This window comes from Leptosomus discolor, unplaced genomic scaffold (assembly GCF_034619465.1).
Source record: "Leptosomus discolor isolate bLepDis1 unplaced genomic scaffold, bLepDis1.hap2 HAP2_SCAFFOLD_35, whole genome shotgun sequence".
NCBI classification, from domain to species: domain Eukaryota; kingdom Metazoa; phylum Chordata; class Aves; order Leptosomiformes; family Leptosomidae; genus Leptosomus; species Leptosomus discolor.
In genome coordinates this window covers 2,329,876-2,469,789 of record NW_028237764.1, presented here as the reverse complement: position 1 = coordinate 2,469,789, position 139,914 = coordinate 2,329,876, and the positions used below count along the sequence as shown (strand labels likewise).

At 52.1% G+C, this 139,914-nt stretch overlaps 6 protein-coding genes and 2 pseudogenes across 6 annotated transcripts in view; 4 read left to right on the top strand and 4 right to left on the bottom strand.

Moving 5' to 3' along the window:
• Positions 1–29,061: 29,061 nt before the first annotated feature.
• On the top strand, positions 29,062–31,806 carry LOC104340744 (olfactory receptor 14A16). Its single transcript, XM_086480880.1, has 2 exons — positions 29,062–29,974; positions 31,625–31,806. The coding sequence occupies exons 1-2, from the start codon at positions 29,062–29,064 to the stop codon at positions 31,804–31,806; spliced, it is 1,095 nt and encodes a 364-aa protein (XP_086337006.1).
• Positions 31,807–33,617: 1,811 nt separating this feature from the next.
• Positions 33,618–34,637, top strand: LOC147413013 (olfactory receptor 6E1-like). Its single transcript, XM_086480878.1, has one exon. The coding sequence runs from the start codon at positions 33,618–33,620 to the stop codon at positions 34,635–34,637; it is 1,020 nt and encodes a 339-aa protein (XP_086337004.1).
• A 9,610-nt stretch (positions 34,638–44,247) lies between these two features.
• LOC147413012 (olfactory receptor 14C36-like) lies at positions 44,248–54,529 on the bottom strand. Its single transcript, XM_086480877.1, has 4 exons — positions 54,461–54,529; positions 51,402–51,437; positions 50,306–50,443; positions 44,248–45,198 (listed from the first exon to the last, which is right to left on the bottom strand). Exons 1-4 carry the CDS (start codon positions 54,527–54,529, stop codon positions 44,248–44,250), a joined length of 1,194 nt encoding a protein of 397 aa, XP_086337003.1.
• Positions 54,530–64,657: 10,128 nt separating this feature from the next.
• On the bottom strand, positions 64,658–74,131 carry LOC147413011 (olfactory receptor 14A16-like). The gene is made up of 2 exons (XM_086480876.1): positions 73,219–74,131; positions 64,658–64,698 (listed from the first exon to the last, which is right to left on the bottom strand). The coding sequence occupies exons 1-2, from the start codon at positions 74,129–74,131 to the stop codon at positions 64,658–64,660; spliced, it is 954 nt and encodes a 317-aa protein (XP_086337002.1).
• Positions 74,132–93,447: 19,316 nt separating this feature from the next.
• On the top strand, positions 93,448–98,961 carry LOC147413010 (olfactory receptor 14A16-like). Its single transcript, XM_086480875.1, has 5 exons — positions 93,448–94,361; positions 95,985–96,036; positions 96,234–96,336; positions 96,528–96,579; positions 98,910–98,961. The coding sequence occupies exons 1-5, from the start codon at positions 93,448–93,450 to the stop codon at positions 98,959–98,961; spliced, it is 1,173 nt and encodes a 390-aa protein (XP_086337001.1).
• Positions 98,962–101,256: 2,295 nt separating this feature from the next.
• Positions 101,257–102,214, bottom strand: LOC104340054 (olfactory receptor 14I1-like; annotated as a pseudogene).
• Positions 102,215–110,334: 8,120 nt separating this feature from the next.
• Positions 110,335–112,477, bottom strand: LOC147413009 (olfactory receptor 10A7-like; annotated as a pseudogene).
• Positions 112,478–139,691: 27,214 nt separating this feature from the next.
• LOC147413008 (olfactory receptor 6E1-like) overlaps positions 139,692–139,914 on the top strand; it is a 7,750-nt gene continuing 7,527 nt past the window's right edge. The window contains exon 1 of the mRNA XM_086480874.1: positions 139,692–139,738. Within this exon, the coding sequence (XP_086337000.1) occupies positions 139,692–139,738 (47 nt within the window). The remainder of the gene's footprint in view (positions 139,739–139,914) is intronic.

Genomic DNA, 139,914 nt, shown 5'->3' with positions numbered 1-139,914 from the left:
TACAGTGATTCCTTCCCAGACTTTGCTGTTCAGGAGAGCAGAGTTGGAAGGGCTGGGTCCCTCCCTGGGCTCTTCCCTCTCAGACACAGCAAGTCTGGGTGCTGACTCCATCACACTGCAATAAATAGGGACAATTGTCACACGGTCACCGAGGCAAATACCTCTCACTCAAGTGAAGCACCCATTGCCAGGAACAGCTATTGAATGCACGGGCTGTTTGACACCACTGCAATAGCACAGGTCTGACTTGTCTGGAGCCCATGGGTAGAGTCCCTGCTCGTCAATGCTGACCTCACAAAAAGGGACTGTCTGAAGTTCCCTCAAAAATGAAGCCATTGTGGGAGATATCTATGGGAAAAGGGATAAGACTGGTTCAGCGCAATCTGCCCTCACTTATCAATGACTTTTTCTCTTTCAGCAGTCCCTCATTCCTGCAATTAAATAATGTTCAATGCCAGCTCCATCAACCAATTCCTCCTGGTGGCATTTGCAGACAGACGGGAGTTGCAGCTCTTGACCTTCGGGCTCTTCCTGAGCATCTACCTGGCTGCCCTCCTGGGCAACGGACTCATCATCACCACTGTAGCCTGTGACCCCCACCTCCAAACCCCCATGTACTTCTTCCTCCTCAACCTCTCCCTCATCGACCTGGGCTGCCTCTCCACCACTCTCCCCAAAGCCATGACCAATTCCCTCTGGAACACCAGGGCCATCTCCTACACTGGATGTGCTGCCCAGGTCTTTCTCAATCTCTTTTTTATTGCAGCAGAGTTTTATCTTCTCACCGTCATGGCTTACGACCGCTACGTTGCCATCTGCAAACCCCTGCACTACGGGACCCTCCTGGGCAGCAGAGCTTGTGTCCACATGGCAGCAGCTGCCTGGGGCACTGCTTTTCCCTATGCTCTGCTGCACACGGCCAATACATTTTCACTGCCCCTCTGCAAGGGCAATGCTGTGGACCAGTTCTTCTGTGAAATCCCCCAGATCCTCAAGCTCTCCTGCTCAGACACCTACCTCAGGGAGGCTGGGGTGGTTGTGGTCAGTGTCTGTTTATCCTTTGGTTGTTTTGTGTTCATTGTGGTGTCCTACATGCAGATCTTCAGGGCCGTGCTGAGGATCCCCTCAGAGCAGGGACGCCACAAAGCCTTTTCCACCTGCCTCCCTCACCTGGCCGTGGTCTCCCTGTTCTTCAGCACTGCTGTGTTTGTCTACCTGAAGCCTCCTTCTATCTCCTCCCCATGCCTGGATGTTGTGGTGTCATTTCTGTACTCAGTGGTGCCTCCAGCAGCGAACCCCCTCATCTACAGCATGAGGAACCAGGAGCTCAAGGACACGCTGAAGAAACATTTTCAATCACTTGTCTGTCAGCAGCAATGAGCTGCCCATGGCTCTTCACAAGTGATTTCCCATTCTCTCAGCAACCTCCTGGGCTTTGGGCATTTCACCCAGGAGAACTCTCTTTGCTCAGGAATGTCTGAAGCCACTCCACTTCTCCAAAGGCAGGAACCCAGCCTGTCTGACCCAGAGGCCTTTAGACGTGTGTCTGGCACGATGGTACAGCTGGTCTGCTGTGCTGTATCTCTGCAATAAAAGGGCATTTCCTCAGTGCTCGTGTCTGGAGGTTGGAGGTCTTCTTCCAAAGCTGCAATTAGGAACAGGCTGAAGAAATACCCGGCATGAGGCCGTGCTGCTGTGCTTGGGTTCTCCATGGGCTCAGGGGAGGAGTGTACGGGGTGATGTGTCAGGAAAGGGCCGGTGCTGAGACTCCACCTGTGGGTGTCCAGTGACCCTGAAGATGGTCCACGATCCATAGGGATCTGCCTGGGACTGCCTTCCCATGGCTTACGGGCCCTTGAATCCCCTCAGCCCACAAAGCAGCACCACAAACTTGGGGCCATGTGGGGAGCATGTGGAGGGTGCGGGAGAACCAGCCAGGCCAGCAGGGACACAGTTCTCTGTGGAAAGGCTCTCTGGGGGCAGTGACAAGAGCCTGGACAAGAGAAATGAGCAACTTATGAGGACAATAAATGCCTTAATAAATGCTTAGGACGGCAATAAAGAAATATCCATCTTCCCCTGTAACTTCACTACCACTATTCTGCCTGTCCAGCGGTGTATTTACTTTCTTTAATCTTTCAGATATTTGCACGTGCCCAGGATCCAATGATCATTTCTGAAGTCACCTTTTCAGATACCGACTGGCCAGACAAAGGCCCTTCCCATTATTCTCCAGCTTCCTCCTCCCTTAATCTTTGTTCATTCAGATGCCTCTCACCTATGTTGCTGTTTGAGCTTCAGGGAGTAAAATCTTACCTGTCTTTCAACAGTCTAATTGTCTATTTAGACAACACTTTCATTGTGTTTATAGCTCTCATTTTGTATCTACCTACCTCAAATATTTCTCCTCAGATTATCGCTTGTAGAAAGTTCAACCTCATCAGAGACAGCTTGGACAGAACATGTGCTTGGGAGTGTGTTTTATTGTTCATGAAACTTCATCGTGCCTCACTGTTCTCTGTTTGCACATCAGGAAAGTTCTTCTGTGCCCGCGTGCAGCCGGGTCTGTCAGGAGATCAGGCGGGAGATGATGCAATGGAGCTGTAACATCCAGCTGCAGACTGCAGGGGAGAAGGCTGATGTCACAAAAGTGATGCAGGTTCCAGGGGACAATGAGGAAAATGGTGGGGTTGGGGAGGTGAGGAGCAAGGTTGTCCATACAGTGTCTGACCTCAAAAAAATGATTTTCCGCTCAGTCCAGACCTCCTGAGGAGACCCTCAGGATCATTAGCACTTGGAGAATGCTGCTCCAAACCCTTCTCTGAAAGAAAAGGCAGAAGGTGTAACCCTTAAAATAAAAAATAAATTTATTAGATGCACTTTGAAATCTTCCTCCTGAACTACACTATGAAACAGCTCCAGTTATCTGTGCAAGTTTTGAAGAGTTAAAGAAAATGACAAGGTAAACAGCTCATTAGGGCATTTGGGGCTCATTCCATGACCCTCAGGTACTGAGAGAAGCCTGAAGAAACCTCTCCAGAAGTCAAAGTCAGAAGCAAAGCCCCGAAGTCCCTTGAAGCCCTGACTGGCCCCCCTGAGGGCCCTTACTGACAAAGCCTCCCCAGGGCCTCCTTAGAGCAGATCACTGGAGGCCATGCTTGCAGGCAGGCCAAGGCCCTGTGCAGGGGGCTGGAATGCTGAGAAAACCCTTTGCTTTGCTTTAGGAAGCAGAAAGGCCAAGCCCTGACCCTCAGGCCCTGCCAAGGCCCATCCTGACACCCTCCAAGTTCCATCTCACCAGCCTCGCTGGCAGAGGCAACTGCTCTAGCCAAGAGGACCAAGACCTCAGGCCTCTTGGACCTTTCAGCTTGCTACAGCCCTTGGCCATCTCTCCTGCAGGCTGTCCTACCCTGCCCCAAGCCTGCCCCTCTTTCCCTTCAGGCTGTTCACACCCTGCTTGCTTTCCCACCCAGCTCTCACCCCACCATTTCTACACCTTCCCTCATGTCTCTCCACTCTCGCTGGCCGTTCCTTGAAACACAAAGCCATAGGCTGATACAGACGCCCTCTGGGGGACCTCTTGCACTGCAAGACTACCCTCTGTGAGACATTTCTTTTGTTCTCCCCTCCAGTCTAAACCTTCCAAGCTGCACTTTGTGGAGGTTTCCTTCTCTTCCCACTACCAAGAAAATCTCCATCAGCTCTGAAACCACCCTTCAAGCAGGTGCACGCTCCTCCTGTAGTGCCCTCAGCCTCCACTTCAGCAGGCTAAAGAAGCCCAGAACCTTCATCCTCCCTGCACAGGCTCCAAACTCCAGCCTGGCAGATCTCCTCGGCAGGCTTTCCTTTTCCTCCCCATTCCTCCAGGCAAGGCAGCCCCAAAGCCAGACTCTGGTCATCCAGATGTGGCCACAGCAGTGCCGAGCCAAGGGGGATTACAGGTCCCTTGTCTGGGTGGCCACGCACCCCCTAGCATAGCCCCGTCTCTGCAGACCCACCTGCAGCTGGACTTACACACAGTGAGCGTGTACCACTGGCTCCTCTGGCATCCCTCGTAGTGCCCAGGCCCTTCTCCTCAGGGTCTTGGCTGTGCTGCCCGGCTGAATTTTCTGGTTTTTGTGGGGCAGCATCACGGGCCTTCTCCTTGTTGCTGTGGCCCATGACCTCTGCACAGCCCTCTGTGACCCCCTGCACTATACCCTCATCATGAGCAGGGGTCTCTGCATCTGGCTGGTGGTGGGGTCGTGGCTGACTCTCTTACCAGTGCAAGTAGGACAGACCCACCAGGTGTTCACTTTGCCCTTCTGTGCATCTCGTCACCTTCACCACTTTTTCTGTGACCTCCCCCCTCTGCTGGCACTGGCCTGTGCAGGCACTTTCTGGAACCAAGGGATGCTGTACACCATCATCCTGGCATTCGGAGTCCTTCCCTTCTCCTTCATAGTTGTGTCTTACGTTAAAATTACCAGGGAAACTCTGAAAATACCGTTGGCTCTGGGCAGACACAAAGCCTTTTCCACCTGCTCTTCCCATCTCTGGGTGGTGACGCTCTGCTATGGCTTGGCCACAGTCGTCTACTTAAAGCAACGGTCAGGGGATTCTATAGGCACCAACAAATACCTTGCCCTGCTTTACACAGTTGGGACCCCCATGTTTAACCCTGTCATCTATAGCCTGAGGAATAAGGAAGTGAGAATTGCCTTGAAGAGACTCCTCTGGACAAAGTGATACTACAGAGTATGCAAAAGAGTCCCAAATAGTACCAGAACTCTCCCTGGGGTACGTGGTGGCCTGAATAAAGCACCCCATACTTGCTCCAACAAAACCCTGTGTCCAGCCTGGCTTTCATCTTCCTCAAGAAGGGGAAAGGTCTCCTGAGGCCCTCCCGTTATGCCATGCCCCACCATGACATCTTTGTCCTCCAGAGCATCTTCAGTGTCCCTCTATAGCTTAACACCAGTAGCTACTTCAAGCTGTGCCTGACCAACCACACGTTAAAGGGAAATCCTCAAAGGATGGTCAGTAGTCAATGGGGCACAGAGGGTGAAACAATCGATGAAGAGATGACTGCCCTCAGGGCTGAGAAATCGCTTGATGGACCCCACAGACTATCTACGGTGTCCCTGCATGGAATCAGCTGTAAAAAGTTAAAAGACATGAAAGTCATGTTCCCCTCCTATGATCTCGTCCACGTAGTTGTCTAATGCTTTCTAACTTGACATAAAGAATAAAAACCCACAGTCACCAGGGGAAGAGTCCAGCACTGGAATAGACCTCTGGAGTTTGTGTTGGTTGTGCTTTAACCCCAACCGGCAAGGTTTCCCGGGGGGAAAGCTCCGACATCCACCACAGCCACACACGCCCTTGGGGCAGTTGACCTTCTGGCACTCATGAGGGGAGGCAGCTCAGGAACACGTGTGTCTGCTAGAACCGAGGCTCCAAATTCTTCTTTGCAGTCGGGGGCTAAGGCTGGATCGAGCTGCACCGACACTCCTCTTGGAGAGGAAGTTTAGAAAGTGAGGGGGGCCTGTCTGGACCTCACGATTCAGCGGTGGGTCCTCCTGGACTCTTCTAAAACACAGGGAGGGATCTCCTTCACCCGGCCTGAGGGAAGGGATTCAGCTGTCTCAAGGGAGGCATCTCATCCTGGGTCTGTAGTCCCCAGGGCTAAAAGAGGAGTTAGCTCCATCCCATGCCCACCACAAACCCGCAGGAGGGGGGATCCCTCTTGCCTCCGTTCAGACGTGCACAAGATAGGCTCCTGCACGTGAGCTCCTTGTCTCAGCTCCCTTGCTTGTTACTGGAAATGGAGGGCAGGAGGAAGGTGCTCAGGCACAGACACTTGGTGACACATTTGGTGCCAGAGGTGACCAAGATGCATGCTGGTGACTGCAAGCTCTGATGGAGCAGTTCCTAGGCACAGGGCAGCATCTGGGGGCATCTCCTTAGAGGCTGGTGGAAAATTCTGTTGGACAACTTAAAAGACAGAAGATGCCCATGGGTAGTACCACTGAACCTGTAACTATTCCCTATGTCCAGGGCATCCTCTAGAGGTATTGAGCTGATCAAACGGAGCCATGTGGCACAGGCAGAGCCAAGTCTCTCTCTTTCTCTTCTCCACCAGCTCTATTTTCTCTATGGCCTTCGAGTCTAACAGCAGTTGTCTCCTGTGCATCCCTTCATTGCCTGCCCTAATTCGGGGCAGCTGAACCTCAATTTAATATCCAAATACAGGCCCATAGTCTTATGGGAGGTACCAGGACTCCCCAGCACAACTGCAGGCACCTGGCACGGACAGCACAGGTCCAACCCAGGAACCCCGCCCCCATTCAGACTAGCGGAGTGACAGGCACCACCCAGGGCACCTCAGAGTCAATGCCTTTGGGCCAGTGACTGAATCCCACCCCTGAAGTCACCTCAGGGGTGTCCTGTCTCTATCCGGTAAATGTCGGGCAGAGTGTGAGTACAAAGCTCATCGCAGCAGGGTCTTCGCTCATGGACATTCCTTCTCCAACTCTGCTGGTTCTTCTCTCCTCCAGTGTGTAACCGTCCCCTCGATGATACAATTACGGATCAGGCGAATGTTTTTCACAGTGTACCTGAGTCACAGCATGTCGACATCACGGACATTTTCGACTTCATGTCTTCCTTCCTGAGGTCAGCTTTCCCTCCACCACAGGCCCTTGGGGCTGCAGAGACACAACAGACAACAAACCCCTCTCCTGTTCAGACTGCGCAGCCCTGCTCTGTTTCTCTCTGGCCTTGAGGAGAGCAGGGTTTGCTCTCTTTGTGGGCACCTCCTTTCCTCTCCACACTGCCATCTACCATCCACTCTAGAACATTATGGTGTGAGGCAGAGAACCCATTTAAGTCCCCGTGTGGACTTGAATTACCTGGCATTCACTGGAAGGGGACCACAACAACATGCAAACAGTCTTGGAGGTTTCTGGAGGGGCTTGGGACACAGGTGTTTATAGCACAGCTGCCAGCTTGGTCAGCAAGGGTGACGCTCATCTGCATCTGCTGCTTTCAAAGAAGGAAGAGCTGGGCATGGGTGTGAAAACGTTTCCTGTCATGACCACGGAAGCATGGCATCTCCACTCCAAAGCAGAAGGAGAATAGAAGAGTGCAGATGCTAGACCTCAGAGGAGCAGACTTTGGCCAAGCCTTGTGAATTTTAGGGCAGGAGCCCATGTGAGCAGCACAGAAGGGCAGCAATGCTCAGTCTAGCTGGTGTTCAAGGACAGTGTCTTTCAAGCACGAGAGAGTGCGCACCAAGAGTCAGGACAACAAGCAGAGCTGTCAGGTGAGAAGCTTGGGGGAACAGGAGACTCACAGGGAAGCTACACAGAAAAAAAGGAAGCCTACAAGAGGTGGATGCAAGGATCGAAAAAAGGAGGAATTCAGAACTCCCTTTAGTTTTAGAAAAGCCAGAGCTGCTGTGAGGCTGACACTTGCAAGGCAATTCAAGGGCACAATGATGAGCTGTTACTGCTTCAGGAAGAGTTGAAGAAGAACTGCAGATAATGTGTGGCCACTGCTGAATTTCCTCAGAGTAGGTGTAGAGAGGTCTGGGGCACTTTTGGCCTTTGTCTTCACAAGCAAGGTCTTCCGGTTCTGTGTGTCTAAGAGGCAGAAGCCCAGAAACAATCCAACAGTGATGGAGATCAAGTCAGGGGTTACTTAGGTAAGGTCAGCTCAACCCTTAGGAGCCCATTGGAGCAGACGGGATGAGGCCAAGGCTGTTGACAGACCAGGCCAGTGCCACAGCAGGGTTACTCTGGTCCAGTTGGAAGGTCTCCATGACTGGAGAAAGCAAGAAGTGAATCTCACACACGCCTTCTGAAGAGACCCAAGGGCTGAGCAGGGGAACTACAGGCTGCAGGGACAGAAGCCAGGAGCCACGTGGGCGGGCAGCAGCTCTGTGGAAATGGCCCTGGTGGTCCTTGATTATCATCAGGCAAAACACGAACCAGCAGCAAAGGTGGGCAACAGCCTCCTGGGCTGTAGGAGCAGGAGTGCAGCCACAAGAAGGGATTGTGCTCCTCTGCTCAGCACCTTTGACACCACACCCTGCACCACGACAGGGAGACAATGGCAAAAAAGAACCAATTCACTGAAGGGCCACTGAGGTGGCAATCCTCCAATTCTCCTCCAAGTGCTTGTGTGACTTCACTATCTCCAACAACAACAGCAGCATTCATCTGCCTAAACACCAATCTCTGCAGCAGAACCATCTGCACCGGGGGTAGCCCCTCTGGGCGATGGCAACGCAATCAGGATTTGCCATCCACAGCGTGACACCCAATCCACAAGTCCCTCTCTGAAGCGGTTCAGATGAAGGGTGGCCTTGCAAAACCCACCCTTTGTGTCACCAGGTGGCATGGACACTGCTGTTTCCCTCTCAGAGTGTGGCTGAGGCTGGATCCCCTTCTCAGGACAGACTCCCTGCCAGGAAGCCACAGCCATGAGGGCAGCTCACCTGGCTCCTACTGACACTTCACTCAGTATCGGTTTGGATTGATTTGGTTCTTTTCTGGGACTGCTCCTTCTGCACAGACGATCACAAACAGACAATCACTTCATAAGACATGGTCAAAAAGGCCCTGCTGTGTCTAAGAAAGCTCACCATAAGCTCTAGAGGCACCAAGGAAGATTCTAAAAAGCACCAGGAAGATCTAAAACACTCAAGGCCTCTTCTGAAGAGGAAATGGCCCTGAGCAGTAGTCGGTGGTCATGTGTAGGTGTGGGAGAGAGCGTCGGGGGATGTCAGTGAGAAACAAAGAGATGCCTGATGGCTTTATCAAATCCTTAAAGTGTTGTCCAGCAATAGAAAATAGGTAGAGGAGGAGGAGGAGGGTTTTACTGGAAACATAGCAGGAAGGAAGGCCCCTCCTGTGCATATCAGGGACAATACAGATGTTTCCATCTTGCATACAGGCCATGGAGATGGGGAATGCCCACTGCTGGGGGTGGCTGGGTTTAGTCATCCTCATGAGCTGACCAGCACCCTTGGATGCAACACGTCCAGTCCCATGGACTGGAAAGGGTGTGGTTTGCTAAGGGACCCCTGGCTTGATCCCCATCCGCCACTGGTTGTTCTCCTCCAGAGTCCTGCCTCACAGCTCAAAGGCCTGGGAGACCTTGCTGGTGGTAACTGCGACAAAGAGGACATAGACTATCCCAGATCTATCTACATGTATTCTTACCTAATGTAGGAGTAGTCCTGTAGGATCTCTGTTTCTTTTTCAACTGTTCCTGATGTAACAACAGCTCGTCTTGGTGCCCTTGAATTCCCTTTTGGGTTTCAACTGAGTTTTGATATGGGCCATTGCTGTGCCTGGGGGATGCTGTCTTTGAAGGCAAGATGTCTCCAGGCACACTGTTAAAATGCTTGGGCTCTTCCTTGGTTGAATGGTCAGGGGGTGAGTAAAGACCCCGCTGTGATGCGCTTTATGTTCACCCATCTTTATGTTAGATAGAAGAAGGGACAGACCTTGCCTCTTTGGTGGCATCTCTGATTGATGCCTCTGACTGATGGCAACCATCAATGGCACAAAACACTAAATCCCACTCTCTGAGGTGCCATCAGGGGTGTCTCTAGCACACCTTCCCTGAATGAAAATTGCTTTTCCTGTAGGACCTGTGACTCCTGTGCCAGCCCTGGCATCTCAGGTAGCTCTGTGGGCCTGGACTGGAACTTTGACTTGAGTAGCTGCTCTGAATCGTGTCACACAACGTGGGGCTGACCAGGAGACAACTGCCAATGCAGTCAGTGAAGATCTAGTAAATCCACCAGATGGAGAGGAGGAAGAGAGACACTGAGCTCTCCCTGTGGCACATGACTCCATCCCATCAGACGAACAGCTCTACAGGCCACCCTGAACATCACAACAGGGACAGGTTCAGATGCCCTTTATTGGGGCATCAGCTGCCATTGCAGTTGGCCAAAGGAAAGTGCCAAGAGCCTGCAAGAAGAGGCCCCCAGATGTTGTCCTGTCCCTGTATCAGCCTGCACATATCTTCCATCTGACTCTATTACCTGCCCTTGTTGAACCTCATGAGGTTCCTCCCTGTCCACCTCTCCAGCCTGTCCAGATCTCTCTGAATGGCAGCACAGCCTTCTGGCGTGTCAGTCACTCCTCCCAATTTCTATTGTCACCAAACTGGCTGAGGGTGCACTCTGTCCCTTCATCCAGTGGCTGATAAATAGAGTGAATAAGATTCGACCTAGTACTGACTCCTGGGAACACCACTAGTTACAGGCCTCCAACTAGGCTCAGCAGCACTGATGACAACTCTCTCAGCTCTTCTGGAGTTTTCTTCTTCCTCATGTCCAGTCTCCACTTTCCAAGCTGCACCTTGTAGCAGTTTTTCTTTCTCCTGATTTTTCCTGCTTCCAAGGAAAGATTAAAAACCTCAGAAAGCCCCCTTCAAGCAGCCAGCCTAACTCATCATCCTTCCTCTGGCCTTTCACCTGACCAGACAGAAGTAACCTCACCGTGATCTTCTGAACCTGCTCTTTCAGCTTCCTGGAGAGGCACAAACAAGTCACACGCCTGCTGCTGTCCCATCAGGTACTCGGGCAGAAGGCACATGACAATCCATACCCAGGCCCTCTCCCTGCATGGGGCTCCCCTGTACAGGGGGAAAGGAAGGACTTTCAATAGTGTTGGCCCGAATGCTGAACACTGAGGGATTCCGGTTACGACTGGCTTCTAGGAGAGCTTTGTACCACTGGTCATGTTTGGACCTGGTCATCCAGCCAACTTCCCACCCTCGCTGTACCATCCGCTCTGTCAGCCCTGAGAGCGTCAGTAGGCTCTAAGGAGACTGTGGGAGATGATGTCAAAGGCCGTGTGAAAGGCCAGGCACACACCGTGTCCTTGTTTCCCCTAACTGTTCTGGTTCAGCAGTGCCTTTCTTCGCCTTCAGGTGCCTGGAGATGGCTGCAGGAGCACGGACCCCATCCCCTTCCTAGGCACTGAGGTAGGCTGACCGGCTTTAATTCTAGCAATCCTCATCCCTGCCCTTCTTGAAGGTGGATGGACGTCTGCCTTTTCCAAGGACCCCAGAACGTTTCTGCCTGCTCTGGCACTTGGGAGGGCACAATCCAGAATCACAGGCAAGGGGGACGTAGCAGACAGGAGCACTTGCAAGGATCCTGTCCAAGGCAGCTGAGATGAACATCACTGGGACGGTGGGGCTTGTTCTGGAGTCACACACAGAAATGTCAGAGCTCTGCCAGGTTCCCACATCTCCTCTGGCCTCGTGCATTCCTCCTACACCCGTGGGTGATCAGAGACACGAGTCCTTCCCTTGCACACGCAGAGGCAGTGCGCTGCAGCAGTCAGTGTCTCTCCGACCTTCTGCTGCCACTCCCAGAGGCTGGGAGGTCCCTCGGCCCTGGGGGGTATCGCCCTGCTCTGCACTCGCCTGAAAAGCACCACGACGTGAGGAACGGACATGGGGACCGGGGTTCAAGGAAGCGCATCCCAGGGCTGCATTCCGGTGGTTTCCCAGGGCATGTTGCTCTCCACGGGAAGTGACCTCCAGACACTGTCTGTCTCACAGGCCTTCATGGCACCCCCAGGAGCAGCTGATGGCACTTGTGCTCGCTTGGGTTCACCTCCCCACATGCATACCAGATGCATGCTTACCTCTCATCTGTACAGTGCAAACACGGACTGCTGACCTAGTCCTTTTCTTGTACAGCGGCACTGAAAATGTCTTTTTTCCTTCTTTTTCTCTCTTTTTAGCAATGGAATTTTACCTTCCTTTTCTTTCCCAATTTTGGCCCTGATTTTCTGCCTCCTTTTTTGCAAGATTCTGCTCTTGTTTTCACAAGACGTGGGGCCTATTGTTTACTCCAATAGACCGGGTGGTCTATCAGCAAGAGCTCTTTTCCCAAATTTGGTCTTGTTTTTCCAGCTCGGTCCTGTTTTTCACAAGACTCCGGGCCAGTGGTTTTGTATGCTGGACCAGGTGGTCTATGAGCAATGCGTGACTGACTTATGTCTGTTCTGCTGAATGAGAGGAACAGGGACAGACTGATAAAAGAGAAACATCCTACCAGGGAGAGTCCCACCAGATAGTCTTGCTTGTTTGTACTGATTTATGCGATCTAGGCAAGTACAACCCATCAGTAAAAAACACTTTTTCTGAGAAAAAATATCCTTGAAAATCTGTAAGCAAATGAATTCAGTTTATATATTTCATTTTGGCATAGAGAGTATAACAGAAACTACTTTCTGAGCTTTCGTAGTAATTGAGTTATGTAGCTTTAAATTGCATAAAAACTACGAAGTGAAGTAACAAGGTGTGCTAGCTTTGTGGAATTTTGACCTAGCACCCTTTTCTACCCAGATTCATAAATAAATATGTCATCTCTGTTTGTACAGTTGGCTTGTTGCACATCGGGCACTGGACCCAGCTTCTGGGAACAACATTTTGGTGTCCCTCTGAGAAAGGACAAGCAACCTCTGTGAGCTGGGGTGAGAGGCCAGTGCTGGACATGGTGGTTGTTACTGGCTGCTCTGTGAGGATGGCCCTGGGGCAGTACCCCTGGGGTGTCAAGGGAGCACAGGCTCAGACCAGACACTCCTCTGCATGTCCTTCATGTCCCAGAGCAAGAAACAGGCCACTGAGAACATTCATCCAGCCGGCATGCTGAGGAGATCCCCACCTCAGGCAAATTGCAGCCCCATGTGCTAAACTTGCTCCCCAGGACAGCAGGAGACCACTGGCCTAGGGGATCCTCAGGAAGGTCCTTTTGCCCCAGGGAAAGGGCAGCCTGACCTGAGCTGACACCCACACCAAAGGGTTTCTCTTTCTATTTTCCCCCCTGCACACACACACGGTGCCCTGCTCTTCTCCCGGGACAGCCCATCTCCCCACAGAGACTTTTCCCTACAGAGCTCATCTCTGCTGACCTGGATGGTCATTCCTGCAGCCCCTCCCCAGGCTCCCCACAGACCCTGAACTGGTGGTGGTGCTGCTCTGCAGAGCAAGTGGGCTGTGGTGGCCAGGGCCATGCTGTTGAGGTTGGGAGGCAGACCCAGCTCAGGGTGGTTACTGCCCCCTTCACCTCAGCCCACAGACACTGCCCCAGCAGCTCCAGAGAAGGTCTGGGAGAAAGGAACTCAGACAAACAAGTCAGTGCAGGGTCCTTTATTTGGATTAAACACACAGACAGCACAGCTCCTTATTTACACAAAGTCTGTGGGGCACACAAGGCGGGCAGAGACTGACATGGAAACAGGATGAAGAATGACAACATCTTTTTGGACAGCATTTATACAACCAAGAAGAGCTAAAACCAAGAGAAACCAAAGCAAATCACTCACCAAAGACAGGCTGAGCCTTTAATGAGTTTCATTACTAGTGATATGCGGAAGAAGATGGGCAGTTCATTGCTACTTCTGAACAACAACCAGTCATCAGTTTCCTCAGGGCATCCTTGAGCTCCTGGTTCCTCATGCTGTAGATGAGGGGGTTCACTGCTGGAGGCACCACTGAGTACAGAACCGCCATCAGCAGGTTCAGGGATGGGGAGGAGATGGAGGGGGGCTTCAGGTAGGCAAACATGCCAGTGCTGACAAACAGGGAGACCACGGCCAGGTGAGGGAGGCAGGTGGAAAAGGCTTTGTGGCGTCCCTGCTCCAAGGGGATCCTCAGCACGGCCCTGAAGATCTGCACGTAGGACACCACAATGAACACAAAACACCCAAATGCTAAACAGACACCAACCACAAGTAGCCCAGCCTCCCTGAGGTAGGTGTCTGAGCAGGAGAGCTTGAGGATCTGGGGGATTTCACAGAAGAACTGGTCCACAGCATTGCCCTGGCAGAGGGGCAGTGAAAATGTATTGGCCGTGTGCAGCACAGCATAGGGAAAAGCAGTGCCCCAGGCAGCTGCTGCCATGTGGACACAAGCTCTACTGCCCAGGAGGGTCCCGTAGTGCAGGGGTTTGCAGATGGCAACGTAGCGGTCGTAGGCCATGACAGTGAGGAGACAATACTCTGCTACTATAAAAAAGAGAAATAGAAACACCTGGGCAGCACATCCCGTGTAGGAGATGGCCCTGGTGTTCCAGAGGGAATTGACCATGGCTTTGGGAAGGGTGGTGGAGAGGGAGCCCAGGTCAAGGAGGGAGAGGTTGAGGAGGAAGAAGTACATGGGGGTGTGGAGGTGGGGGTCACAGGCTACAGTGGTGATGATGAGGCCATTGCCCAGGAGGGCAGCCAGGTAGATGCTCAGGAAGAGCCCGAAGGTCAAGAGCTGCAGCTCCTGTGTGTCTGCAAATGCCAAGAGTAGGAATTCAGTGATGGAGCTGGCATTGGACATTGTTTCACTGCAGGAATGGGAGACTGTTGAAAAAGGAGAAGACTTTGACAAATTATGACAGAATTCTCTGAACCAGTCTTACGCCAGTTCTCCCAGATAACCCCAAAGATGGCTTTCTTTTTGAGGGGGGACTTCAGTCAGTTTGGTTTTTGAGTTCAGGATTGACGAGCAGGGGCTCTGCCCATGGGCTCCAGAGAAGTCAGACCTGTGCTATTGCAGTAGGGTCAAACAGCCCGTGCCTTCCGTAGGTGTTCTTGGCAACAGGTGCCTTCAGTCCTGTGAGAGCTATTTGCCTCAGTGACCGTGTAACAATTGTCCCTATTTATTCCAGTGTGATGGAGTCAGCACCCAGACCTGCTGTGTCTGAGAGGGAAGAGCCCAGGGAGGGATCCAGCCCTTCCAACTCTGCTCGCCTGAACAGCAAAGTCTGCATCGGAATCACTCACGGCCGACACAGAACATTTCTCACCCCCATTTTCCATCTCCAGGCTCTCTCCAGACATGATAACAGCAGCGTGTCTGTGGGGGAGAATGGGGCTGTCCGTAGGTTCCCATCCTCCCCTCCTGAGGTGCCCCCAGAATGGGGGAAGGACACTTCAACCCCTTCAGCCCAGGGAGTTGCTCACTTGCTCTAAAGACAGTGCCCAGCATCTCTTGAAAGGAGACTCAGCTTGTTCCCAAATTCCACACACTGCATTGCCCAGAGGCTCCCGGAGTCAGAGTTCTCAAAATGCATCTGTAACACCCCCTCACCCGCACTCCCCATGACACAGAGATTCACAAACAAGAAGAAGAGCAGCAGGAATTGGAGAAAAAATGCAGAGCTATACCATGATCCTTCTGCAAATGGGGAACAGGAGAGGAAGGCAGCTGGCACTTGGGAAAGCCTTCTCCTTACACAACAGAGCACAACACCTCCCCGTTGGTGACATCCCAGGCCAGTTCCTCTCAGTCACTTGTCTCTGTAGAAGGAAGAGATTTCTGTGTCAGAAGAGATGCATCTTTGCTGGAGATCAGTCCTTCCACTCAGAGCTTCTCCCCACAGCTCTATGAGGAAATCTCTGGGCTGAGTGGTGATGCTGGTTGATGACAGATTCCCTGCCACAGGTCACAGCCCCTGGGGTGAGGATACACTGCTTGGAAGGACAGCCCTTGGAATACCTGGATGCACACCCACCTACACATCCTGAAGCCATCCCCACTGGGCTTCACACCCCACAGCCATCCCCACCAGAAGGCAGCCGTCATGCCCTGTCCCTCTCACACTGCACTAGGGAAGCCCTGCTCTGCAGCCCGGCTTCCTCTTCTCCATCACAGACAGATCCCAGAGGTTGGACACATTCAGCAGATCCTGCAAGGAGCCACCGACACATCACCCTGCACCCAGAGACTTACTGTGTCAGAGGCTGGGAAGAGTTCTCCTCCAGTGAGCTCTCAGCCATCCTCCCCCTCTCCCCTGCCTTCAACCTCTCTCTGCCCCGCTCCTTTCTCCTTGGTGCCCACAGGCAGCCCCCTCAGCCCTGCTGCGCTTGGCAGAGCAGCTGCTGCTGGGCAGAGCTGTCTCCCTGCAGCTCTGCCTGCTTGCTAGGAGCTCTCTCTGTCCCAGGAGCCCAGCCCAGATCAGCAGCAGAGCAGCAGCCCAAGAACTTTTAATGATCTCTCTGGTGGTATATACGAAGTTCATGAAACTCAGAGACTGAGGTGAAGCTGAAGAAACTTCTCGAGGAGTCAAAGTCAGAAGCAAACTCCAAAATTTCTTGGAGTGATAATGGGTTCCACTGAGAGATGTTACTGACAACGCCTCCCTCGGGACTTGTTAAAGGAGAAAACTGGAGTCAGTGAGGACAGGTAGGCAAAGGCAAGGTGAAGGTGGCTCTGATGCTGAGTAAACCTTCGTGTGCTTCATCAAGCAAAAGAAAGTCCTGACTCCCCAGCCCCTGCAAGGCAGACCCTGTCCCTCAGCCATTCCTCAGGGTTCTTCCTGGGGCAGGGTGATGTGGGGATGTGCAGTGCCAAGGGCAGGGCCAAGGTGCTCTGCTTCTGGGTTTGTCCTGGGTGGGCTGAGGAGGCACTGAGGTGCTGGTGCCATAAGGTGAAGGTGTCTTCTGGTAGGCCTTGGGGGTTGAGACAACAGCCCTAGCCAAGGCGAGAAAGCCCTCGGCTCTCTTGGGGGCTTTTTGTCTTGCCAGAGCCCTTGAGTGTCTCCACCACAGGATGTCCTACAGTGTCCCACACCTGCGCTTGCCATTGCACCGTGCAGATCAGACTGTCCCCAGGAGAGGCCTGAGCAACGCCTGAGGGACATATTCTCCCTTCCCAGAGGCTGGAGGTCAGGACCTGTAGCCTTCATAGAACACCCCCAGGTTTCCTCAGCATCAGAGCGACCTTGACCTTGCCTTTGCCTGCCTGGGACGAAGGGAGCTCCTGGCAAGAGGGCAGTGCTGCTGAGAGCTCTGGAGTGTCCCTCTCCTCCCAGAATCACAGAACCAAGGAGGCTGGAAGGCAGCCAGCCGCCACCTTTTCTGGGCTTCCCCTTCATGCTTGGTTGTAGCCAGCATCTACTTTCTCAGCCATGCCAGCCTCCTGATACCTTTATGTGACCTCCAATATGTCAAGGAGGACCATTCTGGATCATGAAGAGGAGATCCTTGATCATAAACAGCTCTCTGCACCCGTCTTCTCTGCAAGGTTGTAGCTCATGGGATTCTTCCAAGGAGGTCCCTCAACAATCCAAAATCTCTTCTGTCTTGGCCTTCTTCCCTTTCCTTAGGATCCTCAACTCTACCTTCTCACTCTGGATTCTTCCATTCCTCACCAGTTCTTCCTTGTTTGTAAATGTTGTGGGTTAAGCCCAGCAAGAAATTAGGCATCACCCTGCAGCTTGCACACCTCCCTCCTCCAACCTCAGTGCAACAAGGGAAGAGGAAAGGAAGAATAAAAGCAACAAAACTGGGGATTAAGAGGTCATTTGTAGTCATTGGCCTGGTTTTGTCTCCCCGCAGCCTCTTGCACCCTCACCACTTCAGCCTGTTCACTGGTGGGGTAGTGCCTTGGCACTGTGCAAATACTCTTCAGCAACAGCTAGAACATTAGTGTGTTCTGAGCATTTTTTTGGTCACAAATCTGAAACACAGCACCATGGGAGCACACATGAAAAAAAGTAGGTCCATTCCAGCCAGACCCAGTCCAATCTCCACCCCTGATTCCATCCCATTTCTGTCACAGTCAGGTCCCACACTGTCCAAAAGCACCTCATTTACAACCACACATTTCTCATCACGTGATTTATAGACAGCTATCATTCCTTTATCTATGGGCCATCCATCTCAAATGTCCATGAAATTATCCATAAAGTGCCCACTGAGGTCATGTCATCCATGACTCTGGTTCCATTTGGTACGGTGGTTATGCAGGACAACAGAGGCATGTTGTGCGGAGTTACTGGTCATGAAAACTAGCTCAGGTTGGGCATTGCTGCACTTGCCCAGCTTTATGCAATGCTCATTTAGGTCATATGTGCTGTAGAACTTTCTAAAATGTACAACTCAAACCGTGAGTATTTCCTACCCAGGTTAAATCTACTGCAGGTACATGTCAGATTTTCCAGACAGCAATGCAGTGTACCATGGTCCTTGAGAAAAACAATCCCACAATCAGGCTGTTTTTCCCTGAGGCAGGAGCCACCTGTGTTGTCTTTCCAAAACAGTTTCATACACGCACTATGGGTCCTTATCTCCTTCTACAATACGGAGGTTTTTGTCTGGGCAGGGCCAGGTTGATCAGTCGATCCGCTGGTATTAACCAGGCAGGTGGCTTCTGCCCACTCTGCATCCCACCGCTTGTATTTCCCAGCCCCCTTTGCTCTCACTCTTGTCCTTAACAGTCCCTTCTCTCGGTCAATCATTCCGGAGGCTGGTGTGTGACAGGGGATGTGGCACACCCAATCATTGCCACGTTCCCTGGCCCAGGGGCTTCTGAGGGTGTTTCAGAAAGGAATCCTGCTGTCTGCCTGAGGTCTTTCTGGGGTGCCACAGCACTTGCTCTTCAAGGCCCAGGATGGTGTTTTGGGGGGTGGGTCATGGTTGTCACGGTCCATGTTGCCAACCATCTGGTTGTCACTTCCACCACAGTAAGGACATGGCGCTTGCCTTGGCAGGTTCGTGGCAGTGTGATATAACCCATCTGTGAGGCCTCTCTGGATTGATATCGCAGCCACCATCCTTCACACCACAGAGGCTTTGCTCGCTTGGCTCACTTGACTATGGTGCATGTGTCACACTCCTGAATAACACCTGCAATGGCTTCAGTGGTCAAGTCCACCCCTCCATCTCAAGCCTATCTGGACATCTGCTGGGGTGCTTCCTCTAGCGAGTATGGGCTTGGGTTCCTAACTCATCCCTGATGCCTTCAGGTGTGGTTTGTGTTCCCATCCCAAACATGGTGTCCTCTAATGTTATGTCTGTGTCACAATCATGGCATCCTCAGAGGTGGCTTGCGTCCATATCTCAACCATGCTCTTCTGACAGCACCAAACAGTGGCTCGATGGGTTTCACTGCGGTAGGCAAGGCACCCTTCTGTTAGGTAGTGTGTCCATGGAGCGGGATTACCTGCCTTTTCAGGCTTCAAAGAACAGGCACTGGGAGGTGATAACCACCCTAAGCACCTGCCCACACACCCTGACACCCAGGGACTGGCTGCCTCAGGGCATGTCTCAGGATCTCCTCACCATCTACTTCTTTCCTCGGATGACACAATTCCACACTAGATTGCACAAGCGTTAGGAGACAGGAACACTGTTCCCATGTAATTGCTGCAGCATTATCTGGAGACCCAAGACTTATCAACTCCCCTTACTGAGAAGAACAAGTGTGCAACAAAGAAAAGGACGCCTCTGTTCTCCCAAAAGAAGTAAGTGGATCCACATTGAAGAGAAACACCTGTTGCTGATGCCCAATGACTTTGCAGAAGTCAGTGATGGAAACATAGAAACACAGAATCATGTAATTGTTTGGGTTCAAATGGACCTCAAATACCACCTGGTTCCAACCTTCCTGCCATGGAAGGGACACCTCCTTTAGACCAAGTTGCTCAAGGCTCCATCCAACCTCATCTTGAACACTTCCAGGGATGAAGATTAAATGATTATCTGGGCCCCTGAGTCCATCACTCCCTCTCCTAGGGCTCTGGAATCCCTCTCGATGCTCTTGAGATTGCTTCTGGCTATGTCACTTGGTCCCATGGGAAACAGCAGCAATGGAGAGTGTTCTATGGGAGGTACCAGGTTGAGTAGTCTCTCTGTGACATCCCTAATCCCAGCCCTTGCTGAGCACCAAACCTCTCTAGACAGCGGGTCAGCAAATGGGCACCTCCGTACCCCTCAAAAGAGAGTCTCCCACTACTATTACTTGTTGCTTTTTCTTGGTTGCCCTTGTTGTAGTTCGGAGAGCCGATCTAGCCGCCTTCCCCAACTCTGAGGCGTTCTCTATCTCATCATTCTTTTTTCCCTCCTCATTCTGCAGAGCCATGAAGTGGTTCTGCAGGAGCACCCCAGGCTTTGAGGAAGGCTTCTTCCTCCTTCTGGATCGTCCCTGCGCCAGTTCCCAATGCACACTATGGTTGTCTTCCCCCTGTTTTGGGTGTGCCAGTGGCAGAGTTTTGGCTCTTTGGCTAGAGGGAGCGGCTTTGGGTGTGCTGGTGGAAGAACCTCAGGCTCTTTGGCCAGAGGCTGTGGTTCCGCTGCTGCGTTCCCCTGCATCCAGCTAGCTCTCTCCTTCTCTGCCTCCCTGGTGCTCCGCAGCCTTGTGACCGTCTCCTGCAGCTCAGCCACCTGCCACAGGAGGTCCTCCACTGTTGTGGTAGGGACCGACACCTACAAAAATATATGTATAAAAGGCAGCCTTTAGTAAGTTACAAAAAGCCAAGATGGCTGAGATGGCGCACCAGAAAAAGCATTCCCTTCTATAACCTTTCTTTTCTGTCCACTAGGTCATGCACTGAGGCTGTTATAATGATTTGCTCAATACCTCTGTCCATTCACCTCTATTCACATACTGATTGGCTGGAGCTCCTACTGTACTTCCCACTTCGTCTACTGTTCTTTTTCCAAATTTCTACTCTGTGGTATTCAGTTGTTTAATCTCTTCTTGCTCAGTCTGTTATCACCTCCTCAAGCCTGTTTACAACATTCTTCATCCACTTCTTTCGTCTTCTCAGGGGTATAATGGGACACTGTTGAGGCCAATTTCATCTCCCTCAGTCAGGCTATGCCCGACATTGTAGAGTGTCTGTGTTTGTGGGGCGTGTGACAGTGGTCAGCTGGTAACCTTTGGAGTGAATCACTGACATGTGACGCACAGCAATGAAGTAAAACATCCCTTGAGCTGCCTGAAGATCTCATCTAGGGGATAATTCACCCACATGACTGCTCAGAAGAAGCTGCGGTTGGCTGGGGCAGACATAGTAACCGGCTCCGTAAGGAAGTGTCAGTGTCAAAAGTGCAAGTGGAGCATTCCCCACCTCTGGTTTTTTGAGTGAGGTGCGTGTGAGTAAACTACACTCACAGCTCAGACATGAAGGCTTTTATTGCCCAGAACAGGCTGCCGGAGGGCTAAAGTACTGCATGGGTCGCTGAGAGCCGCCAGACTCTCTGGAGTGCTCTGAGGTTCCTTTGTGGAAGGAACATTGAGAATATTTGGGTCAGTGCTACCCCTGCTGTTCTTGCTTCACATTAAAACAGGACACTAAGCTAAATGGGTCGTGCTGGGTGACGTCATAGGTGGCTGCACAGGTGACAGGTGAAGAGCAGCCCCTGCCTTGTGCAGCTCCTCCTGCTGTCCCTGATGGCTCAGGAGCTGCTAGGGCAGGAGTGTGCAGCAGGCTTGTGCCGCTGCTGGGGATGTCACTGGAGGCTTTGTGTCAGTTCCAGCAGGAGCAGGCAGCTGGCTTGTGTAGGTGCTGGTGATGCCCCCTGTGCCTGAGTAGGAGATAGGGCAGAAGCAAGGTCCTGGCAGGTGGAGGTGCCTGTGATGTCCAGGGGGTTGAGGAAATGGGAGGCCAGGAGGCAGCCCCTGGGTTTGCAGCTGCTGCTGAGGTCCCAGGTGCCTGGGGAGTTGGGAGAGCAAGAGCTTGGAGCTGGGTTGTGCAGGGGCTTGGGATGGCCATGGTGGGTGAGGAGGTGTGAGGCCAGGGGCCAGCTGGGTCTTTGCCAAAGCCATGGTGATCTTCCTCTGTTCCTGCATTACCACTACTCTGCCTGTCACACGCTGTATTTGATTTCTCTGCCTTTTCATGGATTTTCACCTGTCCTGATAAAACGACCATTTGTAAAGTCATCTTTTCAGATGCCAACTGCCCAGGCAAAGGCCTTGTCCATCATTCTCCAGGTTTCTTCTTCCTTTACACTTTGTTCATTCAGACACCTCTCACCTATGCAGCTGCTTTGAGATTCAGCGACTGAAAGAATTTCAGTAGTTTAGTTTTCTCTCGCCAGCTCTTTCATTAGGTTTATACCTACCTTTGTGTATGTATTGATCTAACACATTTCTCACAGGATTATCCCTTGTCGAAAGGCGAACTTGTTAGAGACATCTTGTACTTAGCATAGGGTTGAGGAGTGTGTTTTATTGTTGATAAGGCTTGGTCATGCTTTACTTTTTTTTGCTTGCCCATGGGAGAAGTCCTTCTGTGCCTGTGTGCCGGCAGTTCTCTAAGGAAAGCAGGTGGGAGATGGTGCAATGGAGATGTAACAGTTGTCTGCAGACTTGAGTGGAGAAGTGTGAGGTAAGAGAGGATGTAAATCCCCGTTGGCCAAAGACAGCAATGGGGAGGTAGAGGAGGTGAGGAGCAAAGCTGTCCGTACGGTGTCAGACCTCAAGGGACTGCTGTTCCTAGCTGTCCAGACCTGCTGAGGAGACACTCTGCATCAATATCAATTACAGAATCCTACTATCACCTCTTCTCTAAACTGAAAATTGAATAAAAATACACTTTAAAATTAATTTTAATTAGGTACACTTTTCAATTTTCCTCTGTAACTACACTCTGAAATGATTCCAATTAGCTATAGAAATCTCGAAGACTTGAAAAAATGAAAGGAAGAGAAACAGCTCGTTAAGGCTTTCTGTCTTTTAATGAGCCCCATGGGGTATTTGGCCTTAAGTAAAGGAATCTCAGCTACTGAGAGGAGTCTGAGCAAACTGCTCAAGTTGTCAAAGTCAGCAGCAAACCCCAAAGTCCCTTGAAGGACTGATTGGCCCCACTGAGGGCCACTGCTGACAAAGCCTCCCCAGGGACTCGTTACAGCAGAGAACTGGAGGCTGTGCTTGCAGGTAGGCAAAGGCCCTGTGCAGGGGGCTGGAGTGCTGAGAAAACCCTGGCTTTGTTTCACCCAGCAGAAAGTCCAAACCCTGACCCTCAGGCCCTGGGCAGGCAGGTCCTGCCCCTCGTGGGGGGCTCAGGGCTCTTCCCGGGGGCAGTGGGGTGTGAGGGGGAGCAGTGCCAAAGGCAGGGAAACTGGACAAGCCCTCCCGGCTTCCCCAAGCAACGGGGAAGGAGAAACGGAAAGTTCTGCCTGGGAGGCCTTGGTGGCAGAGGCCACTGCCATAGCCAAGGGGCCCAAGGCCTTGCTCCTGTTGGGCCTTTGAGCCTTGCCAGAGCCCTCGGCCATCTCTGCTGCAGGCTGTCCTGCACTCTGCCACGCCTGCACCTCTTCCCTTGCCGGCTGCACACACCCATCTTGCTTTCCCACACAGCTCTGCCCTCAGCATTTCTAGACCTTTACTGATGTCTCTCCACCCTCACTGCCTGTTCCTTAAAACACAAAGCCATGGGCTGATCCAGACTCCCTCTGGGGGACCTCTTGCACCACAAGGCTGCCCTTTGAGGGAGAATTCTTTTTCCTCACATGCAGTCTGAACTTTCCAAGTGGCACTTTGATGAGGTTTCCTTATCTTCCCACTACCAAGTAAAGCTCCATCATCTCTGGAACCACTCTTCAAGCAGTTATTATAGAGCCCTGGGCGTGCACTTCATCAGCCTAAAGAAGTCCAGGTCCCTCAGCCCTCCACACAGATCCCAAGCCCCATCCTGGCAGATCCCATCTGGAGCATCTCCAGTTCCTTCCCATTACTTCAGAACCGAGCGCCCCACATGCAGACACACTAGTCCAGATGTGGCCACACCAGTGCTCAGACAAGGACCATCATAATTCCTGTCTGGGTGTCCACGCTCCCCCGAATAGAGCCCTGTGTGCAGCAGGCCTTATTCATGGTCAGCGTGTGCCACTGGCTAATACGGCATCCCTCATCATGCCCAGGCTCCTCTCCTCAAGGTCACAGAATCACAGAATTACAGAATGGTGGGGGCTGCAAGAGACCTCTGGAGATCATCTAGTCCAACCTCCCTGCTAAAGCAGGTTCACCTAGAGCAGGTGACACTTGACTGTGTCCAGGTGGGTTTTGAATATCTCCAGAGAAGGAGACTCCACCACCTCCCTGGGCAGTCTGTGCCAGTGCTCTGTCACCCTCAACATAAGCATGTTTCTCCACATGTTGAGACAGAACTTCGTGTGCTGCAGTTCTTGCCCTTTACCTCTTGTCCCGTAGCTCGACACCACCGAGAAGAGCCTGGCCCCATCCTCTTGAACACCTGCCCTTTAGCTATTGATAAGTGTTGATAAGGTCCCCTCTCAGTCTTCTCTTCTCCAGGCTAAATAGTTCCAGGGCTCTCAGCCTTTCCTCAAAAGAGAAATGCTCCAGTCCCCTCATCATTGTAGCCCTCCACTGGACTCTCTCTAGTAATTCCATGTCCCTCTTGAATGGGGGGGCCCAGAACTGGACAGACCTCCAGATGTGGCCTTACCAGGGCAGAGTAGAGGAGGAGGAGAACCTCCCTCCACCTGCTGGCCACACTCTTCTTCACGCACCCCAGGACACCACTGGCCTTCTTGGCCACAAGGGCCCATGGCTGGCTCATAGTTAACTTGCTGTCCACCATAGTTCCCAGGTCCTTCTCTACAAAGATTCTCTCCAAGACGTCCCCAGCCTGAGCTGGTGCATGGGGTTATTCCTCCCCAAGTGCAAGACCCTCCACTTGCCCTTGTTGAACCTCAGGTTCCTCTCTGCCCAGCTCTCCAGCCTGTCCAGGTCTCGCTGAATGGCAGCACAGCCTTCTGGCATGTCAGCCACTCCTCCCGGTTTAGTATCGACAGCAAGTTGTAGTTGTCTATTTTAGCAAGTACTGCAGCAGATATCACCTAACTGAGCTTTGCAAAAATCTGGGCAAGTGCAACAATCATAGAATCATGGAATCGTGTGGTTTTTACACCTCCAGGGATGGTGAGTCCACCACTTCCCTGGGCAGCCTGTTCCAGTGTTTGACCACTCATTCAGTAAAGAAGTGTTTCCTAATGTCCAAACTAAACTTGCCCTGGAGCAACTTGAGGACATTTCCTCCTGTCCTATCACTTCTTACTAGAGGAAAGAGACTGACCCCCACCTCACTACAACCTCCTCTCAGGTAGTTGTAGAGAGCAATAAGGTCTCCCCTCAGCCTCCTCTTCTCCAAACTGAACAACCCCACTTCCCTCAGCCGCTCCTCACAAGACCTCTTGTCCAGACCCTTCACCACCTTCGTTGCTCTTCTCTGGACACGCTCCAGCACCTCAGAGTGTTTCTTGCATGAGGGGGCCAGAACTGCACACAACATTTGAAGTGTGGCCTCACCAGTGCAGAGCACAGGGGCACGATTGCCTCCCTGCTCCTGCTGGCCACACCATTGCTGATACAGGCCAGGATGCTGTTGGCCTTCTTGGCCACCTGGGCACACTGCTGGCTCATGTTCCACCTACTATTGAGCAGCACCCCCAGGGCCTTTTCTGCCTGGCAACTTTCCAGCCACTCAGCCCCAAGCCTGTAGCTCTGCGTGGGGTTGTTGTGACCCAGGTGCAGGACCCAGGCACTTGGCCCTGTTGAACTTCATGGCATTTGCCTCAGCCCATGGATCCAACCTGTCCAGGTCCCACTGCAGAACCCCCCTACTGTCGAGCAGATCAACACTCCCACCCGATTTAGTGTCATCTGCAAACTCACTGAGGGAGCACTCAGTCCCCTCATCCAGATCATCGATAAAGATGTTAAACAAGACAGGTCCCAACACTGAGCCCTGGGGGTCACTGCTTGTGACAAACCACTATTTGGATTGATCTCCATTCACCACAAACCCTGTGCTCTGCCGTCCAGCCAGTTACCCTGACCCAACCTGAGCCAGTTGTAATGACCAGTAACTCCACACAACACACCTTTCCTCTCCTGAGTAACCATCATACCAAAAGGAACCCAAGCTATGGACGGCATGGACTCAGTGGACACTTCATTGACAATTTCATGGACATTTGAGAGGGGTGGCCCACAGTTAAAGCAGTGATAGTTGTCTGTAAACAGCGTGATTGGAAGGGAGTGGTTGCATATGAAGGTCTTTTGGATAGTGTGGGACTTGACTATGACAGAAATGGAATGGAATCAGGGTGGAGATTGGACTGAGTCTGGCTGGGCTGGACTTATTTTTTTTCATGGAAGCTCCCATGGTGCTGTGTTTCAGATCTGTGACCAGAACAATGCTGAGAACACACAAATGTTCTGGCTGTTGCCGAAGAGTGTTTGCACAGTGTCAAGTCCTGCTCTGTTTCTGACTGTGCACATGCAGTGAATAGACTGAAGTGGTGAGGGTGCAAGAGGTTGGGGGGAGACACAACCAGGCCAATGACCCCATACGATCATCCTACCCCTCAAGTATTCTTGCTTTTATTTTTCTTTTCTCTTCCCCTGTCCAACTGAGGCTTGGGAGGGATGTAAGCAAGCTGCAGGGTGGTGCCCAAATTCTTGCTGGGGTTAACCCACAACACTTACAAACAAAGAAGAGCTGGTCAGGAATGGAAAAATCAGGGGTGAGAAGTTAGAGTTGAGGATACTGAGAAAAAGGGAAGAAGGAAAAACCCAGCACTTCTGGAGGGCCTGCTGATTAACCTCCTTAGAAGAACCACTGGGTTACAGCCATGCTAAGAAGACGGATGTAGAGAGCTCTTTGATATCAAGGATCTCCTCTTCATGATCCAGAATGGTCCACCTTGACATTCTGGAAGTCACATCAAGGTGGCAGGAGGCTGGCATGGCTGAGAAAGGAGCTGCTGGATAAAAACCAAGCATGAAGGGGAAGCCCAGAAAAGGTGGTGGCTGGCTGCCTTCCAGCCTCCTTGGTTCTGGGATTGTGGGAGGAGAGGGACACTCCAGAGCTCTTGGCAGCACTGCCCTCTTGCCAGGAGCTCCCTTCGTCCCAGGCAGGCAAGGGCAAGGTCAAGGTGGCTCTGATGCTGAGGAAAGCTGGGGGTGTTCCATGAAGGCTACAGGTCCTGACCTCCAGCCTCTGGTTAGGGAGAACATGTCCCTCAGGCGTTGCTCAGGCCTCTCCTGGGGACAGTCTGATCTGCACGGTGCAATGGCAAGCGCAGGTGTGGGACACTGTAGGACATCCTGTGGTGGAGACGCTCAAGGGCTCTGGCAAGACACAAAGCCCCCAAGAGAGACGAGGTCTTTCTCCCCTTGGCTAGGGCTGTTGTCTCAACCCCCAAGGCCTACCAGAAGACCCCTTCACCTTACGGCACCAGCACCTCAGTGCCTCCTCAGCCCATCCAGGACAAACCCAGAAGCAGAGGACCTTGGCCCTGCCCTTGTCACTGCACATCCCCACATCACCCTGCCCCAGGAAGAACCCTGAGGAATGGCTGAGGGACAGGGTCTGCCTTGCAGGGGCTGGGGAGTCAGGGCTTGGTCTTTTGGCTTGATAAAGCACACCAAGTTTTACTCAGCATCTGAGCCACCTTCGCCTTATCTTTGCCTACCTGTCCTCACTACCTCCAGGTTTCTTTTTCAACCAGCCCCCAGGGAGGCTTTGTCAGTAACGTCCCTCAGTGGAAGCCATTAGTGCTCCAAGAAACTTTGGAGTTTACATCTGACTTTGACTCCTTGAGAGGTTTCCTCAACTTCCCCTCATCGTCTGAGTTTCACAGACTTGGCACCAAAACCACCAGAGAGATCATTAAAAAGTTTTTGGGCTGTTGCTGTGCTGCTGATCTGGGCTGGGCTCCTGCGACAGAGAGAGCTCCTAGCAAGCAGGCAGAGCTGCAGGGAGACAGCTCTGCCCAGCAGCAGCTGCTCTGCCAAGCGCAGCAGGGCTGAGGGGGCTGCCAGTGGGCACCAAGGAGAAAGGAGCGGGGCAGAGAGAGGTTAAAGGCAGGGGAGAGGGGGAGGATGGGTGAGAGCTCACTGGAGGAGAACTCTTCCCAGCCTCTGACACAGTAAGTCTCTGGGTGCAGGGTGATGTGTCGGTGGCTCCTTGCAGGATCTCCTGAATGTGTGCAACCTCTGGGATCTGTCTGTGATGCAGAAGAGGAAGCCGGGCTGCAGAGCAGGGCTTCCCTCCTGCGGTGTGAGAGGGACAGGGCATGACGGCTGCCTTCTGGTGGGGATGGCTGTGGGGTGTGAAGGTGGGTGTGCAGCCAGGGGTGCCCAGGGCTGTCCTTCAAAGCAGTGTCTCTTCACCCAGGGGAGCACTGACCAGAGGCGGGAATTCTGTCATCAGCCAGAGTCAGAACTCATCCTGCCTCAGGTTGTTCCCATGGAGCTGTGGGGAGAAGATGTCGGTGGAAGGACAGACCTCCAGTAAAGATGCATCTCTCCTGACACATAAACGTCTTCCTTCTGCAGAGAAAAGGGTCTGAGACCAGCTGGCCTGGGATGTCACCGACGTGGAGGTCCTGTGCTCTGCTGTGTAAGGAGAATATTTTCCCCAGTGCCAGCTGTCTTCCTCTCCTGTTCCCCACTCACAGAAGGATCAGGGTATTGCTCAGCTTTTTTTCTCCTCTTCCTGCTCTTCCTTCTTTTGCTTGTGAAAGCCCTGGAATTTAGGGGGATTTTTGAGGTGTCTCAGATGCATTTGAGACATAGATCCTTAGGGCCTCTGGGCAACGCAGTGTGTGGGACACAGAAACAAGTTGAGTCTCCCTTCAGGAGATGCTGGGCACAGTCTTTTGAGCAACTGAGCATCTCTGTGGGATGAAGAGCTTGAAGTGCCCTTCCCCCGTGCTGGGGGCATTTCAGCAGGGGAGGATGGGAACCTAGTGACAGCCCCATTCTCCTCCACAGGCACGCTGCTGTTAGTACATCTGGAGAGAGCCTGGAGACGGAAAATGGGGGTCAGAAAGGTTCTGTGTCAACTGTGAGTGATCCCTTTGCAGACTTTGCTGTTCAGGAGAGCAGAGTTGGAAGGGCTGGGTCCCTCCCTGGGCTCTTCCCTCTCAGACACAGCAGGTCTGGGTGCTGACTCCATCACACTGCAATAAATAGGGACAATTGCCACAAGGTCACTGAGGCAAATACCTCTCACTCAACTGAAGGCACCCGTTGCCAGGAACACCTACCGAATGCACAGGCTGCTTGACCCCACTGCAATAGCACAGGTCTGACTTCTCTGGAGCCCATGGGCAGAGCCCCTGCCGGTCAATCCTGACCGCACAAAAAGGAACTGGCTGAAGTTCCCCCAAAAGAAAGAAGTAATTGTGGTGGTTTTTGTGAGATATGGCGTAAGATTGGCTCAGAGGAACCTGTTCTGGCTTGTCAACATCTTCTTCTCTTTCAACAGTCTCCCATTCCTGCAGTGAAATAATGTCCAATGGCAGCTCTATCACAGAGTTCCTCCTCCTGACATTTGCAGACACACGGGAGCTGCAGCTCTTGACCTTTGGACTCTTCCTGGGCATCTACCTGGCTGCCCTCCTGGGCAACGGACTCATCATCACTGCCATAGCCTGTGACCCCCACCTCCACAGCCCAATGTACTTCTTCCTCCTCAACCTCTCCTTCCTTGACCTGGGCTCCCTCTCCACCACTCTCCCCAAAGCCATGGCCAATTCCCTCTGGAACACCAGGGCCATCTCCTACTGGGGATGTGTTGCCCAATTCTTTCTGTTTTTCTTTCTCATTTCAGCAGAGTTTTATCTTCTCACCGTCATGGCCTACGACCGCTACGTTGCCATCTGCAAACCCCTGCACTACGGGACCCTCCTGGGCAGCAGAGCTTGTGTCCACATGGCAGCAGCTGCCTGGGGCACTGCTTTTCCCTACGCTGTGCTGCACATGGCCAATACATTTTCACTGCCCCTCTGCCAGGGCAATGCTGTGGACCAGTTCTTCTGTGAAATCCCCCAGATCCTCAAGCTCTCCTGCTCAGACGCCTACCTCAGGGAGGCTGGGGTACTTGTGGTTAGTGCTTGTTTAGCCTTTGGGTGTTTTGTGTTCATTGTGGTGTCCTACGTGCAGATCTTCAGGGCCGTGCTGAGGATCCCCTCGGAGCAGGGACGCCACAAAGCCTTTTCCACCTGCCTCCCTCACCTGACTGTGGTCTCCCTGTTTGTCAGCACTGCCTTTTTTGCCTACCTGAAGCCCCCCTCCATCTCCTCCCCATCCCTGAACCTGCTGATGGCAGTTCTGTACTCGGTGGTGCCTCCAGCAGTGAACCCCCTCATCTACAGCATGAGGAACCAGGAGCTCAAGGACGCCCTGAGGAAACTGATGACTGGTTTTTGTTCAGAAGCAGCAATGAACTGCCCATCTTCCCCTGCCTATCAGTAGTAATGGAACTCACTACTGGCATAGTCTGTAGGTTTAGAAGGTTGTTTGATTTGATTTCTTTGTGTTTAGATTTTCTTGGTTGTATCAATGATGTTCACAAACCCTTCCCTTATTCTTCATCCTGTTTCCGTGTTAGTGTCTGCCTGCCTTGTGTGCCCCAGAGAATTTTTGTAAATAAGGAGCTCTGCTCTCTATGTGTTTAAACCAAATAAAGGACCCTGCACTGACTTGTTTGTTTGAGTTCCTATCTCAACATCTTCTGTGGAGGTGCTGGCGCAGTGTCTGTGTGCTGAGGTGGAGGGGACAGTAGCCACCCTGAGCTGGGTCTGCCTCTCAGCCTCACCAGCACGGCCCTGGCCACCACAGCCCACTTGCTCTGCAGAGCAGCACCACCAGTTCAAGGTCTGTGGGAAGCCTGGGGAGGGGGTGCAGGAATGGCCGTCCAGGTCAGCAGAGATGAGCTCTGTAGGGAAAAGTCTCTGTGGGGAGATGGGATGTACCGGGAGAAGAGCAGGGCACCGTGTGTGTGTGCAGGGGGGACATGGAAAGAGAAACCCTTTGGTGTGGGTGTCAGCTCAGGTCAGGCTGCCCTTTCCCTGGGTCAAAAGGACCTTCCTGAGGATCCCCTAGGCTGGTTGTCTCCTGCTGTCGTGGGGAGCAAGCTTGGCACATGGGTCTGCAAAGTGCCCAGGTTGGGGATCTCCTCAGCATGCCGGCTGGATGAATATTCTCAGTGGCCTGTTTCTGGCTCTGGGACAGGAGGGATGCGCAGAGCGGTGTGGAGATTGAGGACACGGACTACGATTTGGGATAAACTGAAGACATTTATTGTTTGTTACAGCATCATTATATACTTTTCTCTACTAACACACGCCCCACTAGGGAAGCTGTGATTGGTGTACAGGCATTGTCCACGTGCCTCTACCACTAGCACCATTGGGTGCTGTCATGCAGACTTGAGTTCCTCTCATATGTCAAGGTCTGCACCTGTTTCCTTCCCTGTTCTCTTCCTTTACTCTTGTTCATGGCTCAGGGCAGGATCTGCCTGAATCCCACTAACTCTTTCCATCCCTTCTCTCCTCGTTCCTCCTCAATGCAACAGTGTCTGGTGGGCTTCCAACGGTTACCTCTGACTTAGTCCTACAAACATCCTCCAGGAGAGGAGTGGGGAGCTGCCTGGAGAGCGTGGGGGATCTCCAGGGGTGGTTTGTGCCTGGCGTGGACAGTGACTGGAGCCCCACAAAACAAGGGATGGAAGATGGACACACCCGACCATACACAAATCAGCTCCCGCAAGGCATAGCACCTTTAAAGCCACCACACCACCAGCAGCACGTACACAGCTGGGAAGACAGAGGGTCCCATCCCATTCCCCTCTCAGGCTCATCTGGGGTGAAGGTCATGAGGGGGTCTTGCATCCCCTGCAGCATCAATCCATGGATTTGGTTCACTTTGGTCCTTCCCCTTGACATGTTTGTCAGTCCCGTGTTGCAGACTAAGAGATCTCTGTGGCTGCTCACGAGCCGCAGACATTCTCTGTCTCCCTGGGCACGGCTGAGTTTAACCGAGGTGTTGCGACGTGTTTCGATGGCTGCAGGGCCATTTGCAAGCCCTCGCGTTGCTCTTGTCTTTGCCAGCTCCTGCTTGTGCTCCGTGCTCGTGTTCACCTGCTGGGGAATGGCTCCTCTGCCCATGCTCAGCCTCACCATCTTGTGTGCCACCAGACCCTCTGTGCCCAGTGCAGAGACTGCTTCTTCTGGGGCATCATCCCTTTGCTGAGAGGAGCCCGCACGGGCACCAGCTACTATGAACCAGGAGCGTTGCTCTCTCCTCCGTTGTGCTGCTGAGCTCCTTCACAGGGACTGCTGTGGTTTCTGCCTCCATGAGAGGCACCATCCTGAGGATAACCTCTGTGCAAAGCCACAATAAGGCCTTCTTCACCCGGATATCCTTCGCCTTCATATCCTCTATTTCTTCACTCCCTATCGCATATGCTGGCTGCGTGTTTGATGATGCTGGGCCTGAACAGAATCTGTCTGCAAATTTGCAGGTTCACATAAGGAGGTGCCTTCAGGAGAAGAATAATTTTAGATAATTTAGGTGTCACCCAATGGAGTAAGAAGACACCAGCCTTTGAGTGTTTGAACTGACCCAGAAAATGGAAACTGGGGTGGCCACCTCTGATTCACCGATTCACCACGCTCAAACTGCTGGAGGTGACTGAGCTTGAGCTTTTGCTCAAATGCAGCCGGTGGTTTAACCTCAGAAACTTTTCCAGGCGAACCCAGTGCAGAGCTTCCCCTGTGCCAGACTAGAGGCAAAGAACAAGTCGGGCATTTGGGATGTAAGACTAGCCTGAGCCCCAAGCTGAAATGTCGTGCCAACGTAGAGCACCACCCTATGCTGAAATTCCCATTTTGCTCCTTCCGTAATGCTACCCATTCTGCCCTGGGACAGAGCCTGAGGGGACAACACAGCCTGTGGAGAACTTTTGTTTCACTGCTTCAAACCCACCAGCTCCTCTCCTCACTCTCTTCCCCTTGAGTTGTGAATCATCCTGTGTCTGGTCTCATATGCTCTGCTCCTTTCTATGTCTAAAAACAACAGTAAAGATGAAGGGGAAAACATCGGTAGTTATTGTATATACTTCTCTCATGCTTCCTTCTGTTAGATGCGTATTTTGATTTTAAAAAATAATAACTGGGTACATCCGAGATTTGAGACTTGAACAGTGAGTGTCACCGACTGTGCTGCAGGTGCCTGTGAGAACTTGTTTCCCAGAGGCTCCCTCTATACTCAATGGAGACAAGAGAAAACACGAGAGGCTGGGTCCTCCCAGCCTATAACTGGCATACAAAACAAAGCTTACAAATCTCTTCCAGGCACCTTGCTTTGCCTTTAGGTCAGGACATTTGAGGGTAATAGCAATGAGCAGCTGTTTGGAAATAACTGCGTTTCTGTGCAGGCAGATGTCAGATGAGACTGTGTGGAACCATAAAAAATTTCAGTCGCTATTTAGAGTACTAAGGAAGACAAGTTAGACTTGGTCCTTATTCCCCCATCACCCCCCTGCCCTTTCCTGAAGAAACAGAGTGCAAGAAGCTATGGAAGAACGCGGAGGATTACAGAAAAGATACTTGATATTATTTATTTTGAAATCAACATATTCTCGGCGATTCCTAGCCCAAAAAGGCAAGTATTGAAAAGTAGAAAGAACAGCTTTCACCATACAGATTTGATTTGATTTCATTTCTTTGATTGTTTAATGTTTGTGCAATAAAAGAGGAGAGTTTGGCACATAGGTGTGACAGAGGTTTGCAATAGGTCTGAGTGAATGAATTTGGGATTACCCAGGAATGGGGTGAAATAGCTAACAGCCTCTTTAAAATGTGATCTGGAGAAAAAAATCCTTTGTGAGTGTTTGGAAAGGGCAGAAAGAGACAACAAATTCTATGAGGACTGCCACTGAAATGCGAAACAGAAAAATTGGGGTGGGAGAAATGCTTGAAGGACTGTCTCTGTCTGTGTCATATAGGAAGACTGCAAGAAAGGAAAGCAGCAGAGAAGGAAGGACAGACCTATTCACCCAGATGGTGAAATTATCACAGTTGGTTTTTGCCAGGTTCCTGTCTCATCAGGATGAACTGAAATTGAGCATGGGACCAGAAAACGAAAGTGCAGTTACTGAGTTCATCCTAGAGGGTTTCTCAGGGCTTGATCAAAGACTACAGCTGTTTCTCTCTCTGGTCCTTCTGCTCGTCTACCTGACAACAGTGGTGGCGAACATGACCATCATTTTCCTGGTGTGTACGGACCACCGCCTGCAAACCCCCATGTACTTTTTCATCAGCAACCTGTCCTTCCTGGAGATCTGGTTTACATCCTCCACAAGCATCAAACTCGTTGTGATCCTGGCTTCTGGGAGGAGAAGAATCTCCCTAAGCAGCTGCTTTGCCCAATCCTATTTCTATTTTGCCCTGGGCTGCACAGAGTTGGCTCTTCTGGTTGTCATGTCCTTTGACCGCTATGTTGCCATCTGCCAGCCTTTGTGTTACGCTGCCATCATGAAGCCTCAGCTCTGCATCCGTCTGGTTGTTGCTGCTTGGGTCACAGGCATCACACTCATGAGTTACCGTCTGGTCCTCCTCTACGCGCTGACTTTCTGTGGCTCCAACAAGATCCACCATTTTTTTTGTGACAACTCCCCCTTATTCAAATTGTCCTGCTCTGACACCAGCCTGTTTTGGAAACTAGACTCTTTTTTGTTGCCATTTGTCGTACTGAGTTCCTTATGTTTAACTCTGGCATTTTACATGGGCATCCTTCTCTGTATTCTACACCTTCCAGCAGCCTCTGGGAGGAAAAAAGCTTTTACTACATGTTCTTCCCATCTCACCACCTTGGCCATTGTATATGGGAGCTGCATTGCTCTCTACGTGTGTCCTTCCGAAGACGTTTCCTTGGAGACAAACAGAATCGTAGCTTTGCTGAACACCGTCCTGTACCCATTCTTAAATCCATTCGTCTACAGCCTTAGAAACAAGGCTGTGATGCTGGCCCTGAACAAAGCTGTTGCTCGTGCAACAGTACAGCTTTTCCCCTCATCGTGATGCCTTTCTGGACACTGATTCCAATGACCTGCTGTCACCTCTTAAATGATACCAGTGCATATGTGTGTGACCTCCAAAAACACAGATGCCTCAGGAGGCTGATGTTCTTGTGGGGTTATGTCAGGCTAAGTGATACGAAGCTCATCTGTACAGTCAAAGAAAGCACTACCAATGGCAGGAGGAGTAGCTCAGCTAATACCCTGCCTCAGCTCTCCCAGACCCATCCCAGGAGAGCCACCAGCTCATCAAGAGCCCTTCTCTGCAAACTAAGAAGAGCACAGAGGCACAGTGGCAGGTGAGAACCCAAATTACAGGCTCCTGAGGCATGAACAAGTTGTCCCAGCTCCTTCCAGGGCTGCCCTGGGAGAGCCATCAGCACCATTTCCAGGTGTCAAACCCATCAAGAGAAGTCACTGAGAGCAGCTTTCTGGATCGCCACTTGGGCTAAGGGGACTTTTGCCTTGAGGTGTAGGACATCTTTTGGGATGCAGGGCAGGAGCATTTTTGGATTGCACAGGACTTATTATGGGAAGTTTAGGGGAGGACCCCGACAAGTATAACCTGTTCTGTCTTCTCATGAAACTTTATTTCTAACTCTTTCCTGGGTGAGTCAATCTCTCCTCTGCGTGAACCTGTGAGCACAGGGGTGTGAGTGCAGCAACTTAAGCAGGACCAGGGGTTCAGACAGCCCTTGTGTCATTTGTGCCAGCAACTGAGAGATGGGAGTGACTGGAGGTCAGAGTTTGTGTGTGTGTGTGAGACTGAGATGGTCTGTACCAGCATCTGGAATGGGATTGTAGCCTCAGGGGCTCATACTGAGGAGACTGAGTGTCAGAGCCCGGGTGCTGGAGGGATCCACCCTGTACAGGTAGCTCTATAGAACAGAATGGTTCAGTAGGGAGGGGGCTACAATGATCATCTAGTCCAACTGCCTGACCACTTCACCTCTCACCAAAAGATAAATCATATTCATAAGGGCGTTGTCCAAATGCCTCTTAAACACTGACAGGCTTAGGGTGTTGACCCCCTCTCTAGGAAGCCCGTTGCAGGGTTTGACCACCCTCTTGGTAAAGAAATGCTTCCTAATGTCCAGTCTAAACCTGTCGTGGTGCAGCTTGGAACCATTCCCACATGCCCTGTCACAGGCTATCAGGGAGGAGAGCTCAGCACCTCCCTCTCCACGTCCCCTCCTCAGGAAGCTGTCGAGAGCAATGAGGTCACTCCTCAGCCTCTTTATTTCCAAGTTACACAAACCCACTCTCCTTAGCCGTTCCTCATAGGACATGCCTTCCAGCCCTGCCACCAGCTTTGTTGGCCTCCTCTGAGCACCTTAAGTATCTTAACATCCTTGAAAATTGTGGGGCCCAGAAGTGCACACAGTGCTCAAGGTGAGGCCACACCAACGCTGAACAGAGTGGGATAATCCCCTCTTTGGTCTGGCTGGTTCTACTTTGTTTGATGCACCCCAGCTTCCAGTTTGCCCTCTTGGCTGATGGGGAACCTTGGTGACTCCTGTTGAGCCTGCTGTCAACCAGCACCCCCAGATCCCATTCTACAGGGCTGCTCTCCAACCACTCCTCTCCCAGTCTACACTTGTGACTGGTGTTCTTTCATCCCAGGAGTCGAATCTGACATTTGTTCTTGTTAAACACGGTGACAACTCTGGGTCATGGACACAGGTATTAAATTGAACAGGACCCAGAAAAGGTCTGTGTGTTCCCCACGTACGTCCCAGTATGTATCCTTGCTAAGTCCATACTGCCTGCATTTGGACACATTCTTCTCTTTTAGGGGCCCAGGAACATCACCCAAGAGGACTTTAATTGATGGCACACTCCTCACCAAAATGAGCTTTTAGAATCATAGAATCATGGATAGATTTGGTTGGAAGGGACATTCAATGGTCATCTAAAGACACTGAAATCATTTAGTCCAAACCCCAGCTGAGACAGGGCCAGCTGGAGCAGGTTGCTGAAGATCTGGTCAAGGTCGGTTGATGGAGACTCCACCAATCCACTGGGGCACTCTGTTCCAGTTGTTGACCACCCTTCCAGTCAAATAGCATTTACCTGTTTCAGACAGAATTTCGTGTCTATATATCTGTGTCCATCACCCCCTTGTCACTGGGAACTACCAAGAAAAGTTTGGCTCCCTGGTCTTCATGCCCTCCCATCAAGTATTCCTATACATTAATAAAATCCCTCCACGCTTCCTTCTCCAGACAGAACAGTCCCACAACTCTCAGCCTTAACACCTATGAAAGCTGCTCCAGTCCCTTAAACCAGCTCTGTGGCCCTTTGCTGGACGTGCTTTAGTAGATGAGCAACTTCCTCGCCCTGGGCAGCCCAGCACTGGACACAGCACTCCAGGTGTGGCATCACCAGTGCTGAGTGGAGGGGAAGGGTCACCTCCCTCCACCTGCCAGCAACGCTTTTCCTAATGCAGTTTTAACCTAATGTTTCTCTACCCGTCCCGACTGGAATGGCCTGACTTGGGTAGAAGAATATTGAGGGAGACCACGGCAAGGGTTGGGCTGAAGCTGAGGCAAATGGCAGCCACTTTTTATCTGCTCATGCACAAGTGCAGGCTGTCAGGTTGGTGAGGCACGAGTGACCCTTGGAGAGTCCATGTTGACAGTCACTCTCTCGCAGGTGCTCAGAACTGTCACCCATGAGGACTCTCATTGATGTCACACTCCTCCCCAGCGTGAGCTTGTACAGTCTGGGGTTCCCTGGGATGCACTTTCGGCCTCTTTCAAAGATGGATGTTTGTCCTCTCTCAGAAGAGACCTCTGCCATTCCCATAACCTTTCCAAAGGGATATTCCAAAGAAATATCCATCTTCTCCTGTGAGTTCACTAACACTGTTCTTCCTGTTCTATGGTGGATCTAATTTCTTTAATCTTTCAGATATTTGCACCTGTTCAGGATACAATGACCATTTCTGAAGTCATCTTTTCAGATGCAGACTGGCCAGATCATTACTCTCTGGTTTCCTCCTCCCCTTAATCTTTGTTCATTCAGATGCCTCTCACCTAGGTTGCTGTTTTGAGCTTCAGGCAGTAAAATCTTACCTGTCTTTCAACAGTCTGATTGTGTCCTTAGCCAACTCTTTCATTGTCTTTATTTCTAATTATCTTGTATCCACCTACTGTAGATATTTCTCCTCAGATTATCGCTTGTAGGAAGTTCAAGCTCATTAGAGAAAGCTCGGACAGAGCATGTGCTTGCAGAGTGTGTTTTATTGTTCATGAAACTTTATCATGCCGCACTGTTCTCTACACATCAGGAAAGTTCTTCTGTGCCCGCGTGCAGCCAGGTCTGTCAGGAGATCAGGCGGGAGATGATGCAATGGAGCTGTAACATCCAGCTGCAGAATGCAGGGGAGAAGGCTGATATGACAAAAAGTGATGCAAGTTAAAGGGGACAATGAGGAAAACTATGGGGTTGGGGAGGTGAGGAGTAAGGTTGTCCATACAGTGTCAGACCTCAAAAAAATGCCTTTCTGATCAGTCCAGAACTCCTGAGGAGACCCTCGGTATCGTTAGCACTTAGAGAACGCTGCTCTAACCCCTTCTCTGAAAGAAAAGGCAGAAGGTGTAACCCTTAAAAAAAAAAAAAAAATCTTAGATGCACTTTGAAAACTTCCTCCTGAACTACACTATGAAATAGCTCCAGTTATCTGTGCAAGTTTTGAAGACTTGAAGAAAATGACAAGGTAAACAGCTCATTAGGGCATTTGGGGCTCATTCCATGACCCTCAGGTACTGAGAGAAGTCTGAAGAAACCTCTTCAGAAGTCAAAGTCAGAAGCAAAGCCCAGAAGTCCCTTGAAGCCCTGACTGGCCCCCCTGAGGGCCCTTACTGACAAAGCCTCCCCAGGGCCTCGTTAGAGCAGATCACTGGAGGCCATGCTTGCAGGCAGGCCAAGGCCCTGTGCAGGGGGCTGGAATGCTGAGAAAACCCTTTGCTTTGCTTTAGGAAGCAGAAAGGCCAAGCCCTGACCCTCAGGCCCTGCCAAGGCCCATCCTGACACCCTCCAAGTTCCATCTCACCAGCCTCACTTGCAGAGGCAACTGCTCTAGCCAAGAGGACCAAGACCTCAGGCCTCTTGGACCTTTCAGCCTTGCTACAGCCCTTGGCCATCTCTACTGCAGGCTGTCCTGCCCTGCCCCAAGCCTGCCCCTCTTTCCCTTCAGGCTGTTGACACCCTGTTTGCTTTCCCACCCAGCTCTCACCCCACCATTTCTCCACCTTCCCTCATGTCTCTCCACTCTCGCTGGCCATTCCATGAAACACAAAGCCATAGGCTGATACAGACCCCCTCTTGGTGACCTCTTGCACCACAAGGCTACCCTTGCAGTGACACCTCTTTTGGGTTCACCTCCAGTCTGAACCTTCCAAGCTGCACTTTGTGGAGGTTTCCTTCTCTTCCCACTACCAAGAAAATCTCCGTCAGCTCTGAAACCACCCTTCAAGCAGGTGCACGCTGCTCTTGTGCCCTGAGCCTCCACTTCAGAAGCTAAAGAAGCCCAGAACCTTCATCCTTCCTGCACAGGCTCCAAACTCCAGCCTGGCAGATCTCCTCAGCAGTCCTTCGTTTCCTCCCCATTCCCCCAGACAACGGAGCTCCAAAGTCAGACTCTGGTCATCCACATGTGGCCACACCAGTGCTGAGTCAAGGGGGATGAGATGTCCCTTGTCTGGGTGGCCACGCACACCCTAATGCAGCCCCGTCTCTGCAGCCCCATCTGCAGCTGGCCTTCCACACGGTGAGCGTGTACCACCGGCTCCTCTGGCATCCCTCGTAGTGCCCAGGCCCTTCTCCTCAGGGTCACTCCTGAGCTGCTCAGCTCCCAGCCTGCCCTCAGCTATGGTTTCACTCTGCCCCCATAAAGGACTCACCACTTCTCCTCACAAAGCTTCCTGGGGTTTCTAGTGCCAAATCCCAGAGATTTCCAAGGTCCCCCAGCAGTGAAGCACCATTGGACCAGCTCTTCATCTGCACCCACAGGTGGCTCACCCTGACCTGTGGTGCCTCTGACAAGACAACAGCATGAGGAATTGCAGGGCACTACAGATCATAAAAGGAGGCACTTGTTCAGTGATACTGCTGACCAAGGGACACATTCCCACGGTGTCCAGCTCCGAAACACCAAAGGTAAGTACAAAGCAAGGCAGAGTAGGAGCAGGGAGGAAAGGATAAGCAGAGGTGGGCAGTTTGCATGGGAGGGTACAAGGATGGTCAAAGGGAAGAAATTGTGCCCAGGAAGTGAGGGAAAAAGAAAAGAAAAGGTGATGTCGTGGAGCTGATGAGGGCTGTTTGGGGGTACCTGCCAGGCAGCCCTGCATCTCTGCAACAATGCCTGGAGTGGGACAAGAAAGCCACAGGTCATCCGACCAAACTTTCTGTTTGAGGTCAATGGTCAGCAGGCACCTGCATGATTTCCCTGCCTCAGGAAGGCAAGATCTGTGTTGGATGGAAATACAGAATCATTCCTGCTGGAAGGGACCTCAGGAGGTCTCTAGGCCAACCTGCTGCTCAGAGCAGGGTCACCTCTGGGGTCAGAGCAGGTCGCTCAGGGCTTCATTCATTTGGGGCTTGAAAAGCTCCAAGTACAGAGACAACACCAGCTCTCTGGGAGATCTGCTGTGATGCTTGACTGTCTTGGTGAGGAGAGTATTTCCTCCCTTCTTTCAGGCCGTGCCCATTGGCCCTCATCCTCCCATCATGCACAACAGAGTAGAGCCTCACTGCATTTTCTTGCTGATATCCAAGAAGATCTGGGAAGGCTGTGAGGGCTCCCCAAAACCTTGTCCTTTCCCAGCTTTAGCACCTTTGCAGCAAAGGTGGCCAAGAGCATCCTGGGCAGCAGTAGGAAGAGCACAGCCAGAGGGTTGGTGGAGGTGATCCTTCCTCTCTACTCAGCACCACTACAGTTTCTCTTGCTCACCTCCCTCACGGTTTTCTACCCTACCACCTTCACCCACACTTCAACCAAAGCTGCCCTCCACAGCAGAAGAGCTGTGACAACCCCTATCCATGCCCTCTTCCTGAAGGGCTCTACCACGTTCTTAGGGAAGGGGATTCTCACCATCAATGTGCTTTTGCTGGCCTGTCAGAGACACTGGCAGAGGTGAGCCTAAAATCACGTATCCCAGCCAGGAGTCAAGGGCTGACCTATCAGCTACTGCAGAAAGAATCACAGAATCAGAGGACGGTGGGGGTTAGAAGGGATCTCTGATGATCACGTACTCCAACCCCCCTGTTAAAGCCGGTTTGCCTAAAGCCGGTCGTGGAGGATTGCGTCCAGGTGGGTTTTGAGTATCTCCAGGGAAGGAGACTCCCTGTTCCAATGCTCTGTCACTCTTACTGTAGAGAAGTTTTTCCTCATGGTGAGGTGGAACTTCCTGTGCTCCAGTTTGTGCCCGTTGCCCCTTGTCCTGTCACTGGGCACCTCTGAAAAGAGCTTGGCACCATCCCCTTGACACCCACCCTTTAGATATTCATAAGTAATGGTAAGGTCCCTTCTAGTCTTCTCTTCTCCAGGGTAAAGAACAGAGGTCTGTCAGCCTTTCCTCATAGGGGAGATGCTCCAGCCCCCTCATCATCTTACTAATATCTGGTGGGCTTTCTCCCGCAGTTCCCTGTCCCTCTTGAACTGGAGGGCCCAGAACTGGACACAGCACTCCAGATGTGGCCTCACCAGGGCAGAGTAGAGGGGGAGAATAACCTCCCTCGAACTCCTTGCCACACTCTTTGTGATACATCTCAGGATACCTCTGGCCTTCTTGGCCATAAACACACATCTCTGGCTCATGGCCCACTTGTTGTCTACCAGAGCTCCCAGGTCCTTCTCCTGCAGAGCTGCTCTCCAGCAGGTCGAACCCCAGCCTCTACTGGTGTGTGGGGTTATTCCTCCCCGGTGCAGGACACTACACTTGACCTTGCTGAACCTTATGAGATACCTCTCTGGCCAGCTCTCCAGCCTGTCCAGGTCTGGATGGCAGCACAGCCTTCTGGCATCTCAGCCCCTCCTCCCAGTTTAGTATTGTCACCAAACTGGCTGAGGGTGCACTCTGTCCCTTCATCCAGGTTACCGATTATTATGATGAATAGGATTGGACCCAGTACTGACCCCTGGGGAACACCACCAGTCACAGGCCTCCAGCTGGACTCAGCACCACTGAGCACACCCCTCTGAGCTCTGTCCTTCAGCCAGTTGTCCATCCACCTCACTCTCCACTTGTCTAGCCCACACTTCCTAAGCTTCCCTGTGAGGATGTGTTGGGAGACAGTGACAAAAGCCTTGCTGAAGTTGAGGTCACCAACATCCACTGCTTTCCCCTCCTCCACCCAGCCAGTCATGCTGTCACAGAAGGCTCTCAGGTAGGTCAGGCATGATTTCCCCTTGGTGAATCCATGCTGACTACTCCTGACAATCCTCTTTTCCTCCCCCTGTTTAGAGGTGACACCCAGAATCAACTGTTCCATCACCTTTCCAGGGATGGAGGGGAAGCTGACTGCTCTGTAGTTCCCCACATCTTCCTTCTTGCCCTTTTTGAAGACTGCAGTGACATTGGCTTTCCTCCAGTCCTCAGGCTCCTCTCCTGTTTGCCGTGACCTGCCGAAGATGATGGAGAGTAGCTTAGCAGTAGCATCTCCCAGCTCCCTCAGCACATCTGAGATGGTCTCATGCACTCATCTTACCCGCAGGGCTGCTCAGAGACACGAGTCCTTCCCTCGCACACACACAGGCAGTGCAGGGCAGGAGTTGTCGTGCCTCTCTGGCCTCCTGCTGCCATTCCCAGAGGCTGGCAGGCACCTCAACCCTGCAGTGTGTCACGTTGCCCTGCGCTCATCTGAGATGCCCCACGGCAAGAGAAATGGACGCAGGGACGTTTGGGTTCAAGGAAGCCCACCCCAGTGCTGCATTCCGGTGGTTTATCAGGGGACGGTGCCATCAATGTGAAGTGACCCTGAGACACTGCCTGTCCCACTGCCCTTCATGGCATCCCCAGGAACAGCTGATGGCGTTTGTGCTCCTTCAGGCTCATCTCTCCTCGTGGATGTGATGTGCATTCTTACATCTCATCTGAACAATGAGAACATGGACGTCTGACCTGGTCATTCAGTGTCCCTCTGTGCTGGGACAAGAACCTCTCTGAGCTGGGGTGAGAGGGCAGTGCTGGAAATGGTGGTTGTGATGGGGCTCCTCCATGACGATAGCGCCAGGGCACGAGGTTTAACCCAGGCCGGCAACTAAGCACCACACAGCTGCTCCCTCCCTCGCTACCCCTGCAGCGGGATGGGGGAGGGAATCGGAAGGGTAAAAGTAAGAAAACTCGTGGGTTGAGATAAAGGTGGTTTAATAGGTAAAGCAAAAGCAGCGCACCCAAGCCAAGCAAAAGAAGGAATTCAGGCCCTGCTTCCCACCAGCAGGCAGGTGCTCAGCCATCCCCAGGAAAGCTGGGCTCCATCGTGCATGACAGTTACTTGGGAAGACAAACGGCATCACTCCGAATGTCCCCCTCTTCCTTCTTCTTCCCCCGGGTTTTATTGCTGAGCATGACATCCCATGGTATGGAATATCCCTTTGGTCAGGTGGGGTCAGCTGTCCCGGCTGTTTCCCCTCCCAACCCCTTGTGCACCCCCAGCCTACTCGCTGGTGGGGTGGGGTGAGGAGCAGAAAAGGTCTTGACTTTGTGCAAGCACTGCTCAGCAATAAAGAGAACATCCCTGTGTTATCAACACTGCTCCAGCACAAATCCAAAACACAGCTCCCTACCAGCTATGATGAGGACAATTAACCCTATCCCAGCCCAAACCAGCACAGGCAGCTTCCCCAGGGTGTCCAGTGAGCCCAGGCACAGACAAGACCCTGCTCTGCTGGTCCTTCAGGTCTCTCCCAGGAGGGCCGGCTGTGCGAGGACACTGCTGGTTTCCCCACACCCTGCACACTCACACTCTTCCTCTGTTCACCGGCGTTGTCATCTGTGGGACAGTTTCTTGGGCATGTTCTTGAGAGTGGCTTTGGAGGAAGACCTAAGCTTTCAGGCAGTAGCCTGAGGAGATCCCCTTTCCTGATGGAACCGCTCTTACGGAGGGCAGCTCTGTCAGAGAAGTGCCCATTGCCTGTCCCTGCCTGCGGTCACAGGACTACCACGCAGGAGGACTGTGACCAAGCTGCCAGAGCAATCGGGCCTTACAGCAACCCAAGGGCTCAGAGGGAGAGAGTGGAAGTGGAAAGAGAAGAGCTCTGGAAGACCAAGTGCTCCTGGCAGTGCAGCCATGCTGGGAACTCTCTTCCCCTCCACCTCTGCACACAGGAATTCTCCCAGCAGCTCCAAAACGGAGCAAGGATCTCAGGAAAAATGTCTCCGCAGGACTTCCATGTTGTGTGTTTTCTTTAAACACACAAGGAGCACAGCTCCTCCTCTACACATCCTCTCCGTCTGGAAAGAAAAGCAGGCAGTGAATTAGAAGGGGGGTACAACATCATGACTGGTAAAACGCCACCATCAACACCAGAAAATACAGATGAGAGGTTGGGCCTCTACAGAGGTACAGGACAACTGCTATGCAGAGGAAGGTGGGCAGTTTCCTGCTTTCTAATAACAACCAGTCATGATTTCTGACACAGCATCCCTGAGCTCCTTGTTCCTCATGCTGTAGATGAGGGGGTTCACTGCTGGAGGCACCACTGAGTACAGAAATGCCATCACCAGGTCCAGAGATCTGGAGGAGATGGAGGGGGGCTTCAGGTGGGCAAACATGGCAGTGCTGACAAACAGGGAGACCACGGCCAGGTGAGGGAGGCAGGTGGAAAAGGCTTTGTGGCGTCCCTGCTCCGAGGGGATCCTCAGCACGGCCCGGAAGATCTGCACGTAGGACACCACAATGAACACAAAACACCCAAAGCCTAAACAGACACTGACCACAACCACCCCAGCCTCCCTGAGGTAGGTGTCTGAGCAGGAGAGCTTGAGGATCTGGGGGATTTCACAGAAGAACTGGTCCACAGCATTGCCTTGGCAGAGGGGCAGTGAAAATGTATTGGCCGTGTGCAGCACAGCATAGGGAAAAGCAGTGCCCCAGGCAGCTGCTGCCATGTGGACACAAGCTCTGCTGCCCAGGAGGGTCCCGTAGTGCAGGGGTTTGCAGATGGCAACGTAGCGGTCGTAGGCCATGACTGTGAGAAGAAAATACTCTGCCCCAAGGAAGAAGGCAAAAAGAAAGAGCTGGGCAACACACCCCGTGTAGGAGATGGCCCTGGTGTTCCAGAGGGCATTGGCCATGGCTTTGGGGAGAGTGGTGGAGAGGGAGCCCAGGTCAAGAACAGCGAGGTTGAAGAGGAAGAAGTACATGGGGGTGTGGAGGTGATGGTCACAGGCTATGGCGGTGATGATGAGTCCGTTGGCCAGGAGGGCAACCAGGTAGATGCCCAGGAAGAGCCCGAAGGTCAAGAGCTGCAGCTCCAATGTGTCTGCGAATGTCAGGAGGAGGAACTGGGTGATGGAGCTGCTGTTGACATTTGCTGCTGTCAGGTGTGGGGGACTGTTCTAGGAGGGAAACAAGTTAGGGGAGACTTTCTAAAACATGAAAGCCAGTTCCCATACCCCCTCTCCCATCTACACACACACAGAGACACTTTTCTAGAAGCTCTTCCTTCAGCTCTGTGGCTGGAGCTCTCGTTGGTGTCTCATGAGGAGCAGGACCTGTGCCTGCTGGCAGCCAAGGAGTCAGCCCTGCTCTGCAGCAGGGTGTTCATGGGAACGGAGGGGGCAGAGACCAGTCCTGGGGTTCGACTTTGTCAGCAGAAACCACTCCTAATGCAAAAGGGCTGGTCAGCACCTGCACTCCCCATGCCAAGGAAGCAGGAGGGCAGAAGGCAGTCAGAGAGGTTTGGGGGGGGGTTTACAGCTCTCCCATTTCCCCTGGGTAGTTTTCCTGGATGCCAGAAACCCTCAGCACTCCTGCTGCACTGGAAGGGAACGGCAGAGCCCTGTGAGGCAGGAGGATTGCCTGTGCTTAGTGCAGAGGAAGGGGAGCTGGTCTGTCCCTCCGCCTTGTGCCCAGCTGCCCTGGGCTTGCACCTTTCTCAGGTGCAGGAGGATCACAATCCCATGTTACCCTGAAAAGCAACTCGACCCTGCTGGGAGCAGAGGGATCCAGTGCACACCACTCAATGTCCCACCCTTTCTCAAGGTCCCAGCACCCCACTTCTATCCAAGGACACTCTTGCCTCATTTCACCAACCCAACAGTATTTCCACACTTGTGAGACCTTTCCGTTCTCCACACGGCATTCAGATAAAGCAGAGGTTCTACGGGACAGGTTTGCATCCTGGAGGGCAGCTCAAAGCCGGGAAGGACACCTCAAGGAGACAGCCAAGTGCCCTAGAGACGGCATCTCAAAAAGGAAGAGTCAGCTCCTACTCTGGCTCCACGGACTGCATGGACCAGACCCTAGGAGGTGACAGGACAGCTGGGACACTCGTTCCCACGGACACACCTGCATGGGAGCACACCCAAGATCAGTGTGTGACTCTGCAGATGAAGCTCCCGTCCCCACAGAGACTGACAGCAAGAACAAGAGGACAACGCAAATAAGAGAGAGAAGGGAAAATGCAGGGAGGGTCCAGCTGAGAGAGGCCAGGGCAGAGGCAGCCGCGCACTCAGGGCAGCGTCCCCCTGCCCCAGCTGGGCACGCCACCTCCCAGACCCCAACATGGCCGGGCAGCTGCTCTCAGCCCCTGTGCTCTGCAGAGGGCCCTGGGCACGGGGCTGGAGAGCTGCAGCACGGCTCTGCTGGAGCTCTGGCTGCAGAGGAGCTGCTTCATGGCTTGGACCCCCGGAGCCCTGAGGGCAGAGGCTTTGGTGGGTGGGAGGGGAGGCAAGGGGGCTGGCTGAGAGGAAGGGCTCTGCATGGGAGGGGATGACCAGGGGTTTTCTGAATTCTCCCTCTCACAACATTCCTGGTTTTAGTTTCCTCTCATTCCCAGATCATATCCCTGCTGCCTGGAGCGTTTTCTTCTGGGAGGTGTTTCCCTGTGCCATGCCTTTTCCCTGTGAGTGCTCACAGAGCCCATCCCAACCGCTGTGCACTCACCTTGGCCCTACAGACACTGCTTGCAGGTCACTGGCTGGATGCATGTTCCTGTTTGCAGGTGGAAAAGGGCAGGTCAGACCAACACTGCTGGGTCCAGCAAAGGTGATGCTGGTGCTGTCCGTAGGCAGAGGAGTGGCTGGAGGCACTTTCGGAGGCTGCTGTCAGACCTACTGGGGACTCTCACTTACAGCTCAGCAGGCTGAGTGACTTGTTCAAGCACGAGAGCTCCTTTGCCTTTTCTCCCCCCAAATCCCCAACAGTAAGAAACTGAGAACACAGACTCAGGAGAGCCCCTTACCTTTGTAGTGATCCCTGCCTTGCCCTTGAAAAGTGCCCTCAGAAATGTCCTGGGGGGGATGAGGAACTGTGAGGAGATCAGAACCACACAGCACCTTCTTGAAGCCAGGATCCTCTCCTGCCAGGAGCTGCTTCTTCCACCCACAGCTTCTCCCTGCGCTGCTGTTGGGAGCTCCCTGGGCAGGTTGAGTGCTGACCCTGGCAGGAGACAAAGTCCCTGGAATGGCACAGAGTCTGCTGGGATGCAGGGACCCTGCTCAGAACGAGAGCCCTGGGCACCCTGGCTGCACACCCGGCTTCACACTCTGCAGCCAACATGCCCTGTCCCTCTGACAGTGCAGCAGGGAAGCTGCAGGCTGTGGGGTGGGCCAGCTTCAGGAGATCGTTCCAGGCGCTTGCACCGTCCTTCAGCCACACACTTACCATGTCAAGGGCTCTGAAGATTTTTCTCCAAGCGAGCTCTCCTCTCTCCTCCCACCCCACACTGCCTTTCACCTCTCTCTGCCTGGCTCCTCTCCCCTCCCTGCCTGCAGGCAGCACCCCCAGCCCTGCTCCTGGGCAGAGCTGTCTCTCTGCAGCGCTGCCCGCTTGCCAGCAGCTCCCTCCACCCCAGGAGCCCAGCCCAGCTCAGCAGCAGGGGAGCAGCCCAAGGCAGCCCTTTCTCTGCCCCCTCTGGCCTCCCTCCAGCTGTCCCTGGGGCTCCAGGGGAACCTGCTCTCAAACAGGCTGAAGTCATCCTGAGGTTTTTCTTTCTCAGCTGGAGAGAGAAAAGATTTCAGAGACAAAGTTACATCTAAAAATCACCTTTTTTTGACTCATTATCAGACAGGACACGGAGGCAGTGACAGGCAGGGACCTCCTTTATCCCTGCTGAGGGAAGAGATTCAGCTGAATCAATGGAGACATCTCACCCTGCAGTTCTATTCCTGGCATTTGAAGGAGACTCAGCTCCCTCCCATGCCTGCCACAGACCCACAGGAGGTGGGATTCCTCTGGCCTCTCTTCAGCTCTGCATAAAATAAGCACCTGCATTTGAGAAGCCTTTTCTCAGCTCCCCTGGGAATTCCTGGAGGTGAAAGGCAGGAGGGAGGTGTTCAGATGCAAACCCCTGGCCACATCTGAGTTGCCAGAGGTGGTGCAAGAGGCACACAGGTACCTGCAGGCTCTGATGGAGAAGTTTACAGAGACAGGGCAACATCTCAAGGATCATATATGAGCGTGGTGGAATTTCCTTTGGCCCAGGGAAATGACAGCCCTATAAAGGCCAAAATAATCGTTTCCTGCTCATCACGCTCATGGCCGGTTATAGAGGTGATCCTACAGACTATTTCGGTTGTCTGCCATAGGGACAGCGAGGTGTCTCTCTTTTCACCAGCTGGATTTACTAGATCACCAGTGACTACAATGGCATTTGTCCCATGTTCATCCCCACGTTGCCTGACAGAATTCAGGGCAGCTACTGCATTTAATGCTCAAGCCCAGGCCCCCAGAGCTACATGAGGTGGCGAAGCTGGCAGGGACAGCACAGGACCTACAGGAAAGCAATTCCCATTAGGGCAGGTGTGTCACAGAGGCCCCAGACAGCATCGATGAGAGCTTGACTTGCTGCCCGTGTGCCATTGACTGATACGATTGATGAGTCCTCAGATGCCAGGAGAGCGGCAAGGTCTGTCCCTTCTCTGCCCAACAGGGTCAGGCATTGCATGAGCACAAAGCAGATCACACAGGGATCTTTACCGGCTCCTTGAGGATAAAATCCATGCAAAGACCAAGAATTTTAACAATGCGCCTGGATACTGTGTCTTCCAGGACAGCGTCCTCCAAGCACAGGAAGGGTCCATATCATAACCCAACTGGAACTCAAAAAGGAATTCAAGGGCACCGAGATGAATTTTTGGTACATCAGGAACTGTTAAAGAAGAAAAAGCGATAACATAGGACCTCTGCTGAATTTAGTGAGAGCAGGTGTGGATAGATCTGAGATGGTCTGTGACCCCTTTCCCTCAGTTGCCACCAGCAAGGTCTCCAAGGCCTTTGAGCTTTGAGGCAGGGACTCTGGAGGAGAACAAACAGGGGTGGATGGGGCTCAAGGCAGGGGTTACTTGAGCAAACTGCACACTTCCCAGGCCACGGGACTGGAGAGGCTGCATCCAAGGGTGCTGAACCAGGAGGCACTGGTTCATCATAATGCCACTAAGAACAGCACTCAGACTCTGTGAGGTATCTTTAAACCCCTATTGATTAGCACTGACATTATAAGGAAAGAAACGTGCAGATAATCGTAGGTCCCTTTAACTGATGGGAACCCCAGGGCATGTGGCACTGAACGGGCCTTCGACCTGAATGCAGCAAACCATGCAGACCCCATCCATAGAGGACAGGCCCCAGTTTTGGTCATTCCAGCTGCTATAAGATTTTCTTACAAGGAAACAACTGTATTGATCACCTCTACAGTCAAATGGAAATGATGTTTGAGTGAGAACTATTTGGTGCTGTGTTAGGTAGAGGTAAGGCCTCGCAGGAGGCGTAATGTCCGGTAGAGAGTGGGAGCTGCCTCCAGGCTCTTGTGTGACCAGATGCTGCTGAGGTTGTCCTGCTTCCAAGGGAGCTGGGCAGCACAGCGCGGGTTTGAAGGCCACGCTGTACGTGCAGCACAGCGCAGCACAGCACTAACTGCCCGAGGTACAATGGTGTTCTGGTCAGGATCAGTGCCCAGGTTTCCCTCTGAGAAGTCTGTGCTGCCCTACGGTGACACAGCTGAGGGGCTGTGGCCCAAATACACACGGCCAGGAGGAGCCCCCATGGCTTGTCACAGCCCTGTGACATTTCTGCACTAAACAAGGCGTGGTGGGACAGCTTGCTGAGCGCTGGTGCTGCGCTGGAAGGATACAGGCTGTGCCAGAGGCAGTGGCAAGGAGGATGAGGGTGGGGGGATGCCCCCAGTGTGAAGGAGCAGCTCAGATACATGAAGCTCCTCAACAAGACGGGCAACAGGTTGCGATAGCTTGTGTGAGTGAGGGTTAGAGGAGAAGACAGTGAGGGTGACACTGTCTTGGCAGTTATGAACTACTTGATGAGGGCGGGTAGGCAGAAAAGGTCTGGGAGTGTCCAGGTTGATGAGCAGGTTCCTGTTGGGAACGGGAAGGGCCCTGGCAGCCCCTGGCCATACAAAGCCACCCAGTGCCAACAGTGTGGAGGCTGCTGGGATGACTTCTGAGCAGAGATGCTACAAGGGCCACCAAGGGGGATGCTCCCCTGGACCTGGTCGTGGCAAACAAGGAAGAGCTGCTCAGGGACGCTATAATCCGTGTCAGCCTTGGCTGTTGTGACCAGGGAATAGGGGTGTCCCAGGCAGGAGAGGGGCGCGAGGAAGGCCAGCAGCAGAACACAGACCTGGGACTGCAGAGGAGAAGACTTTGATGTCCTCAGGAGACTGACACAAGTGGGGCCATGGGAAGCAGCTCTGAAGGGTGAAGGTGCTCAGGCAACCTGCTAGGCCTTACAGGACAGCCTCCTCCAAGCAGGACGAGGAATCGGCCGGTGAGCAGACTGGAGCTGAAAGAAGATGCCAACTGGAACCTGGGAGCAGCTTCATTCGAAATGGGAAAAGTATGGCTGGGTAGCGGTAACTACAGAGGAACAGGTAGTTGAAGCTAAGTCTCTACCCAAAGAAACGTCAGCCCAGCCGGAGGAAATAAGAGCTCTGCTGAGAGCCCCAGAGCCAGGGAAAGATAAAAGGGTAACGATCCGGACAGACTTCAAGTGTGCTTTTGGAGTTGCACACGGCCGTGGAGCTATTTGGAAGGAAAGAGGACTTTCATCTGCAGAAGGAAAACATATTAAACCTGCAGATGTTATTTTGAGATTGTTAGATGCTGTGCCCTCACCAACTGCAGTAGCTATTATGCACTGCAGAGGACATCGGAAAGGGAATACTGCCCAAGAACTGGGAAATAAATTGGCAGACTGAGGGGCAAAGGAGGCTGCAGAACCAAGCAAAGTATTAAATTAAATTCCTGAAAGAACTTTGCCACTACCAGAACAGGTAAAGGATGACGACAAGGATCTAAAATTAAGAAAAGATTTAGATGCACAAACAGAACAATAAGGGTGGGTTAAAACTCAAGATGGGAGAATAGTAGTTCCCTTTCATATTCTATGTCATTTGGTAAAGTCAGAACATGTTCAAACTCTTTGGGGAACAGAGGCACTCTACACCTTTTTATCTCGACAATTTGTGGCCAGAAAGACGTTACAGAAATCAAGTCATTTACCGAGAGGTGTGAGCTCTGTTTAAGACATAACCCAAAGACAGAGACTAGAGTTAAATTTGGGAACAGTGGAAAAGGGAACGTACCAGGCTGAGGGTGGCAAATAGAGTTTTCAGAACTCCCTAGAAAAGGAGGGTCCAGATACCTCTTAGTACCGACTGACACCTTTTCAGGATGGCCTGAAGCCTTTCCATGGAGAACTAATAAGGGCAGGGAAGTAACTAAGAACTTCCTAAGAGAAATTATTCCAAGACTGAGGGTACCTGAGACAATGTCCTGGGATCGAGGACCTCATTTTGTATGTCAAGTAGTTCAACAGGCTAGTAAATATTCGGGAATAATGTGGGAACTCCACACGGCATCCCGACCCCAAGCTAGTGGACAGGTAGAAAAGATGAATCGCCTCATTAAGACACAATTAAGAAAAATCTGCCAAGCAAACTTTCTAAGGTGGGACCAAGCTTTACTTTTAACAATAATAAGATGAAGAACAAAACCCAGAATCAAATAAAAGGTTAGCCCTTTTGAAATAATGTATGGCAGGTCATTTCCAACTCACTCTAAAGGTGAGAATCTTCAACGCATAGGCTGGAGGTCAGGACCTGTAGCCTTCATGAAACACCCCCAGGTTTCTCAGCATCGGAGCGATCTTGCCCTTGCCTTTGCCTGCCTGGGACAAAGGGATCTCGTGGCATAAGGACAGTGCTGCCAAGAGCTCTGGAGTGTCCCTCTGCTCCCACAATCCCAGAACCAAGGAAGCTGGAAGGCAGCCAGCTGCCGCCTTTTCTGGGCTTCCCCTTCATGCTTGGTTTTAGCCAGCAGCTCCTTTCTCAGCCATGCCAGCCTCCTGCCACCTTGATGTGACTTCCAGCATGTCAAGACAGACCATTCTGGATTGTGAAGGGGAAATCCTTGAGCATCAAATATCTCTCTGCACACATCTGTTCTGCTGGCTGCAGTCCATGGGATTTTTCCAAGGAGGTCCCTCAGTAGGTCAAAATCTGCTTTCCTTAAACCCTGATCTTTGCCTTCTTCCCTTTTCAATGCATCCTCCAAACTACCTTCTTACCCTGGACTTTTCAATTCCTAACCAGCTTTTCCTTAGTTGTTCATGTTGTGGTTTAACCCCCACAAGATATTAGGCACCACCCTGCAGCTTGCTCACCTCCCTCCCCCAACCTCAGTGGGACAGGGGAAGAGGAAAGGTAGAGTAAAAGCAAGAAAATTTAAGATGGTGATTTCGGGTCATTGGCCTGTGTCGCGGTTGGGACGGGACACGCCAAGATTATATGTAAGAAGGCAGCCTTTAAGTCACAAAAGCCAGGATGGCTGAGATGGCGCAGCAGAAAAAGCATACCCTTTTATAACCTTTCTTATCTGTCCACCCGTTCATGCACTGTGGCTGCTAAAATGATTCGCTCAATAGCTCTGTCCATTCACCTCTATTCACACACTGATTGGCTGGGCAACTACTGTATTTCCCACTTCATCTTCTGTTCTCTTGCCAAATTTCTGCTCTGTGGTATTCACTTGTTTAGTCTCTTCTTGCTCAGTCTCTATCTCCTCTTCAAACCTGTTTACAACATTCTTCATCCCCTTCTTTCATCTTCTCACGGGTATACTGGAATGCTGTCGAGGCCAACTTCATCTTCTTCGGTCAGGCTATCCCCACAGATACCCCTGGAGAACCAAGATAACGCTGGCATCCCAGCCTCTCTAATGCATCTGTGAAACCCTCCCAGCATCTGTCATCGTAATTAGATAACTACCACAAGACCAGCTCCAGGGACGGCTGCATCCATAGACAAGCAGGAGAATGCTGATGGATGGTGGCGCTGCAGAAATAGAGCTGCTTGTGAAGTTTTACTAGGATTAGTAATTGGTGGTGTGTGTGTTAATTAGAAATTAGTTAAATCATGTTGTACCTGAGTGCTTGAACAGTGGAAGAACCCCATGTAAAACCACGTTTGGGGTACCCCAATCTAGCTCAGACATCTCACGTGCATCAATAACTATTCACCTTTTGTAACTCTGTACTTTGTGTCCCAGCCTCTCTCCTCGGTCAGCACGGGTCAGGTGCAAATTTTCACAACCCAAGTGACGAGTTGCCACCACTGCAGTGTGGCAAGGTCTGGCCCTTCTCTAGCCAGGAGATGCAGAGCAGTCCAGGAACACACGGCACATCACACCCCGGTCTCCGCTTGTGTGCCTGCAGTCTCAAACTTCTTTTTTTAAGCTCCACCAACCTTTCCTCACCCCCGTGATAATAAAGTCAAGGAACAGAGAAACACTTTTCCCAGGGGGCCTGGCAGCAGCACCTTCTCCTTCCTGCAGATCACCTCCACCTCCACCAAAGGCCCTCAGGGGCAGCAGAGACCCCACTGACAGCAAATCCATTTCTTGCCAGGGCTGCACTTCCCAGTCCTCTTTCTCTCTGCCCTGGGGACAGCGGGATTTGCTCCCTCCCTTGGCATCCAGTGACATCTTTCTTTGTCCATCTGCTGCCCACTCGGACGTGTCTCTCCTCTGAAGCAAAGTCTTTGCAAACATGGGGTCTTGGACCCTCTGCACCAGGTTTCCCTAAGACAAGTCAGGGCTTGGCCTGGAGCCACAGCTGAGGTGCTACAGCCCAAACATGCCCTGATGCCCTCAGCCAGGGGCACAGCCAGGACGAGCTGCAGCCTGTGCTTTTTGACATCGATGGTGTGACTGCCAAGGCGTGGTAGAACAAGTGACGTAGCTTGCGGTGCTGCAATGGGTAGGGACAGGCTTTTCAGGACAGGCAGGCTGGAAGGATCAGGAGTGTGGTTTCACTGAAAGTGAAGAAGCTGCTTGGATGTACGGAGCTCCTCTGTGGGGCAAGTGAAAACTTTGGTGAGCCCTTGTGAGTGAGGATCAGAGGAGGTGACTCTGTGGTAGGAAATGGAGAACGCACAGTCAGGGTGGAGAAGTTGGCTTAGCCTTTTCTAAGCAGCCCAAGGAAATCCCTGGATGCAGAAGCCCGGGCCTCACTGGGGAGTTTAATGACCCTGGAATTTCTGGAAGGGGAACACCGAAGCCTGTGAACAGTGCAGGAAGTTTCTGGAGCTTCTTGGGACAACTTCTTAGCACAGCTGACAGATGGGCCAACAGAGGTCATGCAAACCTGGATCTGATCCTTTCCAGCAAGGAAGAGCCAGTCAGAGATATGAAGTGCATTGTAAATCTTGGCCATCGTCACCTTGAATTATCAGGGTCCCTGCTCCTGAGGAAAGTGAGAGAGGAAAATAGGAGAGTGTGGATGCCGGACACTAGAGGAGCAGACTTTGGCTTATTCTGGGGAGTTTCAGTGGGGATCCAGTGGTCAGCAGCACTGAAGGGCAGCAGAGCTCAGGACAGCTGGTCTTCAAAGAGAGCATCTGCCAAGCCTAGAAATGGTCTATGACAAATCTCAGTTTAAAGATGAAAGTAAATGCAAGGGCATCATAACGAGCTGTTACTGCTTCAGAGAGAGTTAAAGAAGCAGCAAAGATAACATGGGATCCCTTCTAAATTTAGTAAAAGCAGGTGTAGAGAGATCTGCAATATTTAGTGTGCTCTTTGACTCAGTTCTCACCAGCAAGGTGTCCCAGGCCTTTGTGCCTCAAGGCAGGACTCTGGAGGAAAACAGCCAACAGTGAGTAGGAATCTAATGAGGAGCTCCTTGATGAACTCCCATATTATGGGTCAGAAGGGCCTGAATGTACAAATTTCTGTGTGCACACAGAGGGAGAGAAAGTGTCATCAGCTTCCTGGTCGTATCCATGGCCTGTGAGAAAATTGTAACGTTTACAGACCAGCGTCAAAGTTCAAATAAAGAGGACTTCTCACACACTTATTACACCGAGGTCTTTTCGGCATGTGGTTCAACTTCTGCTTAACATCTTCATTCAAGGGTTGATACAGCTGCCCACACAGAGGTGACCTCTGCCTCCAAGATACACGGGGGCAGCTGAAGCCTGAACATGGTACTAGGAAATGTGACCCCCCCAGGGCTGGTGGGAGCATTTCAGGAGCAGGAGCTGGTGGACAGGCAGGGTGGGCCAAAGCATCTGCGTTGGGACAACTGATTTCTCTCCCTTGAGTAGAAAGCTAAGCCTGGACAATTGCACCCAAGCTGTCCAGTGTTGGAGGAGAACAAGAAATAAGGGGGTCTAGATGCTGCGGAGTCTACAAAGAACATGCTCCTGTAACTGCAACATGTTGGGATTAGTGCAGGCTGTTCAAAAGAGAGGAGGGAGCTCATGACTTCAGGGCATGACTCGCTGTGAGTGAGTATGGACAGAGTCCAGGGCAGGGAGTGCTTTGGGGCTTCTTAGAATTGGTGCTTGACACAAAAACGGGTTTGCTATTGGTGTGAGGCCAACGGAGAGTGGACTCCAGAGGAGGTAAGGTGGACTTAAGATGCAGCAGAGGATTGTATTTTCTTTTTTATTGAGCCGTGTCTTCCTTTCTTTTCTTTTTTTGGCAATTAAGAAACACCCTCCTGAGTATGGGTGCAGTTCATTCCCCAGGTAAAACAAGGAGAAACTGGTGCCCATGGGCTGAAACGTGCAGCTGCAGGCTGTGGTGGAGAGAGCTCAGCTTTGAACAAAGGTGCTGTATTTCCCAAGTGGCTGATGAGAGAAATGTGGTGTTGGAGGTAGGGACGAAGACGGGACATTGCCTGACACACAGGGTCCTGACTTTCCTGCATAGTCAGACTCGATTTGGAGATGTTCAGTTTCAACACCAATTCGGAAATCGCAGAATTCACATGATGTGTAAGCAGGCCAATGAAGAAAAGTGGAGGAAAAAGATATTCTTTCTTATTGTTATTTACTACCCAAATCTTTTCACTTCTGAAATCGCTCTAATTAACTGTGTAAAAACTGAGGTCTTAAGTTATGCCCGGAGCTTGGGGTGGTTAGGGCATTTTGGATGTGAATGAGCCCTGTGGTGCCAAGTTCCTGCCCTGCAGATGCTGACAGTGGCTTGAACTGGCCTCTAGAGAAGTGATAGTCAGCAGCAAACCTCCAAATTTCTGCGGGTGCTAGTGGTGCCCACTGAGGGCCACCACTGAAGAGACCGTGGAGGGAATGAACAGAAAAGGGACTGTCCCTGGGGGCTGATGAAGCAGGAAGTCACAGACACTGCTTACAGGTGGAAAATGGAATGTTCAGGTGACTGTGAATCCCCTTGTGGTGTTCCATCAAGCAGGGTGTTCATGCCCTGACCCCCGTACCCAGAGAACGGGGACCCTTTCTCTCACAGGACGCTCAAGGCCCTTCCTGGGGCCAGTGAGGTATAGGGGTGGGTGATGTCAAGTGCAAGACAGCGGCAGGACTCCTCCCAGGCTCTCTGGAGGGTGGGGGAGAAGGCAACAAAGCGTTGTGGTGGTGAAGAACTGGTGTCCTGTCAGGGGCCTCAGTGGAAGAGACCACAGCCATAGTGGAAAGGACAAGGATTTCAGTCCTGTTGGGGGCTCCCAAGCTCAGCAAAGGGGCCATCCCCACCACAGGCTTTACTCTGTTTTGCTGTGCCTGTTTCTCTGCAGATTTTAACCACCACCCCTGCTTCCCCGCCTCACTCTGACCCCATGCTGTCACAGGCTTTAATGATGCCTCTCTGTCTTCACTATTTCTTCAAACACAAAGCTCTGATTTTCTGAGGTTTTGCCGAGGGCTGTGAGTTCCCCATAACCTGTGCAGCTTCTTCCAAAGCCCTGCTAATGCTCCTCAGTCACCAAAGATGTCCCAGCCCCCAGACTCACTTGAATCCTCTACGTAGCTCCATGTCCCAGCACTGAACTGCACGTCCTCCTCCACCCTCTGCCTCAAAATCAAAACTCAACCTCTTTCACTCCACTAGGACACCCTCCCAGCCCCCACCACCCCACATCAGCTTCCTTTCTTTAGCACCCACACTGCCACACATACACCTCTCTCTCCCTGCACTCCCATGTCTCTCCCAAACCCTCCCTTCTTTCCCTGCAGAAATAGGTCCTCAGCACAGGAGGTCTGTGTGTCCTCCACGCTCCAGGATTTTTCCTGGGGTCCATCCAAGTGTGGGGAGTGAACAAGGAGAAGAGAGAAAAGTCAGCTGGTGGGGCATGACTGAGCACAGCCACACCCAGCAGCGGGCATTGCCATCAGCCAGGCTGACACACGCACACAAGATGGAGGTGTCCCTGCCATCCTTAATTTGCACCAGAGGGGCCTTCCTTCCTGCTGTATTCCCAGGACAATGCTGCTCTTCTCCTCGTCCACCCACAGACAGCAACTGCTTTCTATGTCTGGGCTCAGACATGGTTTTAAGGATTTGCTGAAGCCGTTCGCCATAACCTTGTTTCTCCCTGACATCCCCCGACCCTCTCTCCCACACCTACACACGGCCAATCACTGCTGCTTAGGGCCACTCACTCTTCAGAAGAGGCCTTGAGCTTCCTGGATCATCCTGGTGCTTGTAATAAATGTCCTGGTTCCCTCCAGAGCTCATGGTGAGCTTACTTGTCCATGAAAGGGTCTTTAGGACCTCCTGTTCTGAAACAGCTCCCTTTTTGTGATCGTCTGTGCAGAAAGAGGATGGATGCCAAGTGGAATGCTCTAAGAACCTCATGAGCTACCCCCATGGCTCTGTCCTTCCGGCAAGGAGTCTGTCCTGAGAAGGGGATCTGCTCTCTGCAGAGGCAGATGAGCAGTGTGCATGCCACCAGGGGACACAAAGGTTCACTTCTGCAAGACCCCTCCTTCATCTGAACGGCTTTGGAGGTGTACTGCAGGATGGGATGTCAGGCCTTATGTGATAACTACTGATGTGATTGGCATTGCCCAGAGTTGCTACTACAGAAGCAGGCTACTACTTAATATTTTTACTTATTTCCATAGATACTGCCACTCTTAGGGAAATCACAGAAGCAGAAACACCTGAAGGATTGTTGATGCATTATCGACAGAAGACCCACCAGGTTTGCATCTCAAGAAATGGGGTTGCAGGTGAGGGGAAGGATGATTTGAGCACTGCCATGGGATTTGGGAAACTGACGCCTGCTCTTTTCTCCCTGTCTCCTGACACCCTGCCCTCCTCATTGAGACGTGTGAGGAACTCCACCAACTAAGTCTGAACTCACAGCTGTGTCAGGAAAGTTATGTCTAAGTGCAGCCAATGATGTCCTGCCAACTCAAGATTTGAGCTTCCATTTGAGGCCAAAGGATTTTAACTCACAGTACATCCATCTTCCCCCTGACACTGGTTACCGTGTGACACAACTGTCCTGGATCTCGAGGCAGGATGGGCAGGAAAGTTTAACTACTGGACTGGAGCTTTTACTCTTGTTGGAAATGGGAATGCAGCAGGCTTGAGCCAAGAGGCCCAAGAAACCCATTTCCCATCGGGCCTGCTAAGGAAAACATCCCACAGGCTGTGGGACCTTCTCTACTGACTGAGAAGTTGTGAGTCTGGACGATACAAATTCCCCTATTTTTTCCTCTTTCTTTGTAACTTGGCTCTCAGAATTAATGTGTTGAGGCTGCTTTGCCACTTTGAAACTGTGCCTCTGAAAAACTAGCCCAGCAGGGCTTTTTCCTTTTTCAGCCCAACTGTAGATGCAGAACTGAAGTGTGTTTCCAGATGTGGAGCCGCTTTTCAGAATGTCTGTTGCAAGAGCGGAACTAACTGAGCCTGCAATTGGAAATGGGTGAAGCTGTGTGGCTTCAGAGTGTATTTGGGATGCATAAACTATGAAAAGGTTGTGAAGGAGAATGGGCCCAAAAGAATCAGGAAAAGTGCCCATCCAGTGGAGCTCTGCAGAAGGAGGCTGGAGCTGTACAATACCTGAGGCAATACAGGTGGGATGAGGACGTAGAGCAGACTTTTGTAGGGAAGGCTGTGCAAGAGGGCACCCTGGCTTCAGCCGGCTAAAACCAGAGACCAGGCAGTGTGCTGAGGGGATGGGGAGAAGTGTCCTGAGTTACAAGGGTGTGGACGAGAGGAGCTTGGAGAGGGTGAGGGTTCAGAGATTCGAGGCAGTCCTTTCAAGATCCGAGCAGACTGAGCTTTGGCTCCTGGATAAAATAAAGTTATCTCAAGGATGTTTTGGACTTAGTGGTGCTATCACTAGTAGCAGTAACAGGACAGCACTTCTAAGGGAACTCCTTCTTATGCTTGATGATGATGGTGAACTAAAACTCCTTCATTTCCTTCCCAACGCTTATTCTATATATACAAAATAGCTATAACTCTCAGCAGCTAGCCTCTGGCACGAATCTCTTAGAACAGTGTTTTTTCTCTCACTGCTACCTCTTTGTTAGCATTTCAAGATTACAGCTCTTGGAAAGAATTGCTGCTCAATCACACCTGCCCTGTGTCTTTTCTCCCTACTTCCACCAGGAGGAGGAGGTAGAGTAGGGGAGCTGTGGGGTTTTTTTATCCAAAGAAGGCCGAGGGACAGATGCAGATGAGTGCAAAGGAAAAAAGCAAGGCAAAATTTTCCTGCAGTGGACAGGTACAACAGCATCACTTGCATTTCCGACCTCTGAAGTCATAACTTAGATGATGAGTGCCTGCAAGTTCTGAGCTCCCTTCATCTGCCCTGCATTTCAGCATGGACAAGGAAACTAACCCAGTCAAAAAGATTCTTCTGATTCTATTCGCCACCTAGAACATTGCCTGTGTCAGGAGACAGGCCCATACACCTAAAGAAGAATCACGCTTTGCTGGGCAAAAAACATATTAGGTGTTCCCAGGAAAGCCAGGAGGCATGGCATAGCGATCCCTGGGTTCAAGGAGCTGATCAAATGCCTTGTCTCTGTTTCTGCCATGGTGGATTCAATGCCCAGATCATGTGCAGACTCTGTACCTGGATGCTGGTATTGGTTGAGCCACCTGCTCTGACAGGATGAACGAGGTAGGCTGTACTTTCTGGAGGGTGTTACGATAATAAAAGTGAAGGATGGGGGGAACAAAAAGGGGAGCAAAGGATGTGGTCAGGGGTGTTTGGGGGCACCTCTGAAGCAGCCCAGCACCTGATGCGAATTACTCCTGTGGTCAGGGAGAACCTGAGAGCTTTCCCTAACTTGAAAACATGAAGGGGAAGGAAGGACAGCCTCATTCAGGCTGGAAGGGACCTCAGGAGGTGTTTCAACCAACCTCCCCCTCAGAGCAGGCTCAGACCGGAAAGGGCTTTATTCAAACATGTCTTAATCACCTTCCAGGACTGACACTGTACGCACTCCCTGGGAAAGAGCTTCCAGCACTTGACTGGCCTCATGGTGCAAAAGTTTCTCCTTAGATCTAGCCTGACCCCTTTGCTGTTTCAGCCCATTGCCTCTTGTCCTTGTCTCTTGTGCCATGGACGTGAGTCTGATTCAGTCTTCCCGCGAACTGTGCGAGGCTGCACATCTTCCCCTCAAGAGCTTCTCTTCCCCAGGCTTAACAAGCCCAGCTCTCTAGGCTTCTCCTCACAGCACAAGTTCTCCCATCCTGACTGTCTTGGTGGTCCTCCACTGAAGTGGCCCCAGTTTGCCAAGGGCTCTCTGCCTTTGTGGGATGTGAAAACCCAGGACAAAATTCTGGGTGTGCTATAAAAAGTGCTGAGCAGACTGGCTGTGCTCCTGCTCATGCAGCCCAGGATGCTCTTGGCCGCCTTTGCTGATGCCTCACTTTATTCCTCAGGTAACCCAAGGACCACCAAAGCCTTTCCCACAGGGCTGCTCCCCACCTAGGCAGTCCCTGGCTCCTGTCATTGCAGGGGCTTAGTCCGCCTCAAGGACACAACTTCCTGGGTATCATGAGGTTCTTGTTGTCCCATTACTCCAGCTTGTCTTTGACCTTTGGCATGGCATCCCTGCCCTCCAGTGAGGCGTCTGCTCTCCTCAGTGTGATGTCTTCTACAAAGGTTATGAAAAAGCACTCTCTGGTCTCCTCTGGGTCATCACAAACACAATAACCTGGGCAGGTTAAGGTACAGAGCCCGGCAGGACACTACTAGGTCCTGGCCTCCAGGCAGAGCACCATGCATGGACCATGTCCCTCCATGGTTGACTGTCCTGGTCGCTATTTTACACATGTGCTTCTCCACCCAGGCAGACCATAATACCCTATTTTGGACACAGCAGTATTGCAGGGGATGATGTTGAACGCCTTGTTGACTTGCAGGTAAAAGACCACCACTGCTCTCCCCATGTCCAGCAATCCCGTCCTTTCCTCACAGAAAGCAAAGAGGATGGACAGGCACAAGCTGCCCTGGGTAAATCCCCTCACCTGCTTCTTCAGTTGCACAGAAATGGACACACTCTGGGGTAGAGCCTTTAGTTCCCCTGCTCAACCCTTGGCCGTTTCTGAAAGGTGCATGCAACATTTCAAAGCTGCCAGTCACCAGGGGGTTCTCCCAATCTCCATGGCCTTTCAAAGATGGTGGATAATGGCCTCGCTGTGACATCAACCGGTTCTCTCTGCTCCCTGGGAAGCCACCCCTCCTGTCCTAAAGACTGGTAAGGATTGTGTTAGCTCAGGTGACCCCTGACTTGATCCTCATCCACTACTAGTGCTTCTCCTCCAAATTCCTGCCTCGAGTCACAGAGTCCCGGGAGAAGGACTTGCTGGGGAAGACTGAGGCAAAGAGGACGCAGAGAATTTCACATCTCTCCCTTACTAAATTCAGCAGTGGCCACACAGTATCTTGGATTCCTTTTTAACAGCTTCTGAAATAGTAACATAACAGCTCGTTATTTACATGCCCTTGAATTGCCTTTCTGTTGCAGACTGAGTTTCAATGTGGGCTACTGCTGTGCTTGGAAGGTCCCAAAGACTGGAGGCTTGCCAATGTGACGCCCATCTGCAAGAAGGGCCGGAAGGAGGATCTGGGGATCTACAGGCCCGTCAGCCTGACCTCAGTACCAGGCAAGATTCTGGAGTGGTTCATCTTGGGTGCGCTCCCATGGCAAGTGCAGGACATCCAGGGAGTCAGGGCCAGCCAGCATGGGTTCATGAAAGGCAGGTCCTGCTTGACCAACCTGAGCTCCTTCTATGATCAGGTGACCTGCCTAGTGGATGAGGGGAAAGCTGTGGATGTTGTCTACCCGGACTTCAGTACGGCGTTTGACACAGTCTCCCACAGCATCCTACTGGACAAGCTGGCGGCTCATGGCTTAGAGAGGTGCACTCTTCACTGGGTTAGAAACTGGCTGGATGGCCGAGCCCAGAGAGCGGTGGTGAATGGAGTTCAATCCTGTTGAGAACCAGTCACAAGCGGTGTTCCCCAGGGCTCAGTTTTGGGGCTGGTCTTGTTTAAGATCTTTATCAAAGGCCTGGATGAGGGGATGGAGTGCACCCTCAGCGTGTTTGTAGATGACACAAAATTAAACAAGAGTGTTGATCTTCTCAAGGGTCGAGAGGCTCTGCAGAGGGATCTGGACAGGCTGGGTCAATGGGCTGAGGCCAATGCCATGAGGTTCAACAAGGCCGAGTGCCGGGTCCTGCCCTTGGGTCACAACAACCCCACGCAGCGCTACAGGCTTGGGGATGAGTGGCTGGAGAGCTGCCTGGCAGAAAATGACCGGGGGGGGGGGGGGGGGGGGTGCTAGTCAAGAGCCAGCTGAACATGAGCCAGCAGTGTCCCCAGGTGGCCAAGGCAGCCAACAGCATCCTGGCCTGTATCAGCAATGGTGTGGCCAACAGGAGCAGGGAGGTGATCATGCCCCTGTACTCAGCACTGTGAGATCACATCTTGAGTACCGTGGCCAGTTTTGGGCCCCACAGTATAGGAAAGATGTTGAGGTGCTGGAGTGGGTCCAGAGAAAGGGAATGAAGCTGGGGAGGGGTCTGGAAAACATGTCTTATGAGCAGCGCCTGAGGGAAAGAGATTGTTGAGCCTAGTGAAGAGGAGGCTGAGAGGAGTCTTTATTGCTCTCTACAAGTACCTAAAAGGAAGTTGCAGTGAGGCTGGTGTTGGTCTCTTCTTCCAAGTAACTAATGACAGGACAAGAGGTAATGGCCTCAAGCTGCACCAGGGGAGATTTAGATTGGATAGTAGGAAAATTTTGTTTCCTGAAAGAGTGGTTAGACGTTGGAACAGGCTGCCCAGGGAGGTGGTGGAGTCACCATTCCTGGAGGTGTTCAAAAGACGAATAGATGTGGTGCTTGGGGACTGGTTTAATGGTGGGCATGGTAGTTTTAGGATAATGGCTGAAGCTGACGATCTTAGAGGTCTTTTCCAACTAAAATGATTCCATGATTCTGTGCTGTCCTTGAAAAGCAGCTGTACTGAGCTCAGCCAGCATGCAAAGGCTCTGCTTCAGAGCAGAGAAATGGCTTGGACAAAAGAATTTGGAATGTCTTTCTATCCCTAGGATACGAAATCCAGAATGAAATGTCTAAATTCACTCAACTAAAGTCATCTCCCCAACTTGGAGAAACTAGATCGTTGCTTCTCACCTTCCAGGTGTCCTGTGTAGTGACAGGAGAATAGAGGTTATTCTCATGCCCAACTCTCTTTCGATAGGAGAAAAGACACAGGTGGCAGTCAGTGTCACTGCCCAGCTGAGGGAGGGAACATCAGTGAGTCCTTCAGCCTGTTTCACAGCAGGTTCCCCTGGAGCCCCTGGGACACCTGGAGGGAGGCCAGAGGGGGCAGAGAAAGGGCTGCCTTGGGCTGCTCCCCTGCTGCTGAGCTGGGCTGGGCTCCTGGGAAGGAGAGAGCTTATTGAAGAGGGCAGCGCTGCTGAGAGACAGTTCTTCCTAGGAGCAGCTCCTCTGCAAAACACAGCAGGGCTGAGGGCACTGCCTGCAGGCACCAAGGGGAGAGAAGTGAGGCTGAGAGAGCTTAATGCCAGTCTGGAGGGGAGGAAGCTGAGAGTTTCTTGGAAAAGAAGCCTTTACAGTCATCTGCATGGTAAGTCTCTGGGTGTAGGGCAATGCAGCTGGTGTTTCGGGGGGGCTATCCGAAAGCTGGAACACCACACAGCACATAAAGTCTTTCACGAGGATCCCAACAACTTCTCTAGTGTAGAGGAGGAGGACATGCTCCAGGTGAGGGACTCCCTGCTGCCCCACCAGATGCACCGGGCATGATGGCTGCCTTCTCTCAGGGACACCTGCGGGGTGTGAAGGTAGGTGTGCAGGCAGGGGTGCCCAGGGCTGCCCTTCAGAGCAGGGTCCCTGCCCCCCAGGGGCTGTGTGGCAGAGCAGGGACTCTGCTGTCTGCCAGGGTCAGCTCTCAGCCTGCCCAGGGAGCTCCCCACGGCACTGTGGGGAGATGCTGTGGGTGGAAGGAGTGACCCCCAGCAAGGGAGGCTCCTTCTGCTGGCAGGGGGGAACTGCGTGGGTCAGGGCTGCTCCCAGCTCCAGATCACCCCCACAACATTTGCAGAGGCTCCTTCTGGAAACAGCACGTCAAGGAACTGTTCACCTGAAAGGGAAGAAATCTGGGCTGTGAGTTTTGTCCTCTTGGTTTGCTGGGTGGGCAGGGAGAAATGGGAATTTCTTTCTGCGTTGTGCACCAGGCCTTGAGACCCCATTTGTTGTTGGGACTTGTCTGAGCTGCTCATTAACCCCTGCCCACACAGAGATGTCCCTGGGCAGAGCTCTGCTGCCAGGAGGTGTCTGCAGGGCAGAGCTGTGGACGTGGCAGGTGGGATGGGGTCTGTGAGTGTGAGGAGGGAGGAGATGTGGGGACAGAGAAATAGGTCCTGGCCAAGACAGGCTCCAGGAAGCAGAGACATGGGCAGGGAGGAGGAGAGAACTGCTCCCAGACATGCTGTGGGAGGGGGATTCAGGCATCTCCCTGCCATTCCCTTCAGTGCAGATGCCTTCCCTGGAGCAACCCCCTGGTCTCCTCACTCACGCAGCAGAGCCTCTGCCCTTAATGTCACGGGGATTTGGTCAGGAGTTGCCTTCCCAGCAACCTGACCACCACAGAGGAGACACGCTCGAGTGTCCGACTGCATCTCCCTCTCCTGCCTCTGCTGGCAGGGGGACTTTAGCATCTCATCTTCTCCCTGCTGCCCTTGTTCTTGCTGTTACACTCATTGGTGTGGGGGATGGAGGACAGAAGTGCAGCTGAGACACCAACACGGCTTGCACTGTTATTTTCCTGGTTTAGGCTGGGATAGAGCTATTTCTTCTTCATAGTACCAAGAACAGTGCTGTGTTTTGGATTCAGTATGTGATTTGATATGAGCAGAAGGTTGATAGTACACTGATGTTTTTAGCTGTTGCTGAGAAATCAAGTGGAACAGGGTTTGCTCAGAAAATGCCACCTTAATTTCTCACTGGCTTTTCCTCCATGGACAGGTCCGCATGCTCAGGAGCAGCAAATGTCCAACGCCAGCACCATCACCCAGTTCCTCCTCCTGGCATTCGCAGACACACGGGAGCTGCAGCTCTTGACCTTCGGGCTCTTCCTGGGCATCTACCTGGCTGCCCTCCTGGCCAACGGACTCATCATCACCGCTGTAGCATGTGACCCCCACCTCCACACCCCCATGTACTTCTTCCTCTTCAACCTCTCCTTCCTTGACCTGGGCTCCCTCTCCACCACTCTCCCCAAAGCCATGGCCAATTCCCTCTGGAACACCAGGGCCATCTCCTACACAGGGTGTGCTGCCCAGGTCTTTCTCATTTTCTTTTTTATACCAGCAGAGTATTTTCTTCTCACCGTCATGGCCTACGACCGCTACGTGGCCATCTGCAAACCCCTGCACTACGGGACCCTCCTGGGCAGCAGAGCTTGTGTCCACATGGCAGCAGCTGCCTGGGGCACTGCTTTTCTCTGTGCTGTGCTGCACACGGCCAATACATTTTCACTGCCCCTCTGCCAGGGCAATGCTGTGGACCAGTTCTTCTGTGAAATCCCCCAGATCCTCAAGCTCTCCTGCTCAGACACCTACCTCAGGGAGGCTGGGGTACTTGTGGTCAGTGCTTGTTTAGGCTTTGGTTGTTTTGTGTTCATTGTGGTGTCCTACGTGCAGATCTTCAGGGCCGTGCTGAGGATCCCCTCGGAGCAGGGACGCCACAAAGCCTTTTCCACCTGCCTCCCTCACCTGGTTGTGGTCTCCCTGTTTCTCAGCACTGTCATGTTTGCCTACCTGAAGCCCCCCTCCACCTCTTCCCCTGCTCTTGGCCTGGTGATGGCAGTTCTGTACTCGGTGGTGCCTCCAGCAGTGAACCCCCTCATCTACAGCATGAGGAACCAGGAGCTCAAGGAAGCAGTGTGGAAACTGATCCAATGGTACTTATTCCATCAGCAATAATCTGCCTCCTTCTCTGCAGAGTGCCCACGGTTTTGCCCAGAGTTTAGGCCAAGCTCTGGGGTTTTTCCCTTGGAGAATCATACTCAGAGGGAATTGCTTGGTTTCATGCCGCTTCTCCTGAGCATCTGACTTGTTGTGTCTGATCCTTGCAGAAGGAAAGACACTGTGTCACCTCTGACCCTTGTAATAGCATCTCTGCAATAAAGGGGGATCTCCTCAGTTCAGTGCTTGAAGCCTGAGCTCTCCTTCTACAGCTGCCGCCAAGAGCAACCCAAGATTTGGATGGTAAAAGCATATTTTCTCCTTCTCTTCTCCCTGTACTCATGGGCAGAACCTCACAGTAACACAGGGATCTTTTAAACACAAAAACTTGAGTGAAAAAATCTCCTCATGGTGTCCAGGAACAGCGGAGATCATAGATGAGCTCCCAGTCACCTTCTTGAAGGTACCACAGCTATGAAAGGGGCAATGGCAGATGTCCGTCCCTCTGGAAAGGAATCTGGAGAGACCAGGGGAGGATGGGGACTTGCCACATGCCGTGGAGGGGAGCAAAGAATGAGGACTCAGACAGTGAAACACCCTCCAGAGTAAACCACTAAATGCAGGTATCCAGAAACAAGGACTCTTCAATGTTGTGGGAGCCAGTGGAGATGCAGCAGGTACAGGGACAGAAGACCGGAGAGACGCGTGAGCTGCTGAGGAGCCCCAGGGCTCAGGTTTTGGTGCTGCCCTCAGGAGCGGGGCTGGCAAGGAGGCAAAGTGGGGCAAAGGCAGTCGGGGTGGGAGATCACCTACAGGATGGATGCAGGAGAGCCAGAGAGAGACTGGCGCCTGCTTCCTCATGCCAATGGCGCCATCTTCAGCCCTGGGGCTGCTGGGGATCTTGAGCCCCTTCAGAGAGGCTGCAGCTGTGGGGCAAGTGCCCAAAGCTCTGCAGCACCCTGCAGTGGGCAGTGCTGTGGGGCCAGCCCAGACTGGGCTGCTCTGCCGGGCTGGGGAGAGGGCAGGGGTGGGGTGGAGAGCTGAGGAGGGGCTGGGCTGGGCTGCGAAGTGCTGAGGAGAGGAAAGCACCAATGTCAGCTGAGCTGGGTGACCATACAGAGGGAGGACACGCTCTAGTGGGCTTGTGGCGCAGAGCCAGGTCTCGTGGAGAAGGAAGCAAGGCATCAGAGGTGCAAGAGAGGGGAGCTGGCCTGTGCCATTTTCCTTGGACACCCCAGGAAAGCTTCGCCAATGCAGTGGGGACAAAGCAGCCCCGTGCATCAGCCATTTCAATCTCTGGCCATAAATCCAGCCGTGGGGAGGGACCTGTGCTGCGTGGTCATCTCCTTCCTCCTGGTGGTCTCCATGCCTGTATTAGGGCATGGCCAGCCCTGTGCGGTATCTCTTCTGGCCCACACCTTCCAGACCCCACAGCACAACTCTCTACCAACACATGCATGGGACACAACTGAGGCTGTGCAGGGCTGGGCACCGATGGTGGGATGCCAAATGGAGGAGCTTACTGGGGGAGGAGGCAGGGAGGGCTGCCACAGGGACTGTGCTGGTGTGGAGATTTCCCTGCACTCAGATGCACCTTGCTCTCAGAGCCAAGTCGTTCCCAGTCCCCTTGGGAAAGTCATGGTGACGGAGAGGTCCCTGGTAAGTGTAGGAAAGGGAACGTTGCACCCATCTCTAAAAAAGGCCACAAGTCCAAGCCAGGGACCCACACGCTTTGATGAGAAGAGTGTTCCTGAATGAATCCTCGTGGGGTGACATTTCTGCCTACCTAAGGAAGAAGGTGGTGACTGAGAATGATCAGCACGTAATGTAATCAAGGGTCAATCATGCCTCACCAGGCTGACTGCCTTCAGGATAAGTTACCTGTGCTTGTGAATAAGAGGAGAAAAGTGGATGCTATTTATCTCAACTTTGGCAAGACTTTAGACACGCTCTGCTGCAGTATCCTTGTATCCAAGTTAGGACATCACAGTCTGCATGGGTAGACAAGTAGGTGGGTGAAACACCAGTTGGCTGACTGCACTGAGATTTAGTAGCGAAGGGATCACACCCTACCTGGAGGGCAGTGCAGGTGAGGCAGCATGGGGATCTCTCCTGGGCCCGGTGCGGTTTCTATGGTGCTCCTTTATAAGGGGACCTGGAGGATGCAACCTTCATCGTGTTTGTCAGGGACACCAGCTTGGGGTGCTTAGGGAATCCATGTGGAGAAACCTTGGCAGGTGGGAGGACTGTCTTCTCAGAAAGCTGATGAAATGCACAAAAACTGGCATGAGGTCTGGCACCTGGGATAGCCAGCACAGTGTTGTGGGGACCGTCTGGTCAGGGTACAGTCCTGTGCTAAAGACCCTGGTGGTCCTGGGGAGTGGAAGGCCAAAGCTCTTCCAGCAGTGTGCCCTGCTGGTGAGGAGGTGTCCCGGGAATTACGAAGAGAAGCCTTGCCAAAATTTGAGGGAAGCGATTGTTTCCCCTGCTCACCACTCATTAGAGCAGACGCAGAATAAAGTGCCCAGGTTTTGCTCCTCAGCTCAGGAAAGGCTTTTGGACTGGATCTCACTGGGATGACATTAACTGTCCTCGTCACAGCCCACGAGTGTTGTGCAGAGGGGACGGTGGTGACAAGGCACAGATGTGATGGCTGCGGCTGAGCGGTGCTGGCACAACATCAAGGCTGGGTCTCCAACCCCCGCCAAGGGCCAGTAAGCTGGGGGTGGGCAAGAGGCTGGGAGGGGGCACAGCTGGGGCAGTGGCCCAAAGTGACCAAGGGGATGTTTCCTACCGTCTGAGGTCATGCTCAGCAATAAAGGCAAAGAGAAAGGGGGTAAAGGAGGAGGAGGAATTCGTTCTTAAGGCATTTGTCTTCCAAAGCAACTGCTACGTGCACTGAGGCCCTGCTTCCCAGGAAGTGGCTGCACATCCCCTGTGGAGGGGAAGTAGAGGATAAATATTCTCTTTTTTTGTTGTTTTGCTTAAGTACGTGGCCTTTACATTCATGGTTTTCTTTCTATTAAAATGCCTTTATCTCAGACCAGGTGGTTTTTCATTTTGTTTTCTCACCCTGTCCTCCTGAGGAGGGAGAGTGAGAGAGCAGCTTGGTGGGCACCCGGCAACCAGTCGAGGTCAACCCACCACAGGGCTTTTTGGATCCCCTTGTGGGGCCCCAGAAAACAGCAGTTTTGATCGAGTGTGCCATAGCTGTAGCAGTTATGAATCGGCAGACTTCTGCGTGGGTGTGGTGGTTTGAGCCTGACCGGATGCCAGTGCCCAGCAAAGCCACTCTATCACTCTTACCCCCTCGGCTGGACAGGGGAGAAAATATATAACAACAGGCAACGGTAAATCCCCTTTGCTGTGCCCTGAAATGCTGAGATAGTGCTGCAGCACAGACTCCAGCAGAAGCAGGTGCAGGCATCCGTCCAGCTTGGCTGGGCTCCCTGGCACGGGTTTCCTTCAGCTCTGAAAAGTTGTGCCCGTGAGAAAGTCACTCTGGCAGTTTTCCGTGAGCAAGGCTGGCCTGAACCGTGCTCCACCTGTGAGCTTGTGAAGCACTGAGACACTGGAGAGTTAAAAGGAATAGGCTGTATGCTTGAGGGCATTTCCAAACCAGCAGGAAATCATGGAGAATCTGCAGGTAAATTGTTGCTTTGAGTTGAAACCATAATTTAAAAAAAAACCAACGTGGGTATCTCACAGTTTGTCTGAAAATAAAACTATTTTATTTTTCTGCACAGTTATGTGAATGAGCAGGTAGATTAGAAACCAATCGTGGTGACTTCTCCCTCACACAAACCCTAGTTTTATCTTGGACACTTTGCATGGCACCTCTATGAGACAGACAAAACTCACAGGAAAGAGGCAGGAATACCTCAGAAAAGGAATCAAACTATTAGGACCACATGTTGTTGTGAACTCAGATTCTTCTCTTGAGAAAAACCACCCTGTGTTTTTCACTTGGCCAACCTGAATGCTTTTATCATGTTTTCTGAGCTGCTGTTCTCATTGTTAATACACCAGAGTTTAAGAAGGCTTCTCAAAGGGAGGTGGCCATAGCTGGAGAGGCACCGTCAGCATCCTCAGTCCTCTGTCTCAAAGAGGATATTCCTTCCTCATGTCAAAGTGAGATTCTGAAACATCTTTCATCTGAGTCTCTCCTTCACCAGAAACAGCCTGCTCTTGCCGTGCTACTCGCTTGTGGCTCCCATCCCTCAGGTGTGCCCGGCCAGAAGTCTCTATGCTCTGGGAAGGTGGGAACTGCAAAGGGAAGGCTCGGTTGCCCCAGGCAGCAAGAGCATTGCTGTGCTCCTGCGAGGGCTTGCAGGGGACTGGGAGCATTGCAGGGTTGGGATGAGAGCTAGATTTGTAAGCTGTCAGAAATCCAAGTGACAGAGCAGCAAGTTTAGGAATGCTGAATTATTCAGGGCTCACTCGGCAGTTCTACAAGCCTGACCTGTTCAAGAAAATGGGGTATCGTAGGGAGATCACCCAATTTTAATCACTCCCTTCTCTGCAGGACTGAAAACAGCATGAAGCAGTTTGACTGCTTGCATGAAAATGCCTTTTAACCCCCTGAAAACTTGTGATTTCCGCACAAACTGCTGCTTATTGGTCTTGTTAAAATGTCCCATGGGTGCATGAGTGTCAGTGGATTCACTTGCAGACAGAAACCTGTTTTACTCCTGATGGGATTCATCCTTCGCCATGTAAAAATGAACAGTTCCCATCTAGGATAGTCTCCCAGACCTTTGTGTGTGGACACAGGGTCAGGGGATGCGCTCTTACATGTGAGGAGAGCTGGGATTAACCTCTCTCACTGAGCTCTAAGAAGCAAGTCATGCCTCGCCTTGTTTTGTTTTGATTACCTAGCCTTGCCTTGCTTTGTCTACTCCCTTTGCATCCCTTTCCGCCTTTCCACCCTGTTCCTTCTTCATGTTCTTTCATTAAATGCAGCTTTGGCAAGATCTGGACAGGGAAGTAAGCAAGACTGTTCTTTAAGGCCCTCAGATTTATCCATTTTCTTCCTTTTTTCTCACCTATCAATCACCAGGTAGTCCATTTATACAATCACCTCTAAAAAAGAAAGTCAAGTTTCTTTTCTCCATGTGACAAACCCCAGTCTTTCAGGCTCAAGGATTCTGTTCTTTCCTCTCTTTAGAACCCGTGCTGCAGCAAGCAACCCCTGTTAGATTTCCAAACGTTCCTGCAGCTCTTGGCCAAGCTTATCTAACCCTGCAATCCCATGGATGCTGGTGTTTGTAGTCTTTCCCTAGGCGTGAAGTGTGTGTGATGGTGGACAGGCCATCAGCATCCTCTGAGAGCTGGTGGTTTGGATTGCTGTTTCTAGGGAAAATGCCCCAAAGAAAAGGCTTGGACAATCACACTGTTAGATCTGGCTTCATACTCAGACAGCAGTTGCCTCAAAAGCACCTTCACAAGCCAGGGCGCTACTTCTGATCTTGGTTCAAGGAAGCCCATCCCAGGGCTGCATTCAGGTGTTTCCCAGGGGATGTTACTCTCAACGGGAAGTGACCTCAAGGCCCAGTCTGTCTCACAGGCCTTCATTGCACCCCTAAGAAGAGCTGATGGCCCTTGTGCTTGCTCGGGATCACCTCCCCACATGCACACGATGGGGATTTTTACGTCTGCTCTGTACAATACAAACATGGACTTCTGACCTAATCCCTTGGTGTCCCTCTGTGGAGGGACAAGCAACCCCTGCGAGCTGGGGTGAGAGGCAAGTGCTGGAAATGGTGGTTGTTACTGGCTGCTATGTGAGGATGGCCCTGGGGCAGCTCCCTCGGGATGTCCAGGGAGCACAGGCACAGACCAGAACCCGCTCTGCCTGTACTTTATGTCCCAGAGCAGGAAACAGGCCACTGAGAACGTTCATCCAGCCGGCATGCTGAGGAGATCCCCACCCTGGGCACCTTGCAGCTCCACATGCCAAACTTGCTCCCCACAACAGCAGGAGACAACTGGCCTAGGGGATCCTCAGGAAGGTCCTTTTGACCCAGGGAAAGGGCAGCCTGACCTAAGCTGACACCCACACCAAAGGGTTTCTCTTTCCATGTCCCCCCCCTGCACACACACATGCTGCCCGGCTCTTCTCCTGGGACATCCCATCTCTCCACTGAGACTTTTCCCTACAGAGCTCATCTCTGCTGACCTGGATGGCCATTCCTGCAGCCCCTCCCCAGGCTCCCCACGGACCCTGAACTGGTGGTGGTGCTCTGCAGAGCAAGTGGGCTGTGGTGGCCAGGGCCATGCTGGTGAAGTTGGGAGGCAGACCCAGCTCAGGGTGGCTACTGCCCCCTTCACCTCAGCACACAGATGCTGCCCCAGCAGCTCCAGAGAAGGTCTGGGAGAAAGGAACTCAGACAAACAAGTCAGTGCAGGTTCCCTTATTTGGTTTAAACACACAGAGAGCACAGCTCCTTATTTACACAAAGTCTGTGGGGCACACAAGGCGGGCAGAGACTGACATGGAAACAGGATGAAGAATGACAACATTTTTTTGGACAGCATTTATACAACCAAGAAGAGCTAAAATCAAGAGAAACCAAAGCAAATCACTCACCAAAGACAGGCTGAGCCTTTAATGAGTTTCATTACTAGTGATATGCGGAAGAAGATGGGCAGTTCATTGCTACTTCTGAACAAAAATCAGTCATCAGTTTGCTCAGGGCATCCTTGAGATTCTGGTTCCTCATGCTGTAGATGAGGGGGTTCACTGCTGGAGGCACCACTGAGTACAGAACCGCCATCAGCAGGTTCAGGAATGGGGAGGAGGTGGAGGGGGGCTTCAGGTAGGCAAACATGCCAGTGCTGACAAACAGGGAGACCACGGCCAGGTGAGGGAGGCAGGTGGAAAAGGCTTTGTGGCGTCCCTGCTCCGAGGGGATCCTCAGCACGGCCCTGAAGATCTGCACGTAGGACACCACAATGAACACAAAACAACCAAAGGCTAAACAGACACTGACCACAACCACCCCAGCCTCCCTGAGGTAGGTGTCTGAGCAGGAGAGCTTGAGGATCTGAGGGATTTCACAGAAGAACTGGTCCACAGCATTGCCCTGGCAGAGGGGCAGTGAAAATGTATTGGCCGTGTGCAGCACAGAACTGAGAAATCCACTGCCCCAGGCAGCTGCTGCCATGTGGACACAAGCTCTGCTGCCCAGGAGGGTCCCGTAGTGCAGGGGTTTGCAGATGGCAACGTAGCGGTCGTAGGCCATGACGGTGAGGAGACAATACTCTGCTGTGAGCAAGAAGGCAAACAGAAATACCTGGGCAGCACATCCTGCATAGGAGATGGCCCTGATGTTCCGGAGGGAATTGGCCATGGCTTTGGGGAGAGTGGTGGAGAGGGAGCCCAGATCAAGGAGGGAGAGGTTGAGGAGGAAGAAGTACATGGGGGTGTGCAGGCGGTGGTTGCAGGCTACAGCGGTGATGATGAGTCCATTGCCCAGGAGGGCAGCCAGGTAGATGCCCAGGAAGAGCACGAAGGTTAAAAGCTGCAGCTCCCGTGTGTCTGCAAACGGCAGGAGGAGGAACTGGGTGATGGTGCTGCTGTTGGACATTATCTCACTGCAGGAATAGGAGACTGTTGAAAGAGGAGAAGACATTGACAAGTGAGGACAGATTTCTCTGAGCCAGTCTTATGCAATTTCTTTCTGATAACCCCCATAATGGCTTCTTTTTTAAGGGTAAATTCAGTCATTTCCTTTTTGTGAGTTTAGGACTAATGGGCAGGGGCTCTGCCCATGGGCTCCAGAGAAGTCAGACCTGTGCTATTGCAGTGGGGTCAAACAGCCCGTGCATTCGGTAGGTGTTCCTGGCAATGGGTGCCTTCAGTTAAGTGAGAGGTATTTGCCTCAGTGACCATGTGACAATTGTCCCTATTTATTGCAGTGCGATGGAGTCAGCACCCAGACCAGCTGTGTCTGAGAGGGAAGAGCCCAGGGAGGGACCCAGCCCTTCCAACTCTGCTCTCCTGAACAGCAAAGTCTGGGTCGGAATCACTCACGGCCAACAGAACATTTCTCACAGCCATTTTCCATCTCCAGGCTCTCTCCAGACATGATACCAGCAGCATGCCTGTCAAGGAGAATGGGGCTGTCACTAGGTTCCCATCCTCCCCTGCTGAAGTGCCCCCAGCACGGGAGAAGGGCACTTCAACCTCTTTACCCCCGGGAGATGCTCAGGTGCCTGAAAAACTCTGCCCAGCATCTCCTGAAGGGAGAGTCAGCTTGTTTGTAATTTCCACACGCTGCATTGCCCACAGCCTCCCAGAGCCAGTATCTCAAAGTGCATCTGAGATACCCCCACAACCCAGAGCTTCCATAAGCAAGAAAAAACAGCAGCACAAAGAAGAAAAACACGAAGCAATACCCTGATCCTTCTGCAAATGGGGAAAAGGAACGAAAGACAGCTGGCACATGGGAAAACTTCCTCCTTACACAGCAGAGCACAGCACCTCCACTTCGGTAATATCCCAGGCCGGTTGCTCTCAGTCCCATTTCTCTCCAGAAGGAAGAGGTTTATGTGTCAGGAGAGATGCACTTTTGCTCTACTGCAGCTTTTGCTGCAGAAGAGACAGCATCTGCCCTGGACCCCCCTCAGCTTGAGGGCAGAGGGTCTGCTGTGGGGCAGAGCTGACTAGGGAGGCTTGCTCAGAAGCACCTCTCTGTATTGGATCAGGAGCTTTCTGAATTCCCACTGCCATGACATTTCTAGTTTTCTCTGCCCAGGTCTCTGCTGCCTGGAGCTGTCCCTGTCAGGAACTCTTTCTCTGTCCCCACATCTCCTCCCCGGCAGCACCCACAGACCCCATCCCATGCTCTGTGTACGCAGCTCAGCCTTGCCTACACCTCCTGGCAGCCAAGAACTGCCCAGGGGCACCTCCGTGGCACCAGGCTCTGATGGGAACATGAGTTCATTGCTGATGAGGATGGAGAGTTGATGCTGGGAAGGCCTGTAATCCAAAGGTGGTTTGTTTTTGATACTCCCGGATTTAGAATGCTCCAAGTGAACCACATCTGGAGTTTCAGTGCCTTCTCCCAAACGGAGAGAATAATTTCCATGTCCAAACCCTCCCTCCAGCCCTGAGGTGATTAAGAGTAGCAGACTGAAAGCACAGGTTCTATCCCATTCAGGTAAGCCCTGCCTTGATGTGTTTCTTGAGAAGCTTCCTCTGCCATTGTTCTGGGGGTGATCTGGAGCAGTGAGAAGTCCTGAGCAGCACAGCACCCTTTGAACAGCAGAAGGTCCTTGCCCTGCCCTGCTAGGAATCTCCCTTCCACCCACAGCTTCTCCCCACAGCTCCACGAGGAGCTCAGTGGGAAAGCTGAGTGCTGACCCTGGCTGATGACAGAGTCCCTGCTCCAGGTCACAGCCCCCTGGGTGAGGACAACCTGTTTGGGAGGACAGCTCTGGGCACCGCAAGCTGCATGCCCAGGTCCATAGCCCACAGCCATGCCCAGGAGAAGGCAACCGTCATGCCCTGTCCCTCTCACACTGCAGGAGGGAAGCCCTGCTCTGCAGCCCGGCTTCCTCTTCTCCATCACAGACAGATCCCAGAGGTTGGACACATTCAGGAGATCCTGCAAGGAACCACTGACACATCAGCCTGCACCCAGAGACTTACTGTGTCAGAGGCTGGGAAGAGTTCTCCTCCAGTGAGCTCTCAGCCATCCTCCCCCTCTCCCCTGCCTTCAACCTCTCTCTGCCCCGCTCCTTTCTCCTTGGTGCCCACAGGCAGCCCCCTCAGCCCTGCTGCGCTTTGCAGAGCAGCTGCTGCTGGGCAGAGCTGTCTCCCTGCAGCTCTGCCTGCTTGCTAGGAGCTCTCTCTGTCCCAGGAGCCCAGCCCAGATCAGCAGCACAGCAACAGCCCAAGAACTTTTTAATGATCTCTCTAATGGTTTTGGTGCGAAGTCCGTGAAATTCGGACACTGACGGGAAGTTGAGGAAACCTCTGGAGGAGTCAAAGTCAGATGCAAACCGTAAAGTTTTTTGGAGCACTAATGGGTTCCACTGGGGGACGTTACTGACAAAGCCTCCCTGTGGGCTGGTTAAAAAAGAAACCTGGAGGCAGTGAGGACAGGTAGGCAAAGGCAAGGTGAAGGTGGCTCTGATGCTGAGTAAACCTTGGTGTGCTTTATCAAGAAGAAAGACAAAGGACTGACTCCCCAGCCCCTGCAAGGCAGACCCTGTCCCTCAGCCGTTCCTCACGGTTCTTCCTGGGGCAGGGTGATGTGGGGATGTGCAGTGCCAAGGGCAGGGCCAAGGTGCTCTGCTTCTGGGTTTGTCCTGGGTGGGCTGAGGAGGCACTGAGGTGCTGGTGCCATAAGGTTAAGGTGTCTCTGCGAAGGCCTTAGGGGTTGAGACAACAGCCGTAGCCAAGGGGAGAAAGACCTCCGCTCTCTTGGGGGCTTTTTGTCTTGCCGGAGCCCTTGAGCATCTCCACCACAGGATGTCCTACAGTGTCCCACACCTGCGCTTGCCATTGCACCGTGAGATCAGACTGTCACCAGGAGAAGCCTGAGCAATGCCTGAGAGGGACCTGTTCTCCTTTCCCAGAGGATGGAGTTCAGGACCTGTAGCCTTCATGGAACACCCCCAGGTTTCCTCACCATCAGAGCGACCTTCACCTTGCCTTTGCCTGCTTGGGATGAAGGGAGATCCTGGCAAGAGGGCAGTGCTGCCAAGAGCTCTGGAGTATCCCTCTCCTCCCACAATCCCAGAACCAAGGAGGCTGGAAGGCAGCCAGCTGCCACCTTTTCTTGGCTTCCCCTTCATGCTTGGTTTTAGCCAGCAGCTCCTTTCTCAGCCATGCCAGCCTCCTGCCACCTTTAAGTGACTTCCAGCATGTCAAGGTGGAACATTCTGGGTCATGAAGAGGAGATCCTTGAGCATCAAACAGCTCTTTGCACTCGTCTTCTCTTCAGGGCTGTAGACCGTGGGTTCTTTTAGGGACGTCCCTCAGCAGGCCCTCCAGAAGACCTGTTCTTTACTTTCTTCCCATTTTCTCAGGATCCTCAACTCTACCTTCTCACCCCTGACATTGCCGTTCCTAGCCAGCTCTTCCTTGTTTTGTATGTATTGTGGATTAACAACCCCAAGAAATTAGGCACCACCCTGCGGCTTGCTCACATCCCTCATCAACCTCCGTGGGACAGGGGAAGACTAAAGGACAGTAAAAGCAAGAATACTTGCGGGTTAAGGTGACCATTTGCGGTCAACGGCCTTCTTGTTTCTCTTCCCAACCTCTTGCACCCTCATCCCTTTATTCACTGGTGTGGCACAGTCAGAAGCAGAGCAGACCTTGAGTCTTTTCAAACACTTTTCAGAAACAGCTAGAACATTCGTGTATTCTCAGCATGGTTTTAGTCACAAGACTGAGACATAGCACCACGGGAGCTTTCATGAAGAGAAGTAAGTCCAGCCCAGCCAGGCCCAGTCCAATCTCCACCCGTTATTCCATCCCATTTCTGTCATACTCAGGTCCCACACTATCCAAAAGACCTTCATATACAACCACCCCCTTCCAATCGTACTGTTTACAGACAGCTATCACTGCTTTAACTGTGGGCCACCCCTCTCAAATGTCCATGAAATTGTCCGTGAAGTGTCAACTGAGTTCGTCAATATCTTCTTTTCCATTTGGTATGGTGGTTACACAGGACAGAAAAGGTGTGTTGTGTGGAGTTACTGGTCATGACAAGTAGCTCAGGTTGGGTGAGGTTACTGGCTGGACGGTCAAGCACAGGGTGATGGTGAACAGAGTTCAATCCAGATGGTGACTGGTCACAAGCCATGTCTCCCAGGGCTCAGTGTTGGGGCCAGTCTTGTTTAACATCTTTATCGACGATCTGGATGAGGGGATTGAGTGCTCCCTCAGTGAGTTTGCTGATGACATTAAATTGGGTGGGAGTGTTGATTTGCTTGAGGGTAAAGAGGCTCCACAGAGGGACCTGGATTGGCTGGATCGATGGGCTGAGGACAATTGTATGAGGTTCAACAAGGCCAGCAGCCGAGTCCTGTACTTGGGTCACAAAAACACCACACACTGCTACAGGCTGGGGATGAGTGGCTGGCAAGCTGCCCGACAGAAAAGAACCTGGGTGTGCTGCTCGACAGGCGGCTGAACGTGAGCCAGCAGTGTGCCCAGGTGGCCAAGAAGGCCAACAGCATCACGGTCCGTATCAGCAATGGTGTGGCCAGCAGGAGCAGGGAGGTGATTGTGTTCCTGTACTCAGCACTGGTGAGGCTGCACCTCAACTTCTGTGTGCAGTTTTGTGCCCCTCACTCCAAGAAAGACACTGAGGTGCTGGAGCGTGTCCAGAAAAGGGCAACAAAGGTGATGAAGGGTCTGGAGAACAGGTCTTGTGAGGAGCAGCTGAGAGAACTGGAATTGTTTAGTCCGGAGAAGAGGAGGCTGAGGGGAGACCTCATCGCTCTCTACAACTACCTGAGAGGAGGTTGTAGTGAGGTGGGGGTCAGTGTCTTCTCCCAAGTAACAAGTCATAGGACAAGAGGAAATGGCCTCAGATTGCACCAGGGGAAGATTAGAATGGACATGAGGTAATATTTCTTTACTGAAAGAGCTCTCAAACACTGGAACAGGCTGCCCAGGGAAGTGGTGGAGTCACCATCCCTGGAGGTTCTCAAAAAACACAGTTCCATGATTCTATGATTGTTGCACTTGCCTAGATTTTTTTGAAACTCTCATTTAGGTGATATATGCTGCAGTACTTGCTAAAATATACAACTAAAACATGCTGTTGATATTAAACTGGGAGGAGTGGCTGACAAACCCAAAGGCTGTGCCTTGTGTGATATTCAGCGAGACCTGGACAGGCTGGAGAGCTGGGCAGGGAGGAACTTCATGAGATTCAATAATGGCAAGAGTAGGGTCCTGCACATGGGGAGGAATAACCCCCTGCACCAGTAGAGGCTGGGGGTTGACCTGCTGGAGAGCAGCTCTGCAGAGAAGGACCTGGGAATTGTAGTAGACAGCAAGTTAACCATCAGCCAGACGTGCCCTTGTGGCAAAAAAGACCAGTGGTATCCTGGGGTGTGTGAAGAAGAGTGTGGCCAGGGCCTCCAGAGGGCTCTTCCAACCCCCACTGTTCTGTGGTTCTGTGATTCTGTGACCTTGAGGAGAGGAGCCTGGGCATGATGAGGGATGCTGCATTAGCCAGTGGCACATGCTGACCAGGAATAAGGCCTGCTGCACACAGGGCTGTATTAGGGGGAGCGTGGCCAGCCAGACAGGAATTATCATGGCCCTTGACTGAGCACTGGTGTGGCCACATCTGGACTAGTGTGTCTCCATGTGGGGCGCTCTATTGTGGAGGAATGGGCAGGAGCTGGAGAGGCTCCAGATGGGATCTGCCAGGATGGGGTTTGGGGCCTGTGTGGAGGGCTGAGGGATCTGGGCTTCTTTAGGCTGATGAAGTGCACGCCCAGGGCTCTATAATAACTGCTTGAAGGGTGGTTCCAGAGATGATGGAGCTTTTCTGGGAAGTGGGAAGACAAGGAAACCTCATCAAAGTGCCACTTGGAAAGTTCAGACTGCATGTGAGGAAAAAGAATTCTCCCTCAAAGGGCAGCCTTGTGGTGCAAGAGGTCCCCCAGAGGGAGTCTGGATCAACCCGTGGCTTTGTGTTTTAAGGAACAGGCAGTGAGGGTGGAGAGACATCAGTAAAGGTCTAGAAATGCTGAGGGCAGAGCTGTGTGGGAAAGCAAGATGGGTGTGTGCAGCCTGCAAGGGAAGAGGTGCAGGCGTGGCAGAGTGCAGGACAGCCTGCAGCAGAGATGGCCGAGGGCTCTGGCAAGGCTCAAAGGCCCAACAGGAGCAAGGCCTTGGGCCCCTTGGCTATGGCAGTGGCCTCTGCCACCAAGGCCTCCCAGGCAGAACTTTCCGTTTCTCCTTCCCCGTTGCTTGGGGAAGGCGGGAGGGCTTGTCCAGTTTCCCTGCCTTTGGCACTGCTCCCCCTCACACCCCACTGCCCCCGGGAAGAGCCCTGAGCCCCCCATGAGGGGCAGGATCTGCCTGCCCAGGGCCTGAGGGTCAGGGCTTGGACTTTCTGCTGGGTGAAACCAAGCCAGGGTTTTCTCAGCACTCCAGCCCCCTGCACAGGGCCTTTGCCTACCTGCAAGCACAGCCTCCAATTCTCTGCTGTAACGAGTCCCTGGGGAGGCTTTGTCAGCAGTGGCCCTCAGTGGGGCCAATCAGTCCTTCAAGGAACTTTGGGGTTTGCTTCTGACTTTAACGACTTAGCAGTTTGTTCAGTTTCCTCTCAGTAGCTGAGATTCCTTTTCTTAAGGCCAAATACCCCATGGGGCTCATTAAAAGACAGAAAGCCCTAAGGAGATATTTGTCTGTCTTTAATTTTTTTCAAGTCTTTAAGATTTTTGTAGCTAATTGGAATCCTTTCAGAACGTACATACAGACGAAAATTGAAAAGTGCACCTAATTAAAATTAATTTTAATGAGTATTTTTATTTAATTTTCAGTTTAGGGAAGAGATGATAGAAGCATTCTGCAATTGACAGTGATGCAGAGTGTCTCCTCAGGAGGTCTGGACAGCTAGGAACAGCAGTCCCTTGAGGTCTGACACTGTACGGACAGCTTTGCTCCTCACCTCCTCTACCTCTCCATTGCTGTCTTTGCCAACGGGGATTTACCTCCTGTCTTGCCTCAGACTTCTCCACTCAAGTTTGCAGAAAAATGTTACATCTCCATTGCACCATCTCCCACCTGCTTTCCTTAGAGAACTGCCTGCACACAGGCACAGAAGGACTTCCCCCATGGGCAAGACAAGGAAAGTAAAGCGTGACCAAGTCTCATCAACAATAAAACACACTCCTCAACTGTGTGCTAAGTACAAGGTGTCTCTAATGAGGTCACCTTTCGACAGGGCATAATCCTGTGAGAAATGTCTTAGATCGATACATACACAAAGGTAGGTATAAACCTAATGTAAGAGCTGGTGAGAGAAAACTAGACTACTGAAATCTTTTAGTCCCTGAATCTCAAAGCAGCTGCATAGGTGAGAGGTGTCTGAATGAACAAAGTGTAAAGGAAGGAAAAAAACTGGAGGATGATGGAAAAGGCCTTTGCCTGGGCGGTTGGCATCTGAAAAGATGACTTTAGAAATGGTCGTTTTATCAGGACAGGTGAAAATCCATGAAAAGGCAGAGAAATCAAATACAGCGTGTGACAGGCAGAGTAGTGGTAATGCAGGTACAGAGGAAGATCACCATGGCTTTGGCAAAGACCCAGCTGGCCCCTGGCCTCACACCTCCTCAGCCACCATGGCCATCCCAAGCCCCTGCACAACCCAGCTCCAAGCTCTTGCTCTCCCAACTCCCCAGGCACCTGGGACCTCAGCAGCAGCTGCAAACCCAGGGGCTGCCTCCTGGCCTCCCATTTCCTCATCCCCCTGGACATCACAGGCACCTCCACCTGCCAGGACCTTGCTTCTGCCCTATCTCCTGCTCAGGCACAGGGGACATCACCAACACCAGCACAAGCCAGCTGCCTGCTCCTGCTGGGACTGACACAAAGCCTCCAGTGACATCCCCAGCAGCGGCACAAGCCTGCTGCACACTCCTGCCCTAGCAGCTCCTGAGCCATCAGGGACAGCAGGAGGAGCTGCACAAGGCAGGGGCTGCTCTTGACCTGTCACCTGTGCAGCCACCTATGATGTCACCCAGCACGACCCATTTAGCTTAGTGTCCTGTTTTAATGTGAAGCAAGAACAGCAGGGGTAGCACTGACCCAAATATTCTTCATTTTCCTACCACAAAGGAACCTCAGAGCACTCCAGAGAGTCTGGCGGCTTTCAGCGACCCATGCAGTACTTTAGCCCTCCGGCAGCCTGTTCCAGGCAATAAAAGCCTTCATGTCTGAGCTGCGAGTGTAATTTACTCACACGCACCTCACTCAAAAAACCAGAGGTGGGGAATGCTCCACTTGCACTTTTGACACTGACACTTCCTTACGGAGCCCGTTACCACGTCTGCCCCAGCCAACCGCAGCTTCTTCAGAGCAGTCATGTGGGTGAGTTTTCCCCCAGAGAAGTTCTTCAGGCAGCTCAAGGGATGTTTTACTTCATTGCTGTGTGTCACATGTCAGTGATTCACTCCAAAGGTTACGAGCTGACCACTGTTACACACCCCCCACACACACACTCCACAAGAAGCGGACAGCTGACTAGGATGAAAGATTCCACAGTGAGGAATGATTAAGGCCCTGCCTGTAACCTCCTCTATTACTCCTGAATTTGACACCTTCTGGATGCAAGAACTAAGGCTAAAAACGCGCTCTACTACCAGTCGGAACACGCACAGAGTTTCAATATTCTAAAAAGCATTACAAAAGAAAGCTGACAAATCCTTCATGCAATTGGGATATGAGAAGCAAGCTGACACTGAACAAGGCAGAGCTTTCCTTCACGTTTTCTGATTCATGAGATCCATTTCTTCCCAACAAATGCGTGAAGAAAGTGTAAAAAAGTAGCCATCTCACTTTAATTGAAATACTAAATTAGCCTTAAAAAATCATAACCAAAAAAACCTGACACTCAAGGATTTCAGGAAAGACATACTGTCAGCAACAGCTCCAGTCCCTACAAAGAGGAATGCAGATACAGAAATCCACACTCTGGTTACACAGAAAATGACATGACATTTTCTCAAGAAGAAACTTAAACATATTATACATCAGTCTCTAAGATCAGCTGCTTCAAGTCGGGAGCAGCCAGCAGCGGATCTCAGTGTTCAGGAGCTTTCCTGAGGTTTTCCCGCTATAAGGAAAGAGAGGTCAACAAGGCTTGGTGGGGGAGAGCAACTAGAATGTATGGGGTTCTGGCCAGGAGTGGATGAGGAGATAGCTGAGTTTTTGGGTGAGACTCAAGGGGCAGGCTAGCATGGGAGATACTGTTGTGGGTGTCTGTTACAGGCCACCTGACCAGGATGAGGAAGTTGGTGAGGCCTTGTACAGGCAGCTGACAGTAGCCTCACAATCACAGGACCTGTTGCTCATGGGGCATTTTAACTCCCCAGATATTTGCTGGAAGGCCTACACAGCCAGCCATTCACAGTCCAGGAGGTTCCTCCAGTGCATCGATGAGAACTTCTTGATGCAATTGGTGGATGAGCCAAATAGGAGGTGAGCACTGTTGGATCTCCTCCTCACTAACAAGCAGGGTCTGGTTGAAGCAGTAAAGGTCGAGGGCAGCCTTGGCTGCAGCGACCATGAGATGGTGGGGTTCAGGATCTGGTGTGGTAGGACCAGAATACCAAGCGAGATCACAACCCTGGACTTCAGCAGGGCCAACTTTGGCCTTTTCAAGCAATTGCTAGGGGAAATCCCATGGGACATGGTACTAGAAGGTAAAGAGGCCCAAAACAGTTGGTTTATGCTCAAGGACCAATTCTTCTAAGCTCAAGATCAGAGCATCCCAGTGGGTAATAAATCAAGAAAAGGAGCAGGAGACCCTCACAGTATAAAGAGGGAAGGAAAGGGCAAACTCAAGTGGAAGAAGAGAGTCCATAGATCTTGGAAGGAGGGAATGGCCACTTGGGAGGACTGTAAGAGTGTTGTCAGAAGATGCAGGGAGGCAACTTGGAAAGCTAAGGCCTCCTTGGAGTTAAGCCTTGCAAGGGAGGTCAAGGACAACAGAAAGGGCTTCTTCAAATACCTTGCAGACAAAACTAACACCAGAGGCAATGTAGGCCCACTGTTGAATGAGGCACATGCCCTGGTGACAGAGGATACAAAGAAGGCAGAGCTACTGAATGCCTTCTTTGTCTCTGTCTGTACTGCTGGAGACTGTCCTCAGGAGCCCCAGACCCCTGAGGCTCCAGAGGAAGTCAGGAGAAAGGAGAAGTTTGCCTTGGTTGATGAGGAGTGGTCAGGGATCAGTTAAGCAACCTGGACATACACAAATCGATAGGCCCTGATGAGACGCACCCACGGGTGCTGAGGGAGCTGGCGGAAGTCATTGCTACATCAGTCTCCATCATCTTTCGTAAGTCTGTGGAACAGATGAGGTACCTGAGGAAAAGAAATGTCACTCCAGTCTTCAAAAGGGCAAGAAGAGGGACTCGAGTAATTACAGACCTGTCAGCCTCACCTCCATCCTTGGAAGTGTTCAAGACCACGTTGGATATAGCCTTGAGCAACCTGGTCTAGTGGGAGGTGTCTCTGCCATGGCAGGAGGGTTTGAACTAGGTGATATTTGAGGTCCCTCTGAACCCAAGCCATTACATGATTCTATGATTCTCTGTTTCCATCACTGACTTCTGCAAAGTCATTTGGCATCAGCAACTGGTGTTTCTCTTCAATGTGGATCCATCTGTTACTTTTGGGAGAACAAAGGTGTCCTTATCTTGATTGAACACTTGTTCTTCTCAGGAAGGGGAGGGGATAAGTCTTGGGTCTCGAGATAATCATGCAGCAATTATATGCTAAGAGTGTTCCTCTCTTCTAACGTGTGTGCAATCTGGTGTGGAATTGTGACATCAGGCGAGACAAGTCATTGGTGAGGAGATCCTGAGACACGCCCTGAGGCAGCCAGTCCCTGGGTGTCAGGGCACGTGGGCAGGTGCCTAGGGTGGTTATCACCTCCCAATGCCTGTTCTTTGAAGCCTGAGAGGGCAGGTAATCCTGCTCCATGGACACACTACCTAACAGAAGGGTGCCTTGCCTACCCCAGTGAAACCCAGCAGCCCAAGGGCTGTTCTGGGGCTTGGCCTGTGTCTATCGGTTTAGTGCTGTCAGAAGGACATGGTTGAGATACAGACCCAAGCCATCTCTGAGGATGCCATGGTTGTGACATGGACATGACACTGGATGACACCATGGTTGGGATGGGAACCCAAACCACACCTGAGGACACCAGGGATGAGATAGGAACCCAAGACCCAACTCACTAGAAGAATCACCCCAGCAGTAAAAAAGAAGCCACAGAAATACAGATGGGTCTGTACCATCTATTAGTAAGGCAGGAGAACAATTTGAAGTATGAAGCTGTTCCTTGACACGGAAATAGAAGGAAGAATTGAGAAAAATCAGCAAAACCAGACCAAAACTACCAGGTCACTGAACTTGAGAGACCTTAGAAAAAAGCAGAAATGTGTCCAGTGGCAGACAGGCAAGCAGAGCAGTGCCTGGCTGCTCCTCTGCTGGAATGGTGAAGCACCATTCAGGAGTTAGAGGATGAGGAAGCTCAACAGCTGGAGTCACTCACCAGGGACAAGGGATTTGACAGAGAAATCCCTGAGGAACATCAACACAACAAGAATATAGACTGGGTGCAACAATGGAAGTGGCTGAGGTGGACCTAGACTGGGAACACGAAAGTTAACTAGTCATAACTTGGTGGAATCCTGTAGGGTCAGGACATCTAGGGAGAACTTCAATGTCCAGATGGGCTTGAGATGGAGGCGTGGACTTGACCACTGAAGCCATTGCAGGTGTTATTCAGGAGTGTGACACATGCACCAGAGTCAAGTGAGCCAAGCGAGCAAAGCCTCTGTGGTGTGAAGGGTGGTGGCTGCGATATCAATCCAGAGAGGCCTCACAGATGGGTTATATCACACTGCCACGAACCTGCCAAGGCAAGCGCCATGTCCTTACTGTGGTGGAAGTGACAACCAGAGGGTTGGCAACATGGCCTGTGACAACCATGACCCGCCCCCCAAAACACCATCCTGGGCCTTGAAGAGCAAGTGCTCTGGCACCCCAGAAAGACCTGAGGCAGAGAGCAGGATTCCTTTCTGAAACACCCTCAGAAGCCCCTGGGCCAGGGAACGTGGCAATGATTGGGTGTGCCACATCCCCTGTCACACACCAGCCTCCGGAATGATTGACGGAGAGAAGGGACTGTTAAGGACAAGAGTGAGAGCAAAGGGAGCTGGGAAACACAAGGGGTGGGATGCAGAATGGGCAGAAGCCACCTGCCTGGTTAATACCAGAGGATCGACTGATCAACCTGGCCCTGCCCAGACAAAAACCTGCGTATTGTAGATGGAGATAATGTCCCCATAATGCCTGTAGGGAACTGTCTGGGAAAGACAGCACAAATTGTCCCTCCCTCAGGAAATGACAAACCTGTTTGTGGGATTGCTTTTGCTCAAGGGTGTGGGTACACTGCATTGATGTAAGGAAATTCTGATGTGTACCTCTAGTAGATTTAATCTGGTATTACGGTTTGAGGCTGGGCCGGCCACTAACAAATGAGATGCTCTCTATTAACTCCTCTCCCCTCCCAAAAGGGAAAAGGAAAGAGAGCAAGGGAGAGAGACTTTACGGTTTGGAAAAGAAAGCTGAAACAGCTTTAATGTAACAGTAACAATAAAAGAAAATATAATAATAAGGAAATAATGAAGTATAAACTATATGTACAAATATATACAACTAGACCCAAAACCAACACCAAACCCAACTCCCCCACTCCATCATGCTGAAGGGCTGGCACTGGGGCAGTCCCAGGCTGGACTGGGCAGCAGATGGGGAAGGGATGCAGGAGCTGGACTCAGGCCCTGGATTCAGGGATGCACCAATCGGGATCGACGACAGAAGAACAGAGTCCTCCTCAGATGTCGGCCATCAAAGAAGAACAGAGACCCTCGTGATCTCTCAGCTTTATACTCCTCCCAGCAGGTGCGACCTTTTTCATGTTTGCGACCCTTTTCACTCCCAGCACCCTAACATGGAGTAGAAGATTTACCAGTGACCTTGGTCGCTAGAAGAACAAGTATAAGCAAAGACCTCTCCGCATCCCATTCCTTGCTATGAACTATAAACATCAGGCCCTGTCACTGCTGGGAGCAGTCACTGTCTGGAAAAACAGGCTGCTGTTTCAGAAAGTGCCATTAGTTAGAGGAGACTTAACTGAAAAGTTAAAGCACTAAAAGAGAATTAGTTCTGATTTAGCCCAAACCAGGACACCAGGGGATCCCAAGCTGTACAAACTCCCTTGGGTAAGGAATGAGCCTTTGAGTGAGTCCTCCTGGGTGACGTTCCTGGGCACCTGAAAGAGAAGAACGTCTCCAAATGCAGGCGGCATGGACTCACCAAGGGCGCATCCTGGGACACACGTGGTGCTGCGCAGGGAGCCCTCCTGGGCCCTGTTCAGCTCAACACCTGTATCCATGGCCCAGAGGAGTCACCACGTTGAACAAGAACGAATGCCGCGTTCTGCACCTGGGGTGAAATCGCGCCAGGCACAAGTACAGACTGGGAGAGCAGTGGCTGGAGAACAGCCCTGCAGAAAGGGATCTGGGCTGCTGGTCGACAGCAGGCTCGACAGGAGTCAGCAGTGTGCCCTGGCAGCCAAGAGGGCAAACTGCATCCTGGGGTGCATAGAATCAGAGAATCACAGCATGGTTTGGGCGGGAAGGGACCTTAAAGATCCTCTAGTCCAACCCCCCTGCCATGGGCAGGGACACCTTCCACTAGCCCAGGCTGCTCAAAGCCTCATCTAAGCTGGCCTTGAACACCTCCAGGGAGGGGGCAGCCACAGCTTCTCTGGGCAGCTATTTCCAGTCTCTCACCATACTCACGATAAAGATCTTCTTCCTCATATCTAATCTAATCTAAATCTGCCTCTTTCAGCTTCAAACCGTTACCCCTCATCCTATCACTACACCCCCTGGTAAGGAGTCCCTCCCCACTTTTTCTGTAGGCCCCCTTTAAGTACTGGAAGGCCACTAGAAAGTTTTCCCAGAGCCTTCTCTTCTCCAGGATGAACAACTCGAACTTGTTGGATGGGCTAGGATGGGCCAGTAGGAACAGAAGCTGAAGATCTATCCTTGCAGTGGACTAAGCCCCTGCAATGACAGTGGCCAGGGACTGCCTGCTTGGGCAGCGGCTCTGCGGAAGGCTCTGGTGGTCCTTGGGTTTCAACAGGCAAAACATGAGCCATGAGCAAAGGTGGCCAACTGCATCCTGGGCTGTGAGCAGGAGCACAGCCAGTGGAAGGGATTATCTCCTTCTGTTCAGCACTTTTGAAACCCCATCCGGATTACTGAGAAGGAGAGAGATTGGTAAACTGGAGGAAGTTCAGTGGAGGGCCACTGAGGCGGTCAGGGCTGGAGCACAAGAGCTTTGAGAAGAGCCTGAGAGCTTGGATTGTTCAGCCTTGAGAATGAAGATCTCGGGTGAACACACAGTGGTGTGGCTGACTCAGGCTCATGTCTGTGATCCAAGGCACAAGGACAAGTGGCAGTGGGCTGAAACAACAAAGGGTCAAACTAGACACAGGGAGAAACTTTTTGACTATGAGGACAATCAAGGGCTGGAAGCAGTTTCCCAGGGAGTCTGCACCAGCTCTGTGCCAGAAAGGGATCAAGGCATGTTTAGATAAAGTCCTGAGTAATCTGGGCTGGCGCTGCTTTGGGCAGTAGGTAGGTCAAGACACCTGCTGAGGTCTCTTCCAGCCTGAATGAGGCTGTCCTTCCTTCCCCTTCATGTTTTCAAATTAGGGAAAGCTCTCAGGTTCTCCCTGACCACAGGAGTAATTCAGATCAGGTGCTGGGCTGCTTCACAGGTGCCCCCAAACACCCCTGACCACATCCTCTCCCCAACTCAAATTCCTCTACTTTTTTATTCTAGTGTCCTCCAAAAAGCACCACCTACCCTTTTAATCTAGAAGCAAGTGACACCTCCCTGCACAGATGGTGGTGGAGGCAAACGCTTCTGCTGTGCCAAATGTTACAGCAGTGGCAACAGCCACAAACATTTCCCCAGAGCAGCCTCCTGGAGACACTGGCTGCTCATGGCTTGGGCGGGAGTATTCTTTACTGTGTAACCAACGGCTGGGTGGCCGGGCCCCAAGAGTGATGGTGAATGAAGTTCAATCCAGTTGGTGGCTGGTCACAAGTGGTGTTTTTCAGGGCTCAGTATTGGGACTGGTCTTGTTTAACATCTTGATTGATGATCTGGATGAGGGGATCGAGTGCTCCCTCAGTAAACTTTCAGAAGACATAAAGCTGGGTGGGAGTGTTGACCTGCGGGATGGTAGGAAGGCTCTGCAGAGGGATCTGGCCAGGCTGGATTGATGGGCTGAGACCAATTGTATGAAGTTCAACAAGGCCAAGTGCCAGGTCCTGCACTTTGTTCACAAAAACCCCACGCAGCGCTACAGGCTTGGGGATGAGCAGCTGGAAAGCTGCCCGGCAGAAAAGGACCTGGGGGTGCTGGTCAACAGCTGGCTGAACATGAGCCTGCAGTGTGCCCAGGCAGGCAAGCAGGCCAAAAGCATCCTGGTCTGTATCAGCAACAGTCATGTGAGGAGGAGCTGAGGGAACTGAAGTTGTTTAGCCTGGAGGAAAGGAGGCTGAAAAGAGACCTTATCGCTGTCTACAACTACCTGAAAGGAGGTTCAAGCCAGGTGGGGTTCAGTCTCTCCTCTCAAGTGACAAGTCACAGGAGAAGAGGAAGCAGCCTCAAGTTGTGCCAAGGGAGATTTAGATGAGATATTAGGGCAAATTTCTTCACTGAGCGCGTTGTCGTGCACTCGAACAGGCTGCCCAGGGAAGTGGTAGAGTCACCATCCCTGGAGTTTTTTAAAGGACATGTAGATGCGGCACTTAGTGACATGGTTTAGTGGTGGACGTGGCAGTGTGAGGTGAATGGTGAGACTTGATGATCTTAAAGGTCTTTTCCAACCTAAAGGATTCCATGAGTCTCTTTTCTAAATGCCCCTATGCTCCTGTCAAGGCAGCAGCACAGACCAATGAGTGCTCAGGAGTTTCTTCTCATCAGGGGCCGGGCTGTCGAGGAGTGACTCAGCCCAAAATCTCATGGCCTTGGGTTTTTGAGAAAGCTTCTTCTCACAGCTGCCAGGTGGCCCAACAAACATGATGCTTGCTTGGATCTAGTACTTGCCAACATGGAAGAGCTGGTCAGGGATGTTAAAGCAGAGTCAGGCTCTGTTGTAATGACCCTGAAATAGGGGCAGGTCCCAGCTCCTGAGCAGAGTGTGAAAAGGACTGTAACAAGGGCAGACACAAGATCTCAGAGGCGTAGACTGTGGCCTGTTTGGGGGCCATTCGCTTGGGGATCTTCCGGACAGGAGCAGTGAAGGGCAGAGCACTGAGCAGGGCAGAGGAACACTGAAGGGCAGAGCACAAGTCCTGAGCACTGAGCAGAGCTCGGTCCAGCTGGTCTTTAAGGACAGCCTCCTGCCATGGCCCATGGGCATGTCCAGGTGACTCTCTCAAGGGATTTCAATGGTCCCAAGATGAGCTGGTGCTACGCAAGTCGTAGTTAAAGAAGAAACAAAGAAACTGTGGGGCCACTGTGGAATTTAGCAAGAGAAAGTGTGTCCTGGGTTTGGCTGGAATAGGGTTAATTTTCACAAGAAGCTGGGAGGGGGCACAGCCAGGACAGCCAAACCAAACTAGCCAAGCGGTATTCGATACCATGCTGATCGTAGAATCATAGAAATATTTCACTTGGAAAAGACCTCTAAGATCATCAGGTCCAACCATTATCTTAATACTACCAAGCCCAACACTAAACCATGTCCCTAACCACCACATCTATATGTCTTTTGAACACCTCCAGGGATGGTGACTCCACCACCTCCCTGGGCAGCCTGTTCCCATGTCTAACCACTCTTTCAGGAAAGAAATTTTACCCAATATCCAATCTAAACCTCCCCTGGCACAGCTTGAGGCCATTACCTCTTGTCCTGTCATTAGTTACTTGGGAGAAGAGACCAACACCAGCCTCACTGCAACTTCCTTTCAGGTACTTGTAGAGAGCAATAAGGTCTCCTCTCAGCCTCCCCTTCACTAGGCTCAACAATCCCATTCCCTCAGGCGCTCCTCATAGGACATGTTTTCCAGACCCCTCCCCAGCTTCGTTGCCCTTCTCTGGACCTGCTCCAGGACCTCAAGGTCTTTCCTCTACTGTGGGGCCCAAAACTGGACACAGTAGTCAAGATGTGGTATCACTGTGCTGAGTACAGGGGCACAATTGTGTTCTGTCACCTTCCATGTGTCCTGTCTAGTGATAGGACAAGAAAAGGTTATTCTCATGACCATTTCTTTTTCTGACAGCAGAAATGACACAGCTGGCAGTCAGTGTCTGTGCCCAGCTGAGGGAGGGAACATCAGTGAGTCCTTCAGCCTGTTTGACAGCAGGTTCCCCTGGAGCCCCAGGGAAACCACAAGGGAGCCCAGAGGGGGCAGAGAAAGGGCTGCCTTGGGCTGCTTCCCTGCTGCTGAGCTGGGCTGGGCTTCTGGGATGGAGGGAGCTCCTAGCAAGCAGGCAGAGCTGCAGAGAGACAGCTCTGCCCAGGAGCAGCTGCTGTGCAAAGCGCAGCAGGGCTGAGGGCACTGTCTGCAGGCACCAAGAGGAGAGAAGTGAGGCTGAGAGAGCTCAATGCCAGTCTGGAGGGGAGGATGCTGAGAGTTTCTTGGAAAAGAAATTTTTACAGCCATCTGCATGGTAAGTCTCTGGGTTCAGGGCAATGCGGCTGGTGTTTCTGGAGGGCTATCCAAATCCTGGAACACCCCACAGCACATAGAGTCTTTCACGAGGATCCCAACAGCTTCTCTAGTGTAGAGGAGGAGGACGTGCTGCAGGTGAGGGACTCCCTGTTGCACCACCAGATGCACCGGGCATGATGGCTGCCTTCTCTCAGGGACAACTGCGGGATGTGAAGGTAGGTGTGCAGGCAGGGGTGCCCAGAGCTGCCCTTCAGAGCAGGGTCCCTGCACCCCAGGGGCTGTGTGCCAGAGCAGGGACTCTGCTGTCTGCCAGGGTCAGCTCTCAGCCTGCCCAGGGAGCTCCCCACGGCACTGTGGGGAGATGCTGTGGGTAGAAGGAGTGACCCCCAGCAAGGGAGGCCCCTTCTGCTGGCAGGGGGGAACTGCGTGGGTCAGGGCTGCTCCCAGCTCCAGATCACCCCCACAACATTTGCAGAGGCTCCTTCTGGAAACAGCACGTCAAGGAACTGTTCACCTGAAAGAGAAGAAATCTGGGCTGTGAGTTTTGTCCTCTTGGTTTGCTGGGTGGGCAGGGAGAAATGGGAATTTCTTTCTGCGTTGTGCACCAGGCCTTGAGACCCCATTTGTTGTTGGGACTTGTCTGAGCTGCTCATTAACCCCTGCCCAACAGAGATGTCCCTGGGCAGAGCTCTGCTGCCAGGAGGTGTCTGCAGGGCAGAGCTGTGGACGTGGCAGGTGGGATGGGGTCTGTGAGTGTGAGGAGGGAGGAGATGTGGGGAGAGAGAAACAGGTCCTGGCCAAGACAAGCTCCAGGAAGCAGAGACATGGGCAGGGAGGAGGAGAGAACTGCTCCCAGACATGCTGTGGGAGGGGAATTCAGGCATCTCCCTGCCATTCCCTTCAGTGCAGATGCCTTCCCTGGAGCAACCCCCTGGTCTCCTCACTCACGCAGCAGAGCCTCTGCCCTTAATGTCACGGGGATTTGGTCAGGAGTTGCCTTCCCAGCAACCTGACCACCACAGAGGAGACACGCTCAAGTGTCCGACTGCGTCTCCCTCTCCTGCCTCCGCTGGCAGGGGGACTTTAGCATCTCATCTTCTCCCTGCTGCCTTTGTTCTTGCTGTTACACTCATTGGTGTGGGGGATGGAGGACAGATGTGCAGCTGAGACAACAACACGGCATGTACTGTTATTTTCCTGGTTTAGGCTGAGATAGAGCTATTTCTTCTTCCTAGGAGCAAGATCAGTGCTGTGTTTTGGATTCAGTATGTGATTTGATATGAGCAGAAGGTTGATAGTACACTGATGTTTTTAGCTGTTGCTGAGAAATCAAGAGGAACAGGGTTTGCTCAGAAAATGCCACCTTAATTTCTCACTGGCTTTTCCTCCATGGACAGGTCCGCATGCTCAGGAGCAGCAAATGTCCAACGCCAGCACCATCACTGAATTCCTCCTCATGGCATTCACAGACACAAGGGAGCTGCAGCTCTTGACCTTCGGGCTCTTCCTGGGCATCTACCTGGCTGCCCTCCTGGGCAACGGACTCATCATCACCGCTGTAGCCTGCGACCACCGCCTGCACACCCCCATGTACTTCTTCCTCCTCAACCTCTCCCTCCTTGATCTGGGCTCCCTCTCCACCACTCTCCCCAAAGCCATGGCCAATGCCCTCTGGAACACCAGGGCCATCTCCTACACAGGATGTGCTGCCCAGATATTTCTCATTTTCTTTTTTATACCAGCAGAGTATTTTCTTCTCACAGTCATGGCCTATGACCGCTACGTTGCCATCTGCAAACCCCTGCACTATGGGACCCTCCTGGGCAGCAGAGCTTGTGTCCACATGGCAGCAGCTGCCTGGGGCACTGCTTTTCCCTATGCTCTGCTGCACATGGCCAATACATTTTCACTGCCCCTCTGCCAAGGCAATGCTGTGGACCAGTTCTTCTGTGAAATCCCCCAGATCCTCAAGCTCTCCTGCTCAGACACCTACCTCAGGGAGGCTGGGCTACTTGTGGTCAGTGTCTGTTTAGGCTTTGGTTGTTTTGTGTTCATTGTGGTGTCCTATGTGCAGATCTTCAGGGCCGTGCTGAGGGTCCCCTCGGAGCAGGGATGCCACAAAGCCTTTTCCACCTGCCTCCCTCACCTGGCCGTGGTCTCCCTGTTTCTCAGCACTGTCATGTTTGCCTACCTGAACCCCCTCTCCACCTCTTCCCCTGCTCTTGGCCTGGTGCTGGCAGTTCTGTACTCGGTGGTGCCTCCAGCAGTGAACCCTCTCATCTACAGCATGAGGAACCAGGAGCTCAAGGACGCCCTGAGGAAACTGATCCAATGGTACTTATTCCATCAGCAATAATCTGCCTCCTTCTCTGCAGAGTGCCCACGGTTTTGCCCAGAGTTTAGGCCAAGCTCTGGGTTTTTTCCCTTGGAGAATCATACTCAGAGGGAATTGCTTGGTTTCATGCCGCTTCTCCTGAGGAACTGACTTGTTGTGTCTGATCCTTGCAGAAGGAAAGACACTGTGTCACCTCTGACCCTTGTAATAGCATCTCTGCAATAAAGGGGGATCTCCTCAGTTCAGTGCTTGAAGCCTGAGCTCTCCTTCTACAGCTGCCGCCAAGAGCAACCCAAAAGATTTGGATGGTAAAAGCATATTTTCTCCTTCTCTTCTCCCTGTGCTCATGGGCAGAACCTCACAGTAACACAGGGATCTTTTAAACACAAAAACTTGAGTGAAAAAATCTCTTCATGGTGTCCAGGAGCAGTGGAGATCGTAGATGAGCTCCCAGTCGCCTTCTTGAAGGTACCACAGCTATGAAAGGGGCAATGGCAGATGTCCGTCCCTCTGGAAAGGAATCTGGAAAGACCAGGGGAGGATGGGGACTTGCCACATACCGTGGGGGGGAGCAGAGAATGAGGACTCAGACAGTGAAACACCCTCTAAGTCCCACCAGAGTAAACCACTAAATGCAGGTATCCAGAAACAAGGAATCTGCAGTGTTGTGGGAGCCAGTGGAGATGCAGCAGGTACAGGGACAGAAGACCGGAGAGACGCGTGAGCTGCTGAGGAGCCCCAGGGCTCAGGTTTTGGTGCTGCCCTCAGGAGCGGGGCTGGCAAGGAGGCAAAGTGGGGCAAAGGCAGTCGGGGTGGGAGATCACCTACAGGATGGATGCAGGAGAGCCAGAGAGAGACTGGCGCCTGCTTCCTCATGCCAATGGCGCCATCTTCAGCCCTGGGGCTGCTGGGGATCTTCAGCCCCTTCAGAGAGGCTGCAGCTGTGGGGCAAGTGCCCAAAGCTCTGCAGCACCCTGCGGTGGGCACTGCTGTGGGGCCAGCCCAGACTGGGCTGCTCTGCCGCGCTGGGGAGAGGGCAGGGGTGGGGTGGAGAGCTGAGGAGGGGCTGGGCTGGGCTGCGAAGTGCTGAGGAGAGGAAAGCACCAATGTCAGCTGAGCTGGGTGACCATACAGAGGGAGGACACGCTCTAGTGGGCTTGTGGTGCAGAGCCAGGTCTCGTGGAGAAGGAAGCAAGGCATCAGAGGTGCAAGAGAGGGGAGCTGGCCTGTGCCATTTTCCTTGGACACCCCAGGAAAGCTTCGCCAATGCAATGGGCACAAAGCAGCCCCGTGCATCAGCCATTTCAATCTCTGGCCATAAATCCAGCCGTGGGGAGGGACCTGTGCTGTGTGGCCATCTCCTTCCTCCTGGTGGTCTCCGTGCCTGTATTAGGGCATGGCCAGCCCTGTGCAGTATCTCTTCTGGCCCACACCTTCCAGACCCCACAGCACAACTCTCTGCCAACACAGGCATGGGACACAACTGAGGCTGTGCAGGGCCGGGCACCGATGGTGGGATGCCAAATGGAGGAGCTTAGTGGGGGAGGAGGCAGGGAGGGCTGTCACAGGGACTGTGCTGGTGTGGAGATTTCCCTGCACTCAGATGCACCTTGCTCTCAAAGCCAAGTCGTTCCCAGTCCCCTTGGGAAAGTCATGGTGACGGAGAGCTCCCTGGTAAGTGTAGGAAAGGGAACGTTGCACCCATCTCTAAAAAAGGCCACAAGTCCAAGCCAGGGACCCACACGCTTTGATGAGAAGAGTGTTCCTGAATGAATCCTCGTGGGGTGACATTTCTGCCTACCTAAGGAAGAAGGGGGTGACTGAGAATGATCAGCACGTAATGTAATCAAGGGTCAACCATGCCTCACCAGGCTGACTGCCTTCAGGATAAGTTACCTGTGTTTGTGAATAAGAGGAGAAAAGTGGATGCCATTTATCTCAACTTTGGCAAGACTTTAGACACGCTCTGCTGCAGTATCCTTGTATCCGAGTTAGGACATCACAGTCTGCATGGGTAGACAAGTAGGTGGGTGAAACACCAGTTGGCTGACTGCACTGAGATTTAGTAGCAAAGGGATCACACCCTACCTGGAGGGCAGTGGAGGTGAGGCAGCATGGGGATCTCTCCTGGGCCCAGTGCGGTTTCTATGGTGCTCCTTTATAAGGGGACCTGGAGGATGCAACCTTCGTCGTGTTTGTCAGGGACACCAGCTTGGGGTGCCTCAGGGAATCCGTTTGGAGAAACCCTGGCAGGTGGCAGGACTGTCTTCTCAGAAAGCTGATGACATGCACAAAAACTGGCATGAGGTCTGGCACCTGGGATAGCCAGCAGTGTTGTGGGGACCGTCTGGTCAGGGTACAGTCCTGTGCTAAAGACCCTGATGGTCCTGGGGAGTGGAAGGCCAAAGCTCTTCCAGCAGTGTGCCCTGCTGGTGAGGAGGTGTCCTGGGAATTACCAAGAGAAGCCTTGCCAAAAGTTTGAGGGAAGCGATTGTTTCCCCTGCTCACCACTCATTAGAGCAGACGCAGAATAAAGTGCCCAGGTTTTGCTCCTCAGCTCAGGAAAGTCTTTTGGATCTCACTGGGATGACATTAACTGTCCTCGTCACAGCCCACGAGTGTTGTGCTTTGCGCTTGCGGCGGGGACGGTGGTGACAAGGCACAGATGTGATGGCTGCGGCTGAGCGGTGCTGGCACAGCATCAAGGCTGGGTCTCCAACCCCCACCAAGGGCCAGTAAGCTGGGGGTGGGCAAGAGGCTGGGAGGGGGCACAGCTGGGGCAGTGGCCCAAACTGACCAAGGGGATGTTTCCTACCGTCTGAGGTCATGCTCAGCAATAAAGGCAAAGAGAAAAGGGGTAAAGGAGGAGGAGGAATTCGTTCTTAAGGCATTTGTCTTCCAAAGCAACTGCTACGTGCACTGAGGCCCTGCTTCCCAGGAAGTGGCTGCACATCCCCTGTGGAGGGGAAGTAGAGGATAAATATTCTCTTTTTTTGTTGTTTTGCTTAAGTACATGGCCTTTACATTCATGGTTTTCTTTCTATTAAAATGCCTTTATCTCAGACCAGGTGGTTTTTCATTTTGTTTTCTCACTGTGTCCTCCTGAGGAGGGAGAGTGAGAGAGCAGCTTGGTGGGCACCCGGCAACCAGCCGAGGTCAACCCACCACAGGGCTTTTTGGATCCCGTTGTGGGGCCCCAGAAAACAGCAGTTTTGATCGAGTGTGCCATAGCTGTAGCAGTTATGAATCGGCAGACTTCTGCGTGGGTGTGGTGGTTTGAGCCTGACCAGATGCCAGTGCCCAGCAAAGCCACTCTATCACTCTTACCCCCTCGGCTGGACAGGGGAGAAAATATATAACAACAGGCAACGGTAAATCCCCTTTGCTGTGCCCTGAAATGCTGAGATAGTGCTGCAGCACAGACTCCAGCAGAAGCAGGTGCAGGCATCTGTCCAGCTTGGCTGGGCTCCCTGGCACGGGTTTCCTTCAGCTCTGAAAAGTTCTGCCCGTGAGAAAGTCACTCTGGCAGTTTTCCGTGAGCAAGGCTGGCCTGAACCGTGCTCCACCTGTGAGCTTGTGAAGCACTGAGACACTGGAGAGTTAAAAGGAATAGGCTGTATGCCTGAGGGCATTTCCAAACCAGCAGGAAATCATGGAGAATCTGCAGGGAAATGGTTGCTTTGAGTTGAAACCATAATTTAAAAAAAAACCCAACGTGGGTATCTCACAGTTTGTCTGAAAATAAAACTATTTTATTTTTCTGCACAGTTATGTGAATGAGCAGGTACATTAGAAACCAATCGTGGTGACTTCTCCCTCACACAAACCCTAGTTTTATCTTGGAGACTTTGCATGGCACCTCTATGAGACAGACAAAACTCACAGGAAAGAGGCAGGAATACCTCAGAAAAGGAATCAAACTATTAGGACCACATGTTGTTGTGAACTCAGATTCTTCTCTTGAGAAAAACCACCCTGTGTTTTTCACTTGGCCAACCTGAATGCTTTTATCATGTTTTCTGAGCTGCTGTTCTCATTGTTAATACACCAGAGTTTAAGAAGGCTTCTCAAAGGGAGGTGGCCATAGCTGGAGAGGCACCGTCAGCATCCTCAGTCCTCTGTCTCAAAGAGGATATTCCTTCCTCATGTCAAAGTGAGATTCTGAAACACCTTTCATCTGAGTCTCTCCTTCACAAGAAACAGCCTGCTCTTGCCGTGCTACTCACTTGTGGCTCCCATCCCTCAGGTGTGCCCGGCCAGAAGTCTCTACGCTCTGGGAAGGTGGGAACTGCAAAGGGAAGGCTCGGTTGCCCCAGGCAGCAAGAGCATTGCTCTGCTCCTGCGAGGGCTTGCAGGGGACTGGGAGCATTGCAGGGTTGGGATGAGAGCTAGATTTGTAAGCTGTCAGAAATCCAAGTGACAGCGCAGCAAGTTTAGGAATGCTGAATTATTCAGGGCTCACTCGGCAGTTCTACAAGCCTGACCTGTTCAAGAAAATGGGGTATCGTAGGGAGATCACCCAATTTTAATCACTCCCTTCTCTGCAGGACTGAAAACAGCATGAAGCAGTTTGACTGCTTGCATAAAAATGCCTTTTAGCACCCTGAAAACTTGTGATTTCTGCACAAACTGCTGCTTATTGGTCATGTTAAAATGTCCCATGGGTGCATGAGTGTCGGTGGATTCACTGGCAGACAGAAGCCTGTTTTACTCCTGATGGGATTCATTCTTCGCCATGTAAAAATGAACAGTTCCCATCTAGGATAGTCTCCCAGACCTTTGTGTGTGGACACAGCGTCAGGGGATGCGCTCTTACATGTGAGGAGAGCTGGGATTAACCTCTCTCACTGAGCTCTAAGAAGCAAGTCGTGCCTCGCCTTGTTTTGTTTTGATTATCTAGCCTTGCCTTGCTTTGTCTTCTCCCTTTGCATCCCTTTCCGCCTTTCCACCCTGTTTCTTCTTCATGTTCTTTCATTAAATGCAGCTTTGGCAAGATCTGGACAGGGAAGTAAGCAAGACTGTTCTTTAAGGCCCTCAGATTTATCCATTTTCTTCCTTTTTTCTCACCTATCAATCACCAGGTAGTCCATTTAATACAATCACCTCTAAAAAAGAAAGTCAAGTTTCTTTTCTCCATGTGACAAACCCCAGTCTTTCAGGCTCAAGGATTCTGTTCTTTCCTCTCTTTAGAACCCGTGCTGCAGCAAGCAACCCCTGTTAGATTTCCAAACGTTCCTGCAGCTCTTGGCCAAGCTTGCCTAACCCTGCAATCCCGTGGATGCTGGGGTTTGTAGTCTTTCCCTAGGCGTGAAGTGTGGGTGATGGTGGACAGGCCATCAGCATCCTCTGAGAGCTGGTGGTTTGGATTGCTGTTTCTAGGGAAAATGCCCCAAAGAAAAGGCTTGGAGAATCACACTGTTAGATTTGGCTTCATTCTTCTGGGATGTTCTGAGCACTCCAGCCTGCAGGGTCTGCGCTTCCCAGTATTCCTTGTTATCTACCTTGTGGTCCTCACCGGGAATAGTGTGATTGCACTCATCACAATTGTGGACTCAAACCTCCACTGCTCCACATATTTCTTCCTGAGGAACTTCTCCACCCTGGAGATCTCCTACACGTCAGTCCCTCTGCCTCTCTCATGACTTGCCCTCGGTTGTGGTTGGGAAGACCAACATCATTGTGCGAGTGGTGGCCAACCAGTAGCCGTAACACTCTGTGGACTTCTTCCTGGGGAATGTGTCCTCTCTGGAGACCAGCTACAGATCTCCCACCCTGTCCTGGCTGCTGCTCAGGTTTCTGAGCGGGAACAGCACCATCTGTGCTCACAGTGGTGTTACAGCTTTTCCCGCCCCTTTTGCATGAGCTGCGTGGTCCTTGCTGGGAGCCAAACCCTGCCAGCAGCACTGGGCTGTGTGCCACCCACTGCTCTCTGCAAGACCCATGGGCTGGAAGGTATGTCTCCAGCAGGCAGCTGCACCTTGGAGAGGGGCATTGCTGTCATCTGCAGGAATCGTTTCATTCTTGTCCCTGATACAGTTTGGTGGCCCTGGGGGTACCGGGCCGCTGCTGTGATTTCACCCCGTTGCTGGAGGGCTCCTGCAGTTACACTGTGACACTCCGGCTCTTTGCTTCCATAACCCGCTTTTTAGGTCCAGCTCTCCCCGTCCTGCCCGTGCTGGCATCCTGGGTGTGTGTCAGAGCTGCCACCCTTGGGCAACTCTACTGCCCAGCGCAGGCAGGCAGAAGGCCTCTCCAACTCTTTGTCTCCCCTCACTAGTGTCACTGTTTTCTACAACGCTCTGATCCTGGTCCATGTGATGCTCACAACAGCCCTCCTGGGATAGTCTCACAAACCCCACTTTCTACACCATCCTCACATCCCTGCTCAATGCCTTCACCATGATCACAAAGTTTAGTGTTAAGTGGGGCTCTGAGAAACGCTCAGGAAAGCTGTGAGCTGCCCAGAGAGCCACATGGCAGCACTGTGACCAAGCTGCCAGAGCACTCAGGCCTTACACCACCATAGGGGCTCAGGAGGAGAACGTGGAAGCGAAAAGAGAGTAGCTCTGGAAAGACCAAGTGTTGGTGCTCCCTGGCAGTCCTGCCATGCCAGGACTCTTTTCTCTTCAACCTCTCCACACTGGAACTGTCCCTGCAACTCCAAAAAGACCTTCGGGGAAGGATTTCAGGTGAAAAAAGTCACTGAAGGGCCCTTTATTTCATTTAAGCACACAGAAAACTCTGGTCTTCATTCACACAACAACTCAGTCAGAAAAGAAAACCAGGCAGTAAATGAGAAAGGGGATGACAACATCATCACAGATAACTAAAACACCACCAACAATAAAAAGTGCAAAAGACAGGCTGGGCAGGCAATGTGCTACAGTATAAATGCTATGCAGGAGAAGATGGGCAGTTTATTGCTTCAGAAAAAGCATCCAGTCATCAGTTTCAATAGGGCATCTTTGATTTCATTGTTCCGCATGCTGTAGATGAGGGGGTTCACTGCTGGAGGAACCACCGAGTACAGAACTGCCATCACCAGATCCAGGGATGGAAAGCAAATGGAGGGGGGCTTCAGGTGAGCAAACATGGCGGTGCTGACAAACAAGAAGACCACGGCCAGGTGAGGGAGGCAGGTGGAAAAGGCTTTGTGGCGTCCCTGCTCAGAGGGGATCCTCAGCACGGCCCTGAAGATCTGCACGTAGGACACCACAATGAACACAAAACAACCCAACACTAAACAGACACTGACGACAAGAAATCCAGCTTCCCTGAAGTAGGAGTGTGAGCAGGAGAGCTTGAGGATCTGGGGGATTTCACAGAAGAACTGGTCCACAGCATTGCCCTGGCAGAGGGGCAGTGAAAATGTATTGGCTGTGTGCAGCAGAGCATAGGGAAAAGCAGTGCCCCAGGCAGCTGCTGCCATGTGGACACAAGCTCTGCTGCCCAGGAGGGTCCCGTAGTGCAGGGGTTTGCAGATGGCAACGTAGCGGTCGTAGGCCATGACGGTGAGAAGACAAAACTCGGCTGTGATCAAGAAGACAAAGAGAAAAACCTGGGCAACACATCCCGAGTAGGAGATGGCCCTGGTGTTCCAGAGGGAATTGGCCATGGCTTTGGGGAGAGTGGTGGAGAGGGAGCCCAGGTCAAGAACAGCGAGGTTGAGGAGGAAGAAGTACATGGGGGTGTGGAGGTGGGGGTCACAGGCTATGGTGGTGATGATGAGTCCGTTGGCCAGGAGGGCAGCCAGGTAGATGCCCAGGAAGACCCAGAAGGTCAAGAGCTGCAGCTCCCACGTGTCTGCAAATGGCAGGAGGAGGAACTGCGTGATGGAGCTGCCGTTGGACATTTGCGGTGTCTTGGCGTGGCATCACTGCTCAAAAAAGGAAAGGAAAGATTAAATTTAGGACAGAGTCCTCTGAGCGAAGCCACTCCACTTTTCACAACAACACCCCCAACTGAGATGCATTTCCTTCCTCTGCTTTGTGCTGGCTGAGCGTGGGGTGAGGAGCAGCACCTCTGCCCGTGTGCTGCTGAGGATTCAGCTTTGCTCTTCTGCACTGGAGACATGGAGCTGGTTTGTGACAGCTCCGACGTTCACAAGGGCTGTCAGATGTAATCCACCTGTCATGGAAAACTTCAGTCCCTGCACTCATGACTCTCCAGAGCCTGGGCTGCAGAGCAGAGGCTGAGCATGGCCTTATAACAATTGTGTCTGATTTTCATTTTCCACCATCACAGCTGGGGAGTGGTTTTTTTCACAGTGGAAATCCTCATTTGTATGGCTGATAATGTGAAGAGTCTTGAGACGGGAGAGGCAAAAGGGCTGAGCTCTCTGTGCCTTAGGGCAGAGGCAGGAGAGCCACAGGGTCCGTCAGCCTCTTTCCCACCTGCCCTGCGCTTTCGCTCGTGCTGCCCTGAAGATGACTTCACGCGCCAACTCCCCTTGAAAAAGCCCCACACGACTGCACTGGTACGGGAGCAGGGGAGCCCTGTGGGAAAGGGCAGCTCTGTGAACTCTTGTGTGCCCCAGCCCAGAGATGGAGCTGTGATGGAGAGAGCAGGACACGACCTCCCCCAGAGAGAAGCAAAGGACCGTGAGAGGGGAGCGCTGACCCCCACGGAAAGGCTCAGCACTGCCCAGGATCCTACGGGAGAGCTGGGCCTTTCTGGGGGCAGCTCGCAAGCCCAGCAGGACAGGCACAGCAGGCAGTCGGGGCTCCCACAGAGGAGATGCTCCAAGGAGAGGGGCAGCTCCTTGCCCAGCAGACAGCACCCACAGGACACCTCCAGGGAAGGACCAAGGGAGAGCTGCCCGCACGTGCCCTCCCCCAGGGCTTCTTTGCACTTTCCCCCAGCCCCTGCCCCTGCCTCTGCTGCCTGGAGCTGATCCTGCCAGCAGCTGCTTCTCTGCCCCCACCCCTCCTGCCTGCCCCTGCTCCCACAGCCCATCCCACCCGCTGGGGGCTCAGCTCTGCCCTGCACACCCCTCCTGGCAGCAGGGCCCTGCCCAGGGGCAGCTCCCTGGGTGCAGGCTCTGATGGGAACCTCCGAGCAGCCCTGAGGAGGCTGCCAGAGCCATGCTGGTGCTGTCTGTCAGCCACGCTGGGCTGGTTTCCGATACTGCCTGGTTTCTGCACCTCTAAGAGGAACAGATGTGGCATTTCAGTGCCTCCTCCTCAACTGAGGCACAAATTTCTCAGTCCCATCGCCCACCCAGAGCAGAAGACTAACAGGGTCCTTCCCTTTCAGGTAGCCACTGCCTTTCAGTGCTTCTGGAAAAGTCTCCTGGGAATGTCTTGCACTGCTCTGCAGCTGTCAGCAGCCCTGACCCACACAGCTCCCTCCTGACAGCAGAACTCTGCCCTGCAAGGGGTGGCTCCTTCCACCCCCAGCTTCCCCTGCAGCACCCTGGGAGCTCCCCGGGTAGGCTGAGAGCTGACCCTGGCAGGTGTCAGAGTCCCTGCCCCAGCACACAGCCCCTGGGGGGCAGGGACCCTGCTCGGAAGGACAGCCCTGGGCACCGCTGGCTAAACACCCACACGCACACCTCCACCACCATCCACAGCAGAAGGCAGCCTCAGGCCCTGTCCCTCTCATGGCGCAGCAGGGAAGCCCTGCTCTGCAGCACCTCCTCCTCTAGAGCACAGAAACTAAGAGAGTCCTCCTGACAGATCCCAGGAACTGTCAGATGTACCAGGTTTAGCAGAGCCCTCCAGGAACTGCAGCTGCATCGCCTTGCACCCAGAGACTTACCACGCAGAGGGCTGGGAAGGTTCCTCCCCCCCGTCAGCTCTCAGCATCCTCCCACTCCCAACTGCCTTTAAGCTCTCCCAGCCTCGCACCTCTCCTCTTGTTGCCTGCAGGCAGCACCCCCAGCCCTGCTCCTGGGCAGAGCTGTCTCTCTGCAGCGCTGCCCGCTTGCCAGCAGCTCCCTCCATCCCAGGAGCCCAGCCCAGCTCAGCAGCAGGGGAGCAGCCCAAGGCAGCCCTTTCTCTGCCCCCTCTGGGCTCACTCCAGGTGTCCCTGGGGCTCCAGGGGAACCTGCTGTCAAACAGGCTGAAGTCAGCACTGAGGTTCCCTCCCTCAGCTGGGCAGAAATACTTCTTTCTGCTGGTGTAATTGCCCTGCTGAGAGACAGACTTAGGTCTAAATACCAACTTTTCATGGAAACATAGCATCATTTAGGTAGGAAAAGAACCTTCACATCATCAAGTCCAACCGTTAACATACCACTAGCAAGTCCACCAGCAAACCATGCCTTTTAAGTACCTCCAAGGATAGTGAAGCAAGCACTTCCCTAGGCAGCTGTTTCCTGCCCCATCCTTAGGCAGGACACGCAGACAGTCACAGGGTGTCCCTGCTGAGGGAAGGGATTCAGCTGAATGGGTTGAGGCATCTCATCCCGGGAGAGCAGCCCTGGGGCTGGAAGGGGACTCAGCTCCCTCCCACGCACACCACAAACCTGCAGGAGGTGGTTTCCCCTGGCCTCTCTTCAGGTCTGCATGAAAGAGGCACCTGCATGGGAGCTCCTGGTCTCAGCTCCCATGGTAATGAATGGTGATGGAGGCCAGGAGGGTGGTGTTCAGATGCAGATTTCTGGTGACACTTGAGGTGACAGAGGTGGTCAAAGGTATGGGCAGGTAATAGAGACAGATGGAAGATATGTGCAGGCTGATAGAGGGACAGGACAACATCTGGGGGCCTCTTCTTGCAGGCTCTTGGCACTTTCCTTTGGCCAACTGCAATGGCAGCTGATGCCCCAATAAAGGGCATCTGAACCTGTCCCTGTCATGATGTTCAGGGTGGCCTGTAGAGGTGTTCGTCTGATGGGATGGAGTCATGTGCCACAGGGAGAGCTTAGTGTCTCTCTTCCTCCTCTCCATCTGGTGGACTTACTAGATCTTCACTGACTGCATTGGCAGTTGTCTCATGGTCAGCCCCACGTTGTGTGATACGATTCAGAGCAGCTACTCAAGTCAAAGTTCCAGTCCAGGCCCACAGAGCTACCTGAGATGCCAGGGCTGGCACAGGAGTCACAGGTCCTACAGGAAAAGCAATTTTCATTAAGGGAAGGTGTGCTAGAGACACCCCTGATGGCACCTCAGAGAGTGGGATTTGGTGTTTTGTGCCATTGATGGTTGCCATCAGTCAGAGGCATCAATCAGCAGATGCCACCAAAGAGGCAAGGTCTGTCCCTTCTTCTATCTAACAGCTGCCGACATTGGGGGAAAACAAAGCGCATCACAGCGGCGTCTTTACTCACCCCTTGACCATTCAACCAAGGAAGAGCCCAAGCATTTTAACAGTGTGCCTGGAGACATCTTGCCTTCAAAGACAGCATCCCCCAGGCACAGCAATGGCCCATATCAAAACTCAGTTGAAACCCAAAAGGTAATTCAAGGGCACCAAGATGAGCTGTTGCTACATCAGGAACAGTTGAAAAAGAAACAGAGATCCTACAGGACTACTCCTAAATTAGGTAAGAATGCATGTAGATAGATCTGGGATAGTCTGTCCTCTTTGCCGCAGTTACCACCAGCAAGGTCTCCCAGGCGTTTGAGCTGTGAGGCAGGACTCTGGAGGAGAACAACCAGTGGCAGATGGGGATCAAGCCAGGGGTCCCTTAGCAAACCACACCCTTTCCAGTCCATGGGACTGGACGTGTTGCATCCAAGGGTGCTGGTCAGCTCATGAGGATGACTAAACCCAGCCACCCCCAGCAGTGGGCATTCCCCATCTCCATGGCCTGCACGCAAGTTGGAAACATCTGTATCATCCCTGATATGCACAGGAGGGGCCTTCCTTCCTGCTATGTTTCCAGTAAAACCCTCCTCCTCCTCCTCTACCTATTTTCTATTGCTGGACAGCCTTTTAAGGATTCGATAAAGCCATCAGCAATCTCTTTATTTCTCACTGACATCCGCCAACCCTCTCTCCCACACCTACACATGACCAACAAATACTGCTCAGGGCCATTTCCTCTTCAGAAGAGGCCTTGATCATTTTAGATCTTCCTGGTGCTTTTTAGAATCTTCCTTGGTGCCTCTAGAGCTCATGGTGAGCTTTCTTGGACACAGCAGGGCCTTTTTGACCATGTCTTATGAAGTGATTGTCTGTTTGTGATCGTCTGTGCAGGAGCAGTCCCAGAAAAGTACCAAATCAATCACAACTGATACCGAGTGAAGTGTCAGTAGGAGCCAGGTGAGCTGCCCTCATGGCTGTGGCTTCCTGGCAAGGAGTTTGTCCTGAGAAGGGGATCCAGCCTCAGCCACGCTCTGAGAGGGAAACAGCAGTGTCCATGCCACCTGGTGACACAAAGGGTGGGTTTTGCAAGGCCACCCTTCATCTGAACCACTTCAGAGAGGGACTTGTGGATTGGGTGTCACGCTGTGGATGGCAAATGCTGATTGCGTTGCCATCGCCCAGAGGGGCTACCCTGGTGCAGATGGCTCTGCTGCAGAGATTGGTGTTTAGGCAGACGAATGCTGTTGTTGGTTTTGTTGTTGTTGTTGGAGATAGTGAAATCACCCAAGCACTTGGAGGATAATTTGAGGATTGCCACTTCTGTGGCCCTTCAGTGAACTGGTTCCTGTTTGCCATTGTCTCCCTGTCGTGGTGCAGGGTGTGATGTCAAAGGTGCTGGGCAGAGGAGCACAACCCCTTCTTGTGGCTGCACTCCTGCTCCTACAGCCCAGGAGGCTGTTGCCCACCTTTGCTGCTGGTTCGTGTTTTGCCTGATAATAATCAAGGACCACCAGGGCCATTTCCACAGAGCTGCTGCCCGCCCACGTGGCTCCTGGCTTCTGTCCCTGCAGCCTGTAGTTGCCCTGCTCAGCCCTTGGGTCTCTTCAGAAGGCGTGTGTGAGATTCACTTCTTGCTTTCTCCAGTCATGGAGACCTTCCAACTGGACCAGAGTAGCCCTGCTGTGGCACTGGCCTGGTCTGTCAACAGCCTTGGCCTCATCCCGTCTGCTCCAATGGGCTCCTAAGGGTTGGGCTGACCGTACCTAAGTAACCCTTGACTTGATCTCCATCACTGTTGGATTGTTTCTGGGATTCTGCCTCTTAGACACACAGAACCGGAAGACCTTGCTGGTGAAGACAAAGGCCAAAAGTGACTCAGACCTCTCTACACCTACTCTGAGGAAATTCAGCAGCAGCCACACGTTGTCTGCATTTCTTCTTTAACTCTTCCTGAAGCAGTAACAGCTCATTATTGTGCCCTTGAATTGCCTTGCAAGTGTCAGCCTCACAGAAGCTATGGCTTTTCTAAAACTAAAGGGAGTTCTGAATTCCTCCTTTTTTTGATCCTTGCATCCACCTCTTGTAGGCTTCCTTTTTTTCTGTGTAGCTTCCCTGTGAGTCTCCTGTTCCCCCAAGCTTCTCTCCTGACAGCTCTGCTTGTTGTCCTGACTCTTGGTGCGCACTCTCTCGTGCTTGAAAGACACTGTCCTTGAAGACCAGCTAGACTGAGCATTGCTGCCCTTCTGTGCTGCTCACATGGGCTCCTGCCCTAAAATTCACAAGGCTTGGTCAAAGTCTGCTCCTCTGAGGTCTAGCATCTGCACTCTTCTATTCTCCTTCTGCTTAGGTTTGGAGACGCCATGCTTCCGTGGTCATGACAGGAAAGGTTTTCACACCCATGCCCAGCTCTTCCTTCTTTGAAAGCAGCAGATGCAGATGAGCGTCACCCTTGCTGACCAAGCTGGCAGCTGTGCTATAAACACCTGTGTCCCAAGCCCCTCCAGAGACCTCCAAAACTGTTTGCATGTTGTTGTGGTCCCCTTCCAGTGAATGCCAGGTAATTCAAGTCCGCAAGGGGACTTAAATGAGTTCTCTGCCTCACATCATAATGTTCTGGAGTGGATGGTAGATGGCAGTGTGGAGAGGAAAGGAGGTGCCCACAAAGAGAGCAAACCCTGCTCTCCTCAAGGCCAGAGAGAAACAGAGCAGGGCTGTGCAGTCTGAACAGGAGAGGGGTTTGTTGTTTGTTGTGTCTCTGCAGCCCCAAGGGCCTGTGGTGGAGGGGAAGCTGACCTCAGGAAGGAAGACATGAAGTCGAAAATGTCCATGATGTGGACATGCTGTGACTCAGGCACACTGTGAAAACCATTCGCCTGATCCGTGATTGTATCGTCGAGGGGACGGTTACACACTGGAGGAGAGAAGAACCAGCAGAGTTGGAGAAGGAATGTCCATGAGCGAAGACCCTGCTGCGATGAGCTTTGTACTCACACTCTGCCCGACATTTACTGGATAGAGACGGGACACCCCTGAGGTGACTTCAGGGGTGGGATTCAGTCACTGGCCCAAAGGCATTGACTCTGAGCTGCCCTGGGTGGTGCCTGTCACTCAGCTAGTCTGAATGGGGGCGGGGTTCCTGGGTTGGACCTGTGCTGTCCGTGCCAGGTGCCTGCAGTTGTGCTGGGGAGTCCTGGTGCCTCCCGGAGCACTATGGGCCTGTATTTGGATATTAAATTGAGGTTCAGCTGCCCCGAATTAGGGCAGGCAATGAAGGGATGCACAGGAGACAACTGCTGTTAGACTCAAAGGCCATAGAGAAAATAGAGCTGATGGAGAAGAGAAAGAGAGAGACTTGGCTCTGCCTGTGCCACATGGCTCCGTTTGATCAGCTGAATACCTCTAGAGGATGCCCTGGACATAGGGAATAGTTACAGGTTCAGTGGTACTACCCATGGGCACCTTCTGTCTTTTAAGCTGGCCAACGGAATTTCCCACCAGCCTCTAAGGAGATGCCCCCAGATGCTGCCCTGTGCCTAGGAACTGCTCCATCAGAGCTTGCAGTCACCAGCATGCATCTTGGTCACCTCTGGCACCAAATGTGTCACCAAGTGTCTGTGCCTGAGCACCTTCCTCCTGCCCTCCATTTCCAGTAACGAGCAAGGGAGCTGAGACAAGGAGCTCACGTGCAGGAGCCTATCTTGTGCACGTCTGAACGGAGGCAAGAGGGATCCCCCCTCCTGCGGGTTTGTGGTGGGCATGGGATGGAGCTAACTCCTCTTTTAGCCCTGGGGACTACAGACCCAGGATGAGATGCCTCCCTTGAGACAGCTGAATCCCTTCCCTCAGGCCAGGTGAAGGAGATCCCTCCCTGTGTTTTAGAAGAGTCCAGGAAGACTCACCGCTGAATCGTGAGGTCCAGACAGGCCCCCCTCACTTTCTAAACTTCCTCTCCAAGAGGAGTGTCGGTGCAGCTCGATCCAGCCTTAGCCCCCGACTGCAAAGAAGAGTTTGGAGCCTCGGTTCTAGCAGACACACGTGTTCCTGAGCTGCCTGCCGTCATGAGTGCCAGAAGGTCAACTGCCCCAAGGGCGTGTGTGGCTGTGGTGGATGTCGGAGCTTTCCCCTTGGGAAACCTTGCCGGCTGGAGTTAAAGCACAACCAACACAAACTCCAGAGGTCTATTCCAGTGCTGGACTCTTCCCCTGGTGATTGGAGTTTTTTATTCTTTATGTCAAGTTAGAAAGCATTAGACAACTACGTGGACGAGATCATAGCAGGGGAACATGACTTTCATGTCTTTTAACTTTTTACAGCTGATTCCACGCTGGGACACCGTAGGTAGTCTGTGGGGTCCATCAAGCGATTTCTCAGCCCTGAGGGTAGCCATCTCTTCATCGATTATTTCACCCTCTGTGCCCCATTGACTACTGACCATCCTTTGATGATTTCCCTTTAACGTGTGGTTTGTCAGGCACAGCTTGAAGTAGCTACTGGCGTTAAGCTATAGAGGGACACTGAAGATGCTCTGGAGGACAAAGATGTCATGGTGGGGCATGGCATAACGGGAGGGCCTCAGGAGACCTTTCCCCTTCTTGAGGAAGATGAAAGCCAGGCTGGACACACGGTTTTGTTGGAGCAAGTACGGGGTGCTCTATTCAGGCCACCATGTACCCCAGGGAGAGTTCTGGTACTATTTGGGACTCTTTTGCATACTCTTTAGTATCACTTTGTCCAGAGGAGTCTCTTCAAGGCAATTCTCACTTCCTTATTCCTCAGGCTATAGATGACAGGGTTAAACATGGGGGTCCCAACTGTGTAAAGCAGGGCAAGGTATTTGTTGGTGCCTATGGAATCCCTTGACCGTTGCTTTAAGTAGACGACTGTGGCCAAGCCGTAGCAGAGTGTCACCACCCAGAGATGGGAAGAGCAGTTGGAAAAGGCTTTGTGTCTGCCCAGAGCCAAAGGTATTTTCAGAGTTTCCCTGGTAATTTTAACGTAAGACACAACTATGAAGGAGAAGGGAAGGACTCCGAATGCCAGGATGATGGTGTACAGCATCCCTTGGTTCCAGAAAGTGTCTGCACAGGCCAGTGCCAGCAGAGGGGGGAGGTCACAGAAAAAGTGTGGAAGGTGACGAGATGCACAGAAGGGCAAAGTGAACTCCTGGTGGGTCTGTCCTACTTGCACTGGTAAGACAGTCAGCCACTACCCCACCACCAGCCAGATGCAGAGACCCCTGCTCATGATGAGGGCATAGTGCAGGGGGTCACAGAGGGCTGTGCAGCGGTCGTGGGCCACGGCAACAAGGAGAAGGCACTCAATGCTGCCCCACAAAACCAGAAAATACAGCTGGGCAGCACAGCCAAGACCCTGAGTAGAAGGGCCTGGGCACTACGAGGGATGCCAGAGGAGCCGGTGGTACATGCTCACCGTGTGTAAGTCCAGCTGCAGATGGGGCTGCAGAGACGGGGCTACGCTAGGGAGTGTGTGGCCACCCAGACAAGGGACCTGTAATCCCCCTTGGCTCGGCACTGCTGTGGCCCCATCTGGATGACTTTGGAGTCTGGCTTTGGGGCTGCCTTGCCTGGAGGAATGGGGAGGAAAAGGAAAGCCTGCCGAGGAGATCTACCAGGCTGGATTTTGGAGCCAGTGCAGGAAGGATGAAGGTTCTGGGCTTCTTTAGCCTGCTGAAGTGGAGGCTGAGGGCACTACAGGAGCAGCGTGCACCTGCTTGAAGGGTGGTTTCAGTGATGATGGAGATTTTCTTGGTAGTGGGAAGAGAAGGAAACCTCCACAAAGTGCAGCTTGGAAGGTTCAGACTGGAGGGGAGAACAAAAGAAATGTCCCACAGAGGGTAGTCTTGCAGTGCAAGAGGTCCCCCAGAGGGCATCTGTATCAGCCTATGGCTTTGTGTTTCATGGAATGGCCAGCGAGAGTGGAGAGACACAAGGGAAGGTGTAGAAATGGTGGGGTGAGAGCTGGGTGGGAAAGCAAGCAGGGTGTGAAGAGCCTGAAGGGAAAGAGGGGCAGGCTTGGGGCAGGGTAGGACAGGCTGCAGGAGAGATGGCCAAGGGCTGTAGCAAGGCTGAAAGGTCCAAGAGGCCTGAGGTCTTGGTCCTCTTGACTAGAGCAGTTGCCTCTGCCAGCGAAGCTGGTGAGATGGAACTTGGAGGGTGTCAGGATGGGCCTTGGCAGGGCCTGAGGGTCAGGGCTTGGCCTTTCTGCTTCCTAAAGCAAAGCAAAGGGTTTTCTCAGCATTCCAGCCCCCTGCACAGGGCCTTGGCCTGCCTGCAAGCATGGCCTCCAGTGATCTGCTCTAAAGAGGCCCTGGGGAGGCTTTGTCAGTAAGGGCCCTCAGGGGGACCAGTCAGGGCTTCAAGGGACTTCTGGGCTTTGCTTCTGACTTTGACTTCTGGAGAGGTTTCTTCAGGCTTCTCTCAGTACCTGAGGGTCATGGAATGAGCCCCAAATGCCCTAATGAGCTGTTTATCTTGTCGTTTTCTTCAAGTCTTCAAAACTTGCACAGATAACTGGAGCTATTTCATAGTATAGTTCAGGAAGAAGTTTGCAAAGTACATCTAAGAATTTTTATTTTTTTTTTAAGGGTTACACCTTCTGCCTTTTCTTTCAGAGAAGGGGTTAGAGCAGCATTCTCCAAGTGCTAACGATCCCGAGGGTCTCCTCAGGAGGTCTGGACTGGTCAGAAAGGCCTTTTTTTGAGGTCTGACACTGTATGGACAACCTTACTCCTCACCTCCCCAACCCCACCGTTTTCCTCATTGTCCCCTGGAACCTGCATCACTTTTGTGACATCAGCCTTCTCCCCTGCAGTCTGCAGCTGGATGTTACAGCTCCATTGCATCATCTCCCGCCTGCTCTCCTGACAGACCTGGCTGCACACGGGCACAGAAGAACTTTCCTGATGTGTAGAGAACAGTGAGGCATGATGAAGTTTCATGAACAATAAAACACACTCTGCAAGCATATGCTCTGTCCGAGCTGTCTCTAATGAGCTTGAACTTCCTACAAGCGATAATCTGAGGAGAAATATCTACAGTAGGTGGATACAAGATAATTAGAAATAAAGACAATGAAAGGGTTGGCTAAGGACACAATCAGACTGTTGAAAGACAGGTAAGATTTTACTGCCTGAAGCTCAAAACAGCAACCTAGGTGAGAGGCATCTGATGAGCAAAGATTAAGGGGAGGAGGAAACCAGAGACTAATGATCTTTGTCAGTCTGCATCTGAAAAGATGACTTCAGAAATGGTCATTGTATCCTGAACAGGTGCAAATATCTGAAAGATTAAAGAAATTAGATCCACCATAGAACAGGAAGAACAGTGTTAGTGAACTCACAGGGGAAGATGGATATTTCTTTGGAATATCCCTTTGGAAAGGTCATGGGATTGGCAGAGGTCTCTTCTGAGAGAGGACAAACATCCATCTTTGAAAGAGGCCAAAAGTGCATCCCAGGGAACCCCAGACTGTACAAGCTCACGCTGGGGAGGAGTGTGACATCACTGAGAGTCCTCATGGGTGACAGTTCTGAGCACCTGCGAGAGAGTGACTGTCAACATGGACTCTCCAAGGGTCACTCGTGCCTCACCAACCTGACAGCCTGCACTTGTGCACGAGCAGATAAAAAGTGGCTGCCATTTGCCTCAGCTTCAGCCCAACCCTTGCCGTGGTCTCCCTCAATATTCTTCTACCCAAGTCAGGCCATTCCAGTCGGGACGGGTAGAGAAACATTAGGTTAAAACTGCATTAGGAAAAGCGATGCTGGCAGGTGGAGGGAGGTGACCCTTCCCCTCCACTCAGCACTGGTGAGGACACACCTGGAGTGCTGTGTCCAGTGCTGGGCTGCCCAGGGCGAGGAAGTTGCTGTTCTACTAAAGCACGTCCAGCAAAGGGCCACAGAGCTGGTTTAAGGGACTGGAGCAGCTTTCATAGGTGTTAAGGCTGAGAGTTGTGGGACTGTTCAGTCTGGAGAAGGAAGCATGGAGGGATTTTATTAATGTATAGGAATACCTGATGGGAGGGCATGAAGACCAGGGAGCCAAACTTTTCTTGGTAGTTCCCAGTGACAAGGGGGTGATGGACACAGATATATAGACACAAAATTCTGTCTGAAACAGGTAAATGCTTTTTGACTGGAAGGGTGGTCAACAACTGGAACAGAGTGCCCCAGTGGATTGGTGGAGTCTCCATCAACCGACCTCGACCAGGTCTTCAGCAACCTGCTCCAGCTGGCCCTGCCTCAGCTGGGGTTTGGACTAAATGATTTCAGTGTCTTTAGATGACTATTGAATGTCCCTTCCAACCAAATCTATCCATGATTCATGATTCTAAAAGCTCATTTTGATGAGGAGTGTGTCATCAATTAGAGTCCTCTTGGGTGATGTTCCTGGGCCCCTAAAAGAGAAGAATGTGTCCAAATGCAGGCAGTATGGACTTAGCAAGGATACATACTGGGACGTACGTGGGGAACACACAGACCTTTTCTGGGTCCTGTTCAATTTAATACCTGTATCCATGACCCAGAGGAGTCACCGTGTTTAACAAGAACAAATGTCAGATTCGACTCCTGGGATGAAAGAACACCAGTCATAAGTGTAGACTGGAAGAGGACTGGCTGGAGAGCAGCCCTGTAGAATGGGATCTGGGGGTGCTGGTTGACAGCAGGCTCAACAGGAGTCTCGAAGGTTCCCCATCAGCCAAGAGGGCAAACTAGATACTGGGGTGCATCAAACAAAGTAGAACCAGCCAACCCAAAGACGGGATTATCCCACTCTGTTCAGCGTTGGTGTGGCCTCACCTTGAGCACTGTGTGCACTTCTGGGCCCCACAATTTTCAAGGATGTTAAGATACTTAAGGTGCTCAGAGGAGGCCAACAAAGCTGGTGGCAGGGCTAGAAGGCATGTCCTATGAGGAACGGCTAAGGAGAGTGGGTTTGTGTAACTTGGAAATAAAGAGGCTGAGGAGTGACCTCATTGCTCTCGACAGCTTCCTGAGGAGGGGACGTGGAGAGGGAGGTGCTGAGCTCTCCTCCCTGGTATCCTGTGACAGGGCATGTGGGAATGGTTCCAAGCTGCATCAGGAGAGGTTTAGACTGGACATTAGGAAGCATTTCTTTACCAAGAGGGTGGTCAAACCCTTCAACAGGCTTCCTAGAGAGGCGGTCAACACCCCAAGCCTGTCAGTGTTTAAGAGGCATTTGGACAATGCCCTTAAGGACATGATTTATCTTTTGGTGGCAAGTGGTCAGGCAGCCGGACTGGATGATGATTGTAGGCCCCTTCCAACTGAACCATTCTATTCTATAGACAAACCTGTACAGGATGGATCCCTCCAGCACCCAGGCTCTGACACTCAGTCTCCTCAGTATGAGCCCCTGAGGCTACAGTCCCATTCTAGGTGCTGGTACAGACCACCTCAGTCTCACATACACACCCACACGCAAACTCTGACGTCCAGTTACTCCCGTCTCTCAGTTGCTGGCACAAACGACACAAGGCCTGTCTGATGCCCTGGTCCTGCTGCAGTTGCTGCACTCACACCCCTGTGCTCATAGATTCACACAGAGGAGAGACTCACTCACCCAGGAAAGAGTTGGAAGTAAAGTTTCACGAGAAGACAGAACAGGTTACACTGGTCGAGAGTCTCCCCTAAACTTCCCATGATAAGTCCTGTGCAATCCAAAAAAGCTCCTGCCCTGCATCCCAAAAGGTGTCCTCCACCTCCAGGCAACAGTCCCCTTAGCCCAAGTGGTGATCCAGAAAGCTGCTCTCAGTGACTTGTCTTGATGGGTTTGACACCTGGAAACAGGGCTGATGGCTCTCCCAGGGCAGCCCTGGAAGGAGCTGGGACAACTTGTTCATGCCTCAGGAGCCTGTAATATGGGTTCCCACCTGCCACTGTGCTTCTGTGCTCTTCTTAGTTTGCAGAGAAGGGCTCTTGATGAGCTGGTGGCTCTCCTGGGATGGGTCTGGGAGAGCTGAGGCAGGGTATTAGCTGAGCTACTCCTCCTGCCATTGGTAGTGCTTTCTTCGACTGTACAGATGAGTTTCGTATCACTTAGCCTGACACAACCCCACAAGAACATCAGCCTCCTGAGGCATCTGTGTTTGGAGGTCACATACATATGCACTGGTATCATTTAAGAGGTGACAGCAGGTCATTGGAATCAGTGTCCAGAAAGGCATCATGATGAGGGGAAAAGCTGTACTGTTGCACGGGCAATGGCTTTGTTCAGGGCCAGCATCACAGCCTTGTTTCTAAGGCTGTAGACGAATGGATTTAAGAATGGGTACAGGACGGTGTTCAGCAAAGCTACGATTCTGTTTGTCTCCAAGGAAACATCTTCGGAAGGACACACGTAGAGAGCAATGCAGCTCCCATATACAATGGCCAAGGTGGTGAGTTGGGAAGAACATGTAGTAAAAGCTTTTTTCCTCCCAGAGGCTGCTGGAAGGTGTAGAATACAGAGAAGGATGCCCATGTAAAATGCCAGAGTTAAACATAAGGAACCCAGTACGACAAATGGCAATAAAAAAGAGTCTAGTTTCCAAAGCAGGCTGGTGTCAGAGCAGGACAATTTGAACAAGGGGGAGTTGTCACCAAAAAAATGGTGGATCTTGTTGGAGCCACAGAAAGTCAGCGTGTGGAGGAGGACCAGACGGTAACTCATGAGTGTGATGCCTGTGACCCAAGCAGCAACAACCAGGCGGATGCAGAGCTGAGGCTTCATGATGGCAGCGTAACACAAAGGCTGGCAGATGGCAACATAGCGGTCAAAGGACATGACAACCAGAAGAGCAAACTCTGTGCAGCCCAGGGTAAAATAGAAATAGGATTGGGCAAAGCAGCTGCTTAGGGAGATTCTTCTCCTCCCAGAAGCCAGGATCACAACGAGTTTGATGCTTGTGGAGGATGTAAACTAGATCTCCAGGAAGGACAGGTTGCTGATGAAAAAGTACATGGGGGTTTGCAGGCGGTGATCCGTACACACCAGGAAAATGATGGTCATGTTCGCCACCACTGTTGTCAGGTAGACGAGCAGAAGGACCAGAGAGAGAAATAGCTGTAGTCTTTGATCAAGCCCTGAGAAACCCTCTAGGATGAACTCAGTAACTGCACTTTCATTTTCTGGTCCCATGCTCAATTTCAGTTCATCCTGATGAGACAGGAACCTGGCAAAAACCAACTGTGATAATTTCACCGTCTGGCTGAAAAGTTCGATCCTTCCTTTTCTGCTGTTTTCCTTTCTTGCAGTCTTCCTATATGACACAGACAGAGACAGTCCTATAAGCATTTCTGCCACCCCAATTTTTCTGTTTCACATTTCAGTGGGAGTCCTCACAGAATTTGTTCTCCCTTATCTACCCTTTCCAAACACTCACAAAGGATTTTTTTCTCCAGAACACATTTTAAAGAGGCTGTTAGCTATTTCACCCCATTCCTGGGTAATCCCAAATTCATTCACTCAGACCTGTTGCAAACCTCTGTCACACCTATGTGCCAAACTCTCCTCTTCTATTGCACAAACATTAAACAACCAAAGCAAATGAAATCAAATCAAATCTGTATGGTGAAAGCTGTTCTTTCTACTTTTCAATACTTGCCTTTTTGGGCTAGGAATCACCGAGAATATGTTGATTTCAAAATAAATAATATCAAGTATATTTCTGTAATCTTCCACTTTCTTCCATAGCTTCTTCCACTCTGTTTCTTCAGGAAAGGGCAGGGGGGTGACAGGGGAATAAGGACCAAGTCTAACTTGTCTTCCTTAGTACTCTAAATAGCGACTGAAATTTTTTATGGTTCCACACAGTCTCATCTGAAATCTGCCTGCACAGAAACGCAGTTGTTTCCAAACAGCTGCTCATTGCTATTACCCTCAAATGTCCTGACCGAAACGCAGAGCAAGGGTGTCCCAAAGAGATTTGTAAGCTTTCTTTTGCGTGCCAGTTATAGGCTGGGAGGACCCAGCCTCTAGTGTTTTCTCTTGTCTCCATTGAGTATAGAGGGAGCATCTGGGAAACAATTTCTCACAGGCACCTGCAGCACAGTCGGTGACACTCACTGTTCAAGTCTCAAATCTCGGATGTACTCAGTTATTATTTTTTAAAATCAAAATACGCATCTAACAGAAGGAAGCATGAGAGAAGTATATACAATAACGACCGATGTTTTCCCCTTCATCTTTACTGTTGTTTTTAGACATAGAAAGGAGCAGAGCAGATGAGACCAGACACAGGATGATTCACAACTCAAGGGGAAGAGAGCGAGGGGAGGAGCTGGTGGGTTTGAAGCAGTGAAACAAAAGTTCTCCACAGGCTGTGCTGTCCCCTCAGGCTCTGTCCCAGGGTAGAATGGGTAGCATTACACAAGGAGTAAAATGGGAATTTCAGCATAGGGTGGTGCTCCACGTTGGCACGACATTTCAGCTTGGGGCTCAGGCTAGTCTTACATCCCAAATGCCTGGCTTGTTCTTTGCCTCTAGTCTGGCACAGGGGAAGCTCTGCACTGGGTTCGCCTGGAAAACTTTCTGAGGTTGAACCACCGGCTGCATTTGAGCAAAAGCTCAAGCTCAGTCACCTCCAGCAATTTGAGCGTGGTGAACCGGTGAATCAGAGGTGGTCATCCCAGTTTCCATTTTCTGGGTCAGTTCAAACACTCAAAGGCTGGTGTATTCTTACTCCATTGGGTGACACCTAAATTATCTAAAATTATTCTTCTCCTGAAGGTACCTCCTTAGGGGAACCTGCAAATTTGCAGACATATTCTGTTCAGGCCCAGCATCGTCAAACACGCAGCCAGCCTATGCGATAGGGAGTGAAGAAATAGAGGATATGAAGGCGAAGGATACCCAGGTGAAGAAGGCCTTATTGTGGCTTTGCACAGAGGTTATCCTCAGGATGGTGCCTCACATGGAGACATAAACCACAGCAGTCCCTGTGAAGGAGCTCAGCAGCACAGCGGAGGAGAGAGCAACGCTCCTGGTTCATAGTAGCTGGTGCCCGTGCGGGCTCCTCTCAGCAAAGGGATGATGTCCCAGAAGAAGCAGTCTCTGCACTGGGCACAGAGGGTCTGGTGGCACACAAGATGGTGAGGCTGAGCATGGGCAGAGGAGCCATTCCCCAGCAGGTGAACATGAGCACGGAGCACAAGCAGGAGTTGGCAAAGACAAGAGCAACGCGAGGGCTTGCAAATGGCCCTGCAGCCATCGAAACACATCGCAACACCTCGGTTAAACTCAGCCGTGCCCAGGGAGACAGAGAATGTCTGCGGCTCATGAGCAGCCACAGAGATCTGTTAGTCTGCAAGACGGGACTGACAAACATGTCAGGGGGAAGGACCAAAGTGAACTAAATCCATGGGTCAATGCTGCAGGGGATGCAAGGCCCCCTCATGACCTTCACCCCAGATGAGCCTGAGAGGGGAATGGGATGGGACCCGCTGTCTTCCCAGCTGTGTATGTGCTGCTGCTGGTGTGGTGGCTTTAAAGGAGAGAAGGGATGGAAAGAGGTAACAGGATTGAGGCAGCTCCTGCCCTGAGCCTTGAACAAGAGCAAAGGAAGAGAACAGGGAAGTAAACGGGTGCAGACCCTTAGACACGAGAAGAACACAAACCTGCAGGACAGCAGCCAATGGGGCTAGCGGTAGTGGCCTGTGGACAATGCCTGTACACCAATCATAGCTTACTTAGTGGCGCGTATACTAGTAGAGAAACGTATATAATGATGCTGTAGCAAACAATAAAGGTCTTCGATTCACCCTCGATCGGAGTCCATGCCCTCAATCTCCACAAATGGCTCCCGAACAGGGACTTGAATCGCGGCAGTGAGCGACCGGTGGAGAGCCCAGCCGAACGAATAAAGCAGTGGATTGAGAGCTGCCGTCCGGACAAGTAATCACCTAGGAAAAAAGGTGAGCGGCTGGGAATGTAACTTAAGGAGTAGCTGATCCGGTGGCAACCCCGTTGAACTTCCCAGGCTGCTGAAAGGAAGCAGGATGATGAAGTCACATTAATCTTCTCTGCAGGACAGGGGTGAGCAACGGGGCAGAATGGGTACCTCTGTGTCTGCAGAGGAAAAGACTGTCATGAAGAACTAAATAATCTGAAGGAGCAGCTGGATAAACAAAGCAAGAATCTCAATAGTTTAAAAAGGGAATTGGAACGAAATGTGCAGGAGAGAGAGGCCAAAATTGAGTCCCAACTTAAGTGTATCTTGAAGTGGTTCAGGATCGCAGTCCCCGGAGTGGACTCATGTACTATCTATTCCCCTGAGATATGGGACGAATTTCGCCCCAAGGCTTGGGAAGAGGGGGACTTGGAAATGTTGCGTGCCTTGCCGGTTAAGTACAGGCGCCAGATGGACCCCCTGGAGTACCCCCTCTCCGAGTACCCCTGGTTCCATGGGACGCTGTCATGGCTGAAGGTGGCTCAGCTGGTGCTGGTGGCGGCGCCGGCTCCCACGGTGTCTGCCTGGTGTGGCAGAGAGAGATGCGCCCAGTGAGAGCGTCCTCCTCTTCAGCTGCCAGGGCCGGCCGGCCCCGACCCCTGCGGCCCCGACACCCATGGCCTGGCTGAGCACCTCCCATTGCCCACCCCCGTCAAGGAGGAAGGAGGACAAGGACAATGCCGAAGGCTCATGGCGGGGGAAAAGGGACCCCCGGCATCACACCTGGGGTCACCCCAACCCTTCCCCCTCCCCCCAAAAATGGATCTCATCCCCCCACCCCCCAAAAAATGACCTACCCCATCCCCTCCAAAAACACTGCAGTATGGACCTGCCCCTCCCACCCTGGTCAATTTTCGGGGGGCGGGAGGGAAGTCTGTTGCTAAGAAAATTGGGAAAAAAAAAAGAAGGAAAAAAAAAAGAAAAAAAAACAGAAAAAAAGAGAGGGAAAAAAAAGAAAAAAGGGAGAAAAAGGGTAAAAAACGAAAAAAAAATAAAAGGAAAGATATAAAAGCCTTTGACAGATTTCTAGAAGTGGATTCCTGCTAGCTAGGAATAGTCTGAGTTACAGGGGCTGAGCTTGTTTTCCTGTGTTTGCTTTACTTTGCCTTGGTCACGTGTGTTTCCTTTGATCTGTAACTGGTCACTCAGAGCGAGCACCAGTGCAGTTGTTCTACAGAAGCCTGTGTAATAGTTGGGCATGTCACGCTGCAAAATCGTACAGCTATTGGTGTTTTGCTTTTAGCACAAGTCATGGATGTGAGGATTTTGAAGGAATGTGTTGCATGAATTTATCAGATCACTCCGAGTCAATCCATAAAAGTATCCAGATGCTGAAGGACAGAGTTCTCAAGCTATGAGTTGATGAAACATGGAAATGGCTGAATGAGCTTTTAGAGGGATGGGGTTTTGTTAGCTGGTTTAAATCACTTATTAAGTTGTTGTTAGTCTGCCTGCTTCTCTTCCTACATATCCTTATCTGTATACCATGTCTCCTGCAATGTATTAAGCGTTTAACATATGACTGTCACAGCTGTCTTGGTTGTAAGCAAAGGAGGGGGAGATGTAGGAGTAAATCAGAGGCGACCTTTGGAAGCCGGCCAGGCACTGTTGCACTGAGGAGGAACAAGGAGAGAAGGGGTGGAAAGAATTAACAGGATTCAGGCAGCTCCTGCCCTGAGCCTTGAACAAGAGTAAAGATAATACAAAAGTAAAGAGATCCTCACCGTTAGATAGGAGAGGAACTCAAGCCTGCACGACAGCACCCAATGGTGCTAGTGGTAGTGGCGCATGGACAATGCCCGTGAACCAATCACAGCTTGCTTAGTGGTGCGTGTGTTAGTAGAGAAAAGTATATACTGATGCTGTAACACACAATAAAGGTCTTGGGTTTATCCCCAATCGGAGTCCGTGCCCTCAATCTCCACACCGCTCTGCGCATCCTTCACGACCCAGAGCAAGAAACAGGCCACTGAGAACATTCATCCAGTCCGCATGCTGAGGAGATCCCCACCGCGGGCACTTTGCAGCCCCACGTGCCAAACGTGCTCCCCAGGACAGCAGGAGACAAGTGGCCCGGGGGATCCTCAGGAAGGTCCTTCTGCCCCAGGGAAAGGGCAGCCTGACCTGAGCTGACACCCACACCAAAGGGTTTCTCTTTCCATGTCCCCCCTGCACACACACACACGGTGCCCTGCTCTTCTCCCGGGACATCCCATCTCCCCACAGAGACTTTTCCCTACAAAGCTCATCTCTGCTGACCTGGACGGCCATTCCTGCACCCCCTCCCCAGGCTCCCCACAGACCCTGAACTGGTGGTGCTGCTCTGCAGAGCAAGTGGGCTGTGGTGGCCAGGGCCATGCTGGTGAGGCTGAGAGGCAGACCCAGCTCAGGGTGGCTACTGTGCCCTCCACCTCAGCACACAGATGCTTCCCCCGCAGCTCCACAGAAGATCTTGGAGAAAGGAACTCAGACAAATAAGTCAGTGCAGGGTCCTTTATTTGGATTAAACACACGGAGAGCACAGCTCCTTATTTACACAAAGTCTCTGGAGCACACAAGACAGGCAGACATTGACATAGAAATAGGACGAGGAATGATAATATTTTCTTGGACATTAGTTTAATGAAATATTTCATACCGCCTAGAAAAGCTAAAACGCCAAGAAACCAAAGCAAACAATCCACCAAAGACAGACTGGGCTGGTAATGAGTTCCATTACTAGTGACAGGCAGAGGAAGATGGGCAGTTCATTGCTGCTTTTGCAAAGAAACCAGTCATAAGTTTCCTCAGGGCGTCCTTGAGCTCCTGGTTCCTCATGCTGTAGATGAGGGGGTTCACTGCTGGAGGCAACAACGAGTACAGAACTGCCATCAGCAGGTTCAGGGATGAGGAGGAGATGGAGGGGGGCTTCAGGTAGGCAAACATGGCAGTGCTGACTAACAGGGAGACCACGGCTAGGTGAGGGAGGCAGGTGGAAAAGGCTTTGTGGCGTCCCTGCTCCGAGGGGATCCTCAGCACGGCCCTGAAGATGTGCACGTAGGACACCACAATGAACACAAAACACCCAAAGGATAAATAGACACTGACCACAAGTAGCCCAGCCTCCCTGAGGTAGGTGTCTGAGCAGGAGAGCTTGAGGATCTGGGGGATTTCACAGAAGAACTGGTCCACAGCATTGTCCTGGCAGAGGGGCAGTGAAAATGTATTGGCCGTGTGCAGCACAGCATAGGGAAAAGCAGTGCCCCAGGCAGCTGCTGCCATGTGGACACAAGCTCTGCTGCCCAGGAGGGTCCCGTAGTGCAGGGGTTTGCAGATGGCAACGTAGCGGTCGTAAGCCATGACGGTGAGAAGATAAAACTCTGCTGCAATAAAAAAGAGATTGAGAAAGAGCTGGGCAGCACATCCTGTGTAGGAGATGGCCCTGGTGTTCCAGAGGGAATTGGTCATGGCTTTGGGGAGAGTGGTGGAGAGGCAGCCCAGGTCGATGAGGGAGAGGTTGAGGAGGAAGAAGTACATGGGGGTGTGGAGGTGGGGGTCACAGGCTACAGTGGTGATGATGAGTCCGTTGCCCAGGAGGGCAGACAGGTAGATGCCCAGGAAGAGCCCGAAGGTCAAGAGCTGCAACTCCCGTCTGTCTGCAAATGCCACCAGGAGGAATTGGTTGATGGAGCTGGCATTGGACATTATTTAATTGCAGGAATGAGGGACTGCTGAAAGAGAAAAAGTCATTGATAAGTGAGGGCAGATTGCGCTGAACCAGTCTTATCCCTTTTCCCATAGATATCTCCCACAATGGCTTCATTTTTGAGGGAACTTCAGACAGTCCCTTTTTGTGAGGTCAGGATTGACGAGCAGGGACTCTACCCATGGGCTCCAGACAAGTCAGACCTGTGCTATTGCAGTGGTGTCAAACAGCCCGTGCATTCGGTAGGTGTTCCTGGCAATGGGTGCTTCACTTGAGTGAGAGGTATTTGCCTCGGTGACCGTGTGACAATTGTCCCTATTTATTGCAGTGTGATGGAGTCAGCACCCAGACCTGCTGTGTCTGAGAGGGAAGAGCCCAGGAGGGACCCAGCCCTTCCAACTCTACTCTCCTGAACAGCAAAGTCTGGGAAGGAATCACTGTAGGCTGAGAGAGAATATTTCTCACCATCATTTTCCGTCTACAGGCTCTCTCCTGACATGATAAGAGCAGCGTGCCTGTGGGGGAGAATGGGCCTGTCACTGGGTTCCCATCCCCCCTGCTGAAGTGCTCCCAGCATGGGGGAAGGGCACTTCAAGCTCTTCAGCCCAGGGAGATGCTCAGGTGCCCAAAAGACAATGCCCAGTATCTCCTAAAGAGAGACTCACCTTGTTTCAGGTTACTGCACTCTACATTATCCAAAGCCCCCAACGTTCAGTGTCTCAGAACGCATCTGAGACAATCCCCTGACGTCCAATGCCCACAACCCAGAGCTTTCAAAAGCAAGAACAGGAGCAGCAGGAATTGGAGAAAAAACCACAAAGCAATACCCTGATCCTTCTGCAAATGGGGAACAGGAGAGGAAGGCAGCTGGCACTCGGGAAAGCCTTCTCCTTACACAGCAGAGCACAGCACCTCCATGTTGGTGACATCCCAGGCCAGCTGGTCTCAGACCCTTTTATCTGCAGAAGGAAGAGGTTTATGTGTCAGGAGAGATGCAACTTTGCTGGGGATTTCTCCTTCCACCCACAGCTTCCCCCACAGATCCGTGAGGAACTCCCTGGCAGGATGAGTGCTGATGCCAGCTGGTGACAGAGTCCATGCCCCAGGTAACAGCCACCTGAGGTGAAGAGACACAGCTTGGAAGGACAGCCCTGGGCACCCCTGGCTGCACACCCACCTTCACACCCCACAGCCATCCCCACCAGAAGGCAGCCGTCATGCCCTGTCCCTCTCACACTGCACTAGGGAAGCCCTGCTCTGCAGCCCGGCTTCCTCTTCTGCATCACAGACAGATCCCAGAGGTTGGACACATTCAGCAGATCCTGCAAGGAGCCACCGACACATCACCCTGCACCCAGAGACTTACTGTGTCAGAGGCTGGGAAGAGTTCTCCTCCAGTGAGCTCTCACCCATCCTCCCCCTCTCCCCTGCCTTCAACCTCTCTCTGCCCCGCTCCTTTCTCCTTGGTGCCCACAGGCAGCCCCCTCAGCCCTGCTGCGCTTGGCAGAGCAGCTGCTGCTGGGCAGAGCTGTCTCCCTGCAGCTCTGCCTGCTTGCTAGGAGCTCTCTCTGTCCCAGGAGCCCAGCCCAGATCAGCACCAGAGCAACAGCCCAAGAACTTTTTAATCATCTCTCTGGTGGTTTAGTGTGAAGTTCATAAATCACAGAGACTGTGAGGAAGTTGAGGAAACCTCTCGAGGAGTCAAAGTCAGATGCAAACTCCAAAGTTTCTTGGAGTGCTAATGGTTTCCTCTGAGGGAGGTTACTGACAAAGTCTCCCTGGGGGCTAGTTAAAAAGGAAAATGTGAGCCAGTGATGACAGGTAGGCAAAGGCAACATGAAGGTGGCTCAGATGATGAGTAAACCTTGGTGTGCTTTATCAAGACAAAAGACCAGGCCCTGAGCCCCAGCCCCTGCAAGGCAGACCCTGTCCCTCAGCCATTCCTCAGGGTTTTTTCCTGGGGCAGGGTGATGTGGGGATGTGCAGTGCCAAGGGCAGGGCCAAGGTCCTCTGCTTCTGGGGTTGTGCTGGGTGGGCTGAGGAGGCACTGAGGTGCTGGTGCCGTAAGGTATAAAGGGTCATCTGGTAGGCCTTGGGGGTTGAGACAACAGCCGTAGCCAAGGGGAGAAAGACCTCGGCTCTCTTGGGGGCTTTTTGTCTTGCCAGAGCCCTTGAGCGTCTCCACCACAGGAAGTCCTACAGTGTCCCACACCTGCGCTTGCCATTGCACCGTGAGATCAGACTGTGCCCAGGAGAGGCCTGAGCAACGCCTGAGGGACATGTGGCAAGAGGACAGTGCTGCCAAGAGCTCTGGAGTGTCACCCTGTTCCCAGAATCACAGAACCAAGGAGGCTGGAAGGCAGCCAGCCGCCACCTTTTCTAGGCTTCCCCTTCATGCTTGGTTTTAGCCAGCAGCTCCTTTCTCAGCCATGCCAGCCTCCTGCCACCTTGATGTGACTTCCAGCATGTCAAGGTGGACTGTACTGGATTGTTAAGTGGAGATCCTTGAGTATCAAACAGCTCTCTGGACCTGTCTTCTCTGCTTGTCTGTAGCCGATGGGTTCTTCTAAGAAGGTCCATCAGCAAGCCGAAGTCTGCCCTATAGTAGCCCTTTTCTTTCTTTTCTTCCCTTTTTCTCAGTATCCTCAAGTCTACCTTCTCCCCCTGGACTTTTCCATTCCTAGCCAGCTCTTCCTTGTTTGTAAATGTTGTGTGTTAAACCCAGCAAGAATTTAGGCACAACCCTGCAGCTTGCACACCTCCCTCCTCCAACCTCTGTGGAACAGCGGAAAAGGAAAGAAGAATAAAAGCAAGAAAACTTGTGGGTAAAGATGGTCACTTGGGGTCATTGCCCTGATTGTGTCCCCTCCAAACCTCTTGTACTCTCACCCCCCTAGTCTATTCACTGCTGGAGCACAGTCAGAAACAGAGCAGGCCTTGACGCTGTGCAGACACTCTTCAGCAACAGCCACAACATTAGTGTGTTCTCAGCATAGTTTTGGTCACAAATCAAACGCAAGACGCTGGGATCTTCCATGAATAAATGTATCTCCAGCCCAGCCAGACCCAGTCCAATCTCCACCCCTTCTCCATCCCCTTACTCTCATACTCAAGTCCCACACTGTGCAAAAGCACCTCACCTGCCACCACCCCTTCCCATCACGTGACTGACAGCTATTATTGCCTTATCTATGGGTCATCCCTCTCACATGTCCATGAAACGATCCATAAAGTGTCCACTGATTTAATGTTGTCCATGACTTGGGTTCCATTTGGGATGGCGGTTACTGAGGACAAGAGAGGTGTGATGTGTGGAGTTACTGGTCATGAAACCAGCTAAGGTTGGATCATTGCTGCACTTGCTCAGGTTTTTAGAATGCTCATTTAGGTGATATGTGCTGTAGAACTTTCTAAAATGTACAACTCAAATCGGGAGTTTTTTTCTACCCAGGTTAAATCTACTGCAGGTACACATCAGATTTTCCAGAAATAAACCCAGTGCACCCACATCTTTGAGAAAAGAAATCCCACAATCAGGTTGGCCTTTTCCTAAGGAAGGAGCAACCTGTGCTGTCTTTCCCGGACAGTTCCCTACGTGCACTATAGGGACATTATCTCTTTATGCAATAGGCAGGTTTTTGTCTGGGCAGGGCCAGGTTGATCAGTCGAGCCTCTGGTATTAACTACGCAGGTGGCTTCTGCCCAGGCTGCATCCCACCGCTTGTATTTCCCAGCCCCCTTTGCTCTCACTCTTGTCCTTAACAGTCCCTTCTCTCCGTCAATCATTCTGGAGGCTGGTGTGTGACAGGGGATGTGGCACACCCAATCATTGCCACGTTCCCTGGCCCAGGGGCTTCTGAGGGTGTTTCAGAAAGGAATCCTGCTGTCTGCCTCAGGTCTTTCTGGGGTGCCACAGCACTTGCTGTTCAAGGCCCAGGATGGTGTTTTGGGTGGTGGTTTGCGTCACGGGACATGTTGCCATCCATCTGGTTGTCACTTCCACCACAGTAAGCACATGGCGCTTGCCTTGGCAGGTTCGTGGCAGTGTGATATAACCCATCTGTGAGGCCTCTCTGGATTGATATCACACCCACCATCCTTCACACCACAGAGGCTTTGCTCACTTGGCTCACTTGACTATGGCGCATGTGTCACACTCCTGAATAACACCTGCAATGGCTTCAGTGGTCAAGTCCACCCCTCCATCTCAAGCCCATCTGGACATCTGCTAGGGTGATTACTGAATTGGGGCTTGGGTTCCTGTCTCATCCCTGGTTCCCTCAGGTGTCATTTGGGTTCCCATCCCAAACATGGTGCACTCCATTGTTATGTCAATGTCACAGTCATGGCATCCTCAGAGGTGGCTTGGGTCCATATCTCAACCATGTTGTTCTGACAGCACCAAACAGTGACTAAATGGGTTTCACTGGGGTAGGCAAGACACCCTTCTGTTAGGCAGTGTGTCCATGGAGAGGGATTACCTGCCTTTTCAGGCTTCAAAGCACAGGCACTGGGAGGTGATAACCACCCTAGGGACCTGCCCACACACCCTGACACCCAGAGACTGGTTGCCTCAGGGCAACTCTCAGGATCTCCTCACCGCTAACTTCTCTCCTCTGATGCCACAATTCCACACCAGATTGCACAGGCATTAGGAGACAGCAACAATGTTCCCATAAAATTGCTGCATCATTATCTGGAGACCCAAGACTTATCACCTCCCCTTTCTGAGAAGAACAAGTGGGCAACAAAGAAAAGGACACCTCTGTTCTCCCAAAAGTAACAGATGGAACCACATTGAAGAGAAACACCAGTTACTAATGCCCAATGACTTTGCAGAAGTCAATGATGTAAACATAGTATCATAGAATCATGTAATTGTTTGGGTTCAAAGGGACCTCAAATATCACCTAGTTCCAACCATTCTGCCATGGCAGAGACACCTCCTACTAGACTAAGTTGCTCAAGGTTCCATCCAACCTCATCTTGAAGACTTCCAGGGATGGAGCTGAGGCTGACCGGTCTGTAGTTACTTGAGTCCTCCTTCTTGCCCTTTTGAAGACTGGAGTGACATTTGCTTTCCTCCAGTCCTCAGGCACCTCATCTGTTCCCCACGACTTCCCAAAGACGAGGAGGAGTGGTCTAGCAATGACTTCCGCCAGCTCCCTCAGCACCCATGGGTGCATCCCATGAGAGCCCATGGATTTGTGTATGTCCAGCTTGCTTAACTGATCCCAAACCCAGTCCTCATCAACCAAGGCAAACTCCTCCTTTCTCCTGATTTCCTCTGGGGCCTCAGGGGTCTGGGACTCCTGAGGATTGTTCCCAGCAGTATAGACAGAGGCACAGAAGGCATTCAGTAGCTCCACCTTCTTTGTATCCTCTGTCACCAGGGCACCTTCCTCATTCAACAGTGGGCCTGCATTGCCTCTGGTATTAGTTTTGTCTGTAGTGTATTTGGAAAAGCCCTTTCTGTTGTCCTTGACCTCCCTTGCAAGGCTTAACTCCAAGGAGGCCTTAGCTTTCCTAGTTGCCTCCCTACATCCTCTGACAACACTCTTACAGTGCTCCCAATTGGCCATCCCCTCCTTCCAAGATCTATAGAATCTCTTCTTCCACTTGAGTTTGCCCATCTCTTCCTAGTTTTGACATGCAAGTCACCTGGCTCCCTTTCTTGATTTCCTACCCACTGGGATGCTCAGATCTTGAGCTTAGAAGAACTGGTCCTTGAATAAAAAACAACTCTCTTGGGCCTCTTTACCTTCTAGTACCCTGTCCCATGGGATTATCCCTAACAATTGCTTGAAAAGGCCAAAGTTGGCCCTACTGAAGTCCAGGGTTTTGATTTTGCTTGGTATTCTCTTCCTGCCACAGAAGATCCTGAACTCCACCATCTCATGGTCGCTGCAGCCAAGGCTGCCCTCGACCTTCACTGCTTCAACCAGACCCTGCTTGTTAGTGAGTAGGAGATCCAACAGTGCTCCCCTCCTAGTTGGCTCATCCACCAATTGCATCAAGAAGTTATCACCGATGCACTGGAGGAATCTCCTGGACTGTGAATGGCTGGCTGTGTAGGCCTTCCAGCAAGTATCTGAGTAGTTAAAATCCCCCATGAGAAGCAGGGCCTGTGATTGTGAGGCTGCTGTCAGCTGCCTGTACAAGGCCTCTTCAACTTCCTCATCCTGATCGGGTGGCCTGTAACAGACACCCACAACAGTATCTCCCATGCTAGCCTGCCCCTTGAGTCTCACCCAAAAACTCAGCTCGCTCCTCATCCACCCCTGGCCAGAACTCCATACATTCTAGTTGCTCTCTCACGTAAAGAGCGACTCCCCCACCTCACCTTGCTGGCCTGTCTTTCCTAAAAAGGACACAGCCATCCATGACCACATTCCAGTCATGTGAGCTGTCCCACTATATCTCTGTAACTGCCACCAGATCATAACCTCTGGACTGCACAAGGGCACATGGCTGGCTCATGGTCATCCTGCTGCCCACCAGGACCCCTGCCTGTCTTTCCTAAAGAGCCTATACCCATCTGTTCCTGCATTCCAGTTACAGGAGCTATCTCACCACCTCTCACTGGTACCTGTAACATCACAGCCTTGTAGATGTGCACACATCTCTCATGCCTCTTGTTTGTTCCCCACTATCTGTGAGTTGCATAGAGGCATTTATGTGGGTCCCTCCCCCTGTTGAAGCCGACTTCCCAGCTGGAGTGCTTCCTGGCTGGAAATCATTCTCTTATACTTGATGTGCTCTCTCGCTGGCTGGGATCCATCTCCAGGGCGAGGGCATCTGTTTCTGGCACTGGCCTTGAAGTGGGATGGATTGAGGATCCCCTCCCCCAGCCAATCTAGTTTAAAGCCCTCCTTCCTCGATTGGCTAGGCTTTGTCCAAAGATGTTCTCCCCTTCTCTGAGAGAATGTCCTCCAGCAACCCCCAGGAGACCAGGCTTCTCAAAGCGAGTCCCATGGTCTAAGTAGCCAAAGCCCTGGCTGTGGCACCACTCCTTCAGCCATTCATGGATTTTCCTGAATCTGGTCTCTTCCAAGCCCCTTGCCTTTGACTGGGAGGACTGGTGAAAAGATGACCTTGGCCCCCGAGTCCTTCACTGCCTCTCCTAGGGCTCCGGAATCCCTCTCGATGCTCGTGACATTGCTTCTGGCTGTGTCACTGCTGCCCACAGGAAACAGCAGCAATGGAGAGTGCTCCATGGGAGGTACCAGGTCAGACAGACTCTCTGTGACATCCCTAATCCCAGCCCCTGGTGAGCAACAAAACTCTCTAGACAGTGGGTCAGCAAATGGGCGCCTCAGTACCCCTCAAAAGAGAGTCTCCCACTACTACTACCCATCGCTTTTTCCTGGATGCACTTATTGTAATTCGGGGAGCCGATCTAGCCGCCTTCCCCAACTCTGACGCATTGTCTATCTCATCATCCTTTTTTCCCTCCTCATTCTGCAGAGCCATGAAGTGGTTCTGCAGGAGCACCTCAGGCTTTGAGGAAGGCTTCTTCCTCCTTCTGGATCTTCCCTGCACCAGTTCCCAATCTGCACTAGGGTTGGTTTCCCCCTGTTTTGGGTGTGCCAGTGGCAGGGTTCTGGCTCTTTGGCCAGAGGGAGTGGTTTTGGGTGTGCTGGTGGAAGAACCTCAGGCTCTTTGGCCAGAGGCTGTGGTTCCGCTGCTGCGTTCCCCTGCATCCAGCTCGCTCTCTCCTTCTCTGCCTTCCTGGTGCTCCACAGCCTTGTGACCGTCCCCTGCAGCTCAGCCACCTGCCGCAGGAGGTCCTCCACCTGAGCACAGCTTTTGCAGCTGCATTTGTTCCCCACCCCTTCCCCAGGAGGAAGGTCTAGGCACTTCCCCCAGGCTGAGGGCTGAACCGCAGCCTCTCCCTTCAGCAGCTCCGTCTGGGTGGAGGCACTGGTCCCCGCCGGGGCCGGTGGTGCAGAGTGTCCAGCCAGAGCTGCAGCCTTGGCTCTGCCACGAGTGCCCACCCTTCTGCCTCGAGGGTCAGGGAGGATGAGCGCCCTTGGCCTCTCCAACTGGCGGAGCTTCAGCGCCCTCCCCGCACAATGCCGCGGGAGCTGCTCGCTCCGCTCCTTTGCTCCCCACAGGCTCCTGTTGTGGGCAGGCAGTGACAGCCGGTGACAGCCGTTGCTCTGGCCATGCCGACGGCCCCTCCGCCTCTCCCCGTAAGAGCTGCAAGCTCTGGGTGGGTCTCACCGCTCCCCTGGCGTTTCCCTACAGCAGGAAAACCTCAGGAAAGCTCCTGAACAGTGATATCTGCTGCTGGCCGGGCCCGTCCCGAAGCAGCTGATCTCAGTGACTGATGTATATTATGTTTAAGTTTCTTCTTGAGAAAATGTACTGTCATTTTCTGTGTAACCAGAGTGTCATTGTCCATGTCTGCCTTCCTGTTTGTAGGGACTGGATTTGTTGCTGACAGTATCTATTTCCTGAAATCCTCAAGTGTGAGATTTTTGGGTTTTTTTTTTTTAAGACTACTATAATCTTTCTATCACATTGAGGTGGCTACTTGTTTACAGAATCTTCATGTATTCATTGGGAAGAAATGGATCTCAGGAATCAGAAAACATGGAGGAAAGCTCTGCCTTGTTCAGTGTCATCTTGCTTCTCATATCCCAATTGCATGAAGCATTTGTCAGATTTCTTTTGTAATGCTTTTTATTACATTGAAAATCGGTGCATGTTCCGATTTGCCCTAGAGCGCGTTTTTAGCCTTAGTTCTTGCATCCAGAAGGCGCTGAATTCAGGAGTAATAGAGGAGGTCACAGGCAGGGCCTTAATCATTCCTCACTGTGGAATCTTTCATCCTAGTCAGGTGTCCGCTTCTTGTGCAGTGTCTGTGTTTGTGGGGCGTGTAATAGTGGTCAGCTCGTAACCTTTGGAGTGAATCACTGACATGTGACGCACAGCAATGAAGTAAAACATCCCTTGAGCTGCCTGAAAAACTTCTCAAGGGAAAAACTCACCCACATGTTTGCTCTGAAGAAGCTGCGGTTGGCTGGGGCAGACGTGGTAACCGGCTCCGTAAGGAAGTGTCAGTGTCAAAAGTGCAAGTGGAGCATTCCCCACCTCTGTTTTTTTGAGTGAGGTGCGTGTGAGTAAACTACACTCACAGCTCAGACATGAAGGCTTTTATTGCCTGGAACAGGCTGCCGGAGGGCTAAAGTACTGCATGGGTCGCTGAGAGCCGTCAGAATCTCTGGAGTGCTCTGAGGTTCCGTTGTGGAAGAAAATGAAGAATATTTGGGTCAGTTCTGCCCAGGCTGTTCTTGCTTCACATTAAAACAGGACACTAAGCTAAATGGGTCGTGCTGGGTGAGGTCATAGGTGGCTGCACAGGTGACAGGTGAAGAGCAGCCCCTGCCTTGTGCAGCTCCTCCTGCTGTCCCTGATGGCTCAGGAGCTGCTAGGGCAGGAGTGTGCAGCAGGCTTGTGCCGCTGCTGGGGATGTCAGTGATGGCTGAGGAGGGGACAGGACAGAAGCATGTCCTGGATCTCTTCCCGTTTCTGGCTAGCCCCTCTTGGCTGAGGAGCCAGGAGGTGCGGAGCAGGACCACGGCATGGGCAGCTACTGCTGATGTCCCCTGTGCCTGAGCAGGAGATAGGGCAGAAGCAAGGTCCTGGCAGGTGGAGGCGCCTGTGATGTCCAGGGGGTTGAGGAAAGGGGAGGCCAGGAGGCAGCCCCTGGGTTTGCAGCTGCTGCTGAGGTCCCAGGTGCCTGGGGAGTTGGGAGAGCAAGAGCTTGGAGCTGGGTTGTGCAGGGGCTTGGGATGGCCGTGGTGGGTGAGGAGGTGTGAGGCCAGGGGCCAGCTGGGTCTTTGCCAAAGCCGTGGTGATCTTCCTCTGTACCTGCATTACCACTACTCTGCCTGTCACACGCTGTATTTGATTTCTCTGCCTTTTCATGGATTTTCACCTGTCCTGATAAAACGACCATTTCTAAAGTCATCTTTTCAGATGCCAACTGCTCAGGCAAAGGCCTTTTCCATCATCCTCCAGTTTTTTTCCTTCCTTTACTCTTTGTTCATTCAGACACCTCTCACCTATGCAGCTGCTTTGAGATTCAGGGACTAAAAGATTTCAGTAGTCTAGTTTTCTCTCGCCAGGTCTTTCATTAGGTTTATACCTACCTTTGTGTATGTATTGATCTAACACATTTCTCATAGGATTATCCCTTGTCGAAAGGCGACCTCCTTAGAGACATCTTGTACTTAGCACACAGTTGAGGAGTGTGTTTTATTGTTGATGAGACTTGGTCATGCTTTCCTTTTCTTTGCTTGCCCATGGGAGAAGTCCTTCTGTGCCTGTGTGCAGGCAGTTCTCTAAGGAAAGCAGGTGGGAGATGGTGCAATGGAGCTGTGACATGTGTCTGCAGACTTGAGTGGAGAAGTCTGAGGTAAGAGAGGATGTAAATCCCTGTTGGCCAAAGACAGCAATGGGGAGGTAGAGGAGGTGAGGAGCAAAGCTGTCTGTACTGTGTCAGACCTCAAGGGAATGCTGTTCCTAGCTGTCCAGAGCTCCTGAGGAGATACTGTGCATCACTATCAATTGCAGAATGCTTCTATCACCTCTTCTCTAAACTGAAAATTAAATAAAAGTACACTTTAAAATTAATTTTCATTAGGTGGACTTTTCAATTTTTGTCTGTAATTACATTCTGAAAGGATTCCAATTAGCTATAGAAATCTTGAAGACTTGAAAAAAACTGAAGACAGACAAATAGCTCCTTAGGGCTTTCTGTCTTTTAATGAGCCCCATGGGGTATTTGGCCTTAAGTAAAGGAATCTTAGCTACTGAGAGGAGACTGAGCAAACTGTCGTCAAAAAGTCGTCAAAATCACAAGCAAACCCCAAAGTCCCTTGAAGGACTGATTGGCCCCACTGAGGGCCACTGCTGACAAAGCCTCCCCAGGGACTCGTTACAGCAGAGAACTGGAGGCTGTGCTTGCAGGTAGGCAAAGGCCCTGTGCAGGGGGCTGGAGTGCTGAGAAAACCCTGGCTTGGTTTCACCCAGCAGAAAGTCCAAGCCCTGACCCTCAGGCCCTGGGCAGGCAGATCCTGCCCCTCGCGGGGGGCTCAGGGCTCTTCCCGGGGGCAGTGGGGTGTGAGGGGGAGCAGTGCCAAAGGCAGGGAAACTGGACAAGCCCTCCCGGCTTCCCCAAGCAACGGGGAAGGAGAAACAGAAAGTTCTGCCTGGGAGGCCTTGGTGGCAGAGGCCACTGCCATAGCCAAGGGGCCCAAGGCCTTGCTCCTGTTGGGCCTTTGAGCCTTGCCAGAGCCCTCGGCCATCTCTGCTGCAGGCTGTCCTGCACTCTGCCACGCCTGCACCTCTTCCCTTGCAGGCTGCACACACCCATCTTGCTTTCCCACACAGCTCTGCCCTCAGCATTTCTAGACCTTTACTGATGTCTCTCCACCCTCACTGCCTGTTCCTTGAAACACAAAGCCGTGGGCAGATCCTGACACCCTCTGGGGGAACTCTTGCACCACAAGGCTACCCTTTGAGGGAGAGTTCTTTTTCCTCACAGAATCACAGAATGGTGAGGGTTGGAAGAGCCCTCTGGAGGCCCTGGTCACACTCTTCTTCACACATCCCAGGATACCACTGGTCTTTTTTGCCACAAGGGCACGTCTGGCTCATGGTTAACTTGCTGTCTATTACAATTCCCAGGTCTTTCTATGCAGAGCTGCTCTCCAGCAGGTCAACCCCCAGCCTCTACTGGTGCAGGGGGTTATTCCTCCCCATATGCAGGACCCTACTCTTGCCGTTATTGAACCTCATGAAGTTCCTCCCTGCCCAGCTCTCCAGCCTGTCCAGGTCTCGCTGAATATCAGCACAGCCTTCTGGTGTGTCAGCCACTTCTCCCAGTTTAGTACCAACAGCAAGTTTTAGTTGTATATTTTAGCAAGTACTGCAGCAGGTATCACCTAAATGAGAGTTTGAAAAATCTGGGTGAGTGCAACAATCATAGAATCATGGAATCGTGTTTTTTGAACACCTCCAGGGATGGTGACTCCACCACTTCCTCCACCACTTCCCTGGGCAGCCTGTTCCAGTGTTTGACCACTCTTTCAGAAAAGAAATATTACCTCATGTCCAACCTAAACTTCCCCTGGTGCAACTTGATGCCATTTCCTCCTGTCCTATGACTTCTTACTAGGGAGAAGAGACTGACTCCCACCTCACTACAACCTCCTCTCAGGTAGTTTTAAAGAGCGATGAGGTCTCCCCTCAGCCTCATTTTCTCCGAAATGAGCAACCCCCGTTCCCTCAGCTGCTCCTGACAAGACCTGTTGTCCAGACCCTTCACCACCTTCGTTGCCCTTCTGTGGACACGCTCCAGCACCTCAGTGTCTTTCTTGCAGTGAAGGGCCCCAAACTGCACACAGCATTTGAAGTGCGGCCTCACCAGTACTGAGTAAAAGGGCACAATCGCCTCCCTGCTCCTGCTGGCCACACCATTGCTGATACAGGCCAGGATGCTGTTGGCCTTCTTGGCCACCTGGGCACACTGCTGGCTCATGTTCAGCTGGCTGTCGACCAGCACCCCCAGGCCCTTTTCTGCCGGGCAGTTTTCCAGCCACTCATCCCCTAACATGTAGTGCTGCATGGGGTTGTTGTGACCCCGAGCAGGACTCAGGCACTTGGCTTTGTTGAACCTCCTACAATTGCCCTCACCCCATTAATCCAGCCTGTCCAGGTCCCTCTGCGGAACCTCTCTAGCCCTGAGCAGTTCAACACACCCAATTTAGTGCCAACAGCAAACTCACTGAGGGAGTAGTCGATCCCCTGATCCAGATCATTAATAAAGAAGTTAAACAAGACCGGCCCAAATACTGAGCCCTAGGAGATACTACTTGTGACCAGTCACCATCTGGATTGAACTCTGTTCACCATCACCCTGTGCTTGACCGTCCAGCCAGTAACCTCACCCAACCTGAGCTAGTTGTCATGACCAGAAACTCCACACAACACCCCTTTCCTGTCCTGCGTAACCACCATACCAAATGGAAGCCAAATCATGGACAACATGAAAGCAGATGGCACTTGATGGACAATTTCATGGACATTTGAGAGGGGTGGCCCATAGTTGAAGCAAGGACTGCTGTCTGTAAATACCATGATTGGAAGGGAGTGGTTGTAGAAGAAGGACGTTTGGAGAGTGTGGGACCTGAATATGAGAGAAATGGTATGGAATAATAGGTGGAGATTGGACTGGGCCTGGCTGGGCTGGAGTTACTTCTCTTCATGAAAGCTCCCATGGTGCTATGTCTCAGTTTTGTGACTAAAATAATGCTGAGAACACACGAATGTTCTAGCTGTTTCTGAATGGTGTTTGAAAAGCTTCAAGGCCTGCTCTGTTTTGACTGTGCCACACCAGTGAATAGAGGGGTGAGGGTGCAAGAGGTTGGGGGCAGACACAAGCAGGCCAGTGACCTCAAATCACCATCTTAAATTTTCTTGCTTTTACTCTACGTTTCCTCTTCCCTTGTCCCACTCAGGTTGGGGGAGGGAGGTGAGCAAGCTGTAGGGTGGTGCCTCATATCTTGTAGGGTTTAAACCACAACATGTATGAACAAGGAAAGGCTGGTTACAAATGGAAAAGTTCAGGGTAAAAAGGTAGTTTGGAGGATGTGGAGAAAATTGAAGAAGGCAAAAATAGGGTTTCAGGAGAGCAGAATTTGACCTTCTGAGGGACCTCCTTGGAAAAATGCCATAGGCTGCAGCCACCAGAGAAGACAGGTGCAGAGAGGTGTTTGATGCTCAAGGAACTCCTCTTCATGATCCAGAATGTTCCACCTTGACATGCTGGAAGTCACATAAAGGTGGCAGGAGGCTGGCATGGCTGAGAAAGGAGCTGCTGGTTAAAACCTAGGATGAAGGGGAAGCCCAGAAAAGGTGGGGGCTGGCTGCCTTCCAGCCTCCTTGGTTCTGGGATTCTGGGAGGAGAGGGACACTCCAGAGCTCTTGGCAGCACTGCCCTCTTGCCAGGATCTCCCTTCGTCCCAGGCAGGCAAAGGCAAGGGCAAGGTCACTCTGATGCTGAGGAAACCTGGGGGTGTTCCATGAAGGCTACAGGTCCTGACCTCCAGCCTCTGGGAAGGGAGAACATGTCCCTCAGGCATTGCTCAGGCCTCTCTTGGGGACAGTCTGATCTCACGGTGCAATGGCAAGCTCAGGTGTGGGACACTGTAGGACATCCCGTGGTGGAGACGTTCAAGGGCTCTGGCAAGACAAAAAGCCCCCAAGAGAGCCGAGGTCTTTCTCCCCTTGGCAAGGGCTGTTGTCTCAACCCCCAAGGCCTACTGGAAGACCCCTTCACCTTACGGCACCAGCACCTCAGTGTCTCCTCAGCCCACCCAGGACAAACCCAGAAGCAGAGGACCTTGGCCCTGCCCTTGGCACTGCACATCCCCACATCACCCTGCCCCAGGAAGAACCCTGAGGAATGGCTGAGGGAAAGGGTCTGCCTTGCAGGGGCTGGGGAGTCAGGGCTTTCTTCTGTCATGATAAAGCACAGCAAGGTTTACTCAGCATCAGAGCCACCTTCACCTTGCCTTTGCCTACCTTCCTCACTGCCTCCAGTTTTCTCCTTTAAAAAGCCCTGAGGGAGGCGTTGTCAGTAACATCTCTCAGTGGAACCCATTAGCACTCCAAGAAATTTTGGAGTTTGCTTCTGACTTTGACTCCTCGAGAAGTTTCCTCAGCTTCACCTCAGTCTCTGAGTTTCATGAACTTCACACTAAACCACCAGAGAGATGATTAAGAAGTTCTTGGGCTGTTGCTGTGCTGCTGATCTGGGCTGGGCTCCTGGGCCAGAGAGAGCTCCTAGCAAGCAGGCAGAGCTGCAGGGAGGCAGCTCTGCCCAGCAGCAGCTGCTCTGCCAAGCGCAGCAGGGCTGAGGGGGCTGCCTGTGGGCACCAAGGAGAAAGGAGCGGGGCAGAGAGAGGTTGAAGGCAGGGGAGAGGGGGAGGATGGCTGAGAGCTCACTGGAGGAGAACTCTTCCCAGCCTCTGACACAGTAAGTCTCTGGGTGCAGGGTGATGTGTCGGTGGCTCCTTGCAGGATCTCCTGAATGTGTCCAACCTCTGGGATCTGTCTGTGATGGAGAAGAGGAAGCCGGGCTGCAGAGCAGGGCTTCCCTCCTGCGGTGTGAGAGGGACAGGGCATGACGGCTGCCTTCTGGTGGGGATGGCTGTGGGGTGAGAAGATGGGATGTGAATCCAAGGGTGCTCAGGGCTGTCCTTCCAAGCAGTGCCTCTTCACCCCAGGGTCTGTTTCCTGGGGCAAGGACTCTGTCACCAGCCAGCATCAGCACTCAGCTGGCCCAGGGAGCTGGTCATGGAGCTTTGGGGAGAAGCTGTGGGTGGAAAGTGACATCCCCAGCAAAGATGCATCTCTCCTGACACATACATCTCTTCCTTCTGCAGAGAAAAGAGACTGAGAGCAACCTGCCTGGGATGTCATCAGTGTGGAGGTGCTGCTCTCTGCTCTGTAAGGAGAAGGCTTTCCTGAGTGCAGCTGTCTTCCTCTCCTGTTCCCCATGTGCAGAAGGATCAGAGTTTTACTCACCATTTTTTTCTCCTGTTCCTGCTGCTCCTGTTCTTGCTTGTGGAATGTTTGTGTTGTGGTGGTTGAGGGCAAGAAGGGTTTTCCAGTTGCATTTTGGGACACTGACCATGGGGGGCTGTGGGCAATGCAGTGTGAGAGACTTATAAACAAGTTGACTCTCCCTTCAGGAGACGCTGGGTGCTGTCTTTTGGGCGATTGAACATGTCCCTGGGGTGAAGAGTTTGAAGTGCCCTTCCCCCGTGCTGGGGGGATTTCAGCAGAGAAGGGTGGGAACCTAGTGACAGCCCCATTCTCCCCCACAGGCAAGCTGCTCTTATCATGTCTGGAGAGAGCCTGGAGATGGAAAATGGGGGTGAGAAATGTTCTGTGTCGGCCGTGAGTGATTCCTTCCCAGACTTTGCTGTTCAGGAGAGCAGAGTTGGAAGGGCTGGGTCCCTCCCTGGGCTCTTCCCTCTCAGACACAGCTGGTCTGGGTGCTGACTCCATCGCACTGGAATAAATAGGGACAATTATCACATGGTCACTGAGGGAAATACCTCTCACTCAAGTGAAGGCACCCGCTGCCAGGAACAGCTACTGAATGCACGGCTGTTTGACACCACTGCAATAGCACAGGTCTGACTTGTCTGGAGCCCATGGGCAGAGCCTCTGCTCATCAATCCTGATCTCACAGACAGGAACTGACAGAAGGTCTCCCTAAAGAAAGAGAAGTAATTTTTGGGGACATCTCTGAGAAATGACATAAGATGGGCTCATAGAAATCGGTCCTGACCTGTCAATGTCTTCTCCTCTTTCAACAGTCCCCCATTCCTGCAATGAAATAATGTCCAATGCCAGCACCATCACAGAGTTCCTCCTCCTGCCATTCACAGACACACGGGAGCTGCAGCTCTTGACCTTCGGGCTCTTCCTGGGCATCTACCTGGCTGCCCTCCTGGGCAACGGACTCATCATCACCGCCGTAGCCTGTGACCACCGCCTTCACACCCCCATGTACTTCTTCCTCCTCAACCTCTCCCTCCTTGACCTGGGCTCCCTCTCCACCA

Excerpts from the sequence above, each read along its gene's own strand:
- LOC147413012 (XM_086480877.1), bottom strand. The coding sequence starts at position 54,529 with ATGGCCAAGATTTACAATGCACTTCATATCTCTGACTGGCTCTTCCTT. Across the intron at positions 51,438-54,460 it reads CTGGAAAGGATCAGATCCAG|GGAGTTCTGAAAACTCTATT; the intron begins GTTTGCATGACC and ends CTCCTTTTCTAG. Across the intron at positions 45,199-50,305 it reads TCCTTGTTTGCCACGACCAG|AACAGTCCCCCACACCTGAC; the intron begins GTCCAGGGGAGC and ends TTTCCCTCCTAG.
- LOC147413011 (XM_086480876.1), bottom strand. The coding sequence starts at position 74,131 with ATGTCCAACAGCAGCACCATCACCCAGTTCCTCCTCCTGCCGTTTGCA. Across the intron at positions 64,699-73,218 it reads CCTGAGCAAACTGATGACTG|GCTGTTTCCAGAAGGAGCCT; the intron begins ATTTTTGTTCAG and ends GTTCCTTGACGT.
- LOC104340744 (XM_086480880.1), top strand. The coding sequence starts at position 29,062 with ATGTCCAATGGCAGCTCTATCACAGAGTTCCTCCTCCTGACATTTGCA. Across the intron at positions 29,975-31,624 it reads CCTGAGGAAACTGATGACTG|GGCCATTTGCAAGCCCTCGC; the intron begins GTTTTTGTTCAG and ends CGATGGCTGCAG.
- LOC147413013 (XM_086480878.1), top strand. The coding sequence starts at position 33,618 with ATGGTGAAATTATCACAGTTGGTTTTTGCCAGGTTCCTGTCTCATCAG.
- LOC147413010 (XM_086480875.1), top strand. The coding sequence starts at position 93,448 with ATGTCCAACGCCAGCACCATCACTGAATTCCTCCTCATGGCATTCACA. Across the intron at positions 94,362-95,984 it reads CTGAGGAAACTGATCCAATG|CCAAGTCGTTCCCAGTCCCC; the intron begins GTACTTATTCCA and ends TTGCTCTCAAAG. Across the intron at positions 96,337-96,527 it reads TTTAGACACGCTCTGCTGCA|GGGACCTGGAGGATGCAACC; the intron begins GTATCCTTGTAT and ends CTCCTTTATAAG.